The 131,248-nt window shown below is 43.7% G+C and overlaps 1 protein-coding gene across 2 annotated transcripts; it reads left to right on the forward strand.

The window, feature by feature from the left end:
- Positions 1-229: 229 nt before the first annotated feature.
- Positions 230-78,051, forward strand: ZNF704 (zinc finger protein 704). Of its 2 annotated transcripts, none has more exons than XM_072327701.1 (9): positions 230-593; positions 16,652-16,899; positions 58,813-58,916; positions 62,936-63,168; positions 66,596-66,696; positions 68,565-68,826; positions 71,735-71,839; positions 75,375-75,469; positions 76,760-78,051. In XM_072327701.1, the coding sequence occupies exons 1-9, from the start codon at positions 312-314 to the stop codon at positions 76,869-76,871; spliced, it is 1,542 nt and encodes a 513-aa protein (XP_072183802.1). In that variant the 5' UTR covers positions 230-311; the 3' UTR covers positions 76,872-78,051. The 2 variants fall into 2 exon arrangements, with proteins under 2 accessions (XP_072183802.1, XP_072183803.1); XM_072327702.1 differs by lacking the exon at positions 230-593 and adding an exon at positions 1,119-1,127.
- Positions 78,052-131,248: the final 53,197 nt, after the last annotated feature.

Here is a 131,248-nt window from a genome sequence, read left to right on the forward strand (position 1 = left end):
CGGCGGCGGCGAGGAAGGGCCGGCGGGAGCGGACCCCGCACCGCGCCCGACAGCCGGGGCCGGGCCGGGCAGGGCAGGGCGGCGGGCGGGAGCAGGTGGGCGAGCTGCGGGGCGGCCGCGCCGGCTCCGGGCCCGCCTCGCCGCGCCCCGGGCCCCCATGGCCGCTGCGCACCCGCCGCACACACCCACCGCCGCCCCCCGGTGAGCGCCGCCGCCGCCGCCGCCCCTTCGGCTGTGCGCTGCCGCTGCGCGCCCGCGGCGGGGCCGCCGCCCGCAGCCTGCGCTGAGCGGGCCGGGCCGGGCGGGGCACGATGCAGGCGCGGCGCCTGGCCAAGCGCTCCAGCATGGGCAGCCGGCGGCTGAGCGCGGGGCCGGCGGCCGCTCAGGCGGACGGGGCCCGGCCCCCCAAGCCCGAGAGCGCCTGGAGGCCGCCCCGGCGGGAGGGCTCGGCCACCGCGGTGGAGGAGGAGGACGAGGACGAGGACGTGGTGGTGGAGGTGGAGGAGGAAGAAGAGGAGGAGGAAGGCGGCTTGGGGAGCCCCCCCCCGGCGCTGAGCGCCCACGGCAAGGGCCCCCTCCGGGCGAGCCTCAAGGTGCGTCCGGGCGGGCGGGCGGGGAGCGGCGGGCCGGGCCGGAGTGCGAGCTGCCCGCTGCCGGCGGGCCGGTGCGCGGGCGTTGGGAGGCGGCGGCGGCCGCGGGGCGGGCAGGGCCCGTGGCCCGGGGCGGGATGCGGCGGGAGCGGCCCCCTCCGCCCGCGCCCGGCGCTCAACAAGTTCCGCACAAAGCGGCGGCGGTGCGCGGGCTCCCGGAGCGGGGCCGGAAGGGCGACGGGGTTGCGGGCGTCCTCGGGAGGGAGCGCGGCGAGAGGGCGGCGGCGGAGGGGGCTGAGGCCGGCCGTGTGCGGTGCCGCTCCCGGCGAGGGGCTGCCGCCGCGTGTGCGGGCCGCCCGGCGTGCGGCGCTGGGGGTCGGGAGCGGCTGGGACTGAGTGGGGGGGGGATAAGTAAAAGTTGGGGCGGGCCGGAGGGCAGCGCAGGCCCCGTTCGCAGCCAGTCCGGGTGTGCGCGATCGGGCTGTATGGGGAGCACCCTGCTGAACGCACGCTGGGAGTTTGCGGGCTTGGGCTCAGGTATTTTGTTAGGAGTGCTTTTCTGTGGGCGGTTTTCTCTTGGTATAACGCAGGTAGGACAGTTCGGTCCGTGTGCCGGTCTGTTGTGCTTGAGAGGTGAAGGTGTATTCATTGGATTTTTGGTTGTTTTTTGAATTCTCTATAATGAGTCTTATATACCGGGAGAGGAGGAGCAGTGGTGTGGTTGTGCCGTGGTACCCCGTGGTCTCCCCTGTGCCCCCAGGAGAAGCACACATAAGGAGAGAAGCAGTGGCTGCCACACAGTCCTGGCAGGATTGATCTGTTTGGGCGCAGTGACTGCCCGGGTTCCCTGAGCCAGTGCCACCCAGTGATGGGTGTGAACCCGGCCCCTGGACTCCTCAGTGCTTCAGAGCCCTCAGCACTTCACTTGGTGGCCAGCATGACCTTACATACAAGGTGTGCTGCTGCTTTCCAGGGCTCTCGGCTGCCATGGCACTGAGTGCTGGAGGGGGCTTGGGGAGGGCAGCCTGTAGGACAAGGCATGAGGCTCTCCAGAAGGGCACAGCGGATGAGACCAGCAGCTGGGTGACACAGCTGTAACCTGCGTACAGCACAGGCTGGCTGCATGCATCGTTCCCTTTGCCAGTCCATAGCACAGGGTTAGTGTCTGTCAGTATACATTAAGGCAGCTGATATTTGTCTCTCTTACTGCAGTCTGTATGCTCATACAAGAGCGTTTTACTTGTGTGTACTGTGTGTCTCAGTAAGTAGGTATGCACCTTCTTAGAGCTTTGGAAGAGTATTTCTAGCTCTCCTGACCCGCTCCATTTCTTCATTCAGCACTTAGACTTTTAAATACCATAAACTAAGAAAAATACAGTAACAGATGAAGAAATTAAATTGTCTTTATTTCCGTGCATTTCCTTAGGGGTTGATAGGATAGGAGTGCATAGAGCTCAGGGTCTTTCAAGTAAGTTCGGAGTGACAGATTAAAAGTGAGAGAAGCAGACCAGAAGTGGATGCGGGGAAGTGTGAGAGGGTAATGGCCTGGCATGGTGCACCTGTGGTTCGTCAGGGTTGGGTCCATGCAGATAGAGAGCTGGCAGAGGGTGAGGGGTGTCTGCTTCCTTTGCTGGCCTTTGGAGGTGTGGGCAGGTGCGAAGGGTGCTGGCAGGGTCTGTTGTGGAGGTGGGGCTCAGGAGACGTCCTGCTTCAGCATTAAATCAGAATCAAAAGCAAAGTCTTTTGGGTGCTGTTCTAGCAGTGTACTTTTCCCAGGCAGTGCAGTTAAAAAGAAGCATGCAATGTTTTGTTGGGTAGTTTGGATAGAGATGTTGCACATGTATACGACTGACATATGCTGCCCTTGGTGAAATGGCGTTTTGAGTCTAGGGGTTTTCTATGCTCTTCACAGAGTTCCTCCCATGAAGCTGGTGATGAATGTTGCAGAGTCTGCTGTGGAATTTATAGTTTTTAAAGGAGCTGGTGAGTTTGGTCCACTGGCTGAGGTAAGCTGTACCACTCTGCCATGCCTGGTGGCTGTGTTTTTCCCAGTGGAGAAGCTTCACTGTGGCAGTCACTTCCTGACCATCACTATAGTGTGGAGAGAGATAGGAAGAAGTACCTTCTAAAATCTGATCTTGGATTCCCGCAGCCCTGGAAAGAGACAATAAATGTGAGAGAGGGAATAAGGGGGAGGAGAGATTGCTGCTTTGTGTCAATGTAGCCACATGGTTACTCAAGAGGAAGAGGCTGGGCACTGGAGAGGCCTCCTTTTTTCTTCTCTCCTTTTTCCCTGCTGCTCCAGCCTGGTGCTGGGAGAGGTGTGTGCGGGTCAGTGGCAGCTAGTGGGAAGACAGCCCAGGAAACCTGAGCCTGTAAGGCTGTGTCAGAATTGTCAGATTGTCGATACTGCCTGATTCATTCACGTGGGTCAGAAAACAAGTTACACCAAGGTGCTGACTGGACCAGCTCGTCTTGTATGTGAAACTCCATGGAACCCTCAGTTTGTGCCTTGTCTGCATCTAGATCTCCAACCTTTTGAGATTAGAAGAGAAAGAAAAGTCTTCCAACTTTGGAAGAAATGAGTTGCCCCTTATTTACGTGCTTTGTTTTGTTTCACTGAATTCTCTCTCACCTTCTTTGCCATCTTTCTAAAGCCAGGTGTGAATTCATTGTCATCCTTGAAATCAAACGTCCACACTTACTCTTTAAATGGATTATAGGCTCACCTCGGGCAGAACAAACCTACTTGTTGCTTGATTAGTCAAGTGCTATTTAATTTGGCTTTCCTGCGTGCGTGCCAATGTATTTGAACTGGCAATTTGCAAAGAGCAATTTGTCATTAAATAGCGACTTCACTTTGCGGCGGAGAGTTCTCAAAAACACTTTAGGAACTTACGTGCTAACCTAAGAATGAACAGCTTTCTCTCAGCCCAGTATTGGTAGTAACTGTTACTTCTGTACGAATATCTGTGTAATACTGAACTCACACCTTGGCCTGGGAGCAGGCTCCTGCTATGCTGGGCTGCACAGGGCAAGCACAGTGCTGCTCTGCTTGCTGCTACAGGGTTAAAGAGAGAAGAAATGGGTATTGATAGGCTGTGGAGGACAAGCAAATTAAGACAATATAGATTTATTAACACCAGCAGCTCCACTGTATTTTTCTAAGCAAGTAAGTGTAGACCCGGACTGAAAACCTGGCTGGTGACAGTGTGGAAATTACCCGGGTAGACTTGGCTTTTTCCTCTTTATTACAAATAGAAAAGCTTGTGTGTAGTATGGATTAGTGGAGGCAGGGATCTGAGTGGTGCAATGATGGCATCCTTTTTCCTCAATCTCCTGTAATGAGGAATGAATGGGAGCAATTTGCTGGGAATTTTTGATGCGGTTTATTTTTTTGTTGTTTGTTGGACACTGACCAAGGGTAACCACTTTGCCCTTAAAAGGAATTGTGTGAGCAAGCTGTAACTATGTGTGATGAATGAGGTGCGCTGGAGCCACTGGCAGCTCTAATCCGTGCTTGTGGGACCGTTCTCAGCCCCCATTGAGGTTGGTTGGAGTGATTGTGAGTTGCTGTCAGGGACACAGCGTTTACTGCTGGTAGATGTGTGCGGTTTGCTCTTTGTATCTGCAAACTCAATATTGAAAAAGTGCTTTTTGTGTTGTGGTCCTCAGTATGTTTAATGCATCCCATGAGAAGTATGGCGGCATAGACTTATGCCCTACCAGAGGGACCTGGATGGACTGGATTGATGGGTCAGGGTGAACTGAGTTTCAATAGGGCCAAGTGTTGGGTCCTGCATTTTGGTCACAGCAACCCTACAAGCTTGAGGAGGAGTGGCTGGAAAGCTGCCTGGTGGAAAGGGACCTTGGTGTGCTGATGGACTGTCGGCTGAATATGAGCCAGCAGTGTGCCCAGGTGGCCAAGAAGGCCAGTGGCATCCTGGCTTGTATCAGGAATGGTGTGGTGAGCAGGACTAGGGAAGTCATCCTGCCCCTGTACTCAGTGCTGGTGAGGCCTCACCTCAAGTACTGTGTTCAGTTTTGGGCACCTCAGTGCAGAAAGGTCATTGAGGTGCTGGAGCAGACCTAAAGAAGGGCTTGTGAAGGGCTTGGAGAATATTCCCTATGAGGAGAGACTGAAAGAACTGGGACTGTTTAGTCTGGGGAAAGGAGGCTGAGGGGAGACCTTATTGCTTCCTTCCAGTACCTTAAAGGTGCTTACTGCAAGAGTGGGGTTGGTCACTGCTGCCAGTTGACAGGACGAAGGGAAATGGTCTCAAGTTGGACCAGGGTAAATTTACGTTGGATATCAGGAAAAACTTCTTTGCTTTGGTTGTTAAGCACTGGAATAGGCTCCCCAGGGAGGTGGTTGAGTCACCATCCCTGGATGTGTTTAAAAACCATTTAGATGTGGTGCTCAGGGACACGATTTAGCGGAGGGTTGTTAGGGTAGTATGTTTAGGTTGTGGTGGGACTCGGTGATCTTGAAGGTCTTTTCCAGCCTGAGCAGTTCTATGATTCTACCAGTTTCTGCACTGCTCAGCCCTCTGTAAGTACTGTTGTGGGTTGAGCAAGGATGGTGTTCGTTTTTTTTCCTCAGTAAGAAAGTGCCCATTGGCTTTCTCTTCATTAACCTTGAGTATTCATAATACTTTCAAGTGATTTATTGAATGACTTAAGTAAAAATAGCAAGCAGCTTGACTATTGCTTGAGGTCAGCCAAAAGGATACTGAGAACTAAAAGAGAAACTGTTATTAGTGTTTGTATTTATTTTTAAAGACTGAACAGGAAATACAAAGTGAATAAAGAGTGTGAATAAAAAGAGCGCGTGTTGTCTTCTGTGGTGCTCAGCTTAGAGTTCCTGGTCTGGTGGTGACATCTAACTGCAGTGCGTTGCAGAGCAGAGCATGTAAGCGTTGAGCGATGCCAGCCCAGCGCTGATGAACAATCTGCAATTTGATCACTTTCACCTTTTGGGCAACCTGCCAGACTTTCCAGTCTGAAGTGATGGCTGTGGTGACGTTTGCCTCATTGTATGAGAAAGTACATGTGTGGGTGGTATTTGTTGTTTGACAACAAAACTAACGAAGACAGGAAACTGAACAACTTCTGTTGCTCGAACTTGGGATAAAAATACACATCTTTTCATTGCTGTTTTTGCCAAAGATAAGAGCCAAACTTCCCTAAAATCCTGACCCTGCTGAAGCCGATGGAAAAATCCCACTAGTTTAAACAGACTCGGAATTAGAACCCAGTGACATAACCATGGGTGTGCATCCATTAGTCTCTATAAACCTCTCTCCATCAGTCCTACTGATCCCTAAGTGTGGCTTCAATCTACCATAGGCACTTACCATCACTGGACACAGAATCAGAGCAGGTAAAACGCCTCAGTGATTGGATACCGAAGTGTGAAATTACACAGCTCATCGTTTTACCATCTCGAATGTATTTTTTAACAGAGTGGATAAAAGCTTACTTGAACTTTCGATAGGCAATGCAATTATGACAAGCAGTCATGAGATGGGCTGGTTACTTAGGAAATTTTCTGCTTCAGCAGCTCAAACCTGCATCATACTGACAGAGAGGATGTTGTATGGAAACCTTTGGTGAACTGGGCTTTTCGAATGCGGTGAGCTAAACATTTGATCCAACTTGATCCTGTATACATACATGCCTACACCTTTGGAATGGCCAGAACAGTCTTTGAATTGAAAATGTTTTTAAAAATGTATTTTATAACAAGTCTCTTCTGTATGTAATTGTGTCTAATGTAAATGCTGCCTAAGGAAAATATCAGGACCAGCTTCTTTACAGCCCACTGTGGTGCAGCTGTTGCTCTGACTATCCAGGTGAGCAGTGGTGCCTTGCTAGCTCATGGCTCGCTGCTGCACAGGGCTCGTCTGGCACAGAGCTGGATGGGAAAAGCAGGACAGTTAATAATGGTGAAACTGAGGCTGCTAGGGATTTGCTTCTGGATGTGTGGCCAGCGATGTTGACATCTGTCCTTCTTTCCTCAGGACATGAGGGCTTCTTTTGCCCGTGTTCTTCCCACTGCTTCCATTGGGATGGGGCTCTGGGTTTTATCTGCAGCTTGCCATGTCAAACTAACCTGTTTCATCAGTATAAAAAAGGGTAAAGCATCCCTATCCCTTCTGTCCTTCATTCTTCCAGCTCCCAGTGATGCACTGGTCTCCATTGGCTCATGTTAGAACTTGCTGCATGCTGCAGTGGGCTGCCTGAACTTGCCTAAACAGCTGGCAACCAGTACAGCATCCTGATAGTACGAAGGAAGAGGTGATAACGTCCCAGCTAGGGCACGAAGGAGGAAAAAGAAAGGGAGAGAAGGGAGCAAGCCTTCCTCCTTTTAGGAACAGCATCTCTTTGGCTGGATGATCTCTGCACAGAACTTCCATTCATTCTTCATGTTCTTAGTGAGTGCTCTTCTCCTGTGAGGCAGGTTCAGTCCATCCAGTTTGCCAGAGGCTTTGTGCCTAGAGACACTGAGGAAGCAAAGGTCACGTTTGGCCTCTGCACATTTCTGCCTGTGTTATTCCTTTGCCTGCAGGGGTAATGAAATGAAACTCTGATACCACTTTGCTGTGCAGTCAGACCCAAAAATAAGCTGCTCTGCTGGCACCCCTCCTACTCTGAAGGAAAACTGTTAATGTTTTTGTCTGCAGCCAAACATAGCTTTGGGAGAACATCTGAACTGGTGGCAACACTCCTTATGCGCTGGTCTCCTCTGGAGGGTCATGCTCTCCACGTCCTGACTTGAAGCAAGTTAGAGAAGACAAGAATGTATGTATAATACTGATCGTGTCATAATGTGTAAATGTGTCCTCCAGGCTCCAAGCTCTGGGGATCAGCTCTGACCCTTGAAGCTTTTATCCTCAGTGCCTGATATCGTTCAGAAATTGGATACATCTGTGAACATCATTCAAAAAAGAAAAAACAACAACCAAAAAGAAATAGGCAAAGGTCCTTATTTTCCACTGCGATGCTTAGGCAAATGGATTGAATTTTTGCAGCCTTTGAAGGGATTTGCAATCTCAAGTCTTGTATTTCTGCTGGCTGCTTCCAAATTCGGGCAGTCGCTTCTGGCCTTAGAAGCCTCACACCTCTCTGTATCTGATTTGCAAGAGATCTTGAAAGTAAAGTGGATCTTTTCTTCACCAGAGGCACTGCTGTACATCTTGGTCCACACAGAGAGCTTTCAGATGCAGACAGATCAGATGAGTTTTCTTACTGAGCAGCCAGTGAGGCAGCATTTCCTGCTGTATGTAGGAAGTTCTCCACTGCCTCTCAGATACTTGGATTTTGGGAGTTCTACTTGCTTAACCCTGAATGAGATTATAGGATAAGTGATGGTGTTTCTCCATCCTACTTGCAACCACTGCCTTTCTTACTGATATTAAACCAGGAGAAAATGGAAAGAAACAGAGCTTCTCATATGTCTTCAGCAGTGCTCTTCAAGTTGTTTAAATCAAGGAGACAAAACATTAACACAGATTACTAGTATGTATTTTATTACGCATAGAATTTGTTGACTGCAGAGCAGGTGGATATTTCTGCCCATAACAGAGTCCATACACAAGGCCGTATTAAAGTACTTAAACCTAGAGCTGTGGTGTGCAGTTTCCTAATGTAGATGGTGAGGGCTGGCAAAGACAGCAGATACTTTTTCATTAGCTTCTGTTACCTTCTTTACATCTCCTACAACAGAAAGAAATGGTCGTTTCAGGGAAGGTAGGTGTTCATAGGAAGACTGTAAAAAATACCTTGATGTGAGATTTCAAAGCTTCAGCCACTGCAGTAGGAACACCTGATGTGATGGCACTCATTAATTGCAGCTTGTGATTACAGTTAGCAGTGTAACAGAAATAAGAGCAAAAATTGCCAGTTGTTTGATGAATTTACCTGCTGCATTGTGTTATCACACTTGTTTTTAACTGTTTTTTTAGGCTTTCCCAGAGCTGGGCAGACAGACCTGGGTGTGCCTGGCTCTTCTCCTTTCCTGCTTGGTGGCCCTCCCCTGTCCTCTTCTTGAAGCTCATAGTGTCTCACAGGGACCTCCGACTCGCAGGGCCAGGCACGTATGCCACCTCAAGAAACGTGATAATTGTCTTAGTTAATTTTAAACTCTCCATTTGGGAAACCAATAATTGGAAAAGCAATTATGGCTTCCCATTTTGGGCCAACCTGCTCCTTCTTAATTCGTGTCTGGTGGAAACCCGAGCGGTCAGATGGTGGGCGTGTTTTGCAAAGCGTAACTTGAAGTAGCAGGGTTGCTGAATGAGAAGTGAACCTGTTTTGCAAATACAGTCCTCTCCTTCTGCTTAAGGCTTTCCCTTTGTTCCTCTAATCAAGGGGGAAAAGGCTCCAGTATCTAAATAATTTTTGTTTGGAACTGAATGTGGTATAGGGCCATGGTTGTTTTACATAATATCTCCTAAAATCTTATTGGCATCTCTCTCTCTGAGTTTAATAACACACTTCCTGTGTCAGTTATTGCAGGATTTCAGATGTCACTAATTGATGCCTGTTCTATATGGGACACGATGGGTGCTAGATTTTAAATGTCATACATGCTTGTAAGTGAGTACATGTCTAAGCCCATGCACAAGTGAAAATTTCTGGCATTCATCTGGATGTGTGCTGATAGAAGAACATCTCAGATCGTGTTCTACATTTCTTGCAGATAAATGAGATTTAGCTACGTAACGTGTGTGTCTGCAGGTACAGTGAAGTGATGGAAAGCGACTCCAGTTTTTGCTGCCTTGCGCCATATTGTGTATCTGTACAGCAGACGTTTGGATTTGTGTTTTAATGTTTAGAAAACAAGTACTCTGTACATTTTATATTCAGACAAGTGATGCAGATACGGACTTTGTCCTAGCTAGGTTGAAAACAAATAGTACGGTCACACTGATAAATTGGAGAGAACAGGTACACAGTGACCTTAAGGTGCTACATCTTAGGTGGTGTTAGAGAGCAGTGGTTTACAAATGCTTGGCGTGATTAGATTAACATGGTTTATGTATAATGAGCAACCGCTGGCGAAGCAAGTAATTAAATGCAAAGTATGCTCCAGAATGTAATGATACATTGAAATTCAGGGCAGATTATTTCCAAGCATCATTACAAGAATGTCTTATCTCTTTGTATTCCTGTATGAATTGAGGTTTCTGGCTAAATGGAAATTCAGTCTGTGCAACGTGCTCTTTCCTTCTGGTGAGAACGCAGTCTTAGAATGGCAAAAACGAGATCCTTCTTACATAAAAGAATGCTGCTAAAATAACTCAAACAGCAAATACTTTATGCAGTAGTAAGGATAAACCAAAACCTTTGTCCTCACGGGGATTCAATTTAAATATTTTTTACTTCTATGATGTTATCTCGGTAATAAGTTCAGTGTTTCTCTTCACTGCTATTCTGTTTGCTGTCAGCTCTGCTCCTGATTTCTTTCTTGTTCAGAAAAATGGATAGGTTTATTGTTGCCCCTAGAACGTAGCCTGCTGCTCAGGCTGTGCCTGAAAATAGTCTTGCAGGCATTGATCTCTTATTTTGGATGAATGTGTATCATGTCAGATGTATTCATTTCGTTGTTAATAATAGGTATGCATTAACACCTTCCATGAATAACGTCAGGCTGAAACGTATTGATTCGTCCTTTCTCTCCTCTGTTGAGCTGCGCGTTTGTTCAGTGGTGAGTCAGAAATGGTAGAGCCTTGTTTTAAAAAATCCCGTGACTTTTGTTTTCTCAGCAGATGGCAGCTTTAGTGGCGGTCCATAACACATAGCATGCTTGAGTCTATTTCGGAATGTGGAAGAGGTGGCCACAAAGTTGGAATGGAATGGAAAAATAGCTTGTGAAATGCATCCTAGCTGTGTGGCAGGTTGGTGGGCACTAAACCAGCTTGTGGCTATCCTTGCTTTTCCTAGGAATCAGGAGAGGGCTTTCTAGTAGAATTACACCAACTGACTTCAGAGGCAATAAGATAACATTCCAAAATCCCCATCTTGAACTGTACCTCCTTTAGAAGCTATACAGCGTTACTACTGTATGTAAACCAAGGATCTCAACATTAAGTTGAAGTCATTTGTGTGTTGACAATGCAAATTTATCCAGGATGGGAGCAGTAAGTTTTGGTGTGTGGGTGTGTGTTGGTTTGGTTGGTGGGGTTGTTTTTAAGGAACTTCTCACCCATCTTTTCTGGAAAGCAGCCAGGGTGTCTTGCAGGGGATCTTGGTTTTGGAATGAAGTGGCACTGGGACCAGGTCCGATTATGGTAGCCTGTAGTAGAGATACTGCAAGTACAACTTTACAGGTTGAGGTAGAAAAGGAAGTTTGTATGACAATGGCAATGGTAACAAAGAGGAGGATGACAGAAGATCAGGCAGATGCAGTCACCTTCCACTGGCACAGATCAGTGCAACTGCACTGTGGGTTGAATGCTGTGCCATTGGGACGAGCAGTGCTGTGTGCTGGGCAGCTACTTTCTTTTCATCCTGTCTCGCTCAGTGATGCCCACCTCCTTGTTGGTAAATTAGCCCCTGAGTTGTTCGTAGAACTGGCAGCAATGCATGTGCCTTATGTGACCTGGCAATTCGGATCGTTTTTCTGTTGCTGTCAATCTGTGCAGACCCTTAGAAAGGCTATTAAAAATAAGATCTGTGCTCCTAGTGTGCCTGCCTGGATCAACAGGTACTGCACAAGAAAACAGGATTTGAAAGCACATAAGTCAGAGTCAGATTTAACCTTCACAGGTTCTTTCCTATACATTTGTGTCACATGCAGGTTAACTGTAATATTCTTGGGACACTAATACTTGCCAGTTTATAGGAAAGAGACATAAAGGCCAGGCTGGATGAGGCTTTGAGCAACCTGGTCTGGAAGGAGGTGTCCCTGCCTCTAGCAGGGTGTTGGAACTAGACGGTCTTAAAGGTCCCTTCCAACCCGAACCATTCTATGATTCTGTGATCTTAATGCCTTTTAAATGTCGGTGACCTATTTGAAAATAATTATCTTCTGTTTTTAATCAGCAATACAGCAGAAGTAAAGGAAGGTGCTAAAAAGCCCAGTGAGATTGTACTCAGGATGTGAATTTATAACCTGTCAAAGTCTTTCGGTTTGATTCTAAGTATATCTCTTCTTATTTTGGTGCTTGCTGATCCCTTGGCTAGGTGTTCAATACTTGAGCTGTTTGATCAACACATTTATTGCTATATAGGACAGAATCTAAGATCAAATTTAACTGAAATTGGAGGAGACTGAAGTTTGACTGCAGTGCGATCGTTGTATCAGGGATATGCCCGTGGGCAAAATAGAAATGGACTGCAGATATGGTAAAGTATAAACTAGTCAAAGAATGTAGTCTGCACATCCTCCATAGCAAATAGAGAAAAACTTATGTGAAGCTCCTCTAAAATAGCATTGATGGGGGGTGTGCCTGAATTTGGGCAGGACTTCCATTGCAGTGCATCAGCCTGATCAGGGCACATGAAATGAGGACGGGCAACTGGGTGGTGACAAGGTACCAAGCGCAGCTTTCCATAGGCAGGCCAAGGTGACTTTTGAAAAGAAGAAATGTAATGTGCTGATGGAAACACTAAAAATATTAACAGTGTGGTAATCATTTAACTGTGAGATTAAACTACTTGAGTTAAAGAATAATTAGAGGACATTTAAGCTTAAAATAAGAACTTCAACCAAAATATGTGTCATGGTCTTGGCAACTTCAAAGCAGAAAGTAAAACTTTTTCTGCTTTTGGTTTAGGAAAGTTTCTGGCCGGAAACCAAAGCAAAAAGTTCCTTTCAGTTTTCATAGGAAGATTACCAAACTCTCTGGCTGAAGCAGCACCTGCCTCTGGTTTACTAGAGCATGTCTATAGAGTACAGCACCATTGCGCTGACCTTGGAGTGGGGGAATACTTAAATCGAGGGCAGAAGCTTTGTAACCCCATCGTTGTCTCTGAAGAAGTTTGTGGAAACATTCCTGCTGTTAGATGTTGAAAACTGAAAGGAGTGTGAGTGGGAGAGACAGCACTTCTTGAAAAGGAGCAGAAAGAGTAACATCAGGTTAGGGCCCAAGTAGGTGCGAGCACCAGATCTGAGCTACAGGGAGGAGGACAGGTAACATTCAACTGTCATTTCCAAGTGTATCAGAAGTCTCACATGCCCGACAGTGGTAGGAGGGAAGTTGTCAAAGGGAGGTGATGGTAACTGCAGATAGAAACAAGGATAGGTTAAAATTTGCAGATCTTTTATAACGTGTATTTCTGTAACTGAGCTTCCAAGCAATGTCAGTTGCCTGAGGGCAGGTTGCGAAGCACTTGGCTCAAAGCAAGCTGAAGGTTACTGATGGCTTGAAGGGAAAAATATGCAAAGAATTGCATAGAAAAGCAATTACTTTACCATAAAGTGGCTTGAACGAGTGATAATTAATTGTGTACGGAAAAAACTATGCAGGTTTTTATCAGCAGTTGATACTGGAGGTAGTAAGGTGGCAAGTATTGAGGTATGTTGGCAAGAAAAAACAAACCATTAGCTAGCAATATAATCGTGTAGTTTAACTACTTCCCAGCTAAAGGGAGAGAAATGCAAAGTATCAGCAGTGCTACCTGTGAGACTGTCTGCTCATACTAGACATTCCACTAAGTTTTCGCTGCAGTGTATTGTGGCTTTACAGAACTGCCAAAAGCCTTGAAATGGTTAAAAGGCTGTGGTGGATTCATGGGGGAAAAAAATGTCTCTAATAAGATAAAGCAGCTAACTTATCTGGAAAAATACATTAGAAATTGGTAATGCTATCTCACAGCTGTGAATGATCGTGAAGCAGAACTTGAAAAGCAGGTAGCCCCAATGGTTTATCAATGGATTTAGCAGAAAGGGAGAAAACTGATCAGTCAAATTACTGTGGCATGTGATGCTCTCACATCAACTTTTGCTCAGGTGTATGGCTGGATCTCCGTAGGAAGGTCACGTACTCTTCCACAAAGGGCAGGTGTCTCAAGTGGAATTGGTTCCTGTAGACGTGGATTAATTCAATGAAAGAAAGCTGTCTACAGAGCAGGAGAGTTACCAGACAGTACCCACTGAATTCAAGTCCTGGCTTTCTGTCACCATCATCTGTTTTTAAAGGAGAAAAGATTCTTTATCTGAAATCATAAAGGGGAAGTTGTAGTAGAAAGTGGAAAGATGCTAGTTGTTCGGTTGTTTTGTTTTTTTTTTTTCCAATTATCTGTTGTAAATAGAAAGAATAAGCATTAGATGTGGTCTTCCGCCATTTCTGGCTATTTAACCAGTGGACCGGACCATTTGTTAGTGGACCTTCTGCAACCTTCTGAACAGTTGGATCTGTGGTTTTTGTCATTTTTCACTTTCACACTCTTGGATAGGGATAGATCTGGCTATTAATTATGACTTATTGAAATATGAAAACCCAAACATTATTTGCATGCAACTGAGCTGAATATGAATAATTATGGTACAGATAGCAGTTCGGTATATATCACAGTAAAAGTATTCTGCTCTTTATGTTTTGGACTTTATTTGTCTAACTATTAATTTAGTCAGAGTCTGCAACCTTTTGTGATCACTGTGACTGCCAATTTACTGATGCGGGACAGTATATTTGTTGAAAATGAATAAGATGTCATAGTCCCATTGAAAACAAATTATTTTCTTCTTTGGTAAAATACTGTGACTTGGATGAAGGGATACGGGGCCTTCTCAGCAAATTTGCTTAGGATATAAAACCAGGAGGGGTAGCTGATAGCCTGGACTGCTCCACTGCCATTTGGGAAGGTCCTGTCAGGCTGGAGAGATGGGCAGAAAAGAGCCTCTTGAAATTCAACAAAGGTTCTGCACCTGGGGAACAGTAATCCTATGCAGTGGTACAAGCTGGGGGCTGACCAGTGGGGAAGTAGCTTAGCAGAGAAGGATGAGGGGATCCTGGCAAAGAACAAGATGAACATGAGCTAGCACTGTGCACTGTTGGCCAAGAAGGCCAATGGTGTCCTGGGTTGCCTTGGGAAGAACACTGTCAGCAGATAGAGAGAGATGATTCTTCCCCTCTGGTTAGTGCTAGTGAGGCATCACTTGGAGTAGTGTCCAGTTCTTGGCTTCCCAATGCAGAAGAGACCTGGAGCTCCTGGAGCGTGTTCAGCGAAGAGCTACTAAAATACTGAAGGGACATCTCACATGAGGAAAGGCTGAGGGAGCTGGGTCTGTTCAGCTTGGAGGAGACATGGGGGATCTCTTCGATGTGTATAAGCATCTGAAGGGAGGTGTCAGGATTGGACTATACTCTTCTCAGTGGTGCCCAAATGATATAGAACAAGAGCCAGTGGGCACAAACTGAAACACAGGAAGTTCCATCTGAATTCGAATAAAACCTTCATTTATTTGAGAGTGACAGAGCGCTGGTATAGATTGCCCAGATGAGTTGAGGAGTCACCTCCTCTGGAGATATTCAAAAGCTGCCTGGACACAGTCCTGGCTAATGTGCTCTAGTGCCCCTTCTTGAGCTGGAAGTTGATCTGAGTGACCTCCATAGCTCTCTTCCAACTTCGGCCCTTATGCGGTTCAGACTGGAATTGGAGTAGACAAGGGGGGTGTCTGGCTCTGCCATGGAAGACGATAAAACAGTGGAATTCAAGTTTTTATACATACCTTCATTTAGCTTTGCATAATCTCTAGGCTGGGCATTGGAACCTGGGTTTTATCAGTCTTCAGTGCATGACTTATTTCAGGTCAGTCTCCATGAAAATGGAAGGTTACTCAGTATCTGTGAAAATCCTCAGACCCCCAGAAAAGACCTTCCTGTAAAACTAAGAAGTTTTCCAAAAATACTCATTAGATCATAATTGGTTTATATTGTTTATATGTCTCTTAATTCTGTGATCACATGCTGATTGTTTTGTCTTCCAGGCAAATTTTCTTGGTAATGTGTCATCTGTTTGTGTGTGAAGAAGTGTAAAATGACTAATTCTTTGTACTATTTACATTCATAAAGTCACAATTGCAGCTTCTTACTTGAAGCAACTGCCAAAAAAACCTTCCATGGAAACATGAGAATGAGAGACATTAAATCATTGGTCCCAAATACGACATATACTTTGTGTAACAAAACAAAATTACCTTGGCAAGACTCTTCCTTTTGAATTGTAAATAGGTTAGACTATTCTTGCACTTGACATGGTTTGAAATCAGTAAATAGATGTGTGGGGAGAGAATGCATATATATTTGTATACATAGATATTAATTACATGTACATTTATTAATTTTTTGAACAATGAAAAGAAGGAGGAGTAAGGTGACAGAGTTTACATAGGAAAAGATTCCTGCTTATCTGTGCCGTTGATATTTGATGGTAATGCATCCTGGATCTCTCCACTGTTATAATCCATAGTAATAGTAACAGGTATCTAAAAATCCACTTTACAAGTCTTGAAGACTTCTGGAAACCACTTATGTGCTGTGGAAGCACATTTATTCCAGCCAGGTTGTTCAGTCTTCTGGTGGCCATTTGGCTTCAGTGGAGGGGATTGCCACCCAGCTCCAATCCTGAACTTCTGGCATGTTAGCTTCTGTTGTTAAAAGCACATAAATAATGGCTGTCACAAGCTCCTTAATTTCTTGATTGCCTTTTAGAAAGCCATCTATGTAAATTCTGTCTTTTTAATGGGATTTTAGGTTGAGAACAGTTGGAATTTCTTTTGAATAGTTACACAGCACAAATGTGTGTGCATTAAATATAAGTTGTGTGTACTGTGGCTAACAGTGTTTCAATTCCAGTACCTTTTCTATTTAGCATTAAGAGCTAGCAGATTGCTTTGCCAATTGGCCAAGAATTGCTTATTTTCCTGTGCTGTCTTTGATGCTATGGAGAAATGAATAGCAGTTGCAGAGTTTAGGAAGTGCAAAGAAATAGTATTTTCTGGTTCAGAGAGCTAACTAGGAGAAAATGTCCATGGAGGTTGGGTCCTTACCACCACCACCACTTTTTAGAAGGCTAAGAGGAAAATTTAATAATTACTTTTAATTTTGCAGGCAACCAGCATCAAGCGTGAAATGACCTTCCCTGCATTTCAACAGGAGGATATAAAAACTGACATCAGTCAAAAACTGCCGGACCATCAGTTTCTCCTGTTCACCACGAAGGAGGAAGATCTAAAAACAGCAGAGACCAAAAAAACAAGCAGAGTTCATGAGTATGAAAAGGAAAACACTCGTTCTGTTTGTCTTCTGGAACAGAAGCGCAAGGTTGTTTCTTCAAATATTGATGTGCCTCCAGCAAGGTGAGGAAAGTTAGTTTTGGTTTGGTTTTGTTGCTGATTGTTGGGTTTTTTTATGCTTTTCATGTGTGATTGGGTTGTTTTTTTCTTCCTGGTGGGATATTGAAGGCAGTTTTGCCAAGTGTACTGTGAGCAGTTAAAACTGGTATTCATATGTAAGCAGCCCAAAGTTGATCTCAACTCCTCTAACTGAGAGATCTGCTAGGAAGTAGAAAACAGTAGTAGTAGCAGGAGCTGAGGCTGTCAGAAATGTAGGACTTGCAATGGTCTTGCTGTTATCATGTGCTGCAACTGAGATACACCCAGAAGAGGGTGTATCTTAACAGGGGGAGATTGTTGACTCAGCTTCAGCTTTGCCTGATAAATAAACTTCTGAATGAGACATTGGATCATCCCTACAGCTGCTTATTACACAGAAATGTGCAGTGACTTGTTCTGGATATCGAGGTTGTAGTATCATATTTTCTGCTATTAGCTTACATGGAGGAGAGTCATGACATGGTGCGTGAAATGGATTAATAGAAAAAAGGTGGTGAGGAAAAGACAGTGCAGGGAAATCAAAATTGTACAAAATGGGAATATAGGGATTTTGTTGTTGCTTTCTTAATTCTTATTCCTTGAATTTCTTGTGAATATACATAAATTTTGGTGACTGCAGCACTGCTCTTCTAATTATAAAATACTTACAGAGAAATATTTTGAGAAAAAATAATATTTGTTCTTTTGTGTTTGTTATGTTTTATCTGCATAGCAGCAAGGAAATCAAGATTTATATACACACACACACACACACACATATATATATATATGTGCATATCTATATATTCTTTTTTCCCCCTGACATTTAGGTGGAATAATAATAAGAGAAAAAGAAACCAAGAATTTTGTACTAGGTAACGATTAAAGAGAAGGGGACAGAAAAACAGTGTCTAGGACTTTGAACTTTTGGGGAAGGAATTCTCTGCTTGGAGATGGAAAAGGAGTGACTCCTCTAGACAAGGGCCGGTGTAAAAGAAAGATATCCAGTAACACTGAACAGATTCTCTTGACATAGTGGTGAAAACCTGATACCAAATTGGGTGTTCTGTCTTGCAAGATAACAAGGGCATGGAAAAGTTTTTGCTGTTTGTGATTATATGTCGGCATCTGTTTATCTGCAAATACATTTTTGTAATGTTCCTGGTAAATACACTTGCCCATAATATACAGTGAAGTTCCTAGCATGAACAAATGTCACTTAATAAGTAGTCAAGCTGTACATTTTGTTGGCGTTTTGATTGCTTTCTAAAGTGGCACGCTTTGCCATGGCATCCAGAAGAGAATACATCTCTCTGTTCTGGCTCTCATGGATGACAGCTGTGAAAGCCACAAAGTTCACACGTGCTTTGACAGAACTGTTTTCCCAGGCACGTACCTACTAAAAACCTATGCATTAAAAAGTGGACATTTTTAGGATACTTTTTGTTTCTTTTCCACTCATAATCAGCCCTGTAATAATGACTGAGTGCCCACCTATCTCAGAAGAAATGTAACCATCAGAAGATTCAGGTTGAAAGACACCTTAGGAAGTGAAGCTGGTGCAGTGTCCTGCTCAAAGCATATGTTAGTGTGTTCGTTTTAGAATCTGGGAAATAAAAGTTCAGGCTTTAGGAGACTTTTTTGTTTGACTTCATTGAGATAATCCATCCCAGGGAGTCAAGCTTCTCTTTCCTGTAACTTCAAGATCATCTTTCCTCTGAGGGATGGATGTTTCTTCCACGACAAGATGGAAAAGAGAATGAATAAGCATCTTTAATGCCCTTTTAAAACTCATTATGATGCTAGTTGTGAGCACAGGATACTAAGATGATAAGAAGCATATTTGTATGCCAAAGCGTCTTGTAAAATTGTTCATCCCTGTATTTTGTTGTACACACATACATACGATCCTGTGTAATTAAGATAATTTTTTGCATGTTTTTGGGTGTGCAAGTCAGGCTGCTGTATTAGCAGACTTAGGGAAGGAAGCAGGCATCAAGTCTTGAATCTAAATTCAGCAGTGAGATAAGTATCTTGGTCACCTCTGCTGCAAGTTTGATTTTCCACTGGAATGGGAGGTGGCTTTTTGTCGTGTCTGTCAGCAACACACAGGAAGTGTGCAAAAACCTCTGCTTAGAGACCTTATGAAATATTTGTTGTAATGAGAGGAATGCTCAGTCCTTTTTCAGTAGGGACTGCTGAATCTGTACAAGTCATGTTCTCTGGGGTACAAAGGAATGTAAGGCCAGGCGTTTGACATTCTCCTGCCTCTTTGCAATAATACAATGCTTAAAGAAATGTGGGAGAAGTAAGGAGGTGAATATGAAATTCAGTTTCATATGGCTGTACACACCGTCTTGAGAACAAACTAAACTAGTGTTTTGAAGTGCTATGAAAATGCAGTTTGCTGTCTATTCTGTTTTAAAACCTTGATGGAGATGAGGAGATGATCAGTTTCGTTTCAGATGCCAAACTGAAGAGGAAGGTTGAACTTTACTAAACCCTGAACAGTGTCGAGGTGGTTTAGAGACAAGTTGATCCTACTGCAGAATCTTCATTAGCAGGAGCTTATGAATATCTTCATAAGAGCTCTGGAAAAGCGTCTGCAAGAGGGTTGGTAACATGTTAGGGGGAAGTTCTTTACTAGTAGAGTGGTGAGGCCCTGGAACAGGCTGCCCAGGGAGGTTGTGGATGCCCCGACCTTGGAGGTGTTCAAGGCCAGGTTGGATGGGGCCCTGGGCAACCTGATCTAGTAAAGGTGTATGTTTGGTGGCCCTGCTAGGCAGCGGGGTTGGAACTACATGATTCTTGAGGTCTCTTCCAACCCGGGTCATTCTATGATTCTATGGAAAGGTATCCTTCACTTTGACCACTAAATGAAACAAAGTCCATCCCGTCTCATCTTGTTCTTAACGATACCAGTGAATGTGAATGAAAGTCTTTGTGAGGCTCTGTATTCAAATATTCAACAGCTCAAAAAATATTGGCGTGATGAACGCTGCTTCTCAGACACTTGGCCTCAGTAGTACTGCAGTTCTTTGATTACTGCTTACAGACTATAAACGTAAAAGTATGTGGAAATATTTTATCGTGATCTCTGGCATTTCAGGTGCTTCATACTAAGGTGTGCTGAAATTACTGTAGATGGAAATGTATAGGGGAGACAGTTGGTTTGCCGTGTATGGAAAATGAGAAACTAGTGAACAATGTGGACAATATAATTCTGTTCTTTGAGGAGAGGTAGATCCATAGTATGTAGCAGCCCAGCAGTAACATAGCTTTCTGGAGGTTGGAAGGTGTGGGTTCTGGCTATTCTGTTGTGTTTGGAGCAGTGCCCTGGACTCATCCAGGGAGGTGTCCTGACCATCACATTCCTGGCATACTGAAGGTGCTGCATAGGGCAGATCTTTAAAGTCATAGCGTCAGGCTAAATGTACCAATGTTTTATTACATACTGGAGAATGTTAATACTGAAATGCAAATCAGCTTTTAAAGCTGATTGTTTACATTTTCTGTTTCATCTTCCATTATACCTGCGGACTTTCCGTCTCTCTCTACTCCTCTTGGAGTTTCTGCTGGATGAAAGTAGAAGATCAGGGCTATTTTTTGTCGTTGTTTTTTTATTTTTAACCTATTTTTAAAAATTTTGGAATACAAAACTGAGATATGAACTTAAAAGCATGAAGTCTTTCCTTTGTCAGATCTCTTCCTTCTGTCATTGTGCGCTAATACTGTGCAAGGTATATAGTATTCCAACTTCTCCAACTCAGATGAGCCCAGTGAAACTGCTGGCTTAGTAAATGAGCTGTCTAACATGAAGCAAGGAATTCAGATTTCCTTATCACTTTTCAAAGTTTAAATTTCTCATCAGTTTTGGTGCTTGGAGTACTGGTTTTGGAGAAAAGGGTCTGACAACTCCGCTACAAACTGCAGTTATCTGTGAGAATTGAGATTTTATCTACAGAACAGAGGAAAATACATTTTCGTTGATCTGCAGTTCAACTACAAGCGATCAAACACAGAAAAGATCCCTGGGATCTGAGTAGTGAAAGGTCATTTTCTAATAAGAGTGGTGCCACGCAGGGGATAATAGCATTGCATTGTAGGCAGAAGGAAGCCCAGCTCTGCTGGTGTTCTGAGCAGCTACATCTGCAGAGGTCAACTGCAATCAAAGATGATGTCCCCAGCAGGCAGTGCTGTAGAAGTTAGCAGAGCCTTTTCACTCATTTGTATTTTCATCAGTTTTGCACCAGAATCCACACTTACTCTCAAAGCAAGTCAGCAAGAAAGAGGAGAAGCAGCCTGGACCAGTGGCAGCACAGCTGGGAGAGCAGGAGTCAGGGCCTGGACAGCAATTGCAGCTCAGGTTTGGTAGAGGCTGCTTGTGTTGTGGGGACTGGACAGTGAGCAGCAGACCACAAGGGGTAAAGTTTCCTTCCTTCAAGTGAAACATAAGGGTAAACATGTGGAACTGATGGTGGGGCTAAAACTCCATTTAAACAGATGTGATTTGACCAGCTGCATCTGGAAGCCCTTCGTAACTTCTCTGCATTTCTGACCTTACGTCAAAAAGATGTTACGTCTTTTCTGGTGTGAGGGAAGGGAGCAACTTTAAACATCCAGAAGGGTTAGAGAGTCAAGGAAGGAAATGAGCAGGCATCACTCCTACCCTTCTAGGGGGTGGCAGCGTTTTAATAATTTTGTTAATTTACTAAATGATCTCAAAATATTATGAAATATCTATTATCCACTCGCCATACCCCTCACCTGTTCCCTCCAGTACTGTATTGCCTCTGAACAAATAGAAGAAACCCAAATTTTCCAACTGCTGAACTTTCTCTACATTGTTTGTGTTGCTAAAGAAAAAGCCAGAGCGAAACCTCAGTCGCTTTAGTACTTCCAATAGTGAGAAAATAGCTGTTCCTTGGCCTTGCTGGTTCACTATTAAGTAGTGCCACGTACAATGGCACTCATATGCGTTGGATCTTCCTGTCTTGTGTTTCTTTGTTTTTGTAAAGAGTTGCCCTGTTATTTCAAAATAAGTTTTTCTTCACATACCTGTACATTATCCACTAATTAGTTCTTAATTTATTGGAAAAATATGTGAAAGAATTGAAATAAAGTAAATGAAGTGTCTCAGGGAATTCTTTCTCTCATTGCTGTTTTATGCACTTCTAATATAGGCATAGAAAACTACAACAGAATAAATGGTAGCCATGTTTTCTGGCCACCATTGTAAGGAGACAGCTTAGGCAGCGTTGCATTTATGTCCCAGAGTGATTTTCTTGCCTGGTGTCTCCAGGAACGTAGCTCTGGGCAACCTTCTGATCGGGCAGTTGATCCCTGCGACCCACTGGGTACAGCTGGTTATGCAGCATGCATTTCAATGGGAACATTTGCATGTTTTCCTAGCCAAACCTCTCCAGGAGCCTGACTCCGAGATCAAAAGCAGTATCTGCTTAACTCTGATATCCTCATGATGAGGACTTCATGATGTACTTCCAAGAGGAAGAACCCTGTGATCACGTTGTGCTGTTTTGTTTGCCCAGAGATGTTTATTCAGATGCAGTCTTCTCACTCTGTTTTAGAAAAGCCCAGCTTCACTGAGGAGGAGCTCCTTTTCTACTTGCTACGTAATGTTGGCAGAACAGATCGATCAGGCAGCTAGATAGAGGGAGTCAACTATTTGTTGGCTGCTGGTGCTTATAAGGCAAATGGATGAAAACAGAAGGCCAAGAAAGCAGGCTATGCTGCAGATTTATTGCAAGCTTCTGCAAACTTCCTTCCAAAATCACTTTATTTAGACACGTTTCATCTTTTTTTCCAGCTACCCTTTGGACTGAATGTTCTCATCTCTTTAAGTTCAATTTTCTGTGCATTCATCATAGTTGGAAACTTTGAAACCCATTGTTTTTCATGTAATGAAAATTACACCCGGAGTAATTCCCATATTTCAGAGCTTCTGTAATAATGTTGGTAGTTGGCAGTACCATGTGTTTAAAATCAGCTTCTTCAAATATCCGCACCAGCTAATTATTGAAGTATTAAATTGTTGCTTTGTTTTGCTAGGCTTCTTTAGTTAAATTTGTGTGCAGCTTGATTGGATTTCACCCAAGCAGTCATTAGAGCTTGATTATGCTTAATATTGATGGTGAACTGCTTGTCATGGTCTGCTGCAAAAAAGACGTGTCTTCTAGGATCCCATTGTTAAGGGGAAAAAGAGGTTTAGACAAAAAACAGTCGAGTTCTTCATGTGTTTCTTGATGCTGCTTTCCAGTACAGGATTTTCTTTACCTTACTGAAGGACTGTATGTATATATGAAACTCCAGGAGCCTTTGAAAATGCACATGTAAGCAGTGTAGCAGAAGTTGAATTGAAAAATGTAGATTAAATTGCAAGTAAAAACTCTGCAGGTGCTTACTACAGTTACAACAGAGCCAAACTGTAATTCCCAAAGTCACCTTACTCGTTGAACTGAGATCTTCCAGATCCCTTGCCTTGGTGTTTGTTGCCATGATAGATGAACCAGCTGCTTGAGCTGCTGAAAAGAGAAGGAGAAAATGCCCGTAGATGTAATTGTGTCTGCATTTGAGCTGTGGAAATCTGACCTTTCATGTGATGAGGTGTGTCAGGTCTCAGTGATGCTGAGGAGCGGAGGACGTGATCAGGAGGACTGTCCCATTCAAAGGGTGGCTGAACCTGGGGTGACTGAACCTGGCGTAGCTGAGCTTGCTACCAATACTGTTGACACAGGCGTAAAAATTCCTCACTGCCATATGTCAGGGAGGATAGTTTGCTGAAAAAATTACTTGCATGTAGTATCCATCACTGAAGAAGAGTTTACTCTGTGTGCATAATGTACCTCTGCTTTCTCTTCCATTGGATAATTTTGTCAGTCCTGTTTCAGTGTGTTGTATTGCATGCATATCCATCCAAGAGCTTCAAGGTCTCCTGTACATGACTTTATGACTACAATGATAATGGTTTCAGCTGGTAATGAAACTGGTTATGTGACTCAGGCAATTGACCTTCGTGACCAGTCTTAGATGTATGCTAGCTAGCCTTTCTAGCAAGATCTTGTCAAGTGAGTTTTGGATGAGATGAAACTACTCAGAGATTTGTTTTTGTCAGCAATGCCTAAACCACAGTGAGTATTAATCTCATGAATAAATCAGTCTGCTTTTTCTGTTCTTTACTAATGGTCTTCTGCACTGGGTAGCCAATTTCACACAACTTGGTACAATGCCAGATATGTGTGTGTTTGTGGTACCTCAGCCTGTTTTGCTGTACTTGATCCTGTGAGAACAGAATGGTATTTACTACTGATTGAACAAGCAAGAAAGCAAAGGAAGGCTACTTCTCAGGAATAGGTTCCTTTCTGCTTGGTGGGGTTTCTTGTAGCAACGAGTCATCGCATTGACTTCTTTGTTGTTCCTCTGTCTCTAAAATGTAAACGACGTACCTTTTCTTCTGAAGGATACAACAATATTTTCATTAGGAGAGGAATTCAGCTATTTGGGGTTTTGGCCAATGTTACTGCCCCTTTTCTTTTATTCTAGTAAAAACTAAACACGGGTTGAATTGTTTGTGCAATTAGTGATCATCATATTAAGCTTTCCCACTGCCTGATACTGGAGTTGGTATTATTTTAGGTAATCATTGTTTTCAAAAGGAGGCCAAAAATATTTTGCTTATGTCCTAATACGTATGTGCACACATGTGTAATGTATCTGTATGTATATATGCATAAATAAGTTTCCAGTTTCTCCTGAAAATTCTACTTTCAAAGAAATGAGGAAGATTTGTCTCCATCCATAGAAACGTCTTTAAAACCTTATTACACTGGTAGTCAAGACAAAGGGCTGAATTATTTCATCTGTGTGACCGAAGTTGCCAATGGACAGTGATCTCATTATCAAGCAGATTTCAATGAATTCTTCTAATGTGACACACAGGAAAAATGTGTCCTTAATCTACAGCGAGTGCTGGGCGCTGGTTCTTGAGGAGCTGCATTCAGCAGTCATTGCTGCTCTATCTGCTAGCTACTACTGTGAATGGACATCTTGTTCTCAGCTCTTCAGTTCCCTTAAAAAATGGAGTGTAATTTCAAAACACTCTTAAACAGCAGGCAATATTCAGTAAGGGTAATTTCTTTGTGGTTTGTGTTAGCTGTGGAGCAAAAAAAAGAAATCCTGTTGAAATGCCATCTGTGCTGAGAAAAAGTCAATGGATATGTGGTTTTTAACTTGTGTAGCTGTGAGACGTGCAAGAATGGGTTCCCGTTATGTGGTTGTGTAGAAGCATATTTGTAGCTACCATTTTATTTAAACGCTATAACGCTGCAGTATTCTGACTTACACGGTGATCTTCAGTACTGTATCACTCAGGTCGGGAAGGACACGGAGCTTGCCTTTCTGAGAGAAGTTCTAACACCAATAATTGCTCCTCAAATATTTGCAGAAACTTCTGTTTAACTCCTCTAGCACCGTCTCCATGATAACATTAATTTCACACATGAAAAAAAATAGGTTAAAAGTGTGACTTTTCTATATTTATAGTAATGTGCTTTCGTTATGTTCCAGGGCTTTTTGGTACTTCGTTCATATTCCTGTGAAGATGACTCTATTATAAGGCTTATTGAACCCCACTGATTTTATTCTGTACATAAAGTATATCATTGGATTGCATAGATGAAAGGCCATTTAAGGTGATTTTTATTAACTTCTGTAACAAATATTTTTCTGATCTCTTATATAGGGTTTTTATATGTATCTGTTGCCTGTTTTACCTGTTGCTACTAGAGTTTTTGTGATAACAGGACTGTGAAAGGATGGAGCACTTAACCTAAATACTGATATTTCAACATGATTAGGATATGTATGTATGTATATACCTGTATGTCCCCAGTGGGGACAGGCTGAGAGGGCTGGGGCTTTTAAGTCTGGAGAACAGAGAAGGCACCTGGGGGCCTTATAGAGTTTCCATTACCTGAAGTAGGCCTATAGGAAAGCTGGGGAGGGACTTTTTATAAGGGCACGTAGCAACAAGTTTAGGGGAAATGGTTTTAAAGTGGAAGAGGATGGATTTAGACTAGATATTAGAAAGAAATTCTTTACTGTGAAGGTGGTGAGACACTGGAACAGGTTGCTCAGGGAGGTTGTAGATGCTTCCTCCATGGAAACATTCAAGGCCAGGCTGGATGGGGTTCTAAGCAACCTGGTCTAGAGGAAGGTGTCCCTCCCTGTAACAGGGGGTTGTAACTGGATGATCTTAAAGGTCCCTTCCAACCCAAACCATTCTGTGATCTTATTGAAACAGAACCACATCTTTCTGTGGTTTCAGCAGTCTGCTGAATATAAACTGAATACATCCAACTCATCCCTTTTTCTCCTTGATAGTTTTGGAAAAATGTGAGAGCAGAAGTGTTGTTAGGTAGGCAAGGTCTGCATGAAGTAGCCGTGATTTTGTTGCTAGTGTTTCCAAGTAGTGTACTTGTCCTAGTGGTTGACAGTGCACTGCACGGAACATACACTGCAGGCATTCTGCACCACAGTGTTGGTTCCATATGGAAAGCACAGTGAATGCACGCGTCTTGCAAGCTTGCAAGTCAGTGTCTTCAGTGTATTTTTAGCACATCCTAAATGATCATTCTACAGTTTTCTTGTGACAGTAAAAACTAGTTGCTGTTCCTCACGTGCACCAGCCAAGCTCATTAGTTCTGTGATTTTGCATATGCCTTTATTTTAAGTTCTGCTGTAGAAACTCTTGCTGTTGATGCGATGCCAATCTGCCACATCTACCAGGACACTTCAGACCAGCACTATCTTTGGTAAACCAGGAGGAAGTGCTGGCTGAAACATGAACTTATGTTTTGTCTGATCCCAGAGAAAACTGCATCTTGTAGCGCTTTGCTGCTCCACCATGCAGTGAAAGCGGGTGAAATGAGTTGAGACATCTTGCTCGAAACATTCCCAAGCAAATGTATGTTTACACTTTCCATAGAACTGACGTTTAGAAAAATAACTCATTTTGGGATAAAACATTCGCTGTTGGTGGCTGTGTGTGAAATTGTTTGTTTGGTAACCACATCTTCAAAACAGCTCCCTAGGGAGCTGAAGTAAAAAGTATAGAATAACATTGCCAGAAAACAGTAGCTGAGTGTTTCTTTTTTTATTTATACATCATCATATGCTGGATGCCAGGCAGTTGCACTTGCTTGTATCAAGGAGCGTGGCAGACATTCAGTTGTAGCTGGACTCCTGACCTTTGTTATCCACCAGCAGCAGAGGTAGAGTCATTGTGGTTAGCTGAGCTGTTTCCAGTGTGATTTTATCTGGAACATTCAGAAAGAGCCATTTCCTTGAGCACTGGTAAACATCCAGCTGCTGGTGGTGGCCTGCTTGTAGTTCAAACCTCTGTCTCCTACCACACACCTCACCTTCAGGGGTGTTTCTGCAGTGTTTTAGTGGGCTGTCATTTACTGTTTGTAGTGAAATAAAACCTGTGTTCAGGCAGTGCTTTCCTGTTAACAAGAGAACACTTTGAATGCTTTGTAGACTTAATTTTGTATACAGAGGACATTCTTGTTGCCTGCTCCCAAATTTAAGCTTCTTGCTTTGTCTGCTTGCTTTTTCCTCTTAATTTCATAGAATCATAAAATCGCAGAGTATCCGGAGTTGAAGGGACCAGCAAGGGTGATTGAGTCCAGCTCTGGGCTCTGTACAGCACCACCCAGAATCCAAACCCCATGTCTGAGAGCAGTATGCAAACACTGCCTGAACTCCAGCACTCGGGGCTTTGCCCACTGCCCTGAGCAGCCCTTTCCATCCCACCGCCCTGTGGTGCAGACCCTGTCCCTCACCCCCACACACCCTCCCCTGCCGCAGCTCCATGCCGTTCCCTCGGGCCCTGTCGCTGTCAGCAGAGCTCAGTGCTGCCCCTCTGTTCCCTGTGAGGAGCCATCAGGCCTCTCCTCAGCTCCTCTGCTCTGGGCTGCAGAAACCAAGGGACCTCAGCTGCCTCTCGTACACCTTGCCCTCTTGACTTTGTAGCCCTCCTTTGGACAGTCTCTAATACTTTTATATCCCTACACTGTGGTACCCAAACCTGCACCCAGTGCAGGTGAGGCCACACCTGTGCAGAACAGTTTTGTTGTCTGGTGCTTTCAATAATAACAACAATAGTAAAAATCTAACCAATCTACCCCTTTAAAACATGACGTAAAAGGCTTGTGGTTACACTTGTTTGTATTTTGTGGTTTGTATTTTGTGATGCTATTAACAGAAATTGTAAGTATGACAAAGGAGGATCTGTCACTATCTCTTGCCAGTCCCTGGTGCAAATATATGCAGCATTTTTTTTTTCATTTTATTATGTGTTGTTCTGAGTAAAAAGACTGGAGAGAAAATCGATGTTGTGTATTCAGTACTGGTCTTACAAAAATAAAACGGTTATGTACTATGCTTTTATCATTAACATTAGAGCAGTACAGAAACAAGCTTTCAATTATGTTTCAAATTAAGACATAATGTGTGGCATTAATAAGCATGGTTTGTTTTGGTCCTACAGATAGAAGATTTGAATTACATTATGCAGCAAATGTTGTTAGTAATCTCTGTTGGTTTTTTTTTCCCTTTTCCTTGTTTCTTTTTTTTTTTGACAACCTGTTGTGCAGACACCCAAACTGTTCTCAGTATTAATTAAGTTAGCCTGTCACTGTTACAGCACAGGATCTGGAGGGGCTGCTTATGTACGGAGCAGAACTGCATTGACAAGCCAGGGAAGGATGTACCAGCTTTGAAACATGTCTGAAGAGGCAGCAGTTGTCCTGTGTGGTGGAACTGCACTGTACTGCTGGGGCTTCTTGCTGTGTGAGAGGGAGATGTGGTCATTTCTGGTCTCAGTGTGTCTATGACATTCCCCTGCAGTGGAAGGGGCTGCTCAGGTACAGCTGAGGAGGTGCTGACTGCACTGGCTCTGCTGATGTGATTTGTTAGCATCCTTTGGTGCCACATGTGCTTTTTGAACCACTGTTGGCTCTAGTGGTTCTGGTACCTTGTGATCCTAGCAGTATGCTTTTTTAATATATTTGATATCAAGTAAACAGGAAATACAGAGAACAAACTCTTTAGTCAGATGTCAAAACTGAAACCAATTCTTCCTTCAGTCCATCTTTACGTCAGGTTGCAAATATTGGACTATGATGTTTCTGCTTCTTAAATTAAAGTTTGTCCAAGCTAAATCTGTCCCTTGATATCTTGCTGACTTACTAAGTGTCTGGCCTAGAACTGCCCTCCTACTTTCGAAACCTCGTGTTGACTCACTGTGCCTTGCAGCTTCCCACGTACCCATCTATCGCTACGTGCTGTGTTCCTCCCACTTGTTCTCCCCTTCCTGCTCCTGTTGTGGGTATGCTCTGCTCCAACCATCCTGTAAAAAACAAGTGAGGCTCCAAACCTCACTCTCTTTCAAATACTTTACATATTTAACAGATGCATTTCTAAAACCTTCCTTTCAGCTCTAGCGAGGAATACATTTTTCTTCCTCTCTGCCCTTAACATTGTTCAAAAGATGCGGTTCCAAGTATTCTGAAATAATTCTCTGCATGCTTTTATGATACGTTACATAAGCAATGGTTAGGATAAATTGTGCTGAACTAAGGAGAACTGCACTGTTAAGAGCTCCTAGTCTTGTGTGATGCACTGAGTATACATATGTGCATGGAAAATATCCAAATAACCTTTCTTGTCCTAATGCACTGGAAGGGAATGCTGCAAACAGTGTGAGCTGGTAGAGGGAAAGAAGTAACTGGGAGGAAAAATGAGCCTGGCTAACTAAATATCTGAAACTAGTAATCATTTTTCACTATTTCTTTGAAATTGACAGTATTTGAAATATAAACTGAATATATCCAGTCCACTTTTTTTTAGGTAGCGAGCAACAAATCAAAGTTCAACTTTGTCTGGTGTTTGTAGGTTGTATGTGCTAGCATGTGTTTCTGTGAAATGCTTACTCACCAACAGGGTAGTTAAAACTTGGTGAGTAACGCTTGTGGTGAGGCCTGGAACAAAGTATATGTACTGATATACTGTATATACTGATATACGGATATACTGTCTTTACTTTATAGCCTTGCCTTATTTACAGAATTGCTGTAGTTTAAATTTAAAAATATTTGAACAGATTTTAACAACCTTAAACTCATACCACGTTCTGTTTAAAAAATATGTTCAATACTTTTCCAAACTCTGTCTTTCGGGAGATGCACGACTGTGTGTTTTCTTTCTGGTGTGTTGCCAGATTTCCAGTATCATCATCTGTGCCAAATAATTGCTCACTTATTATAGAAGAAGCTTAAATATTGTCTTGGAGATATGCTTAGGAGATGCCAGTATGATAGATATTGGCATATTCTGATGTATAGCTCTGGAACAACAAAATCAAAGCAGGAAACTCCTCCATGGGTCATGTATGTCTTCCCTGGCCCGCTAACAAGAACCAATAAAGCTGAAAATAAACGTCGATGCCAGGAGTACGCCTTCTAAAATGGACATCCCATCTCTTGGGACGTGAATTCTGTTTTCTTGTGTGGGGCAAGGTGTGGGTGAAGGTTCCCCCCCAGGAGATGGCTGAGGGGGTTCGGTGAGGAAGGGCCAAACTTCAGTTAGCAGATATTTGTGGTGGCACGGCCTGTGAGAACGTCAAGAGCAGAAACTTGGGATGCCTGTGGCTCTGGTGTTATGTGTGGGGAATTTGAGGATCGTGCCCTTTAAGCATCAACATTTTTTGTGGCTTTATTTATTTGCTTTCCTGGTCTCCATTCTTCGGTTTCAATATAGAAGGTAAAATAGTCCTCCCTGGTGAAGAAAATCGCACAAACTCCATGGCTGGTCATGTTGAGAAACTCCATGTTACGAGAGCGTCTGATAAATAGGTGACCCTGATGGCATTGCCAAATGGGAATAGAAGTAGTAGGTTCTGGAAACTGAATCCAGCATTTGTTTTCTGGGAAAGAGAGCGTAATATTTTCCACATTAGCACATTGTATGGGCTCAGGGTTGGACCTCACCCAATCTGTTGTAGTTCATGTGTGGCTGGGAGCCCAGAAATGCCAGCTCTGTTCACGAAGGATGGCACTAAAGCTAGCTTAGATAGAGAAGGCGCACCCGTTGTTCACTTGTAAAAGCCAAAGTCTCATCGGCACTGCCAGCTCCACAGTTTAAACTGAGGTGTCTCTTTTTTATCATGTGTTTATGTTGAGCGGTTGTGTTGTGTTGAGTTTAGTGGGAGGCAAGCCTCTTTTAGTTTTCACTCCGCTAATTTGTCTGCAACCAGAGATTGCTATCGGCGCTTAATGCACTTCAGCTGCTTCTCTTGCCTCTGCCTCCTTCCCTGAAAGCTCCCCAAACACAGAAGGTCTCCATGCGGCACGGTACTGTCAGAGCCCAGCAGGCACGCTGGGGGTGCACAGTGCTCTGAACGCTGTGTTACAGGAGGTAGAAGGGAGATGCATGGCTTTGTGCTCAAAAGGAAGTGTGGGGCTGTTGGCAGCTGTCCATGCGTGCAGCTTTGAAACTTTGGTGGCTGCTCACTGTTGCACCGGGGAGGTTTTGACAAACTCCAGATTGCAAAGTAGCGCTGATGAAGCATTCATTTTGTTAATAAGTAAATGATATCTGTACATATGTATGTCTGTAAGGGACGTGAATTTGTGATGACTGAGGTTTACATGCATCTCAGAGTTTGTTTCTCTTTCCTTATTCCAAATATACTTTGTTTTCTTTGGGAATAGCATTCAGGTTAGGGATGGGAGTGGTGAAACAGACAACCCTGTTAGATCTTTGTACAAGTGGGACACTGTTTTCTCCTGAGTATTTCAAGTGTGTTGTCTGGGTGAAACTTCTGGCATCCAGAAGCTAGACACTTAAAGAATGGCCATTTTGCTGACTACATACAGTAAGAAGCATTTCCTGCATGCTTTCCCTTGCCCGTGTGTGTGTGCTATTATGAACACATGCTCCACAGCGCTTGTGGGTATTGTGCTGGGTGATTTAAAAGAGAACATACCTTTTGCTTCATAACTCAACTACTTTAGGTAGGAAAAAAACAGCTTTTGGGGAAAAAAAAGAGTTACTCAGGTATTGTTACCTTCAAAAGTTCACATGTCCACTTCGGTGTGTCCAAGACAGCAACTCTCCTTTTAATAAAAAGCAGTAATGCTTAATGCAGTGTTTTTATTCAGTGCTGCATAGGTACTAACACACATTGAAATAAGTGAGAACAGTTAGCAAACCTGCTTTAAAGATGTGTAGAAAGTGATATAATGGGAGGAAGTGGCCGCACAGGGACAGCAGGGACTCTGTGAAGGTTAGAAGTAGACTTTCTAGCCCTCATTCACAGCAGCCAGTCTCATTTATTTTATGCCTCTTTTGTGCTTTCTTGTTTGTAAAAATCCCTCTTCAAAATTGATGTGAAAAATAGGGAAAAACCTCCAAGAAGAAAAAAAACAAACCAAAGCAAAATACCTCCTATTCCATATCAAAACATATTCGTTTCGTATCAACAAACTGCTTTATTACTGTCTTGTATTTCTAATGGATAAATAAGTTCCTCAGTTCTCTTACATGTTAAAATGTCTTTTCCTGTGCTCATACTTATAATGATGGTAGGTGTCTTTAAAATGTCTTTTTTTCCTGTTGTTCCCCAGCAGTAGATGGTTAAGTTAAGCCATTCAGGCCGTGTCTTTTGCAGGTGCCAAGCCCAAAGCTGCACTTGTTTGGGACATTTCAAAGCTAGGCCCATGCATGGCATGAGCCTGTCAAGCTGGAAATTGCCCACTTTCTGGAGGTGCTGGGCTAAGTGAGTTGGCTGGATAACACAAGGGTGATGTTACCATTGGAAGTGAATTGTAACAGTCAGTTCTGGTACAAGTAGCGGCTTTTGGTTATTGCTGTGTTCTGATCAGTCCTTGTGCAAATAATGATGAGGTGCTAAAAATGTTAAATTTTAATAGTAGTCGGAGGTTGAAGATCTGAGATTTGTGTTTCTTTCCATCTTGTTTAAAGGAGATTTTGCAGTCAGGTTGATCTTCCAACAAAGCACTGTGTTTCGCTGCAGTAAAGATGTAAAAGAAAAGAATAAATATCAGTCATTCTTTGTCATAGCTTACTTATAGGGAGCTCAGTATCTCTGACACCAACCCTTACTTTGCTTACCCAAGTATGAGCTCACTTTCCGAACACACAGAAGCAAACAAACAAAGGAGAAATGGTTGAAAACCCTGTCTGTGGCAAGTGTGTTGAAACTAGATGGTCTTTAAGGACTCTTCCAATCCAGATTGTTTTATGATTCTGTGATGTTCAGGTAAGAAAACATGCTCCTGAGCCTGATGCTACCCATGGTGCAGACCATGGGGACGTACCAGGCAAGTCCTGCAGCAAGCCCTCTGTGAGCAGAGGTGCTCAGAGCACTCACACCACATCGGGCACTCATCAGCCACAGCCTCATCTTTGTTCAGAGTGACTCTACAACCTTAGCATCCTGTCACATGGAAATGTTTTAAGGACTCAAACCTTGATTAGGTGACCGCATGCTTCAGCAAAGGAAAATCTTGTATTTAATAATGCAGTCATCTGAAACACTGCATTTGTGAGCTTCTGGGCTGTTGTTTAGATCTAGTAGCTTGAATTAATTGTAGTTCTGACCAAGGGAGCTCCCCAAAATCAGTACTGCCTTGTTTTATTGAAATAGGAAGAGCTGTATTTAACCAAAGTCAACCCTTCTTTTACAGCAGTCATTAGGGACAGGAGGAGCTCAGAAGAGCAGAGTTAGCACTCTCTTCATTATGCTGGTGCTGCAGAAGAAGCGTTTTTAGAGCAGACTGTAACTTGGCTCTACATTAAGACCTTTTTTTCTTCTTTCTTTTTTAATAATGACAGGAGCTTTGGTGAATTGCTAATTTTCCCTGTTTAACCGGACCAGTGCACGTCTATACCGACTCCGTTTCTCATTTTCTGCTAGCAATATTTTGTAATGCTTCACTAGCAAATAGAATAGGAACTGCATGAGCAGAGAAACTAAGTAGTGGGCGTGGAAGCATAATTTTGTGTTCTTGTGTAACTTCTGAAGTCAGGGGTTAGCCTGAGGGCCCTTCTTTTCCACCCACCAGCACTTAGGATCTCTGCTGGCATTTCCATGTCTGTTCTCTCCCTCCCCTGCTCACTGCTGATTTTGTTCTTCGGATGGCTGTTGCCTCTCCATCTCACTACTGGAATTTTCCCTTCCACTGGAGAGCCTTGCTTCTCCTTGAAACCCTTTATTCCTTTCCTCTCCTGCCTTACTGCAGCACTCTCTTCATTTTCCAATTTCAGCGCTGTCTAAAGTATTTTAGAAGGTCTGTGACGTTACTTCTGGCCATCCTGGCTCTGTAATTTATTGTGTATTCTCCACATACTTTCCTTATGCCAAGCTCTTACACTGTTTGCTGTGGCTAACACAACCTCTTTGTTTCACAGGTTTCGGATCTTAAAGCTTCTGCCCAGTGTTACATCACAACCTCTGTCTGCTTTTTGGACACAGAGCTTCTTTTGCAGCTGGTGCAGAAATGCTGCTTCTTCCCATTATGGTCCCTATCTTGAGAGGTTGTTGGCTCTGATCTTGTGTTCCGCAGATAAGAGATGTAAATTAATACATATCATTAAGAAAAAGCCACACAATCTTGCATGCAATTATAGTGTTTCTATGAGTTTTTCTAAAGCAACCTTTAAAAAGTTGTAAAGAATTTAAGCTTACTTTCTGTGTAAATTGCAGTAATATCATTACTGCAATAACTTCTCCTTTACATTCCATGCAGAATTAATTATTTTTTTAAAAGACTATTAACAATAAATAATCAAAACGAGCCCATCACTTTGCCTGGGAATCATTTTATGCATTTTTTTGTGAATGCAGAAATACAAGTCCTCTATGTGAGTATTTTCATGTTGTAACTCTTCATTTACATATTTTCTGCTTGGAGAGGCTGATTGAACACTAAGGCTGAAATTGTGTGTCATTAGTCACCGAGTTGCGTTAAATCTTTTGCTGGGGCTGTATGCAGATGGAGAGAAAGGTGGGGAAAAGCCTAGCTTTAACTTGTTTCTCTAAACTACAAATCTAAAATTGCTTTTTTAAGTGGAGGTACTACTGATGCATTTTTTTAGCATCTTCTGTGTCAGAGTAAGAGCATAGGGAGATAAAACAGTCTGTTGCTTCATCTGAGCTTTCTCTTTCTGCTTAGCTGTTTTCCAGGTTAATCTGAAGCATCCGGTTTTGGGGAGAGAGTTTCTGGCTTGGTGGCGCGATGAGAAGAATGAGGAATGAGGGCCAAATGTGTGTTCTGTGCTGTGGCAGAGTGAAGCCTCAGAACTGGGATATGGGGGCTGATTGCCAAAGAGTCTGATGTTTAAAAATGGAGATTTCGAAACAGTTCTTTACAGTGCAAAGTCTATGTATGCGATCCAAAATCTGCACTTGGAGCAGAGGAGATGTTTTGGCTTGTTTTCCTCTGCTTCTTGTTTTCTGACATCTCAAGCGTAGCACCGTGCAAATGTTTACATAGTCGGAGACAGGATTCCTCGAAGGGGAAAGAGATTTAGGGGGGAGCTGACGTGTCTGTGCACCCATTGCTTCACTGCCTTTCATTTTCTCTGATACCACCATCTCTGCCCCGAGCTACCAGCCGGTGTTCAGTGCTGTCAGGTGGAGCAGGAGCTGTGTGGAGCGGTGCATCTCTCACCAGAGCGTTTGCGATTTCCAGAGGCCTTTTTTCAGTGGGCTGAGAGAGAGTGAGGGAGGGGTGACGTACTGCTTCCGAATTATGATCCTGTTCAGTCTGCTGGTCTCCAAACAAAATGCTTCCTTGCTTCCAGCCTGCCTTCCTGCTGCCAGTCCCAGGGGAAGGCCTCTCCTCAGGGGATGAGGTGCACCAGCTTCTGCTTCTCTTGTCTCTAGCCCCAAAGTCTGACTTTTTCCTTCAGTTTCTGCAGGAGGCTGGAGCTCTTTGCTATCTCCTTGTACCATCTGCCAGTCTCCTTTCTCCTGCCAGGGTTTCTGTGTGCTCCTCGGAACCCCTCTGCATGGCCAGGCCTGGTGCTGCAGGCCTCCTGTGCTGCTGTGTGGTATTGCACCTCAACTGGAGTGTGTGTGATAACTGAGCTCCTGAATGGATCTTCACGTCCATGTCCTTAATGTGCCACTGCTGCCAGATTTACTGTTTCTGTGTCTTTTCTAATTTTGTATTTTTTCCATTCACCTAAAGAGCTATATAATCTCTTCATGAGAGCCCTGTTGGAATTCACCTGTCTGACTTGAGCAGGAGCCCACTGTATGCCTTTTTCCTACACTCTATCAGCAGTCTGTATGAATCCTAGAAAATGAACTATGGCAAACCCATAAGTCTCTGGGAGCTGGTTTCTGTCACTCCTGGACGTGGACAGAAACCTGTTCCCTTGACTTTGGCCAGGCTGCAAGGCAAGAGGTGATACTACACATTCCAGCTACATTACTTAGCTTTGGGTATGTTATGTCAGGTTGTTTTTACAAAGGCTTTTAAAATCCCTTTGTGTCACATCCAGTTTGTTTCACAGTAACAGCACCTGGCCTTTGTAAGTAGGCAGAAAAAAAGAATATGTCTCAAAAATGTGGAAATGGCAGGAAGTATAATTTTGTTGTGTTTTATCCAGAATTAATGGTGAGAAAGTTTAAAACTTCTCTTAGAATTTATCTCTTTTGTGAAACGCCCATTCTCATATGGAGGTTTCTAAGATATGCCCTGACTACAATACATATATGTGTGTGTGTGTACACACAGAGACATGCAGTGCATGTAGATAGATCTAATGCAGCCCTTACTCAGTGGAGACTATTTGCAAGAGCAGTAAGAGACAGGAGCATGAGGGCCGGCTCCTCTTCTGTTCCGTGCAGTGACACTGCCTTCACCTGACAGCAGGCTGTGCTTTCTACTGTCATCATAAATGTTACAAATTTCAGCAGCAAAATAACTGTATTTCGTCAGAGTATGAAATAGACCTAAGTAGGTCTGTTAATAAAAACACTTGCTATGTTGCTGAAGTTACTAAAGCTTGCTAAGGCCCTCGCCTGGCCCTTTCTGTTCATGGGTAACTAACAGGGCACCTTGGGTTTCTGCAGGTTCACTGAGCTCTTCATTCACACACATTACTTCCATCTGTGGGCTTCTTAGTAACTACTTTGTCTGTTGAGTTATCCCATGTTGATACCTTCTGACAGCATCTGGTGGCTAACGGAAACTTAGGGAAATGACACATTGCAGCCATGCAGCTGAATGAACACCTTTTCAAGCAAGTCTGTGCTGAATGTCTTTGAGCCCTGGTTTTGTGCATGTTTTCCTGAAGAAAAGGTGATGAAGGCAGATGCTGGATGAATACGAAGTAAAAGCGTTGAGCAGCCCTTTGAAGAGTAGCTGTGGATTGTATTCGGAGGCATGTATCTTAATACTCTTTTCTCAGTACTCTTTGAACTAGTCTGATCCAAGTGCAGTTTCATGCTGTCCGAGGATAGAGAGATGTATTCTGTTGTGTCTGTGCTGAAGCTGTGACAACCTAACAGGACGAACATTGGATTTAGTGGCAGGTCCTTCCACTTTTTTCTTCCACCTAGACTAAGCTGTATATAATGATCTCTATTGGCAAAGGCTATGTGAAAAAGCTGCAGAAAACCTGCGTAGGGAGGAGGAAAGTGAGTGATTGTGAGCGCGTATGTGCGCACGCGGCTTTGCAAGCATGATGTCATCCTAATTTGCACTGCTTGGGGATGAGCTCATCGGGGAGGGGTCTTGCAGATTTACAGCTGTGCCAATTCATCTCTGTTTGGATTAACATTCTCCAAGCTCTCTCCTTGAGCTAAACAACAGGCATTGCGTTATGAATTATTTAAAGACCTATGAGAGCTTCTACTAAATAAAATGGAGTGTCGGTGAAAAACAAAAGAGTGAACTCTGTGTTTTGCTTTCACTACGTTGTTAGATAGTGGCAAGATTACCATTCCCTAGCGGATATGTGGGTTGTACTATACCCATTCCATATTTTTTTTCTTTCTTGTGTCCTGTTCCTTAGCATTTTTGAGGTACCAGCTTTCAGCAACAGTCTGAGTTGTGTTTTTGTAGATGGTGGATGATGTAGACCCTTTATATATATATAGAGAGAGAGAGAAAGATAGACCTGTTGCTTGTTTAGGTACCGTGTAGCATTGGTAAGGCTGTATTATTCCACTGTGTAGTTGAGCTTCCATTATTAATATGAACTTGTATATAAAACATGGACTTCTAGAGAATCATAGAATCATAGAATTACTCAGGTTGGAAAAGACCTTGAAGATCATCAAGTCCAACCGCAGCCTAACCAGTAGCCTATCTCTTAAAAAACAACCACAAAACAATACCACAACAACAAACCTCTGCTAAATCATATCCCTGAGTACCACATCCAAGCGGCTCTTAAACACATCCAGGGATGGCGATTCAACCACCTCCTTGGGGAGCCCATTCCAGTACCTAACCACCCTTTCTGTAAAGAAGTTCTTTCTAATATCCAACCTAAACTTGCCCTGGCGCAACTTGAGGCCATTTCCCCTCGTCCTGTCACAAGTCAGTAGTGAGAATAGACCTGCCCCACTCTCACTGTAAGAACCTTTCAGGTACTGGAAGACGGCAATAAGGTCTCCCCTCAGCCTCCTCTTCCTCAGACTAAACAGCCCCAGCTTCCTTAGTTTCTCCTCATAGGGCTGATTCTCCAAGCCCTTAACGAGCCTCGTTGCCCTTCTCTGGACCTGCTCCAGTACCTCCATGTCCTTCTTGTGCTGAGGTGCCCAAAACTGGACACAGTACTCGAGGTGAGGCCTCACCAATGCTGAGTACAGGGGCAGGATGACTTCCTTAGTCCTGCTCACCACACCATTCCTGATACAAGCCAGGATGCCATTGGCCTTCTTGGCCACCTGGGCACACTGCTGGCTCATATTCAGCCGACTGTCCATCAGCACACCAAGGTAAACAGCACATTCTCTATAAGCCACGGTTACACTGTATTTTTTATTTTTATTTTTAATTATCCATGGGAAAATATCTGAGAACGTGATAGTTTTGTCCTTTGTTATTTTGGAACTGGACTGTGTTAAGTGTTTGTTAGGATTTTCCATATACAGATTTAAAAAGGAATTTATGCCTTGTTTTGCCTTCGATTTGAAGATCCAGTCTGGCCTTGTGTGCAGGACTCATGCCATTTTGCAAGCAGGTCAGGGCAGCTGCTCCAGTCAGGTAAGTGACCTGGGAGCTGCTGCTGCCATCCTCTGCCCCTGCTTAGCTGCAGCATAGGGGAGTGGGCACAGTGATACATTTACCTTCAGTGAAATCCTCAGGAATGCCTGAGTGACTTCTTTTTTTTGCAGATTAAGATACTAGGTTGAAATCTGCAGTGCAAATAGGGTGACAGAGCACCCATAAAGTACTCTGGGACCTTTGCTAAGAAGCAGAATGCAGTTTAAATGTTATTTTGGCTTTTCTGAGGTACCTCTTGTGTTTTTCTCTGTGACAGTCACTGATGGAGGTGAGGGGCTTTGTTTCAAAAGCCCCAGTTGCTGTTATGTGCAAAAGCTTCATAGCTTTGTTCATTCCTGTTGTAAAATACCTCAGCTGCTTCCTTTTGATGAGGACATCAGCAAGTAATACAAACAAGGGGAAATACAGAGATTAATAGAGATTGAGTTCCAGTTTAGATGTCTGGTTACTCCTGTGTTAGCCCGTCCTTTCCAATTTTGGCTGTGAGCAGAGCGTGGCTGAATACCTAGACAGATTTTTTCAGTCACCATCAGGTACCTGTGTAAAGGTTGTTGATGAAATGCAGGAGACTTCTTGTTCTGAAGAACTTGCATGCACATCTAGGCACTGAAGTTAAAATTTAAGTTGTTGGTATGGAGGCTTTTAGGGAGATTTAGTGCTGCTTCCATGCTAGTTCTGATAAGGATACAAACATGGTTTTCAGAGCTGTAGCCAGAAAGCATCCTTCAATTACAGTGGCTAAGAAGCGTATGGAATCTACAAATAGAGTGTGATTGCAAGTGGCTTGCAGGAAAGTGAGGATGTTCAGTGCTCTCAACTGCATCCTTTTTGTTCCCAGGAAACTGAATTAATTTAGCTGGAGGCAACATGTTAATACATTTAAAAACAAAAGAAATGCTGAGAATTTGGTACCAAAACCTACTTTCTTTTATTTGCTTTGTTTTTTTGAGATGGATCTCGCTACAGGTGTGGTGAAGATGGGGCAGTCTGGAGGGGCGGAAGACTGGGACTGCAGGCATGAAGTGCAGCAGGTGCATGTGGGTAAAGAGCTGTCCATCCTGTATCTCTTCGATCTGTTTATGCTTTCACTGGGTACCTGGAGAGATTATTATGAGGGGAAGAAGCTTAGTTCCTGAATCCCAGATCAGCTTAAGCATGGGTTTAGTGCAGTACATGAGCAATGGGGCTTGCTCCCCTACTGCTGGCAACACAGGTTGCATGGATTTCTGGGCACAAAAAGTACAACTTTTTACTCTGCAGGGGTATCCTACCTCTTGGGATCCACGCTAGTTGTTTTGGAGCTAACTAGGTTAACTCAGTACGCTTCCATTGTGTTGTGCTGTACAGATGTATTTTCACTTCTGCTCCTGGTGAGTTACTGAGAATTTCAGAATGGCATTTTGAAGCCTATAGTTTAGAAGCGTCCCATCGTGTACATTTCTACGTGGCCATTTTCAGCACACAGTTTCCAGAATGAGTTTTAAGGAAATGGGAACATTTTTCCTGGTTTGGAAATGTAGGACAATTTATCCGATTAGCCATTGTTTAATCCTGCACTCCATGTCCTCACATAGATAAATGCAGCAAAGCGCCGCAGTTCCTTCAGTAGGACTGAAGCCACAATACACGTACTTTCTAATCCTCTCATAAATGCCAAATAGGCATTTTCTGGGTGAATCCAAGTTCTGTTCTAGAGGGGGAAAAAAATAGGGTTTTGGTGAGATTTTTGGCAGGAATTTAATTTTACAGGACAAAATCTTTCATGTAGCAGAATAAAAAGTAAAACAGATGAAAAAAACACACCGTTTCCATTAATCTACCATTTGATTTTTCCAGTCTGAGGACTTCTCAGGACATGCCATGAAGCGCAGTAGTGGTTGCCCAGCGTTTTGGTTGTATCCGCAAGGCTGGGACTTAGCCAGTCATGCGCCCAACTACTGATTTTCTCACTTCTGGCTTAAAAAATACACAGGGAAAATGATCAATCTGGCTAAAGGAACAAGGTATTTGCAGAAACTTCTTATTGAGTCCTTTGTGTTCTCAGCTGGGAATTTCTCCTGTGGAAATTTAATGGAAATCAAAGCAAGTAGCAACTCACCAGAGCCGTCAGCTGATCTCTGAGTACAGCAGATATTTATTTTCTCTTTTCACCAATAGCGATATTCTTGTCAGCGCTATAAGTGAATTATGAAAAGTGTTACATAATGAATTGCTGTGGCACATGAGCAAGCTGTGTTCGGCTTCTTAAAGTTACCTTGTCGAATTGCATCTTAACAAAGAGATAGAGGAGGTAATACAACTTCATAAGACATTTCTGGAGTGTAATAGAGAAGAAAAAAAAAAAAACCCCAACCTTTTGGCATGTGTACTTATTTAGTAATGCAAAAGATTGCAGGCTACTAAAAATTTCAGCTGGTGAACTGTCCCAGCATGGTTATAACCAACCTGTACATACCACTGTGTTATAAGACATAACTTGAAGATGCGCAGTTTCCATCTAATAAAAAAGCAATGAAAATCACAACCTCCACAGGTCTGGGCTTGCCAGTTACTTAAGCATAATGAATATTGTGTTTCACTTGATTAATTTATGTAACGTCACAAATGAAATGGAAAATGGATACTCGACTTAATGGTTAATTTAGGACTAGAGTCAAAGTTTGTGGTTAAAAAAAAAAAGCTTGAAGTGTTCGTCTTTTACAAACTTGTGTTCATAGAAGTTGAAGTAGGTCTACCTGGACTTGTGCAAAGCATTTGACGCTGTCCCGCATGACATCCTAGTAGCTGAGTTGGAGAAAAGTGGATTTGATGAGTGAAGCACTCACAACTGGCTGGATGGTTGCCCTCAGAGAGTTGTGTTTGGTGGCTCAGTGTCCAAGTGGAGACTAGTGCAGTTCCTCAGGAGTTGGTGCAGGGACCAGTGTTGTTTCATCTCTTTGTAGGCAGTATGGGCAGTGGGCCACAAAGATGATTGGAGGGCTGGAGCACCTCCCCCATGAGGACAGGCTGAGAGAGCTGGGGCTCTTAAGCCTGGAGAAGTGAAAGCTCCAAGAGGACTTTGTGGCAGCTTTTCAGTACCTGAAGGGGGCCTACAGGAAAGCTGGGGAGGGACCTTTTATAAGGGAAAGTAGAGGCAGCACAAGGGAACACATGACTTCAAACTGGCAGAGGGTAGATTTAGACTAAATATAAGGAAGAAATTCTTCACTGTGAAGATGGTGAGGCTGTAGAAAAGGTTGTGGATGCCCCGACCCTGATGGCTTTTAAGTCTGGTCAGAATGGGGCTTTGAGCAACCTGGTCTAGAGGGAGGTGTTCCCGTCTACAGCAGGGGGTTGGAAGTAGGTGATAGCAAAGGTCCCTTCCAACACAAACTGCTCTATAATTCTGTGAAGCTGAAGTGTGAGGCTCAAGCTGCACTCTGGTTCTTCAGGTAGTAGGTAAATATGGACATATTTTGTCCCTGCAGTTCAGTTTTGGTAACAGACCCGCACTGATGGATATTATTAGATAAAATCTCTTTCATAGTCTTTTCTCTCTTGCAATTTTTGAAGGAAATGCTTCGGTTTACAATTTACTTTTTAATATCTTCACGTGTTTTTAATACATAACATGTTACCTATGCTGTTGGAAGTGTTCTGTGTTGTACTTGGTAGCATACTGAGCACAGCCCTCGCATGCTGGGTGGTGCTCTCAGCTGTAAGCTACTTGGGAAAGTTGTTGGGAAGGGAACTTATGAAACATTGCGGGCTTCTCCAGCCCTGGTGAATCCTCTGAGATTTATATTATCGAAATAATGCTAGCTTAAAAAAAAATCAATCAGTCAATCAATGGGGAAAGCAGCTGCTTATTCATGAGGAATAAAAACAGGATAAATCACATATCTGTTGTTGCTTACTTTTACTGCATTTTCTCTGTACAAAATCTCTCCTGTTCCACCATGGCAGTAACAGTTCAGTGCCAGACATATTGGCTTCCTTGTATAGCTCAGATACCCCGGAGGCTAAAATGTGAAATCAGCTTTACTTCTGTGCATCTCTGATTCAGGAGCCATGTGAGAAGCTGCTGATTGCATTGTGTGATTGCAGCAACTGTTTGCTGTGTTTGTTTGTTTTCCGGTTCTTTTCTGTGTTTTCTGAAGAACTCATCCTTCCAAGCTGTTTGGTTGCACTGCCTGAATCACTGCCTTCTTCTGGTTGGTTTTTGAGGATTGCTTTTGAGAAGCGTTTTTCAAACATGCAACAATGGAATCTTGTTTTGCTTTAGATTTTCCTGAAACATTTTGTAAGGATGCTTGTTTTTGGCAAGTCTTCCACCATTGAGTGGCGCCGGGACTCCCATGTAGTGTGCCCCGGTGGCGCAGCGGTAGAATTGCCGCTTGCAACACTGGAGGCCCGGGGTTCGAATCCCCCCTGTGGCACAAGTGGTAGAAGTGCCGCTCTGCTACACAGAGGGCTCGAATCCCAGGAGTTGGACTCGATGATCTCTAAGGTCCCTTCCAACTCGCACAATACTATGATACTATGATACTATGATATGTGCTCCTCTGAGGCTGGGAACCAGCTGAGCATCTTCTGCCAGAGCTGGCAGCGCATGGCCCGGCCCACCATACGATGCATAATGCTGCAGTTTTCTTCTCTCATATTGACAGACAAACATTTAAATGTGTCTCAGATCTGTTGCTTGGGAGTAATGTATACTGGAGGAGGTGTGAATCACAGAAGTTGGCAAAAGTTTTTTCCTCATTTTTTGGATGTTTTTTTGTGTGTTTGTATCCATTTGCAACCCAGTGTCGTTGGAATGGGCTGCCCAGAGAGGTTGCAGATGCCTCATCTCCAGATGCATTCAAGGGCAGGCTGGATGGGCAGCCTGAGCTAGTGGTTGTCAGCCCTACACATGGCAGGGGCATTGAAGTTAATCTTTAAGGTCTCCTACAACCTAAGCCATTCAGAGTGTCTCCATTGGCTGAGGGCTGTGTATTGCTGAGGTGTGTATCGCATAGATGTGACTAAACCTCAGACAAACCTTGGCAGTTTATCCACAGACAGATACAGGCTCAGATACAGCAACCAACCCAGCTCCTTCCAGCAGCACCCATCCCAGTGATGGGCGGTCAGCTAGACTGGGGCAAAAGAGCTTTCTTGTCCTTCACATGCAGGATCCTTAAAAGTTACCTTAAGAGCAGGGAAAGCCTTCAGATGCCAGGCAGGTGCAGTCAGTGCTCACACTGGGGACGTGCAACTTCCAGCAGGTGGGCACCTTGTGTAATATTTGTGCAGCCCCTGACACAGTTTGTGGCTGTGACAGAGCACCCCCTAGGCCTGCCATGCAGCAGGGAGAGCAGGAGTATGACAAGAATTGCTATTGGAGGCTGCTATTGGTTTGTTTTCAGTTCTTCAGAACATGACCCTTGCCACAATGTGTTATTATTTTCATGGTTTTGCTTGTGAAATGTTTGTGGAGGTTGTGACATGTTCGCTTGCTTCAAAGTGATTTATCGTGCCCTACGTGTTGCAGTTTGTAGCTGTAGCTGAATACTTTCTGTGAGCAAATCCTGTTTATGAATCATATGCAGACACAAACGTGTGACTTTCTGGCATTGTAAATTAATGACTCTTTAAGATATTCCTTTAAAATGAAGGACAAACACACATTTAATACACGGTTACATGTTTAATATGAAATTAATGGGTCGGAAATTCACCCATAAGGTTCCATGGAGGAGACTGGCAGGCTGGATATGGAAAAAGCAGCAGTAGTTGTAAATGGCAGAATGATGTTTTTCTGATTCCCTGTGCACGTGTGCTCCTTTCGCCTCCCAGTTTACTCTAATGAGATGTGCATTATCAAAGCACCGGTAGGACCTCTGCCCGCTGGCAGATGCTGCAGGCTCTGCTCTGGATTGCTTCACTGTCAGCAGCTCCCCCAAAGCACAGAAGGCCACTTTCCAAGCTGCTTCTCATGAATGTTGTTTTTACCTCTTTTAGTTGGCTGTATTATGAGTCCCAAAGTTCTTGAAGTCCCAAGTTTGAGGCTGTGTTTTCCTTTCTCACTTACCGAGTGATGCCTGAAGCACCCTGATTTTTTTTCAGTTTGGTTTCTTTGCTTTCTGTGGTCTGTCCTATTCAGATCGTGCAAACCAGGAAGTGAGCTTCGGTCTACTCATGAAGCTCCAGCCACAGTGACTGAGGCTATATAAGAGCAGCATCTTTTCCTCTAGAAAGGATTTGGGATAATTCTCAAAACAATGGACAACACTGGGATGGAAGAGTGCCGTGCTGTGGGGTCACAGTTTCTATCTGCAAGCTGTTGTCATCCTACTCTTGTATTGGTCTTCAGCTCCCACAGTTGGCTCCCAGGGCTTGTTCCCACCAGGATGAGAACCCAGCTCCCAAGTTCCTGAGCCAACAGCTTTGGCACGAGCTGGAGGAAGAATTTCACAAGCCAGAGATGGCACAGCCTGAAGGGATCGACCTGCTCTTCTTCATTCGCAACGTGCTGTAAAGAAAGATGCTGGCCTAGATTTGCTCATCTGCTCAGATCTGCTGTGTGAACAGTGAAGACCTGGTGTGTATGTGATGGAGAACAGCCCCACTGCACGGGGAGCTCTGTATTGTGCACACCTCTTCTTCCATGCCACTGGGGTCAGGCAGCTGAAGGGAAAAAGGGGCTTCTTGAGTGGGGATCAGGATAGATGCTGTTCTCAGGAAAAGTTCCCTACATCCACCTCTTCTTTAATGGAAAGTTTTCTAAGGCCTCTGAGCTTCTGTAAGGCAGGGAGAAGGAGGGGGTGTCAGTGACCTGCAGAGCAGTGCTTGGGAGGGAAGAGAAGCAAGGTTCTCTCTGTATGAGAAGAGGTTGTGGAGAGAGGGAGAAAATACAGCTTAGCTGTATTGAAAAGCCAACAGGTGAGGGTAGAAAGCAGGCTGCGGTCAGGCTGTGCTGGCAATTCTGCTGGGGACTTACGCTTGTATCTGAGTTTTTAATTCTGTACTGAGAGGTGCAGAGGAGAAGGAATAAACTCAGCTGTCTTAACTTTTCTGAGGGGAAAAAAAAAATATCAAATTATGGAAATTCCAAAGATAGATTATTCCTTATATAATGGTAAATTGCTGAAGCACACTAATGCTCTGCAGAGATATTGTGTAGCTGCAGAGCCTCAGGTCACACAGAATGCAGATAACACAGCTACAGGGTAGTGATGTAATCTGTCTCTGGAAACGATCAGGTTTGTGTCTTATTAGAACTTGCTGTCAGGTGAACATCATTTCCAGATAGTTATCCATGGAGAAGTAACTTGTTCTCCATTAAGGTCATATCTCCTTTGCCCTAAATAGCTCCCAGGACAGGGAGGAGGAGGATGCTGGGTTTACGCAAGTGCTGCAGGGAGTGTGAGGTCAAAGTAGAGGATAAGCAGGCACCAAACCTCCCTTTTCCCCAGGGAGGTGGTTGAATCGCCATCCCTGGATGTGTTTAAGAGCCGCTTGGATGTGGTACTCAGGGATATGATTTAGCAGAGGTTGGTTTTTTGTTGTTTGTGTTTTTTTTTTTTTTTTTTTTAGAGATGGGGTACTGGTTAGGCTGCGGTTGGACTTGATGATCTTCAAGGTCTTTTCCAACCTGGATAATTCTATGATTCTATGATTCTAAGACAGTGAACTTTGGTCAAACCTCGAATGACAGCTGCTCACTCCTCTTCATCTATTTTATGACAAGTCTTATTAATGGTTTTATGGTTTTACTTACTTTGATCGTTTTGATTTTTGGTTAAGTTGCAGCAGAATTTGTTGGTGGCTGTACAAGGGAGGTGTCGTAGAGGGAGTCCAACGCCCAGATAAAAGGGGACCTTTGGAAGACTGGAGCAGGGCATCGCAAATCAGAAGGACAGATGTCAGGAAAGTTGGGGAGGAGATGATGTTTGAATGTATGGAAATGATGGACCGTCTGCCTAGCAGCATGCAAAGCAGTATGTTGCACATTCACAGATCCTTCCTGTTTTCCAAGCCTACATTTCAAGTGGATATGAAGTTTAGATGAAACTGATAACATTTCTCCTCTCAGTCTTCTCTGTGTTCTGGAGAAGGAGGTAGCATTCACCGTGTTGTGGCTGAGAAGAATTACTTTAATACTTGGAGGGAAAAGTTTAAATGTCGATGCCTGTATGGCTTTAAATACTGCCATTCTTTATCATGGGGCTTTGTATGCTCAGCCTCTTGTGGGTTTGTTATGCGAAGATGAAGAAGTAATGCCAATGCCAACAGTATGATAATAGAAAAAATGAGATGAAAAATGTCTAACAGTGGCAAAGACTGCATTTCTCTGTATGTATACAGAAAGAGAAATGAACTGTGGAATGGAATATTTGGAATTTAAAAGTAGAAATAAGGATTAATAGTATCAACTGGAACTTGGACATTGCAGAACTCCATATTAAATACGGCACTAGCAAGTGATGACAAGTTTTATGTAGAACACAGCTTCTGTAGAACAGTACGGAGGGACGTACCAAGATGGTGTTAACACCTGCCTTAACATCACAGTTAAATCTCTGTTATGATTTGTGTAGGTGAAGGTTACTGTTGTTCATTTACCTCTCAGTATTAAGGATAACTATGAACTTGGGAGACTGGAGAGCATGAATGCAATATCAGACCCACAGCAAATGGCTGGCAATTTTACATGGCGGTTATTGTTACTTTTGGTATTTGTTACAGCAGCGTTTTCCCAGACAGAAACAAGCAAAATAAAACAACCCCAAAACCCCAACTTGCTCTGCTATGGAATTTAAAAACCTGCAGGAACAAATTTGATAGAGCAGTGTTACGGCTTCGAATATAGATGTGTTAACAGGGGAAATGTTTTCAGCTAACAAAAAGCACTGGAGATCAAATGCGGACCTGGTAGTAGGCGAGGGCTGGATATTGTATTCTTATTTGTCTTTGCTATCTGTAGGTCACCATTCAGTTAGTTTCTCATAATGGGAAAAGAAAAAAAAGAATGACTTTAGGATGAGAATGCTGAAGGTGAACGTGGAGTTAAACCAAATTCATTCTTCTGATACTACATCCTGTGTCGGTGGTTTCATTGTTTTAGATGGAGGGCATTCAAATAATTAAAAAATAAAACATCACAGCACAGTGAATGTTCAGTGCTAAAAGGACCTTAGAGACTCATTTTGATTGCGAGTACTTCTAAATCTTACTGATATCTCCCTTCAGTTTTGTGTGTTCATGGTGGCTTGTCAGATAAAATAATTAATTGTAGTTCCACGTCCGTTTTTGTTTTCATAACATCTCCGCACTTCTTAAAGTTGTCTCTTCCTTCCAAATGCACATGTTGGTTGCGGTCATCTTTCCTTACAGTGATGTCTCATCGTACGTATTCACAAACAAATGTCAAAGCAGAAATTGGCAGATTGGATTTGCTGAGATCTTCCACTGTCCTGGTGGGATCATGGATAGTTCTGTGTCACTTGGAAGCTGTGCTTTTGGAATTGCCAGGTGCAGATTATTAAAGATAAACTCTTCCCCTGCTCTCAAATGGTGTGTTATCCACTCACCTGCTTCACTGCGCAACCTCTGGTTTTTGATGATTTGATATAGCGGTGTTGTGGTAGTCACAGTTACAGGCGTAGACTCCAGCATTAGGTCCAATTCGCTCATTTTGATATGTGTCCATAGGATGTTCGTTTCAGGTTACGCCCATTGCCTCTTATCCTGGTGTGAAAAGAGTCTGGCTCCATGCTCTTTGTGCCCTTCCTTCAAGTGTTTATACACACTGATGAAATCTCCCCTGAGCTTCCTCTTCTCCAGGATGAACAGTCCTAGATTATAGCCAAGCTTCAACGAGTCAAAAATAAGCCAACTCCAACAGATTGGAAAGGCGGTTGTTAACCAAGAACAAGACAGGTGTCCCCCATCTCCGTGAATGCCTGTCAGGTTTTAGTTGTTCTGTAATGCCTGTTTTCATATCCACAACTTTAAAAAATATCTTTAGTGCAGCAAAGGAAGAATATTGTAAGTTGTGGGATGAGAAGGCTGATCTCAACTCTACTGATTTCTTCTCAGCTGTGGTGAGCAGATGACCATCTGTGAGATTGTGCTGTGGAACAAAGTGAGTTGTTAAGTGAGATCTTTGAAAGGGTCAACCTATTCTTTTAAAGACAAGAGGAAAGATTGGCTAAATATGTCAGCTTATAAAAGAAGAGGTGTCCGCGTGCTGTTTGTTTCCTGAGAGACCAAAAACCAGGAGCCCTTGTTGAGACACATTGTGTTGGCTGGACCTGAAGATACGGTGTTAATTCTTCGTCAGTTCACAATGTGAAGTTTGAATTGCAAGTGCATTTTAACCAAACAGCTGAAACCTCTCATCTGGAAATATGAGGCTTAATGGCAAAGTATGTGTGAGCTGGAGTGAGATATATACTGGGAAGGAATTATGGAGTGTGGAGTATTTTACTCACTGCAGAATGTATTGTTAATGTGGGATGGTTATTTTTCTTTCATATCTATTTCAGTCTGTAATTTAGCACTCTTTTTCCTAAAACATAAGGGCCTAATTATTTAGGTTTTGTGCACGTCATTAACTAGACAGAAAATTAGCTTCCCTCTCTCCTGAAACATCATGGTGTGAAATCAGTGAACTTGGCTGAACTCCTCCTCAGTAGTAGAGCATATCCTGATCTGTGGCTTGATGAACATTGGCATGAAGGAAAACTGAAGTTACTGTGGACATTAACATCAAAAAGGGAATGTATAGGAGGAGATAAAACAATGAGCAAAAGTTGTTCTTGGAGCTTCTCCTCTCCCTGTCTGGTAATAGGAAAACAACGTAAGTCAGAAAAGTAACCAAACCAAATCTGATAAAAGGTAATATTAGTGTGCTGAGTAATGTGAGTAGATTGCAGGGCTCCTTGACATGGGATATGAATGAAGCCCAGGCAGGAGGACGGCTTGCAAAGGAGGAAGATAATGTGAAAAGGTGCATCCAGATCTATAGCTGACTGCAAATGCGTAGGAAGATGCAGAGTATCTTGTTTGTGGCTTTTTAATCTGTTAACAGAGTGTAAGGAAAGTTGTAATTCCTGGAATGCTGTTTATCACAATAAGATCTCTCTTGCATCTCCCTTTGAATCAGTCAGTGCTGGCTGCAGATCAGTCAGTGCTGGCTACTGAACCAAATGGTCCCAGATATAAATGTGGATTTACGTATGCCTCGTATTTGCATCTGGTACCCTCCTGGCCTTGAAAAATATCTGGAAGAGTTCTTACCTTCGTAATGGACTGTCCTGAATAAACAAGTTTTTTGCTTTTAACTTTTAAGGAAATGTTTCTGTCACTCAAAAGGGAGAAAGAAGTTCAATATTACCTACTAATTCCAACTTCTGCTGCAAGTAACTGATGAAGGAAATGGCAGCGGGGTTAGAGTGCTCGTTCCAAATGACTGAGCTGTCACTGTGAGTCCAACCGTAGGTATTTCTGCAGACAGGAAAGTACTCCTGTCCTTGTAGAACATATGGGTAAAACTATACCAAGAACACTTGGAACAGCTCTGTTGATGGGGAAGCACTCGTATCAGCAGGGAGCAAAGAAAAATTGATAGGATTATCAGGGAAATGGAAGGGAATCCCGTTTGAAGAGCTGTGACTGGATGGTTTCCAATGGAGCTTGTGTGAACATTGGCTAAAAAGCTTTATGCCAGCTATCACAGGTACTGCTGTCAGTATGGCCTTGCAAAATTGGTCCAAGGATGTATCAGTGATAGGAAGGCTGAAATGGAGAGGACAAGATGAGCTAGTTTTATGCCTGTCTTGTTCTGAAACAGATTTCTAATGGATTGGGAAGAACAAACTACAACCAGTTCTGAGGTGTGTCTCTGGATTGCTTCAATAGCAAGGATGGTCCTGGAAGCTTTATGGTGCTGTGGCTTGTTGGTTCATGCCTTAGAAACTACAGTTTAATGTTGAGGTATAATGTTTTACCTTGGTGGGAAACAGAGGGACATCCCAGACGTGTTTCTGTCTCTGCTCTTCAGATTTTGTTCAGTGCTCTAGCAGCTGTAGGCAGCCTTGCAGCAATGGCTTCTTTCCAGTTCTGTTTACTTTCAGATGCAAAAACAAACAAACAAAAACCAAAAATTACATATGGAAAAGAACGACTAGACATGTAAATATTGACATTAAATATTAGTAGTATTAAATAACATTAAAAAAGAGTAGCTGGCCCTGACCCCAAGAAACTGATTGGATTCGGTGAGCAAAGTGCTCGCCATCCTGTACACATTTGTTGTTGGTGAGCAGAAATGAGGATAAATGAACTGTAGACTTTCAGGCTTTGTAAAGTCTTTTGTAAACATATTTTATATTAGAAAAGATGTATGTTGATGCATGGTGATAGTTAAATAATGTTTCAAGGTTGACAGAGCAGCTTTTTGTGGATAAATTGTACTAAACAAGTAGCTGGTGTGTTTGCTCCATATAGACATGCTAGGGCTGTATACTGTCATTGATAACACAAAACAGTTCATTTAAAATGAGAATCGTGTTGCTGACTGTAGATAAGGGGTAAAGAAGGGTGAACGAGATGTTTATGGTGTGGCATTTTGCATCTGCCTTTGGGAAAGGCAAAATTCCCATAGCAAGAACCTCATAGGTGCTCTTCCCACTGAGTGCATCATTACTCAGAAGTTCAAAATTTACTGTCCTGTAAGCAGTACCATTGAAATGATCCCATTGATGAAAGTGGATATGCCTTTGAACAAGCTTGAACAGCAGTAATAAGCAAAGGCAGGGAAGGGATGAATATGAATAGATTGGATAATATCTGGAATAACTGGTCTGTTGCTTCAGGGCACTATTAAGACGTGATTTGTTGAGGCTGATTTACTTATTGCACCAATAAGTGGCCTTTTAACATAGAGGTGATGGAACAGAAAATCTTCCCAGGAAATCTTCAAGGATTGTGGGTGACTGGAAGGGAAAACAGTTCTCTGCAGGATTCTGTTATTCCTTTCTGAATTTAATTTTGCTGTGCACTCATCGCCTATGAAGTGATTGCTGTTTATTTGATTACTCTCTTTTGGAGTGGCCAATTTCTGCGTCATATTCCCACTTCAGCTTCTGCTGCTGCCCTCGGGGCCCTTCTGCAAGATGAGTTCTTTTGTTAAATCAGGGTTGCTTGAAAAGTAAAAATTATTCATTGGATCAACTTTTTCAGTATATAAAATTGTGCCAACTACAGTTTATCATCTTCCATTGTTGAATTTGGCTTTCTTAATACTCTACATAAATAGAATTAAATTGTTAAGATGGTCAACCTTATCACCAGTCAGTAATTACAAGGAAACTCAAGGGAAATACTTGAAAGGAATGAAGACAGCAAAGCTGGCTGTGGAGTTGACGTGTCTCTACAACAATGTACGCAGCTTGGGAAACAAGCAGGGGGAGCTGGAAGCCACTGTGCTACTAGAATGCCATGCCATGCCATTGTTGCCATCACTGAAACCTGGTGGGATGATTCCCGGTACTAGAGTGTGGCTTTCAATGGCTACAGGCTGTTCAGAATGGACAGGAAAGAAAGAAGTGGGGGAGATGGGGCTTTGCCCTCTACATTGGGGTAAAAAACAGAATGTGAAGAGCTGTTGAGAGGATGGCCAGCATCAAGTCAAAAGCCTATGGGTGAGAGTTAGAGACAGCAGCAACAAAGGGAACTACTGGCCTGTCAGTGCTGGGATTGTGGAACAGTCTCCTGGAAGCTGTGCAAAAGCACATGGAAGATTAGGAGGTGACACAAGAGAGCCAGTGTGGCTTCACCAAGGGCAAGTCATGTCTGACCAACCTTGTTGCTATTTATGATGGCATAACTGTGTTAGTCGACAAGGGGGGAACCACTAATGTCATCTATCTAGACTTCAGTAAGGCCTTTGACATGGTCCACCACATCATCCTTCTCTCCAGATTGGAAAGATATGGATCTGATGGGTGGAGTGTTTGATGGATGAGGAATTAGTTGCAAGATGGTACAGAGAGAGCGATGGTCAATGGCTCAATATCCAGATGAAGGTCTGTTATGAGTGATGTCCTTTAGGGGTCAGTACTGAGACTGACGCTCTTTAATATCTTCATCGGTGACATGACAGGAGGATTGAGTGTACCCTCAGCATGCCTGTAGGTGACGCAAGCTGTGTGATCCCATCAACGTGCTTGAGGGATGGAATGCCATTCAGAGAGACCTAGACGGGTGCAAGCAGTGGGTATTGGTGAACTTTGTGAAGTTCAGCGACGCCAAGTGCAAGATCACATCCTCTATAAGGACAGACTGAAAGAGCTGGGGCTGTTCAGCCTGGAGAGGAGAAAGCTCTGGGGAGACCTGAGAGCAGCCTTTAAGTATCTAAAGGGGCGATATAAGAAAGAAGGGGACAGGCTATTTGTCAGGATCTGTTGTGACAGGACTAGGGGAAGTAGTTTCAAACTAAAGGAGGGGAGATTCAGATTGGATATAAGGAAAAAGTTTTTTACAGTGGGGTTGGTGAAGCACTGGAACAGGTTTCTCAGAGAGGTGGTGGATGCCCCGTCCCTGGTGACATTCAAGGTCAGGCTGAATGGGGTTCTGAGCAACCTGATTGAGCTGTAGGCATCTCTGTTCACTGCAGGAGAGCTGGACCAGATGACCTTTAAAGACCTCTTCCAACTCAAATGATTTCTATGATTCTACAGTTCTGTAATTACAGCTGTGTTCCTCTGCCCACTCCAGCACACTGATGCCCCGCATGGTGCAGATCAGAGGAGGAGACCTAGAGTTCAGTCCTGCTCCCATCTGAACACATCACAAACTTCAGCTAACTTTAAGAAGTCAGAGGAGGCTCTTAGTTGGCAGTGGTAAAAAGGACTTACTTGTGTTAGAGATATTTTCCCCCTGCTACAAGGAGGGGTATATCAGCTGCTCATGGAACCAAGTGCTCATGGTTGCGTGGTTATCTACGCATCTGAAGTGGTTGCTGAAATGGTTGTTGAAACTGATAGGTTGTTTTCTGTTAAGTTTTAGCACTCGTAAGGATAGCAGGAAAAATATCTGGGTTTGAAGTCTTTTTTTGCAGAGCCGAAGGGAAAGTGATTGCATTGTCTGATGTGAGGAAACATGAAAGACTTCAGGAAACACTCTGTTGCTACCAATTGCTTTCCCTGCAGTTCTCCTGTTAAACAGATTTTCTGTTCCAGGATGCTGAAAATCACTTTGCTGAAAATCACAATGCCTCCCACATGGTAAGACTGATTTGCAGGCACTTTATTGTCTTTAGACCGCTATGGTCCAGATAGAAAGTCAGTATCTGCTCTACTGATAACTCAATAAAATCTGCTCAGCCCCAAACAGACCAGCCAGGCTTCTGAGGACGCTTTGAATAATTGAATCCCAGAGTGTATCAGATGGGCCCGAGGGAGGTGCAGAGCTTTGAGGTGGCCTTTGATGCCTTTTTCTTTTTTCCTTGAGAATTTCAAGTATGTTTTTCAGAAGAAAATTTTCTGTATTTGTATAATAAAGACTTGGATCATAATTAGTTTCTGGTAGCTGTTAGCGTCCTAAAGAATTGCTTGCGTATAAGCAGAACAGCAGAGAAAGACAAGTTCTTTATAGGGACTAGTCTGCAGATATTGCGGAGGTACTGTGAAGAAGGTTCATTGTGTGTGTAGCTAATATGAGCATAAGCAGAAGTCCCTAGCTTCTAATTACTGCGCCGTATTACTGTGTTTGTGCTTCAGGTATCAAACTGCAGTTCTCCTTTCAGATGTGTAAATGGTAGCTCTCCCTTGTGTTTTAAGATGTATCATTATAGTACTGTAGTTATTTAATACAATCTTTGAAACTGTTTCAGTTTTGCTTCATTTTGAGAAGTCACAACTTCTACCACAGAGCGCTCAGAGCCTCTGACTGTTTCTGTCCATCATTCTTTGGGTAATTTCTGCTTCTATCTCCCTTCTTTATAAAGCTGGTTAGTTTTTTATCTTCATAATCAGCAATCAGAGTTCAGTCCCATCAGGAATCAAGGATCCTTGGGAGAGGCTGCCGCTGGCTGTGGGATGCTGGGTGCTGTATCAACTTTCTGATTCCATGGCTGATGGCTGCCTTAAGAGCTGTTTTGAGAGGACGGGTCAGAGCATCCCTGACCAAATAACATAAAAACAAAAGGGAATACTTCCCTCAGAGGCTCAAGTGGATCAAGATTAAAGCCCAAGTGAGGTCTTGCAAGGGACTGCAGATGCTGTGCGGGGCTGTGGTGGTGCTGCAAGGAGGTTCTGCCTGAAGTCTCATCCAGGGCTGACCCTGGCCATCAGTGAGGGTTGGTGTGCAGGGGTTAGGATGAATGCTTTCTGCATAAGTGGGTGGCTTGGGATGCTTGCTTGGCTCTGGATTTGCCCTGCTAAGACCTTTTGGGTCTTAAGTTCACATTGCTCTGAGAAAGGTGGAATCTCTTAAGTGACTTTCAAGAAAGTGGTGGATTCATCAGCAAGACAGACTGAAGGTGTCAATGAGTGAGGACAGCATCTAAATGTAAGTTGAGCTCGATTATTAAAGGACTATTTGAAGGTGATTTTACAACTGATTTGGATTTCGTTGTACCTAATAGTTGTTTAAGCAGTGCCAGGGATTGTAACCTCAGTCTGCAGAAATCACATTAGCCATAGTGGAATAAATGGTTTGTGAGCAATCGGTTTGCAATGGAGCAGTTCTCCTCCCAGCTGAGAACAAATGCTGTTAACAGCTGTGTGCAGGTTCAGCTTCCCAGCACAGAAAGCTGGAGAAGAGCGGGGCAGTCTGAAGATTTTGACTCGGTGTGATGCTGACGGAACACAGATGGCTTAAATGGTTCCTGTCTTCAGTTCTGTGCTCTGCCTGTGTCTCGAAGGCTGCTGTTCCTCCAGCAGTGCTGTGTGAACGATGCATGACATGTGTGTTTACGTTTATGAGCCCAACTGTAGAAGTGTGTTTGGGAGCGGATTCACATAAGGCACCACTCGTAGCTGCTGGGAAGTAAGAGTGCACCATTGCTGGGCTGCTGAGTGCGGCTGGAGAGCGGGAAGGGGTGAAAATGGCTGGAATTCAGAATGGGTTGTGTGTGATGAGGTTGTTGTATTTACTTGGGCTTTCCATAGTGAAACATTGTTACGTTCATCAGGTGAGAGAAAAGCGTTCCTGTAGCTGCGAGGGCATTCATAGAATCATAGAATCATAGAATTACCCAGGTTGGAAAAGACCTTGAAGATCATCAAGTCCAACCGCAGCCTAACCAGTACCCCATCTCTAAAAAACCTCTGCTAAATCATATCCCTGAGTACCACATCCAAACGGCTCTTAAACACATCCAGGGATGGCGATTCAACCACATCCCTGGGGAGCCTATTCCAGTACCTAACTACCCTTTCTGTAAAGAAGTTCTTCCTAATATCCAACCTGAACTTGCCCTGGCGCAACTTGAGGCCATTTCCCCTGGTCCTGTCACTTGTCACTAGTGAGAAGAGACCTGCCCCACTCTCACTGTAAGAACCTTTCAGGTACTGGAAGATGGCAATAAGGTCTCCCCTCAGCCTCCTCTTCCTCAGACTAAACAGCCCCAGCTTCCTTAGTCTCTCCTCATAGGGCTGATTCTCCAAGCCCTTAACGAGCCTCGTTGCCCTAATTCAGAAATGGAGGGAGGTCTCATGGCTATTCCTGACCTTTGCTTACCTGTGAAAACTTTAGTCTTGGGCACAGATGCCCTTGCTGACAATTCAGGGCATCGCTGACACCAGGCCGGAGCAAAGGCTGGATTTTGAGAGTGACAGTCTGAGTCACTGTAGGGAAGAAAAGAGCATCAACACAGAAGAACCAGAAAAGGCAAAATGTATGGAGTATGTGGAGTGGCTTTGTGTTGTGGTTAGCTTGGGGTCTGTACACTCTGAAATGCTGACACCAGTGTGGTAAACGCTTGCGACAGCTGCTACAGCGTGATTTTGCAGTTCTGCAGAGGCCCAGAGAGGAGCACGTTAATCCCATTGCCACACACAGAGCAGCCTTGTTGGAAATCAGTGTCACTAGGGACTGGCTTTCCCAGCATGTCAGGAACCTGTGGTTGTTTCTTCCTCATCTATTGCAGAAGTGCAAATATTGCTGGTTCAGCTACAGCAGGATAAATGCAGGGGGCAGTCAGTGCGATGCTGCTTCAGAGCAGCTAAGTGCTTCTCAGGGAGAGGATTTCATAACGGAGCATTAGGCAATAGGAAGGTCGCCTGGCAGGACTGGGCTCCAGAACATGCAATATCTCCGTGTCATCTCTGAGAAAAAGTCTGCTGTGTCCGGAGGAATTCAGCATTCCAAGTGACACTGCAGGCCAGGGGAACTGAAGGGTGAGGGGTTTGGGTGCTGGTTGGTCATAGCAGACATCTAGAACCTGCTGCGGTCTGTGCGAAAACATTGACTGAATGAGAGGGGGGATTTCTGCGGCTGTAACAAGAGTGGAGCAGGATCAATCATCAGCATCCAGCTCCAGACAGCGATGTGTTACAAAAGACAGTCACGAAGAGCTGTGTTCTCTGGCATGAAAGTGTGCATGGACGTCCACAGGGCTCCGTGCATCATCCAGAAAGCAGCCGTGTGCTGTTTTGTGGAGCAGGTTGAGGTTGACTTGCGTAGTTTCCTGTAAATGAGCCCTTCACTTGGTTTGAGATTACTGCACACAGGTCGGTGTCAGCAGCTGGAGTGTCAGACAGCTCTGTGTGCCATCCTGGTGTGTCCCAGCTGGGTGCAACTGGGAGCAATGGATGGGGTTCCCAAAAGTGGACTGCAGCCTTTGGGTGACCAAGCTGCCCGGGTTCGCTGTCTTAAAGCAGTGGGGAGCCAAAGTCTGCTGAACCTGCTGGTTTGGCACTTTCATTTGGATGCATTGACATGGACTGTCTGCATCAGTTTTCTGCCAACATAAGAAGCTGAATTATTTCAGGTGCCGAGGCTGCAGGCCAGGCGAGGACCACCCTTTGCAGAATCACTTCTGCAGTCACTGTTAGCTCGTGGCTGGTGGTGTTTGAATAGATGCTTTAAAACCAAAGGCCAGTGCAGATGGAGAGGACGTGGGTTGTATGTGCGGGTTTGAGATAATTAATTGTATGATTAGGAAAAATTTAGGATTAGAGAAAGTATGGGAGAGTGAAGAGCATTAGGATGGAGCAACAAAGAATAACCATCATCCCTCCATTCTGGTTCCTGCCGAGAGCATTGCATGCTTTAGCATAAGAACAACTACAGTGCTGAGGAAAGGGAACGGAGTCAAAGTAATGGAGGGTCACAGTAATCCTGGCAACTTTCTCTGAAGACATATTCACTTTTCCACTGCTTTTTCCATTAACAGTGAGCTGGTGTGCATAAAGTAGCTGCTTGATGTGCTCAAGTTGACTGAAGAGGAAATCTTGCTTTGATTGCTGTGCTTTGCTGTCCTGGGGTTTGGTTTGCTGTTCAATAACCAGAACTCTAACAGTTGAAATACTTGCTGATTACCTCCTGCCTCCCCTTTGCTGTCTTCTAGAAAATCCCCAGAAGAACTGGACATGGATAAAGTGACAGCAGCCATGGTACTGACCAGTTTATCCACCAGCCCTTTGGTTCGCAGCCCTCCCATCCGGCCCAACGGTAAGCCTGTGTTGTGCTGAAAAACCCAAACCTGGGAATGGAGAGCAGCTTCTGTCCTCATTGAGGCTCCACCTTTCTCAACAGCGTGTTTGCAGTCGCTCATACACAGTACACGTACCAGCAGTCGCTCCTGCCCATACAGCACCGAGACGGGCTGTTCCTCAGCTCTGTTGTGACCTGAAGAGTCTCTGGGCTGCAGCCCTTGGCTGACAGCTGTGCAGTACTGGTCTGCAATGGCCTAAGGCTGGGGTCTGCACTAACTGCCCTGTTTATCTCTGCTGTCTGCAGCACTGGGGTCTGCTGTCAGACCCATAACCCCTTACAAAGCTGCTTAATTCATGGTATAACACGAGGCACCCAGATGAAAATACACAAGAAGTGTGCGATCATAAAAGAAAGGTTAAGAAACTGTGATTAATCTATGGAAGCTTGGCTGGGGTTACAAGAGGTGGTTAAAACTGGTACATTTTAAGGACTAATCTTAAATGAGGACTTCTCATTAGGGTGTATCAGCACTGTTTATATGGTGCCAGCTTTTCTTGCTCACTTGTAGTTTTTAAATAGATGCTGACTGCACTCCTGCCATAAATGGGTGCTAAGAGGAATACTTACAGATTGCAGTTAATAGGAAAGTACTCCTTGCAGGTCTCACTGTTTCCAGGGATGACCCTCTGAATGGCATTATACTTAACAGTCTTTGTAAGGGCAGGTAGTGACAAGACAAGGGGAAATGGCTTTAAGCTGGAAGAGGGTAGATTTAGACTAGAAATTAGGAAGTAATTCTTTACTATGAGGGTGGTGAGGCACTAGAACAGGTTGCCCAGCTTGTGGATGCCCCCAGCCTGGAAGCACTCAAGGCCAGGCTGGATGGGGCTGTGAGCAACCTGGTTTGGAGGGAGGTGTCCCTGCCTACAGCAGGGGGTTGGAACCAGGTGATCTTAAGAGTCGGTTTCAACTCAAACCTTTCTATGATTGTGTGGTTAAATGTAATCTTTGAGGAAAACCCAAGTTTTGAAGGATTTTGTATGAGCATTGTGGGTTGTTGTTTGTTTTTTTTCCCATTTCTTTGCAGAAAATATAAGCATTGTTCATTCGGCTCAGTAGCTGGGAGCAAAGCTGTGAGAAGCCACAGATGCCATGTGTGTGTGTGGCACGCAGCTCCCAGGTGTTTAAAGCCAGCAGTGTTTATTCTTAGCACCGCTGTGATGAGCCCTGAGAAGGTTCTGGGGGTGGCAGCCCTGTGGGGTCAGAGCAGCTGGGACGTGTTGGGGTCCTGTTAGCATCCCTGTCACTGCATGGTGACTGCTTATGGGGCAGGGAGGTGTTGGTCACCTCCTGCAGGCTGAGCAGGTGGCAGCTCCCAGAGTACATGCTGGCTGGCATGGCTTGGTTGGGAAGATCTCCCATAGAAGCCTCTTTGAATTGCTAAGAACTGAATGGTAGCTGGTAGCTGCGTTTGATACTTCTTTATGCAGGCAGGGTGTTCTTTTGATATTCCTTCACACAGACTGTTTGCATCTTGCCTGAAATCCAGGAAGACAAGCCTGAAAAAGTGATACAGATATTTTCAGTAGTCAGACAAGATTTCAACGCTGTTGTTGAGCCCTTTCTCTCTGAAGATCTTCATATTTCCCAAGTGGAAGCTTACTAAAGACTTCAGTAAAAATGCAAAGATTGGATAATTTAAAACTCAATTGGTATGGCAAGGCTGGGCTCAAGTCTTAGCAGTACGAGGTACAGACTTAGTAGTGACAAATTCCTCCTACAGCCTTTCCCCTCACAGTAGAGGCAGTAAGCAGCAACGTAATTAAAGGAACATTTCTTTTAAGAGTAATTCCTTAGAGTTTTGCCTGGAAGTAAAACAGAATAGTGATCTTAGCATTCATGTGAAAGTCCAGTCTGTGCTGGAATTACTGGGGGTGATTGCCCACATAAACTGGATCAGAGTTTGGCCCTTGTTTCTCTGCAGCTGAGTAATGCTTGGTCTGGTTCTCTTTCACGCAACTCCAGCAATGTGAAAAAAGCACCAAAGTAAGAGTAAGTTGCGTTTATTTACACATTGATGTCCTTTACGTTGGCGGATTTGTTAGTATTAATGAGAACCGGGGTTTGTTTCCTTTTTTTCCCGCAGTCAGCCTCACTCGGTCTTTTTCTTTTACGTGCTACTTTTAAAACGTTCTCTTGATCTAAACCTCTTTGTCAGTAAGGTGAGGAGGAGCTGTAAGCCCCGAGAATGCAAAGTACCACTGTAAATGTGTCGGAATGTAGTAGGCAAAGGGTGCTGTTTCCTTTGTTTATTTGAGCAAATGGAAGTTTTAAACTCCGCAAAGTTCACAGGTTGATACCAGATGTATTTCTTGGCTTTGGCCAGCGGCTCAAGTACAGATACTTACAAGAAGCAGAGCCTACCTCGATTACAGTCATGTGAAAACTCAGCAGGCTGTAGCCGTGAGTCAGAACATTACATTTTCATGTGGTTACTTATCTGTTGCAGGAAATTTATATGTCCTTTGGCAAACAGGATTTATTCTTTCGGAGAAAGTGGGGTTTGTGCTCAGTGGCCCCGGTCACTAAGTGCAGGGATTTGGCTTCTGGCTGTGCAAGGAGGGATTCTTACGTGTCTGCTTACATGATGAAGCACCAAATTCAGTTTTATGAGCAAGTGATGTTAATGATGAAGGGTTTCATCCAAAACCAACTGAACCAGGCGTAACAAAGTCATTTGTTTAAGTGAGATTGGGGTAAGGCTTCGGTAGCAGTTGGCAGATGTTATTTTTTCCTGCTGATGTCATTAGTTAAATTTAACTGTAAGAAATTGGAAAGGAATGAAGGAGTGACTTCTGCAGAACTCTTAAATGCAGGCAGTGACTTGAAAAGACTCCGTCTTGCACTTAGAGTGAACAATGGTTCTTCAACAGCTAGAATTTGCCTTTGTTGCCAGCTCTGAAGTGGGGTGTTGCACAATGCTCAGACACCTGTGGTGCCACTGGGAAAACTGATGCCTGAGTTCTGGGGAAAGCTCATCGAACCATCCACACTCACATGCCCAAGCCCTGTTTGCCCCTGAAGCTTCCCTTGGTGTCTGGCATTGCATTGCTAGACATGCTCACGTCTACACGTTTGTTGGTGACCCCAGCGTTCCTCTCCTGCCAGAGGCCCCTTAGGGGCTATGAGGAGTGATGTGCCAGCATTTAGCTCCTGAGGACCCCAGCATGTGAAATACAGCTCAAGTCATGCCTCGGACCGCAGAGGCTGTGCTTTACTCCCACCAGCCATGTTATGGAGTGACCCGGTGGCTTGGGCATCTCTTACAACCTAGTGCCAGGGTACTGCTGCAGTGAGGGAGGGGTTCCTGCAGCAGGTAGGTGGAGAGGTAATCCAGGGCCTCAAAAGCCACATCTGAAACCCCATACCTATATGAAAAAAGTCATCTCCTTCTGAGGATACGTACCACCTCCATCGCACCAGAGTCAAATTAGATGGAGGTGCGCACACTGGCAGACGATAAGAAGGCAGTGAGAGTGCAGTTATGGTCTCCTGTGGTGTTTCAGTACTTGGATGATGATTCTGTTTTCATAGATGCAGTTGGTGTCTTGGGACCCACAACTTGTGTCCTCCATCTCTCTCTGTGGTGCAGTGCCTTGGAGCTTTACGTCCCACTGCAGCCGTGTGTTTGTGGTTAAAGCTGGGAATGGATTTGAATGTTTTCCCTTAATTGTACATGCAATATCTGGGTGCTCATCGCTGTTTATGCTCTAAATCAGGTTATTTGCCCAGAATTTGGTTTTTTAAAAAATAGGATTTTTTTCTGAATGACAAAATCAGGTGTGGTATCTGGCTGCTGACAAATGTAATTTGCGTGCTGTGGGATAGATGTAATTATCCTCTCTGCATCCATTTCACTTCTCTTTATTTCTTTACCCAGTTAGTTGCCAACACCGTATGTAAGCCTTAGATAAAAGGACTCCTTGGCTCTAAGATGATACTGTTGTACTGACGGCTTTTGTTGTTCTTGACAGAATCCCTAAACGGATCTTGGAAAGAAGGAGGATTTGTGCCTTCTAGTACCAGCAGCAGTGGATACTGGAGCTGGAATGCTCCCAGTGACCAGTCCAATCCATCCACCCCATCTCCACCTCTGTCAGCTGACAGCTTTAAAGCTTTTCGAACACCTTCCCAGCCAGATGATGGCATTGATGAAGCCGAAACAAGCAACCTTCTCTTTGATGAACCCATCCCTAGGAAGAGAAAGGTTAGCCTCCTGTTAAATTCCACACCCATAAGCAAATACAATGTCGGTAGACTTACTGTACTGTGAGAAAGGAACAGGTCACTGTATGCCTGTATTCCCTCCTTAGCATTCAGTTAATGCAGGTACTGAGCCAAGTCACTGTGCCTCGTTCGGCCTAGTCACCTGCTGCACATGCCAGCAGCACCACATGGTTGCTGGCAGGTGGTGAGGTTCTGTGGATCCTCCTGCTCTGAAAATAGTGATCTCTGGCCATTCAAGGGCTTCTTCCCCAGTCTGGCAAATTCTTTGCATGTAAGTTCGCAGACGACACTAAGCTGGGAGGGAGTGTTGATCTGCCTGAGGGGAGAAGGGCACTACAGAGGGACTGAGATAGACTTGATCGATGGGCCAAGGTTAACGCAATGAATTTCAACAGGGCCAAGTGTCGGGTCCTGCATTTTGGTCATAACAACCCCAGGCAACCCTACAGGCTTGGGGAGGTGTGGCTGGAAAGCTCCCAGACGGAAAGGGACCTTGGTGTGCTGATGGACAGTCAGCTGAATATGAGCCAGCAGTGTGCCCAGGTGGCCAAGAGGGCCAATGGCATCCTGGCTTGTATCAGGAATGGTGTAGTGAGTGGGACTAAGGAAGTCATCCTGCCCCTGTACTCAGCATTGGTGAGGCCTCACCTCGAGTACTGTGTCCAGTTTTGGGCACCTCAGCACAAGAAAGACATGGAGGTACTGGAGCAGGTCCAGAGAAGGGCAACGAGGCTCGTGAAGGGCTTGGAGAATCAGCCCTATGAGGAGAGACTAAGGAAGCTGGGGCTGTTTAGTCTGAGGAAGAGGAGGCTGAGGGGAGACCTTATTGCTGTCTTCCAGTACCTGAAAGGTTCTTACAGTGAGAGTGGGGCAGGTCTCTTCTCACTAGTGACAAGTGACAGGACGAGGGGAAATGGCCTCAAGTTGCGCCAGGGCAAGTTTAGGTTGGATATTAGAAAGAACTTCTTTACAGAAAGGGTGGTTAGGTACTGGAATGGGCTCCCCAAGGAGGTGGTTGAATTGCCATCCCTGGATGTGTTTAAGAGCCGTTTGGATGTGGTACTCAGGGATATGATTTAGCAGAGGTTTTTTAGAGATGGGGTACTGGTTAGGCTGTGGTTGGACTTGATGATCTTCAAGGTCTTTTCCAACCTGAGTAATTCTATGATTCTATGATTAAGATGCAACAGGTAGCCTGCATGTCTCATCACAAAGGCTGCACGTGGCCTTGAGATTTCTTGTCCCACAAAAGTGCTGTTTGTCTGACAAATGTGTGTCAAATACCTTGATACTGTGAAGCTCTCACTGCACAAACATATGGAGTGAGAAAAAGAGAGAGAGATCAAACCCGATGGCTTTTGATACAGCGTTAGCAGCGTCCAAATTTATCCTTGGTAGGAGTGCAAAAGCAGGCTAAATAAAATATTGTGTAAAAAGGAAAAAACAAGTCCCAGACTAAAACCAAAAAGGCACCTCTATGCAGGCAAGCAGGCAGCTCTCGGGGAGAAAAAGAAAACAAAGAGATGGCACTAGTCCAGGTTCCTTCCCTCCCAACGCAACAGGACAGGTTTTACATAGCAAGATGAGAAAGGACTTTTTGTAAGGAGGAGGAAAACAGAGAATTTATTCTTTCACTGTGACTTTGTTTCTGGCTCAGTCTGGGGCACTTAATTGCTTCACCACCAGCAGGAAGAAGTTCTAATGATTGTTTAAACGTGTTCAGATTGATCTTGTTGCTCCACAAGTTGCTTGTTTGCTGACCGACGCTGTTCTGCCCTTGTTTGTGTGAGAGGGGCGTCAAATGTTTCTGCTTTTTTGCTACGAAGGAAAGAAAATATTTTGGAGGATGCATGTATTAAAATAAATGAGAAGTGAGAGCTGGTTGTAAAACTAAAGCAGGCAGTTTGGGATCGTGTCAGACAGGAGGAGTAGGAATGCAGAAGTGCGCTGCTTTGCCTTTTAGTTTTCAATTGAAGTCATGCTTATTATCATCACTGCTATTGTTCGGCCATGATGAGACAGATGGTTTTACAGCTGCCATCTTTGTGGTTACGTAAGTTGCCTGTGAGTATTTCTATTTATGTACTCTCCACAGATACATTCCACTGTCTCTTCCTGTTCTCATGGATTTTGCTCTGTATGGCAAATGTTTAACTTCGATAAATAACAACATTACCTGCCAAACCTTGTTACAGATTAACTACATTTCCTGTACTGCTTTTGATTCTGGCCCCAGCATGGTACTTTATCTGAGTACATCTTCACGCGGTTAGAAACCGAAATGAAAATGTTCGGATTCATTCCTGTTTAGGGCTTCAAAATCAAAAGCAGTAGGCATGGAAATGGTGATTGGTAACCTTAAACCTTACTTTGATGCATGGGAGTTTCTTCCATTGTGTGTTTCAGAATGCCACGTTAGCAACCACATTCCATTAAGAATCACAGAATGGCTTAGGTTGGAAGGGACCATCCAGTTCCAGTCCCATGCCACAGGCAGGGCTGCCACCCATCAGCTCAGGCTGCCCAGGGCCCCATCCAGCCTGAGCTCACACGCCTCCAATGATGGAACATCCACAGCTCTGGGCAGCTGTGCCAGTGCCTCACCACCTTCTGAGTAAAGAATTTCCTCCTAACATCTAACCTTAATTTCCCTTCTTTTAGTTTAAAGCCATTCCCCCTTTACTTGCTTAAAGTTCCCATCAAGATAGTAGTTCCCATGATTCCCCTTCAGCTGGTCTACCCGTTATTTTCTTAGATAAAAGGATAAAGCCTGATGATGCAGTTTGACTAGTCAGAAATGGAAGCACAGTTTACGTTCTGTATTTCTACTCTGCATTATTTCATTTGGTTATACTGAAATTTGCATATTCCCAGCATGGACCATAAAGTGAAAAATGCAGTAGAGATAGATTGTTTTTACCATCTAATCAGAGAGTGATACTGAACCACTCTGTGTTCATAAAGATACACGTTGTGCTGGGGGTGCCATAGGGGAGTTCCTATGAGGTACGTGATAAACGTCTTCATGTAGTCACTGTGGCTGGTGGCGATTTGTTGTTTCTTAAGCTGAGCACTGCAGTCAGCTTTTGCTGTAGCGGGCCATCAGCAGAGATGTTTTGGAAGCTGTGTTCTGTTACCTTTATCGCAAACACTGAAACTTATCATCTACTGATGTGCAATTCCAGAGGATCCAAAGTGAACCAATCACGGGGCTGATTTCTGCTCAAGGCACCAAGGAAGCGCGTGCTCGTCTCTAAGGATATGCTAAGGTTTAGAGGCTGTAGGCCTTCAGTGATTGATTCAACATACAGATAAAGCAATGTTTTGTATGTCTGTGTTTCTTTTGGGTTGCATTTTCCTTCTTCTGTCCTCGTTGTAGCTAAGAACACGTTGCTCTCTTGTTTCAGAACTCCATGAAGGTGATGTTCAAATGCCTGTGGAAAAACTGTGGGAAGGTACTGAGCACAGCTGCAGGGATTCAGAAACACATACGGACCATCCACCTTGGGTAAGAGACTGCCGCCTTCTGAAGGCAAAGGGAGCCGATGTAGAAAAGCACGCAGCCGTGCTTTGCCCAGGAGATGACTGGATTATCCCTGTCTCTTCTAAGATCCAAAGGTTTCTGGAGCAGTTGAGGAGCAGTGTGTAGAGGTGAACGGGAACTTCTTCCAGAAGCAAGGCACTTTCTTTTCCAGCCTTTAGTGAACTTTGCTAGAAGGTCACATGCAGCTGTAGATCACGCTGCGCTTCCTTAACGGCAGCACAGCTCAGCAACATTTGATAGAGAATTGCTTCCACTCCGTGTCTGCTCTCTGCATGTCATGTCCAGTCTGCAGCTGGGTGAAAGATGGCAGGTTTCGTGGTGCTGCACGAATACTTTTCAGTTTTGTTTCACATTGAATTGTGTTCAGAGTCAAAGCAATTGAGAAAACTGAAAATGAAACCAGTCTGCTAATTCCATGTGTGTTTATTTGGTCTAGAAGCAAAAGCTGATGAATCTTGTATGACGTGAGGTTTTTTGAGAGCATTAGTTTTCAACTAAAATCTCCTGTGTGATGCACTGATTGACCCAGCTGTTCAATATATAATTACAGGGAGACCCAGTACTGCCTCACAGTGTTACTGAGCAGGAAGTCTGGGAGACGGTCTGGACATCAGGGCAACGGAAAGGGGAAAGGTGTCCAGGTGTTGGCTTACATGCACACAGTTCTTTGAATCCTTTTGCTCATTTCCCTTCTTTGTGGTCCGCACCTGTGGGTTGTGCAGATATGTGCAGATATGTCTGTTGTGTAAGCCTGTGTTACCCAGTGCTTATAAATTAAAAGTGAATGCGAGTTGTAGTCTGGCATGGAGCTCTTGGGGGTTGTGCAACAGTAGTAGTAATTGGTGTTGGGCTTAGGTTCTGGAGACTGAAGCTGTCAGAAAAAAATCTCTCTCCAAATGCAGTTATATTCTTTTTTTCTTTGTCCTGTGTGCAGCTGGGACATCTTTTGCATGGCATGGGGCAGGGAGAAGCAAACAGCAGAGCTTCCCATGTTTAAGATTCAGGACAAAAAATTCATGTATGAGCTGTGAGGTTGAGTTTATACAGCAAGAGGATTGGGAATGTGCTAAAATAGTGGTTTGCTTGGGATTTCCTGGCAATGCGTAGGCTGTTGGGAACTACTGAGTGTGACTGGGCTGCTTCAAGCCCAGCGTTTGTTCTCTAGCACACAGCAGGTGGGGTCGGGTGCTGCAGGGACATGCAAGCCTTTTGCGTCCCCCCTCTGTAAGTCTGCAACTGAAGGTTAGGACCAGGCAGTCCAGTACTGGCAAGCCAGCCCTTAAGTGTCCTTTCTGTGCCCATGTTGGAGTGAGTTGCATGGTAAGACTGTTATCGAGCAGCTTATTCTGTTAGGCCAAGGAAAGTTACATTGAACCATGGCCAAAACTATATTTGACTTAAGAAACTAGTGATAAGATAGTAAATTATTTCCTGTTAGGTTAGCGGGGTTTATCTTGCCCATGCTTGTTACCTTTAAATGCCCTTCTATGTCTGCTTTGTCTTTTATGAAGTTAAAGTGCTTTGAGATTCTTGTTAACTTCAATAGTCAGCAATGGGAAACAAGTACTTCTTAATATTTAAGCTGAGGCATAGAAGTTAAACAGCAAGCCTGAGGTCAGAGAATTAGAGGAATTAAAGTTTAAATTCCTGCTTCTTCTCCCTTTGGACTGGATGATTTTCTTTTCTTCCCTAGAGTCAGATCAAGTAGGAAGAGTTAAAACTGGAAATATTAATTAACTGACAGTATGAATATATTTGCTTATGCATCTAGAACTTCAAATTCAGCGTAAGGTCCTTGCTTTCATTTAATCAGTCCCTTTTTCTTGATGCAGACGCATAGGAGAGTCTGACTACAGTGACGGAGAGGAGGATTTTTACTATACAGAAATCAGGCTCAACACGGACTCAGTAGCTGATGGCTTAAGCAGCCTTTCCCCAGTCTCTCCATCTTTAGCATCTCCTCCTTCCTTTCCCACCCAAGATGCAATCCGTCCTGAAACTTCCTGTGCCAAAACTGAGACTAAATTGATGACACCTCTGAGCCGCTCAGCTCCTACCAACCTCTACCTCGTACACACGGACCATGCTTACCAGGTAACGCTACTGAGAGTGAGCTCCACTGACTGCACTGACTTCATTAATGTACAAGAAAATGTCTAAATAGTGTGCTTGGATTTTGAAAAGCCAAGTCTAGTTTTAGCGGGTCAAAAGGTTTCATAGAGCAAGAACAGTTAACAAGGTTCGTCTCATTTAAACCATCTGTCCACTTCTGGGTTAGTTCTCTGTGCTCTCACCAGAGCCACCGGACTTTGAGGTACAGCCTGTCCAGCTGCGTATAGAACGATAAAATCATGGAATTGCTCAGGTTGGAAAAGACCTTCAAGATCATCGAGTCCAACCACAGCCTAACCGTACTGCTCTAACAACCCTCCACTAAATCATGTCCCTGAGCACCTGCATAGGTGCACACTTCTCGTTGAGAAGAATTGCTCTGTGCATTCCACTGCCTGCTCAGTTATCTCTCCACTGGCCATAAGAAATGCCCAAGGTGACATGTTCTTGTGTGGTCTCCTGCACTGTAAATGATCTTAGTCAGTCATCGAAATCCCTCCCTGAGTGTTAGTTTCAGCTCTGCTCTAGTACTGGCTGTGTCTGGAAGCAAGTAACCAACACATGCTAGGAACAATTCTTTTCCTCTGCTGTGTGCAGAGATGTCAGTTTGTGTATGTGAAGTAGAGCAGGAAAAATGAAAAGACGTGTGTGATACCCTCCCACTCTTAGAGATAATGCTTTACAAATGGGAAAAATCCAATCATATCCAAGGTGCTGTTCAAAAAGCTTCCAATGAAATTCGGACAGAAGGTATTCATTGTAAAAGCGCACTAAAATTTGATGTGTTTTGGTCTGGATGCCATATGAGAAAATAGGAATTGAGACTTTGAAGTGGTGTGGTCCATGACCTGCGTATGCACCAGAGAACTGAACTCTTAAATTTGTCAGATGCAATTACCTTTATATGGCATTGTGCAAGTAAAGCCCTTTTGTTGTTTGTCTGGAACAGCGTAGTTTGGTCTCCCACACGCTGTGGAACGCACCTCAAGTGGGAGCCGCATCAGGTAGTGCACCAGCCTGGGCATTGATGAAGCCAGATAGGAGAAGGCCCTGCCTCTCCTATAGCGAGGCACCAGGTCCTGGCTGCTCACTTCATCTGAGATTTGTAATTGCCATATTCTTTCCTGCTGTGTGGAGACTCACTCAGTCCTCCTTTGCATAGCAGAGAAAGGGTATGTCCTTTCCATTTTTTTCCAGCCTTTGAGTAACACACTTGATTAAGGAAATTGAGATGTTTCAACTGCTTGGCTTGGATTTGCACTGATGTATTACACAGTATTATACAGCATGTGTCTGAACGCTACAAGTGCCTCCTTGTCAAGTTGCTCCATTTTGAGTATTTTATCAGTGAGGAATGACCCTGTGCATACCATACATTCTCTTCATCTGGGGTTCCTGCTCCAGTTCACATTCAGGTTTTCTTTGCCAGAGAAGCAGCTTATGTGGAGCAGATCAGTGGGATGAGACCTCCAGCCCAGCCAGGAGACACTCTCCACCACGTGGAGTTACTGTATTTTTCTTGTTGCCTTTCATTGAGGTGTTTATATTTCACTGAGCTCAGCAGACGTGTGCTCCCTCAAGGAGTCGATGTGTCTGTATTGAATGAACCTCCTGGAGCTGTCCGCAGCCTCAGCAGCGCTGGGAGCGTAGCTGCAGTGGATGGAATCATTCAGTGGCCTCGGTTTTTTGTTCTTGGAGAGACTCCGGGGAGTTGCTTTTAGCAGTTTGCTCCAGAGAATATTTTTAATGGGAACAATCGGATGGCAGTTTGTCGTCACTCCTCTTCATAGGGAGCAGTTCAGGGAAGCAGTTGGGTGACTCCAGCAGCCTCAAACACAAGCCCTACTTAGATGCATGCTTTATGTTACAGTGAGGCTCAAGTGACTGAAGGACAGAAGGAAAGCTCATTTTTAAGAGCAAATTCTTTAGAAACTGAAATCAAGAAGTCTTTTTTTTTTTTTTTCTTTTTCTTTTTGTGATGAAAGCTTGAATGTCAAGAGTTAAAGGAAGCCTGTGTTGGTAATGGCTGCTCACAATCCTGCTAGACATGGTCAATGTGAGGTTCCACACTTCCGGACTGCCAAGTGAACAGGGATACAAAATGATGGAGGAAAGGGGCTCTGGGGGGCACAAAGCCAGGTGAGAAAAACTGAGGGTAGACGTAAGATGAAAAATAGCGAACAGTCCTAAGCTGAGCTCATTGAGGGTCACAACTCAGGGCATTACTGGGTGCTACAACCCAGATGGAAGGAAGGTAAGAGTTCTTAGTACCAGAAGCATCCTTCAGATATTTGCTTTAGTTTCAGCTGTCATTGAATCCCAGGCTTCTTGTTTTTAATAAGAGCAACTGTCCCAACTGGGATGAATCATAGGAGCATTTGTCTGATGAATGAAAAATGGCCAACCCTTACTGTTAATCTGTTGTCCAAAAATCTTATCCATCCAGTCTTCAGTTACTTTACCCTGCTGCCACCAGTTTATATACTTCCTTGTTTATCACTGCGGTTAGGTTAATCATTTGCAGTATTTTTTTGCTACCAACTGGCATTATTAAAACAGGCTTGCGTTTGTAATGTCGCACTTGAGTTCATGTTTTTTCTACCAGACCCAGGTTTTAGAGGTTTTGCGTGGGTTCTTGTGAGAGCCATCACCTTCCTCCAAACAGGGTTATAACAACAGCGGTATATAAACATGTTCCTTCCTTACCGGCTTATCTGTGATTATCCATCTCAGCAACAGGGTAAAATGCTCATCACTGTCAGCACCGTGAAGGTTTTTTCCACCTCTGTAACTCTCTCGCAGATTCACAGTTTCAAGGAGTAAAAGATCCCTTGACATACTTTGGAAAATGAATGGTTCTTTACTGGAATAATATTTTCTTTTCAAACAGGCCACTCCTCCGGTGAACATTCCAGGGTCGACTAAATTCACTCCCAATGGCAGTAGCTTTAGCATCTCTTGGCAGTCGCCTCCAGTTACCTTCACTGGCATTCCAGTAAGTGGATGATTAAAAAAAAGAGAAGAAAAAAAATAGCTTTTAGTGTGTTTTTGCAGTATCTCATAACAGTAGTAATTTTGACATAACAAGTTAAATTATACCCCGGTTTGCTTGCTTGACTGATTGTAGCCCTCTTGCCAGTCTCTTAAATGCAATACAGTGATTTTTGTCTTTTGGGGTTTTGTTTTGGTGACCACAAGCAGAGAACTGGACTTGACAGCATGTTTTTAAAATACCTGCTTACAAAAAATGTCCTGGTAGGTGCAGAACCCATCACTGCATGCTTGTTTTTCTGCCACTGAGAGATGGCATATGAGGCTAGAGAGAAAATGAACAAGGCAGTGGTTATGTTAACACAGTAATCAGATTGAAGCAGTAGGGCTGTTACCAAAATGAACTCTGAAGATGAAGAATAGTTGAAAGGCAATAGAAAGAATAAAGTATGAAGTCTGAGCCCAGTAGGCTACAGGGATGTATCCTCTACTGACAGCGGATAATTGTGTGGTTTTGCACAAAAGATGCATGTAATACGTTAAATATTTTCACTATTAGTTTTAATGTTAATACATGCTGCAGCACGACGAGTTTTTAAGGAAGCGTTAGATGCAAAGTCAGCTCTGGCCCTTTGTCATGCAAAACCATGACACCCTTTCTTCCAATAGATAATGTACAGGGCCGTGTTTTCTTACAGATCTGCAGAAGTTGGTTGTTTGCTGAAACATAGATTTCCAGTAGTCCTAAATGCAAAGCAGTAGAGGTGTGGGTACTGTAGGGGGAGGTCAAAACCTTAATGAAAGCTTCAGAGGGATTAGATGTCTGGTGCCTAGCATGGTAAGTGCTAAGGGTAAACGTAGTCGCTGTCTTCAAGTAATGGAAGATCTTTTATGTAAGAAGGAGAAATAAATATACGTAGAATTTATTCTAATTTTTATTGGAAATCATTTTTCATTATAAATTAGGATTCCCTGATCATAAACTCCCTTCATATGGTAGTGTTTCATTTAGTATTGTGCTTTCTGAATTTTTACAACATACCGCATAACACACATTGCTCATTCAAAGAACCATACAGCTTTTTTTCCTACCGCCAGTGAATACTGGGCATGGTGATAACAGATGCTGTTTCCCTCCCTTTTCTTCACCAAGTGAATCTCCAAAGCTTCTTAATGTCAACCTTTGGCAAATCTTGGAGATTTTCTCAGCCTGTGGTATCCTGCAGGTCTGATAAAAAACGACAGTGGCTGAATCAATTACGCCGTGCTCTGCCGATGAATATTTATTAAGTTCTATCAAGGAACAACTCACAGTGAAAGGCATCACGCTGTCAGCAATTTGAACAAGAGCGCCTTGACAGAGCGTGTGCTGTCTGTGAAGTTCCTCGAGTATTTGATTTCACAACAATGGGGTTGATACAGAGCAATTACAAAACTGGCTCCTTCTGTGGAGTAGCAGAAATTGGTGCCAGTAGTGTTGGGAATCTAAAAGTGCAATTATCCACACTGTAAATCAGACACATAAGAGGGCAGGATTTAGATGTGTGTGTTGAGTTTATTTGCTCAAGCAACAACGTTGAACTCTTGCTTTAGAGCTGATGCTTCTCGAGGGAATTTAAGAGATGCCAAATGGCTTTCAGAGAACTGTCTGAAGATGCCGATGATGTAGGTACAATTCAGAAATAATCCCAGTGCAAAAACCTTGGGAAGTGTTGATGATAGCAGAATAATAAAGCACTCCGGGAACCATATGAACTGATTTTCATGTGTCTGCTACATAGGTCGTAGTAGTGCCTCCTGTTTATTTCCATGGAAACCCCAACAGATACAAAGAGCACAATAACACTGTTTGACAGAGCACGTTCTCAGCTGCAAAACACTGTTTTGCAACACAGCCACCACCGTTAGCTGTACATTCTTGCCAGCCATGAACAAGAGCCTGCGTGAATCACCAGTGGAGGTGATGCAGTGTCACCACTGCTGAAACACAGCATTTGCTGCCTCACTGTGCTCACATCCGCTCTTTGGTCTCCTTAAGCATTCAGCAAGCATCAGTGAATGTCAGTGGGGGCAGTTTTTTCCACGTGGAGGAATTCAATCCCACATCTTTGCTTCATATGCACTTCCGTGTCGGACACCATTTTGTCAGAGTGCCCCTCTGCTGCCATACTGCAGGCATTCACCTCTGACATAATAAAACAAGAGGCATTTCTTTTGGAGCAGCCCTTGTAATATTTATAGGGCTGCTAGCCAGAAGACAGCCCAACCTTTTAAGTTCACACCAACTTGAATGTTCTGTCAGCAGTGAGTTATGTAAGAATGAAAGGCTTGCCTGCAGTTGGAAATGATGTGTGGTAAGTGCGGATGTAAATGCAAAGTGATGCCAAATATTAATTGAAAGTTGCATTTTGTTTGTGTTTTTTTTAAGTAAATGAGATATTGCTTTATAAAAGTAGGGCTCTGTTAGTGGTCACACTTGCAATGAGTGCGAGTCCTTTAGGAAAGCTGTAGTCATACAGTGGAGCTCCTCTGCCTCACACAAGACTTACGTACAACCAGCCTGTGTGACAGAGCCAGTGCAACACATGCTTTGCTGTGAGCACTATGCGTGCCTTTGTGGGTATTTGGCCCCTGAGGTTAGGTGCGTGTCTGTAGCAAGCAAGGGAACTTAAGAAAGTAATTCCAAGCCATTACTTTTTGCCTTAGCCATAACAGTTACAGACCATTTTCTGAAGTAGCTTTGGATTATCTTTTTGGCTGATGACAAACAGCTGAGAAGTAAAAAGTGAGGGATGGATTTACAAAAATATGCAGGCTACAAATTCCTTCGTGTTAGCAGCAGTGTGGGGATGGGATGAGTCTGTTGTGGGTGCCAAGAGGGCTGTTGAGCCAAGAAGGTTTGCAGTGCAGAGTAAAGGACTTAATTCAATGCAGCTTGTTAGCAGCCTTGATGAGAAGGGCTGTCTTGCACTCCCATTGAAACCTAGGGGGCTGACTGTAACTGCCCTGCAGCAAACTCCCTTCTCACAGGCTGTCCCTTCACAAACACAGAGTCAAGGGCCAGAGCAACCCCATCTCACAAGGGGTTATTGGTGTTCATCTGAACGCAGGCTGAGGTCTGTTTCTGTCATTATTTTATCTGGTAAAACTGGAGAGAGATTTAATAAGAGCCTTTCAGAGTTCTTAAAAAGAATGAGTGCATGCATTTGCTGCATTCCCCCATGCCTGAAGTGATGCTGCTCTGTACTCCAGTTTACTCTGCTTGGGTGACTAGACGTACAGCAAAGCAACATGGAGCTACTATCGTGTACATATTTACACCCCCAGCTTTGTCAGACCTCCAGGTTATTTGTGTTTGTGTGCTAGATACTGATTTCTCCTTGTTATGTCAGCCACTGAGTGTTATGAATTTTTCTGGAAGCAGTTCTACTTGTTTGCAACAAACAAAGCAGTTTCGCTGCCATTGACTTAAAGGTGTGTTTCTATTACATTCATGTCTGCATGCAGTACATAAATGACCTTTTTGTCTGTACTGACAGGTCTCACCAACTCACAGTCGTCCTGCCGGGAGTGGAGAGCAGAAGCAGTCCCACACAGTTCTTTCCTCACCGCCCAGAGTAGCGTTTGGATTGAGGTACGGGACCATACGAGAACATTGGCTCCTGCTGACAGATCAGCAGCTTCAGACCTTGGGGGGTGTTTAGTAAATAAGGTGTCGGTGGCCACAGAAGCAGGAGAACTGCAGCACCAACTGTGGTTGCAGTTGTCAGGCAGCTTCTTACTAGCATATTTCAGGATAACCCATCTGTGCTTTTCATTAGCACCAAAAGTAAAGTTCTGGGGAAGAATTAGTTGTCGAGGAGTGAAGAGGGCACAGACTGTGAAGGAGAACTGCAGGCCTTACGCCAGGTAGATCTGGAGTTCAGATGCCCAGTGTGACTCTCGGATCATTGTATGTGCTACAAATGGAACTGAGGATGTTCCCAATCTGTATACTGTGTCCGTTGTCAGTAATGAAAATATGCATATATATGCAGGAGAATAACCACAAGGCAGCTCCTGTGTGCCAGGCCGTATCTCATGCTGGTATTAAACAGTTGTGTCTGTACACTCACCTGATTTAAGGACTCTGGGTCTGGAGGCACTGCTGCATTGAGCATTGGGGCGTTCCTTGTAGCACTGCTCTTTAAGTTTGCTACGTGTTGAGTAGAAAAGTTCCATTTTAACAGTTTAATCATTTTCTGCACTTGTCTTGTGAGCTGTAAGTATGGTGCTAGGATGGAGCACATGACAATCACAGCGGCTTTAAAAGCAGGTACTGCCCACCTTGCTGGCTTCAGGGAGGAAAAGAGCACATGAACACGTTGCAGCTGAGAGCTGAAACTTGTTTTTAATTGCCTGGATGTTGTTCGGTCTGTGAGCTCAGCAAACCACACAGGAAGGATGTACAAACTTAGGAGCTGGCAGCTCTTCCCCTCTTTTGCATAGCTGCTGCATGCTTACAGTCAAGGTCTGCTGCTCTGCGCCGTGCAACGTATTTGTAGTGCAGCGCTAGAGCAGAGAGCACTTGTGTGCCACGTGAGCCTGGCTGTGCTGCAGGATGGCTGTAGTTGTCTGTTACACCTTGGCACTGCGTGTAGCTAAAGTAACACGAACCTCGATCAGGCTGAGCCTGGCTAAAATATGGGCTGTGCACCAGCCTTGGAAGAGGGGAGCAGGCTCAGCAGCTGCTGCGAAGACTTCAGCCTTGCCATGCGTCTACTTGCTTCATCGCTCTTGGTCAGCTCACAGATGCACTGCGGTCTCTTGGAAACTGGGGCATTCTCAGCCATCTGCACGCCACTCAACTCATTGTCCTGACCTGGGGAGGTAAGGCCAGGCTGCAAAAACGTCGTGTTAACAAGCTTGCCTTTCTCTTTGACAGGAAGCCGAGAGGGGAGGGAAAGAAGTGTCGGAAGGTCTATGGGATGGAGAACAGAGATATGTGGTGCACTGCCTGCCGGTGGAAGAAGGCCTGCCAAAGGTTCATCGACTGAAGAGCGAAGTTATGCAGAGGATCTAGGGATGGGGGAGGACAACGACAGGACCAGATTGCTACACCTGCACTGTATCACTTCCTGTTTCCCTCCGGTGATGTGGTGTCGGGGTTTTTGTTTTATCATTTGTTGGTTTTTTTTTATCTGTTGGGTTTTGTTTTGGTTGTTTTTTTGTTGTTTTTTTTACAAAGAGAGCTTTGTATTTCCAAGTGAAGCACTTGTAGCCAAGGAGAAGCACTAATTCAAACCTGTGTGGAGCAATAGAGCAAAAAATAAAAATAAAAAGCAAAAGCAAGAACACACGACAAAATCCTGTCTTACGGAGTATTGACAGCGGAGCAGCTATCAGTGTTTTTCTGTGTTGGGTTTTTTTTCTAAAAGGAAAAGTGAATTCCTTGCTAACTGTGTGAGCTGTTTGCTCCTTCGGGTCGTTTTTAACCATTGCAGTCTCTTTGCTGCCAACGTCTGTATTTGCTAAACTGGACGTTTTTGTTCTTTTCCTGAAACGAAGATCTCTTTTTGAAAGCTTTCTAATAAACACTTCAGAGTCACATAAGCTACCGTTCACTCAGCAGAAGCTGTAACTAAGACTGGAGACCGCTAAATGATTCTGATGCAAATGATCACCATGATATTATATTTTTTGGAAAGGGGCTGTGGGAAGGAGTTGGGATTTTTGTTGGTTTCTTTCTAGGAGAAAAGCAAAGGCAGACTTTTCCAGAAGGACAAACTGCTCCTGGAAGGCTTTGAAAGCAGGCACAGACCAGAACAGAGTAACTCACCTACCACATTGGATTTTGACCCTTTGCAGGAGGAAAAGCAGCAATGGAAAGTCACCAGCAGATCTGTCACCGCCAGAGCGGAGGGAAGAAATGCAACGATGGTTGATGGAAACCCATAAGAATATCATGGGGGCCTGGTAGCTTTTCTTAACACTCTCCCTGTTTGTAGGGAGGAGCGACAGCTGGACCGGCACACGTGTTGCTGCGGGAGGCTTGTAAAGAGCTGGGAGATGCACTAGGATTCCATGTAGTACCTGTTGAGGGACACGATCCAGCCCAGCAGTTCTGCTCTTGCTTCCTTTTCTCTTATTTGAGAGATGGTTCAGATAATGGTTTGCTCAGCTGGTTTGTTTTGTTTTTTTTTCCTACATATTAAAGTTGCTAAAATTTATTTTGTGAAAAAAAAAAAAAAAAAAAAAAAAAAAGGTAAAGAAAATATCACAGCATCATCTCAGAATGAGAAGTACAACAGCAGAGGAACAACGTATGTACGGTAGATGTTCGGTTCTTAACTCATTTTGATAGTGAAATGAACGGGTTTCTATACTTGCAGATGTTGGAAGGATTGAGTACTTGAGCGTCGCTGTCCATGAGGAAGTAGGCACCAGAAGGTGGGCAGCTGTGTTGTGTCTCAGCTTCTGTGGAATTGCCATTAACTGACCATTCTTTCAGTGCAGAAATAAAATAAGGATTTACTGTGATACGAATGTATACCGTTAAATGGCACTTGTCTGTTCAGCAAAGCGAGACACCTCAAGGGGGAAAAAAGAAAAGCAAAACTTTGCTTCTTTCTGGAGGCACAGAGGCCCAACATTGCCAGGTTTATTTCTTCACGCCATTTGAAAATAGACCAGATTTTTGTTGTTAATTATCTAATCTGCCTCGTCCTCTCTGAGATATAAGGGACTCTTAATTACCCTGACAGCTTTCTAAAATGCAGTCCAGAGTTCACTTGATAGCTTTATTGAGCACGCACTGCTGCTTATGCCTGTGTGAAAGCACAGAACAACAGCGCAGGCGTTGAGAACGCCAGCAAAGCAGTGCTGAGAGGTGAAGGATGGAATAGGAGCTACTGGAGGATGTCATCTGGGTTCTTTTTAAACCAGTTAATTGGGCAATCAGATGCATAATTTGAGCATGCTGCTTCTGCGGTTGTTTACAAATTGTGTCATTTACATGCACAAGCAGCAAGATACGCCTGCGTGCACACCATTTCTTGCTCATTTGCCTATTGTGCTCTGTAAGCCATGTAAAAAAAAAACAACAGGAGATGGGCTCAAAAACATAGATAGACTCTGAAATATACACGTATGTGTGTGTGTATCTCTATATATACACACATATATGTATGTGTATATAAAATCTGGGGTCAGAAGGGAGGAGAAAAATTGGGTATCCATAGCCGATGTTTTAACATCATTTTTTTTCCCAGCAAAATGCGGGTTTTCTCTGCACGTTGTGTTGTTTCGCTTTCCTTAGTAAAATGCCTCTGGTAATTCGTAGCCCCAGATTTCATCTTCTGACACTTTGTGTATTACTGTGGTAGGACTTACAAGACCTGGTTCTTCCAGAGATGCTTCTGCCGTTTTGCCCCTATTTTTTACAAGCACTGCTAGAGTGGTCATAAAGAACTCCGTAATGAATTTGGCTATCATGAGACCTTCAGTATATGCTTATATGTTTGTTCTTCCCCTCCATTTGTGTTTTGCCTGTTTGCTTAGGAGGATTTTGTAAAAATAATGTATTAGAATGTATGTTATTTTCTTAATGTTGTGGCATCACGAGCACCTTTCCTGAGGGCACTTTAAGAATTATTGTGATAAGATTGTTCTTTACTGATTTGTGCACAGAAGATGGGTGTTGTTGTCAGCACAGATCGCCCTATGGTACATATTTCATACAGATTACGTATAGGCACAAGAGCTGCAAGTCACCAGGTGCGACAGAGAGGTTTTGTTAAGAAGCTGAGACCAGAAAGTGCTTCATCCGCCATAAATCCCGCCAGGACAGAGTTAAACAGTCCGTATTTTCACACTAACAGCAATCAGCAGAGTTTATACTGAATGAGTTTGGCATCCTTAGGCTGTGGCATTCCTAGAGCCGTATCTCATTTGTGACCTGGGGTGGCGCAGCCCTTGTGCTGCTTGGGGGCTTCCCCCAGTGCTTCAGGTCTCAAGCTCAGACTGATGCCTGTCCTGGCATTACCAGGCACTGTCTGGAGTAACTTCTTCCATTTTATCATTCATTGTTTCAGTGCTGATTCATGCTCTGTTACTGTTCTGCTGATACGTGCACTGTGTCCAAGTTCAGGACAGTCCTTCTAGAAAGAGTAAGATCCTTTGTTTCCCAAGGAGGAGCTGGCTTGAAGGGTGGCTCGAACCTTTGCTCATTTCTCATCATCAGTATCCACCATTTCCTGTAATTTCCATTTTTGTTGTTTTATAGACCATCATCTCTGACCTTCCAAAGAAGTTGGGAGGATTGGCCAGAGCTCATCAGGTGGTGTCTGTGTACTGCAGGTGCTTGGGTGTGTGTGTACTTATGGCAAGAGCTGGGGCCTCTCCCTGAAGTACATATAAGGATGGAAGGATCTGTGTTAGCAGTGTAGCCATGTACTGCCTTTGGTGCTGCTTAGAGAAGCTGCCTGTGTCAGTGTCCCAGTGGCTATCAGCAGTATAGCTCCCAAGTCTTTTCTTGAGTTTTCTTGCTTGAACAAAACTACTTTACCATGTTATAGAATCATAGAATGGTCTGGGTTGAAAAGGACCTCAATGATCATGTAGTTTCAACCCCCTGCTATGTGCAGGGTTGCCAGCCACCAGACCAGGCTGCCCAGAGCCACATCCAGCCTGGCCTTGAATGCCTCCAGGGATGGGGCATCCACAACCTCCTTGGGCAACCTGTTCCAGTGTGTCACCACCCTCTAAACAAAAACTTTTTCCTAATATCTAACCTGAATTCCCCATCTCAGTTTAAAACCATTCCCCCTTGTCCTATCGCTATCCACCCTTGTAAATAGTCTTAACCCCTCCTGTTTACATGTTCCCTTCAAATATTGGAAGGCCTCAGTGAGGTCTCCCCAGAGCCTTCTCCAGTCTAAACAAGCCCAGTTCCCTCAACTTTTCTTCACAGGAGAGATGAATGTCCCCATTTATTCCACCCCTACACAACAACAACAACAAAAATCTGGAAAAAGAGGTATTCTAAGAAATGCAGTTTGAAAATGTGATTGTGTTCCACCTGCATCTCTATGAAATAGCAGCTACTGGACATTACAAAGTCCAGTCATCGTATTCATAACATTTGTTTCCACCCTGATGTGCCTGATTCTCTAGTGCCTTGCACAAGTGTAAGGGGTTACACAAGATGCAAAGTGAGCAAAAACTCTTCCACAAAGCAACGTGCAGCTTTGCACTTGCCTGTGATCCATACCCGCCATGGCATGAGCCGGACCCACAGGGCCTGTGTGACTGTGCAGGACAGAAGGCCAGTCCCTCAAGTGGCTTTGCCCACGTCAGTAACCTGCTGTGGTTATTAGCTGTCTGACAGTGTCTCACACCATTCTGTCACCTGCATCGCTCTCTTCATTCCTTCACTAGGATAACAGACAGCAGAAGGCAAAGCTTTCCCAGAAAGCTCTCAGAGGACGTGCCTTTAAGAGCAGATTCCAGCTCTGTCTCTTGTCCCAGACGTGGATTTCCTTGCCCCAGAACACAGTGGTTTCATTTATCCCTACCCGCAGGACAGGCTGTGGTTTCCTGTCAGTGCTGTGGCTGGGAACAGCTGGAGCCGCCCAGCTCAGGATGCAGGGCAGTCAGTCTTGGCTGTTAGCGTGGCAATGCAATGTGATTTCTTTCATCCTTCCTCTGTAAATTTGTTGAAAAACCACCTCAGGACACTGACACGAGATGCAAAGATTTCTGGCCATGGGTAGAGATCCAGCAGGTTACCAGAGAGGCTCGTTCCTGCTTAAATTGAAGCCATCTGTAGGAGTGTTCTCTCCTTTTCTTAAAAGCATTTGAATCAGGATACGTTTATGAAGTCTTTATCCTCTGTTTCCATAGTATTGTATCTTCCCAGGGGTGATGGCAGCGCAGCCAAGACCTGCACCGAGCAGTGGGTTCAGCCTGCTGCCAGCAGGGGTTGGTGGGTGAGTGGCTGAGGGCTGCTGGAAAGCAGCAGTGGGAGACTTTAGGCTACTGTAAGTACATGGCAGCTTTATGACACCTTTAGCAAAATAACTGGTAAAGCATTAGCACAAACCCGAGAACAAGATCTGCTTCTGATGGCACCAGGCAAAATAAAATCCTTGTCGGTCCCATTCTTTTTTACATTAGCAGCAAAAATGCATTTGAAATGTGAGGGAATGGATCAATTTATTGACAAGCCAGTGTTCTGCTTTTATAACACATAACACCGAGAATATTTTTCCTTCAGTGTGAACAGGAGATATCTAAAATGCCCGTGAGATAAATTAATTCAGCAGTGCCAATTCAACTGCAGCTTTTAAGTTACTTCAACCAATACACAACATTATACCGTCAGAGTAGGGTTTTGAGATTAAATCCAGATTCTTGATGCGCTTCCCTGGTAGACGCGGACTCTGATGTGCTTAAATATTTGTTTTTAATATCTTTGCCTAATGGGAAAGGCCGGGTTTTCTAACTTGCATTTAAAACCAGCCCTGTTCAAAAATGTATGTTTGACCTCAGAGTTTTTATGTTACCGTGTTATCCCCTACGGCCGTTCATATACAGTGTGTAACGTGCAGATAAACAGGAGTTTGAACTGTTTACACGCAATGCCTTGGGAACACTAAGATAAACAGAGATACGGTTAACACAGATTTCCTCAGGGACCATAGGGAGGCTGCAAAGGCAGGATGTAGCTTTATTTGAATGGAAGATGGGTGAGAATTTGATTGTTTCTTTTTTGTACTCTAGGCAGACAAAGAGCAATATGTCACTACTTGAATTATTAAACTCGGAAGGAAGCACTAATTGGTGAACGTGATCTCACTTCATGCTTATGAAGTTCTAAATACAAAACAGACATTTTAGCTGTTAGAATAAATGTAGGAAAGAGCTCGAACCATAACCCAAATATAGCACAAACCTATACGTTTGTATAAACATTTTCAGAACGTGCTGTAAATGTAAAGGGTTCTTGTTTATCTGATTGATGATTGCAGCGTACTTGGTTTGTAACTGAACTGCTTCTTACCAATTTACTTCAAGGAGCAAAAAAAAGAACATGCTAGCATTATACCCTACAGGGTTTTTTGCATTGCAAAGGGCATGTGAGAAAAAAGAAACGTAGTAACTGTATATTTTACCACCTGAAAGCATTCTTAGATAGGTAAGAGGTGTCTATTGTTTGCCATCCAGTGGAAGGGAACTTACCTGAGCACATCAGGGAGGACTGTGTGGGCTGCATGAAAGTGTCGTCCCACCTGTGTTGTGGTGCACACAGCAAGGCACAGGGCTCTGAGGACATCAGGAAATAAGGAAGTTCACCTAAAACACAAAGAGATTGTTCTTCTAAGACACAAATGACATTGTCCCTGTGTAATTTTCTAGTGCTAAAGAACATCAGTACTTTTACTGCGATGAAAATAGCGGCCTCGTTAGTAAGGTGCAATACTCATGAAGGGCTAAACTGTGGAAACAAGTGGTGTGTGGGTACATCGCTGCCAAATGTGCACTCCTGTAAAACTAGCTTCTTTAGCACTGGAATCGTAGTACCTCTCTGAAATTATATAATTTTATAACCATTTATTGTAAGTTATGAAACAGAATTTGGCGTTTCAGAAGAGCCAAAAGGAAAAGGGGAAGCTGTAAATTATAGAGAATAGTGGTACGATGTGTTACGTGGCAGCAGGAGCTGAAACACTTTTGAAATGGAGAGGTTTGTTCCTTTACTATCCTGTGTGATGATGGTTTGTGCTGTCCTGAGTAGAGTCCATCAAGCAAGTAGATATGTACAAAAAAATTACTTTGTAGTTCCGTTATGGAAAGAATGTAAATGACCAAATGGAAGGGCTGCTCAGGAGAATGGCTTCTCTCCATCTGCACTGTGAGGTTCACAGAATACAGGGTGCCCAGTGTGGTGCATCCTGGGCTTTTGCTGTAAAATAAGGACGTACTGCTGTTTTGCCATTGCTTACTGTTTTTGTCATCTTCTCAGAATCTGTCTTTTAGTGAAAGACTGGAACAGTTCCATCTGCTGAACAGGAGGGGTTTGTTCTTTTCTTCTGAATGCCTCCAGTAAGGAGCCAAAGGACAAGCTGAGATTGAGAGACATCAGCAACAGACTTGAGCCACGAGGGAAGACACGAAACCAAATTGCTCAGAAAAAAGAAAGTAGAATGAATCTTGTGTCTTGGCTGTTTCTACATGTGACTGATGCCGGTTGCTCAAGAATAAGGTTGCACGGAGGAAACCTTGTAGCACAGTCCTCATTCAGATGCTGAAGCACTTTTCCCCTTCTTGGTCATGCAAACAGTTCATCAGGAATTACTTACAATTAGTCTGAGGAGGAGAGGAAGAGCAGAAGGTGTTGTTCTAAGTCGAGCACCTTGTGAAGCCTGCACAAACCCTGCCTGTAGCCAAGGTCCTGCACCGCGTGTCTCATCCTGCAGTTTGCACGAGTCCCAAAGCAATCGGTTACAGAGCTCTTTTTTGATTTCATTTACAAGTCTGATAAGACGTCTTGCTGCACAACTAAGAGCAGAATGCACTGTAAGGAGCTGAGCTTGATGCTTTCCATTTTTTTCTCAGGAGAGAGCCCTGTGGATAACTTCAGTGGCCTGGACTGCTCCCGTGGGTGGCAGCTGTAGAGATGAGGCATTGGATTTTCCTCCATGTGATTGTTCCCACTGGCACTGGGACTTACAGACCTGTGTGTCTCCCCTTCTGAGTGCTGGAAACAAGAAATGTGCAATCAGGCCTTGTGAGAGGGATAGATAAGCACCTAGAGAGATAAGTACCTTGCTCACTGCTGCTAGGAGGCCTTGGTGGGTTTCCAGTGATACCGGAATGGCTGTAGGTTGGATGTGTCATTTAGGGGTGGATTTAAGAGCTGCTTAGCACGTGCATCCCACTACTACCAGGCCTGGGAAGGAGGTTTCTCAGAGCAAGATCCAGGATGGCTGCCAGCCCGTCGTGGCCGCACTGCCATCAGCTGCTGCATGCATCAGGCCATTCACGTCCTCTTGGCCACCCAATACAAGGTCACCCCATGCTCTGTAGAGGAATTAATGTTCTTCTTTTCAGAGAGTGAAGTGGGACTGCCCTGGTTTTGCCTAGCAGAACTGTCGTTTCAAAGCAGGTTGGATGGGCCCAAGGCTGGGCTCCTGCCCTTGCCCTCAGACTCTTCTTCCTACTGGGGCCTAGAGATCTATCCCAGGTTGTGCTGTCTTGGATCCCTCCTGAAAGCACAGGCCTGTATAAAATGCCTAAGGGTGTATCAGAGCATTGCTCTGCATTTCATGTGGCAGGCACAGCAGTGGGGCCCTGTGGGCTTAGTAGGGGCCTGGACACCACTGGCACCTTCTCTGTCAGCACACCTGGAATACCATTAAAGAGCACTGATTTTGATATGAAAATGTTTTTTGTAGGAAAAGGAGTTATATCAATAATCCTATATCCCATGAGCCATAAGTCTATATGTTAAGTGTGGCATGGTTTTGCTATGCAGATACTGGAGGAGTAATGGGACATGAAGAGCAACCTCTAGGGACCTCAGTCCAGCCCTGAGCTCAGGTACATCCTGGAGCCAAGCTGATGTTATTTGGGGTAATTTCAGGTAATGCACAATGGGGAGGTGCTTCTCTCATCGTATATCTACAGGACACAGAGAACCGGGATACATTTCTTGTCCTGATAGTGGGACTTTCCTAAATAGAAAGATCCGTATCTCCTCTTGCAGATTTTTGGTCTCAGAAGTACAGTGTCTGTAGGATGGTGGTGGGGAATGCTGGGGCCTGGTGGGGAAGGGTTCATAAAGTACTTGGAGAAGGAGAACATCGATTGCACTATGATTATTTACACTGTGTGAAAAAAAGCAATTATATTTCCAAGTCATTTGCTACTTATATTTTATATTTTAAAAGTATTTCTGATGAAGACAGGAGTGAACTTACTACACATTATAAGTCTGTAGACAAACAAGAGCACAGTTGCCCGGTGTTAATGAATGAATACAGAACTTCTCATACATGCTGCCTGCATAAGACAACAGTATCCATGCATCCTTTTGTCTCTTTTCAGTCACGAAAGGGAAATACCTGCCTGCATATATTGGTTTTCCTTCGATTCCTATCAAACACTGTTTTGGAGAGTGTAAAGGAAATTGAAGTTCTTTTTCTGCTTCATTGTTGGAACCAGAGCATTTTCTCTTACAGAGTAACTTTACTTTGGTGGAGCTTTAATGTGCTCTGCATTGCACTTTATATATTTGTCACTTGTTGGGCCATTTATTTTTTATATACGAAACGATGAAAGTTTTGCTTCTCTAGTTTTACCTATTTAGAAAATAACCGTGAAACTAAGATGTTTTTATTAAAAAAGAAAAAAAAAATATAGCAAGTTCCATAAAATGTAGCAAATAAACTATTTAGATTGGAAGTCTTTTTAATGATAGCACTGAGAAACATAGCTTCTGAAATCATTTACTAGTTAGGAAACTCAATATATTTATGGGTAGCGTGAGTATCCATTGGGATATCAATAAATTGAGTATGAAGAAACAGGAGACAAAGCTAGAGCCGTTGGATTTGCTTCTACAGAAGACTTCTATTAGTTCAATTGATATGAGCCTGAGATGGCCCTTGGCTCTGCAGGGCTACACTCACACAAGTATGACTGACCTACCATCGGAAGCCGATGCTGTTTCCATTTGTTTTTTTCAGGCTTTATCCCCTCCAGCTTGGGGAACCAGTGCCCTAAAGACAATCTTCTTGTTCCTAAGTGCACTAATGAAGAGCTCATCTTCCCCAGAATTTTGTTGTCAAGCATGGGGCCCTAATGCTGTCCGCACGTAGGTTAATATAAGTATTTTTAGATGCCAGTTTCAGTGCTTTAAATGAAAACCAATTTCTCTGCCCCTGCACAGAATCCCTTGACATTTTGTGGAGTATGCTGAAAGATAAAGACATTTGTAGTTTGTCCAGACTGTGTTTGTTCCAAATCACAGCTGGTACTGAGTGTGCCTGCAGAACCGTCCTGCAGAGCTAAGCAGTGAAGGGGACGAGGGTCTGTGCTGCCCCCTCCTTCACGTGGTGAAGCACTCTCCCTAGCTGTACACACAGGTTCTCAGTCTTTGGTGGGAGATGGAAATCCCTGTGAAAGCTCCTTGTCAGTCATGCAGCAGAGTCCCTGGCCCTCTTCAGAGCCTTCAGACACTCTGCTTTCTCATTTCTGCATCCATAGGTGCCAGCAGAAGTGAATGGCTCAGCCTCACAGTGTGAAGATGGTCCCAGCTTGAGTTGCAAATGCATCAACTTGCCATTGTTTCACCCAGCCTTAGCTTCACCTACAAAAGATAAGCAGGGCCAAGGGACTCTGACGGATGGTGGCTCTTCAGGCAGTGCACACAGCTCTGCTGCCCAGCTGCTTTCTGCGTTCTTGCATGTGTTTGAAGGAAAGTTGAAAAGAGAGAAGAGACTTTTGCAAGATGATACTGGCAATCTCTTTTGATCCTGCCAGTCTGAGGCGGTGCATAGATGTATGTGATGTGCTTCCACTGCTGGCCACTTGCACGTGACTATACATCAACCAGCAGATGCTGTTTCTTAAGCTAACACCCCTCCCAGAACAGCAAAATGCCACCGTGAAGACCTTTGTTATCTCCCTCCATGTCTTGTTGCACTGGCAGCAGGAGAAGAGTGCAGCAATGATAGGAGCCTGGCCATAACTCATCCAAATGCTTTTGTACTGCCACAGGTGTTAGGTGACAAACATACAGACTTGGGCCCTCCAAAATTTCTCTAGGAATTTTGCTGCTACTTTCTAGGAAAAAAAAAAAAAAAAAAAGTAGGATTTAAAGTCTTTGTGTCCACATCTGAGTTGATTTTGCATGCTGAATCAAGAGCACTTCCAACAGACTTCAGATACGTAGGCAGTCGTCCTTAGTACAAGTGATGACACTCGATCGCTTTGATTCTTTCTCTTAGAAAATTTGTGAAATCAGCAATGAGCAGATTAGTATCTTAAAATCTAGGAAAATAGCTGAGATTAAATGTTAAAAGGCATGTGCTCTCATGCGAAACATGAAAGAAGAATACCGAAAGTATTTAGTTCACTAAGCACGGGCACCCAAGTTTGTTAATGCACTAAACTTGCATTTGACAGAACAACTTCTTATATAGAGAGAAAAGTAATGATCTCTTCTCAAATGTTTTGAATACTTCAGGAAATGAACAGCTTGTTTCTGGTCAATGGGTTTTAGGAAGGAGAAATCTCACCCTCCTGCACTGTTAACATTCAGTATTTGTAGGGAAAAAAAATCTTGCTTTTCCATTCCCACCTTAATGATCAGCTCCAATGAGGGTCTGTCATGTCATAACTTTCTTCTAAAGTAAGAATATATAAGATGACATTCTTCTAAAGTAAGAATATATATAAGAACATGAAGAAACAGGAACGTGAGCAATCATGACCAAAGTCATTAACTACTTTCAGACCATTCTGATTAGTAAAAGCCTTTGTTAAAATGATGTTCTGTTGCACATCGCCCCGATTTAGTGAGAAAGCAAATTTTTCTTCTGAAAGGAAGAAAAAAAAGAGGGAAAAGGACAAATGGAAAACGAGATTAAATGAGATCATTTAAAGCCAGGTTTCCTGCTTGTTTTTAGGTCCATCCCACCCATTCTATCACTGTTGTGTATTCAGGGATGCTCAGGACAACAGACATTCCTCATAGGAAGCAGTTTGGTTCCAAAGGGAAATCCAAGCTGTGAGCAAATTCGTCAAGTTTTCATAATATTAGCTATTGCCAAAAAAAGCATCAAAGCACTACTTGTACGGAACGGGAATTTCAGTGTTTCAAAGGAAACCCCTTTTAATCTAATTCATTGCTGTATTTACAAACAGATTTCTGTTGGTCTGCTTGCTTGTCTCTTAGGGCTCTGTTTATCCGCACACCTCAGAGCAGGGCACAGTAACATTCAGATGGCCACAACCGAACTGGAATCTCTTACAGTTCCCAGTTACGTTACACATTTTTTGAAGAAACAGCAATCTTTGAATGGAAAACTACTTAAAAGCATCTCAAAGTAAAGCAACAAGAAAAAGGAACAGCTTTATTTGGGAAACACCATTGAGTTCCCATCAACCCACAAGGTGTGTGCTTAATTGCCCTCCCATAGCTTTGTCAGATCGCATTTCTGTTGAAGGCAGGTGGTGATTAAACTACATAGCAAAGAGACTTCTTTGATCTATGTAAATGAATGTATATGTATAAACTATGCATTTTCATCCAGCTGCAAACTGTATCTCTAAGCAGTTATATCTAGCCTTTATCTCAATGTCAGTAACTCCCAAACTCCAGGAGATTAAGGTGCTCCCCATCTTTTATAGCATGTAATTCTCTCCTGTCTTGCTTCTGTGCTTTACAAAGGCAAGATGTGTGATGGGGGAGCTCTGGGGCCCAAGAAGCAGTGAGCAGGGCCAAGGATGAAGCAGGAACATGTCACTGAGACCAGGTTGGGCCCAGCATGGTTGAGCAGAGGGCTGCAGCTGCTGCTCCAGCTCTGGCACTTCTTCCACAGTCAGGCAGCAGAGCGGGACCAGCAGCTGCTGCCTCATATGGGGTCAATGGGAGTCTGCAGCAGTGCTGGAAGAAGCTATGCCAAGGAGGAGGTTGCTGCAGACTGGGTTCACAGCCCTCGCTGTCCCCTTGTGAGAGCCTTTCTGGCCACCACAGCCCCGGGTCTGTCCTTACCTCTCCGTGGTACGCAGCACCCAGGAGCCTCCTTTGGCTGCAGGTGCCTGACAGCGCTGGCAGCATACAGTTCTTCATGGTGAGCACTGATGGGGCTTCAGGAGAGGAAGGGTCAGGCCCTGGTCTGAGCGTATCCCTGCTAGAAGGAATTAGGAGAGGTGAAAAATGGAGGTCTGTTGTAATAAAGTGAAGGGAAAAGGTGCTGCATGCAATGTTATTGCTTACATTTCGAGTTGTTGCTGTAATGTTCATCAGCCTGGTCTGGTCAGGAGTGGACTAAATCAAATCTTTCTCTCTTCTTTATATGCAACCTATTCAAATATTTGATACTAGTATTGCAGCAGTGGTATTTTTATCTATCCAGAGATTCGCATTCATTTAAGTTACGCTTGATTGAGAAATATTTTTGCAGTATGTATTTGTATTTGATGGGCTGCAGCCCTTCATTTTATATTCTTTACAAGAATTAGCACGGAAATGATGCTTCCCCATTTATTGAGCTACCTGACCATCCCAGCTGTCAGTTTGCATACAAAATATTTCCAGAACTTCGGAGGAATTTTGGTTTGGTCTAAACACTTTCCTTCTTTAAAAATAAAAATGCAGTGCTTAATAGAAAACCATTCCTTACCAGCAGCCCTGCGATGTGATGCAGAGAACTCAGTGACAGGATGCAAATGTTTGAGGCCAGGTCTCTGCGGGTTCTCAGCAGCTCCCACGGTTGTAGCATGTACACCAGCAGAGAAGCTGCCCCCATGAAGGGCAGGTGGAGCTGTGGGGTACTCAGTGTGCTGCAGGGGCTCTCCGGAGCTGGTGCATCCTCCTAGCAGGATGTGGCCTGTAACAGCAACAGAAGGACACTGCTGCATCTCTCTGCAACCTGTGATGTCCTGTGGGTCTGCTGCGGCGCCGGCTGCAGTCCCTCAGCCCAGAACTCTGAGCACAGTGCTCGTGTTTTGGCATCACTTACGATCACAAAGGTAACTTTTTAAATGAGAAAGAGCTTCCAACTCTGGCACTAATGGAAATACTGAACACTTTATATATATATATAAAGTATATATAAGTATTTGAAATAAAGAAGTGTGGTTTTTTTTATACAACTTTTAGCCAAATAGAAGCATTCTGATTATTATTTCTGTGGACAGCTGTCCACCTGTAAATAAATTCCTATGTTCAGGTCCCCGAACCTGAAGAAAAGAAATAATAAAGACTGTTCACTGGCTATGCGCTTTGCTAGCTCTTGGATCCTTTGTACATAAGAGGTAACTGTTTAAATGGTGGGTGGGTTTTTTATTTAACTGCTGTTCCTCTAAAGAAAGAAGAAGAAGAAGAAAAAAAAATAATCTTTTGACTTTGTTTTCTCTTTTCTGAGTCAATACAAAGATTTTCTAACTTTTTACTGCAGAAATGGATCAATCCGTGGTGCTATGTGAATCTGAGTGTCAAACTGGCCATAGCAGACACACCAGTTAGGATGCACTTTTCCTGTGGCACACAATGTATTTTCTCAGAACGGACTTTCAAAGGACCATCAGATGTTTACATTTCTTCTTGTTGCCCCAAATAGTTTTGGATATTGAAATAACTTCCAAAAATAAAGACGCGATGCGTTACCGATGTGATGAATCTTTACATCTGGGTATCTACAACAGGTTTGTACAAATACCATTTTAGAGATAGTTGAAATATTGGGCTTTCATACTTTGTAATGCTTTGATGTGACAATAAATATGCTGTTGCTATCTATCTAGTCTAACCTCATTGTAGACCTGTAATTTCCTGTTTATGGTTATGTCATGAATTGCACTGGCTTGACTTCAGCCAAATACTGACTGTTCAGCTGAAATATTCTGACTGTTATGATGTCCACAAAACATTAATTAAATGCACTTGTAACCGACTACTGAGGAGTATGTCAAGTTATTCATGTAATAAAACCCATATGTATAACTTTTGCAACTTGTTTATGTGACTTCAGTTCTTCTACAGCCACGAACACCAGCATATCGACCAAGGGCCAACTCAAGTCCATGACAGTCTTTGCATTGACTTCATAACAAACAGGACTGACTCCCTCCCCTTTGATCAGAAGGCAGATGATACACCAGAGTGTGATCTAAGACATTCAGGATAGGAATGTGGACTTCAAATTTTACATTTGGGCCCATTGACTGTGAAGTTCAGCCTTCAGCAGGTACTCTTCTTTGCCACTTCTGGGTTTATGCAATAGAACTGGCCCTCCCAATGTACTACACTACAAGCATTTTTTTCCTGCCCTGTCCTCGCCTAGCAATGGGGGAACAGCCTCCCCACGTACACCAAGGAACATTCCTGACAGCCAAAGCTTCAGGATAAGCCTTCTTTCTCATAGCAAACTTAATGAAGCTACAGCTTCCAACTTGCAAGTTCCAACTTGGATGTTCCCAAAAAAGGGTATAAATTAATACTGTTTCTGTCCAAACTCTCAACTCCCCTACTAGCTTTGTTAGGTCATATTTTAATTTTCTTAATGCATTCCCTACCCTCTGCTGCAAAGCCAACCTCGATATCACTAGCAGGGCTGTTAAATTTAATGAGTAGTTTAATCACACTTGGGTTCATATTTTTCTCCCTTCCAGCGACATCTCACCACACACATGGATGAGCAGCTGTCTGTCTCTAGTAAGGAAGATCTCTGAGCCCACCTGTTCTCCAAGGCAGTCAGAACAGTTCAGTGAAGCTGCTGCCTACCACCGCCAGTCAGATTAGTCAGAACAGCCCTTCCTGAGCTGCTGAAGAGCTGCTGGAGCAGTCCATAAGCTTCGGAGATGCCTCCTGCCAGGCAGGTACCCAGAGCTGTCCAATGTGCACCACGGGAGACCTGTGACCAGGTGATTCCACAGCCGGCTCCTCCAGAAATAAAAAGGATTTTGAAGTCATAATTAGCAAGGAAGCATTTAGTGCTATTTCAGATTAAATCCCACTAATTAAATGCCACTCTAAGAGATAATAATCTCTGCTATGATTGATGTTTCTGAAGACAGGCACACCGACCACAAAAGCTAGCTTTATGCTAATGACATACTTTGTAATTCTGTACAAAGCAGAAGCATTAAAAAAAAGCTATTTCGGTTTAGTGTAAGGTTGAATACCTTCATTCTCTCCACTTCCCCACAGGCTGTGGCCCTTTTTGAGCTAATTCCAGACAGCTTTAATAAATAAGTGACTACCTCACGTGCATTTGGTTTAGAAATATTTCATGCCTTCATGTACTTTAGAAAATGTTGAGCAAGAACAATCCTTTCTCTGCATGCATTAATAACTTCCTCTGAATTCATTTCTTTTATCCTAAATAACTCCCTAAATTCAAATTTGAGTTTCAAATACTCTTGGCTGCAAGAAAACAGGTTTTCTTGAAGTATTCTGTGCATTTTATATTTCAAATATTACCGTCATCTTTTTCTATGCCAGTGCCTTCGAGACCTGTTCTCCCAATGTAGTGTTACAAAATCATCACGTGATGGTCTTGCTTCTTGTGTGAGATCCCGATAGGAACTTGTTGCACTGAAAAACACATTTTAGCAATGAAAGAGCTGCTTCAGGAACAGTAGTATTTGGTTCCCCTTAAATGAATGGATTATTTTCTATTTTATCTGCTTAAGCTGCCAACTTTTTTCTTCCCCTCCCTCCCACTCTTTCTTATGACGCCAAGAAAAAAATATTCTGGTTATAAATTTGGCCTTACTAGTTTGAAGTCTAAGCTGTGAGAGATTGCGTTTTTGCAGTAGCAAACTTCTAGCACTAAGTTATAGGCCTTTGCTAAACTCCCATACAAAATGGCTGCAGGGGTTGTTTTTCACACAGAGCTGTTGAGGCAGAGCCTAGTACAGGGTAGAGTGAGTATGCCAAGCATTTTGTTTTTCAGAACGTTCTGACCAGGAGGGTAGATACCAATAGTAGCTGAGGCGGACAGGTAGGGTAGGGAGAGCCTAGTATGCCTTGTTCTCCTGTCCCCCTTGATGAATGGGAAACCGCAGGTGGGCTTAGAATACATTGTCCTCCTGTTCCCCTTTGAAAAATGAAAAACAACAGGTGGGCGATAGACCTTATATGGAAGTGTACCTTATATGGAAGTATACCTAAGCAACTGCTTTGGGTAGGTTGTGATCCTGAGATGCTCAGCCAAGGAGTGCCAGAAGAGATGTGACAAGCATTGGAGAGAGGGTACGTAACAGTATGGATTTCGCTGACAAGGCGTACAATTCCACCCTCACCACAAGGATGCGTGAACCCATTAATGATTTCAATGATGAATAAATTTAGCTGCTCCACAAAGATCGTTGCCTGACTGGGAATTACTGATTGTTCAGTGTTTCTCACATAAGCTACGCTTATTCTTTTAGCTAATAAAAGTAAACATTACACTCAGATTTTTGTTCTAAATTTAGCTTTGGAATGGAGAAAGAATTTGCACCTTCCTGTCTTACAGCTTCCAGATGTTACCACCAGGAACAGATACAATCTATTTTTTTCCCCTCACAGTCACTGGGAAAGGAGAAGAATTTTCAAACACAGCAGTTTTAGGTCCAGACAAATGTCTTAGCTTTGCCCTGTAGCCACTATAATACAGCGTCCCACTCCGAAGCAAGACTTTATTCACTTATTTATTTGCAAAACTGTCAAACAAAAGGAAGCCAATCAATCAATCAAAGAACAACAAGAAAACCAACCTTATGGATGGGACAGGGAAAAAGGGAGGATGAACCACTACCAAGGGTTGGGTTAAACTATCAAGCTTGTTATTAACCAAGATATAGCATAGCCTGAGATGTCTAAATCTGACTGCAAGTCACTGATCCACCAAACTAAAGTAAACTTGGTTTAGAAACTAACCTCCCCAAATTCCTTTCGAAAATGAGAACACGTAGGAAAAGGAAAAAATAACTACAAACCAATCATCAGAGATGCGATTAAAGATAAGAGCAGATCAAGGCTGCTGCTGAATGCCGCTGAATACCTGCCAGTCTCACCGCCGCAGGTGGGAACCGCACGCTCCGCGCCCGTCAGAACTTGAGGCCCGATCTCCGCAACTGCAAACTTGTATAGTGCTGACCTCCTGTGGCCTGCGATGAAGCTGCAGTTGGCAAAAAGCGGCACGGCCAGGCGGGCGGGACAGCGGCTGGTGGGGAGACCTGAGAGTGTGGGGAGAACATCCCCGACATCCTCCTCCGACCCTTTTCATTTCCGTGTTTAACTCCTCAGCATGCAAAATCCTACACAGGATTATAGAATGATTACGTTTGGAAAAGATCTCTAGGATCATCTAGTCCAACCATCAACCCATCCGCACCACATCTGCAGCTAGCAGAACCGGGGTGGTAACTGACACTGGTAACACTGCTTGTAGGTGCAGCCTTACCAGTGTCAGTTCCCACCCCGGTTCTGCTAGCTGCACTATTGCTGATTCAAGCCAGGATGCCGTTGGCCTTTCATGTCCATCCAGGCACACTAACTGGCTCAGCACCTTACACATGACTAAAACATGGCAAGCCTACCAGGCAGTTCTTAAACTTGGGGAAGAATTTGGCAACATTCCTCACAAAAGCAGCAGCAACTGCAGCAGCAGCAGCAATAATCTCCTCCCAGATCATTGCAGTCAGAGACATACCTGTGTCCTCTTGTCACTAACACTGAGCTACCTTGTTCTGTACAAGGCAAAAGAGAGTCCCTCTCTCTGTGGTTAAGTGAGCCTGGCTGACTGATAGAATGTGCACACCTGGTGCCTTGCTGCTGCTCTCCTCATTGCCCCGGTTTCCCCGCTTGCTGTAACACAACCATCACAGTGGGCCAAGTACACACAGCGTCTTCACTACTCTGCCTCCAAGCACATCACCCAAACTATTTCACCCACCCTACTTAGACCCCAGGGGAACAGAAAGTTGGTCAACAAGTGAAATCCCAGATAGTGTTATTTAAATCCCTCAAGAGTGAGCCTGTTTCAAGTCACAGTCCAACTACTACCAGCTTCACTAAGAGTGAGCTGTCAAATCCCCAGAGCCATGAGGAGCAGAACAGGGTTCATTGCAGTCTTAACCCAGAAAACATCTTCATCTGCCCACAGAGCTGGAACTGCAAACACAAACACAGGAGTCCTTCGAGCTAAAGCTAAAATCTCACCCCAGAAGAAGAAGAGAGCAAGCCGCCCCCCAGGTATCCCTGCCAGACAAACAGAATGCTTTTTAGCCCTTTCCAGGACATCAACAAAGCTTCTAGCCATATTAGAGCAGAAACTGGCTCTTCTTTTCACCTCTCCTTGTTTTTCTCTTCCATTCTGCTCCTTGCAGGCTTCTTACTCTGCTGTACATTAGTACCACTGCCATTATTTCCCTTACAAGCTGGAGGTATGCAGTGAGTGAAGTGGTGACTCACATAATCATACTGAGTCTGAGCTTTTAGCTGGGGCCGAGTAGGCTTTTTGCTTAGGCTTTTTGCAGTGCTCAAGTGCTGGCGTTTCTGTTAGAAGACTCAAATGATGTCCTCTACAGAAAGGGCGGGGTTCCTTCCTTCTGCTCACAGACCTCTTGACCTGGGAAAGCAAAGAGGAAACAGAGTAAGGAATGGAGGGAGAAAGGGAAATGGTTTTTACTTCCTTGGCTTCGGTAAAAAACAGAAATTTCCAAAAATACTCTGAAAATCGCACTTCTGGGCTCTATTCCCAGGTACTTCTTTCTAGGGTTTTCTTTCTTCTAAAGGTTTATGTTCTCACCCAGCATGGTGGGCAGGAGTTCTGGCATTTCAGGCTGAACACACACTGCGTGCCTTGTTACCAGGGGTGATTTTCAGAGCTCCCCCCCCCATCAGCTCTGATGCTTTCCAAAATGAGAAGCGCAATCTCTGAGTGAAGACGTTTCATATTCAGGGTCAGCCCTCGAAAAAGATGCATCCTGCACAGCACTGCTACGAGCCATATGCAGGGAGGTAAATCCGCTGTTGAGTCGGGGCAGAGGAACTAGGAAGTTATCAGAGGAAAGCAAGATGAAAGTGGAAAGGAAACGAAGTAAGCAGGTGATAAAATAATTCTGTTATGGAGGGAGAAAGCCAGAAGGATCAAAGGATCTCTTTTATTTGCATTTTATCCTCATTTCTGTTCCGTGCAGTTTCCTACCTCTGCTGTATATTATTATCACCTCTACTATAAAACTTTCCGGTTGCCTGCAATTATCCCCTCTTTAATCTCACACGAGGCTCTTCCCCTTTGATCCAGCGCAGCGCCATATGACTGATCGTGTGACTGGTGCATATATATGCAAAGACATTTATTTTGTCCTGCTATTTTCTCCCTTGTGTCTCCAGATTAAGTCTGTGAAGTTTGTCTTTCTCAAACCCCTCTCCATTGATCACTTTTAGGGTAGGCACAGCTCCTGGTAAAAATGTTAGAAACGGAGAGTTCCATCCAACATCACCATTTGATTTTTAAATATTAGTTATAATGATAACTTCATGCAATAAAAGAACGTGCACTATAGAGAGAAAGAACTTACTAGGCCCCTCACTACAAACCAATGGAAAATGTCTTCTTTACCTTCTGTGCTGAAGCTGAGCTCCTGTCACACAGCCACAATAAGCATCCCAACAGCTCAGGAACAAAAGAGCCATGGAAAGGAGTAAGGAGAGCACTCCAACTAAAACTCTCACCATGGCCTCCACAGATCTTCCACAGGGCAACCAATCTTCCAGAAGAAAGCAAGCTTTTGTTTTCTTTAAGCATTAATTACCTTTGTGTCCTCCACAGCATCAGTTCCACTTCAGATTCCCTAAGTAACCTGCTGGCCCCTTGACAGCCTCCAGCAAACAGTGTGGAGCTATTGCTTTTAAAAGGGAGGTGAACCCTGCTTCCTCACCCACTGTTACAAAACCTCATCTGTCCCTCGTGCTGTCCTGTCTCTTCTGTCACCTTTCTTGTGAAGATAAGAGCTGTTCAAGAGTCATAAGGAGGAAGAGGTGATTTCATTTTATCTTCCTTAGTGTCAGTTTTATACCAATAACCACTGAACAAAGGGTCTGCAGAACCTGGAATGTCAAACTGTATTTAGATTTCTTGCTTTATGCTCTGGCATAGTCTGCATTGTCTCCCTGAGGGTAAAAGGGACCACTGTTGTATCTTGTTAACGTTGTTCTGCATCCAAGTAAATCCACTAAGTTGCAGCACCTTGTTTTCTGAAATTCTTAGGTCACACTATGAACTGAACGCGTCCTTCTGCTGCTAACCCTCACAGACAGCCTTGCAGGAACAAGGGATTTACATACATAATTGATTCAAAACAGTGACCCCAAGATCCTTCCGCCTCATGTCTGCCACAGGTCCTGTTCTCTGCACATAGGCATGCATCTGATGAAGTACAACAGCTTCCTTCTCTTCTTTAAACCTCCAACAGTGGCAATTTTACTGATGCCCCGACACTGCCCTGGCGATCAGCTACCTTATCCCCACAGAAATGCATCCCGCCATGCTGGAGGGTCTCACATCAATAGCAAGAAACAAGCTTGCTCTGCAGAACTCTGTGCTGCAACACCTTTTGCAGCTGCGAGTCTCACCACCCACTCATCAGGCTGCCTTTTTCAACCATCTCTTTAGCAAGGGTGCATTACTCAGGTTCCTGAAATAATCACCCTCAGGGCCTATTTTCCATTTCTGTGGTCCTCCTTTGAACTTAAGCCAGCCCGTGCCTTCCCAAAACATTACAACCTTGGTAATAAATATATCAGATAAGAGTTCCTGCAGTATTATCATCAGTGAGCCGGCAAATGGCCACAAGTGTCAAAGAGCATAACGTGAAGGAAATGCATAACAGACTATGGAGGTGCTTTAGAGGCAGCTGGCCATGTGGGCAGCACAGCTGGGCACAGCTAACACAACCTGACTCATGGGGCTGGGTGCCCACCTCAAAGACCTCCCAGGGAGGGAGGGAGGGAACAGGTTTTGGTGATTCAAGTCTCCTATGGTCTACGTGAAGGAACAAAGAAGTGGAGTTTTATTTTTGCTTAATTTGGGGTATTGGTGTTCCTTCTTCCTAGGCTTAAGAGAGAAATATTCATTTTGTATGAGTCAGCACTGAATTAACAGTGGTACTGCCCATCTTAGGAGATGGTACTACCCACTTAGGAGATGGTGAGAAGTATAACGCTAGCTCAGAACATCAACAAGTGGTTGCGAATGGGTTGTGGATGGGTTTACGGGGCTGTAACTAGAATGCATAGAGCCCAGAGGTAATATGTACGCAACTGTATATTTTAAGCGCTGTGGTGATGTGTCTGACCCTCACAGAGGGAGATATGCTGCGGGTCGTTTCTGATCCCATGAGATCCGGTGTGAGCAACACAAAGCAGAAGGGCTCTCGGGCTGCCCCACCAGCTCAGGTTGCCTGGGCTGTCACAACCTCACAGCAGCCTCCTACTGCTGTGAGCCCAGAGCTGTGGTGTGCAGGGAAATCCCTCCAGCCTGATCTCCTAGGATAACCTGGACTCTGATTCCCTGACTGCAGCACACTCTATCCTAAAGGGAGAGAAGCGCACCATGAGACAGAGTGAGCTCTGTCTGGTGTTTTGATGTTTTCTCTTCTGATCTTAAGGTGTGATCTGGAGCCTGTGTGGTGTGTGTTTCATCAGGAATCCAATTTCAGTAACAGATGCAGAGGCTCCTCATAGCCTAGAGACTCAAGGCTGTGTTCGGTTTGTTCACATTCTTTTTATTTCTCAGATGGCCATTGCCTATATGTAATCTAGAATTTCAGGCACACAAAAATATTGGTTTTCCACCATCCTGTTGGTGAAATGTATCTGAACCACTCAGCAAACTGCATGGCACTGAAGGGAAGTGAATGGCACGCTGTGCAAAGGGGATATAAGCAAGCAGGGTGCAATTATCCAAAGTGCAGGTTGGAAAGAGGATAGGGTTGTCCTGCCTCTTAGTTACTCCAGGTTACTTCTTAGGGAAGGTGAGAGAGTGCTGGCACCTACAATCCCCAAACTCCAAAAGGAGATTCTGCAGTGTGTATTATTTACCCTAAGACTTCCAATGCTGTGTCAGCGTGCAGCTATGAAGAAGGGGGAGAAGGATGCATGTGTACTTCAGAGGTTTGGTTACCACAGCTCTTCATCCAGACAGATGGGAAGAATTATTAGGTTCTCGTTGTAGAGGTCAGAACTGCAGGCGTCACTGGGAAATTCAGTGCAGCTGTCTGAAGGCATAGACAAAGACAGTAATATTAAAGAAGAGGTACCTCTGACTGGGGTGTAGTCAGCAGTTAGATAAAAACACAGAGTTCGTACATTGTGAAAGCTGCAGTATTGAGGACTTTTGTTTCAATTCCACGCTAACGCTTCCCTGCCACATGGTCTATTTCAAACCAAACTGGCTTCTTGGAACTTCTGAATGTGGTCCATCAACTTCATCTCCTCTTCCGAGACTTCAGTTTTATTCAGAGTGCAGAATTTGTGGCTCTGCTGGTTTCCTTCTTGCACAGCAGAACTGCTGTTCTGCCTGCAATGCAAATAGCAAGAACTTGCTTAGCAGAGGTGAAAGCCAGTAGGAAAATCATGGTAAGGATTGATCCAGTAAACATTTGATGACTTTCTTTCCTGATCAAAACTTGGAAGAGTTGAGTCTAATTAACCATAATCTGCATTAAGGTCCTTAAGTAACAGTCTGATTGTCAAATACACTGAGCTTTACAGTTGCTTTAAAATGTAGAGCAAAACTCTTTTCAGAGGAAAACAGAACTATTAAGTTCATTTCTCTAGGGAAAAAAGAAAAAAAAAAAAAAAAAAAAGAGAAAAGAAAAAAGCACATAGGATTTAATTAGTGAATCAATCATCTTAATTTAAACACGGTTTGCTGGAATACATTGGAAGAAACTAGCACGGGCTTGGTAGTAACCTGTGTATGCCTAAGCCTCCCTTCTGGCTGGGAGCACTGCCTTGGTAGGAAGACCCCCTAGATGCAGAGGTTGCACCTTGCACTGGATGGGAAATGTGGCACTGACATTTTATATCAGCTTGTTTCTGAGTTGAAAACCGGCATCTTCTTTGATCTGCTCCTATTAAAACACAACTCAATTTGGTGAATAAAATCTACATGGAAAACAAAGCATGTTGTTAGGGGGCATAACTAACCCTAAATGGTCATTCGGGCTAACAGGAGTTAGATTTTACACCCAAGGCTCCTATCTTGCTTGGTGAGCAAGCCACAGTTATTACTGAGAATGCTTCCATCCAGTCATTTGTGCCATCTGTAAGAGTGTAATTCGCATCTTTGCGCAATTCCCTGCTCGCTTTAAGCTTGCTTTAGGAAGGAACAACGGGAACACCCTCTTGCTGATCCTACTTTTTGAAGGGCTGGTGCTTGTTGGTGTGTTGTAAAGATAAACTTCAGGGTCCTTTTCATGCCTTTCAATAGCCAGAGCTTTCAATACAAAATGAGATAGGAAACTGGAGAATGGATTAGTAGGGACAGCAGTCACAGGAAAAGAAAAGACAAAATATGAGATAGTCTGTGCCTATATGCAATGAGCTGTGCTTAGATGCACTGGAGATACTTTATCACAAGCTGGCAATGATTTCTGCCTCTTTGATCTGCCAATGTACAGCTGAAGGAAATGTAACAAGAGAGGCTTCAAAACTGGAGGCATTTGAATGCAGTATTTTCTGAAGCAGCTTAAAGTTATCTGAGACGTATGATCAGATGGCCCCTAGCAGGGAAGGAAAAATGGCTAGATAGCAGTGGACAGATAACGAGCATTTTGTGGTAAGTTAAATGAAGGAGTAGAGGAATGAAAATCAATGAAGATATTGGTAAATATCACTAAGGATGAATGTGAGCACAGCCCTAAAAGTGGGGAAAAAAAATAATGGGAAAACGAAATGGTTGGTTTAAACTGCAGCAAAAAGAAAGAGAGAAACCAGAAGCTGTTAATGGTTTGGCTGACAAACCACATAATGAACTGTCACAAAACGTAGCACCACAAAACAGATACAAAAATGCTTCACTAAAAATGTATTAAAAGGCTCTTGTGCCTTTTTCCTTTTTCAGCCTTTCCGTACCCCTTCAGCCATCCTCTATGCTGCTGTACTCAATAGTTTGTCTAAACTATGTTTATGTCCTGTCCGCTTCCACTCTCCTTGCATGTCCCAAGAGTCCAAAAAAGCAGCTGAACACGTTCAGCCCTCCAGTCTTGATAGTGGCAGGGGAGAGATTTCTAGTCCCTAAAACGTGCATCCTCCGTAGGGCTGGTTGTTTGAGAATGTAAAAATGAAGGAGTGCTTTGTCTAGGACTAAAGATACCATAGCAGGCCTGAAAGGCAAGGAGCATGCAAATATAAAAGATAAATGAAGGACAAGTTCTATCACTTTGTTTCTTTCCAGTGACTAATACACCAATTTCACCACATAAAATACAAGCTGTGGCAAGTACCTGAGGAACTAAGAAAAAAGGAGAAACAAGGGTGTTTTCTTTTAGAAGTGGTTTTCATGTGAAATTCCAAAGATGAAGTGCATTTTTAGCTACTTACTAGTTTTCAGATTGCTGTATAAAAACCCACTTGAACGTTCTCTAGTATTTCATTTAAGTTCAAATACAGATTTTATGCAGATTTCACACTTGATAACTGGAACTATGTGGGGAAATTTCACCACTTTTCTGTATTCCATGGTATCATAGAATTGTAGAATAGCCTGGGGTTGAAAAGGACCACAATGATCATGTAGTTTCAACCCCCTGCTATGTGCAGGGTTGCCAACCATCAGCCCAGGCTGCCCAGAGCCACATCCAGCCTGGCCTTGAATGCTTCCAGGGATGGGGCATCCACAGCCTCCTTGGGCAACCTGTTCCAGTGCATCACCACCCTCTGGGTGTAAAACTTTTTCCTAACATCTAACCTAAACCTCCCCTGTCTCAGTTTAAAGCTATTCCCCCTTAGGAATGGTTCTGAGGAAAGAATGCAGTAAAAAGGGCATACACGGTTTTGTGGCTGTGGACTTCTATAGGTCAGAAAGTTTTGACATTTACAACACGCACAGTCTTTCACTCAAGAGATATGCAAAAGCAGTGACAGCTGACTGCAGAAGCTCTAAGATTTAGCTGGGTCAAGCCAGGATGTAAGACAAAGAATAGGATCAACAAACATTTCAAAAGCATCTAGTGCTTCTCCAAACCAATAAGGAAAACCCAGTGCATTTAAAAGGCAGTTTACAAACACTGAAGATGTTCAAACCGTTCAGTGAAACACACAGTTCTCACTGCAGTGGTTCGCAGCTATGAGGGCTGAGAGCACACACTGGGAACACTACTGGTTGAAGATGTGCTTTCTCAAAGTCATTTAGCTCTTCTCTTCCTTGTGATCCCACAATGTCTGTACTTCTAATTACCGCATTTTAACACCCCGGTACCACTGAAAACTGAATACCTAAATCCCAGAGGCACTGCTGGAAATTTCAGACTCATAGAACAAATGAGTACATGAATTCAGTGCACCACCTGAACAAGCTTGGGTGAGCACATCCTGATTCCACACGCATCCCACCTCATGCTGGAAATAGCTCTCTTTGTACATCACATGCAGACTGTCTTCTCTTTAACCTGCTCTTCCACAGACAAATGTTTTAGAGCACAAAACTACTGTTCTGATAAAGCTTCAGATCAGCAAGTTATTCTGGTGAAAGTCTTTGTGACTTAGGCTCCCCAGGTATTCATAGAGCCCAACAGGAGAAGAGCAAAACCTGAGGGACTTCAAAGCAGAGCTGCTTTAGAAGTGAGGACTCATGTTTGATGTCTTGTTTTTATGGAAGGCAGTTTTAAGGTACACGTAGGTCCCCTTGTTCTGTTTCCAAGATGATTGTACTTCACTGTCTTCAGGTGTGGCAACCTGCGAATCAGACAAATTAAAAGTGCCTGTAATTAACTGCACAGGCATCTTTCTTGCCAGAACAAACATCATCCAATCCTAACTACAATCTTAACCCTGTGAATCTGTCAGTAATTACTTTTAGTCTTAACTGATGTGCTAACTAAGGATGAAGTACTGCCTGGCATCTCCTCGATGCTCCTCTTGGGTTGCTTAATAAAAGTGCAGTAAGAGGTGTGGCCTCTATTTTCTTCTGGTCATTTTTCCATCCCAATTTCTACTCTTATTATCACAAATCCATAGACTTTGGCACAGAAGGAACACATTTTGCTCCTATTAAATGTCTGTGGTAAGTGGAAACTTTGCAAATAACCTAAATAGGTGACCACAGACATTATTTAAGGAGAACCCAGAATGTCAGGGGTTTGGGGAGGGAGGGGAAGGAAAGCTGGAGTATGTTTTGTTTTTTACAGCTGCTATAACCTAAATTTAGTGTTCACATAGCTGAAGTGACATGCTGATGGAGACAGGTTCCTGACATCTTCATGCTCCTTCAAACTGATTTTGGTCCTCACAGACAAATCCTAACAGGCTTAGCAGTAATATCTGTGGTGTTAACACATTCAGCTGACAAGATATTCACTGTCTGAGGTCACAGGCCTCTTGCAGGAGAAGAAAATACAAATTGCATCCCCCTACTTTCTCCCTTTCACCCTTTTCTTTGTTGGTCCTATTGCAGATCCTAGGTGTATATTTTTCTGACTAAAGGAAGACTGTTCAGCTAGATGTGTTGCAATTGAAACATAAGCCAGGTCTGCACTATGTTACTTAAACCACTACTCATTCTATAAATCACAGAATCACAGAATGACCTGGGTTGGAAGGAACCTCAAGGATCATGAAGTTCCAACCCCCCCAACTAAAGAAGCCAGGCATGCAGGCCTGTGTACCCTACATATTCCCCTGACAAGAGATTCTCCTAATGGAGTCTGCTCAGGACCAGGGCTGTTACACAGGGAAGCTGTAGGAGAGATAACTTTTATAAAGCTGAGATCTGTGGCACTGCTTCATACTAGTTATCTGATTATCAACATAGGTCTACCTTAAACATCAACATGGTACTTACGGTCCTTAAACTTCATAAAGATGTCTACAGTGTAACCCAAGATCTCCTATTTCTGGTCCTGCTTCATCTTACCATTTGCTCCCTCACCTTTCATTTGAAAACGAGGAATTACCTTCTTTAAAACTCAATTTCTGCTATGTTTGTATTAGTAACATGGACATGCTCAGTGCCTGTCCAGCACACACCCTCTGATCCTGCTGCCAGCTGGTGTCCAGGTGGCAGCATTCTCCTCATTTCCTAAAACTGCCGCCTACTGGAAATGGTTTCTAACTTATGCCTGGGCACTGCCTGGGCAATGCTGGCTGCATGGACCGAGGCTATCCCAGAAAGCATGCTAACATGATAGCACATATCAGTGACCACTTGTGCCTTAAAACTTGTGCTTTCAGCTCGTTATTTTTGCACCACAGTGTGGGGGAAGGAAGGGAAGTACTCTTCATATTTCCTTATTAAATGAAACAAAGTTCTATTTGATTTCCTTGAGTGCAGATTTACCAGAAAGGTGCAGCAATAAAGCACAGTTTGAAGCGCTGAGGGATGTGATGAACAAGTCCTTCCAAAAATATGGAATACCACAATCCGTATGTTAGGAGTTTTTATAACACAATTTTAGGAAGAACTGAAAAAAAAAAAAAACCCAACACAACCACACCTGGCAGGATAACTCTTATTTACTGGGAAATGTAAAATAAATTCTGGAGGTAATGCTATGTTCTTAAGGAGTCGCTGTCAAATGAAAGCGATCTAAAACACGCGTGCATTTCAAGCCTATTTGTCTCTCAGTGTTATATGTCACAGAGGCTGCAAAACAGATGCTATTAGCAGTGTTTTGTTCCTTCGCCTGGTGTACTGGCAAACTTCTGGGCTATTTTAGTGGATCTTCCACACAGCAACAGGAAAGAGAAAACATTTTTGAAAGTGTGATTGTAAAACCACAAAATGCAGCTTGGGAACTTGGCCACTTGTCCCCGAAGCTGCCCTCATTTCAAACCAAAAGTAACGCAACAAACATGTGCTATACTCTCTCTTCCCCATCCTTAGCAGTCACCGTTTACTCAGTTATAGACGCCATTAAAGTTCTTTAAAAAAATCAGGAGCAGGTTTTTGAAAGCAGTCACCAAATAAAGAGGGTATATCGCTCTCTATATTCAGGGCCAGAAGCCTTAAATCTCTGGGTTTTGTTTTTATTTTTCCCTAAAACAAAAGGGACAAAAGAAACTTGTGCCCTTCTAACTTCTGGCAGATTGATCTCTGGTGGGGTAAGCCATCCTCTGGCAGGACGCAGATGCTCTTTCTTTGCATCTCAACAGATCAATAACATACCCCTAAGCCTGCCTTTCCCTGGGGAACGCCGGCTGCCTCTCTGCCCCCACGCAGCTGACTGAGGCTGCACAACTCTCTGCTCATGTGCTGCTTTCAGGGGAGGAAATGAATGCAGCAACTCCTGTCCAGCTCAGGAGGGGGAAGGTGTATGCTGGACTGGACTGTCCCAGCTGCAGGCAGGATGCAATAGGGCCCTACCAGCTCATCCTGGTTCCTTGGGCACTGAGACAACTGGCAGCACCCTCCCTAGGACGTTCAGGCAGGGAGAGAAGGGGGTGCAGCTGACCTGACCAGATCTAACTATGCTGAGGCTGGAAGAGGTATTTTGGGATGAACAGAATATCTAAAAGGAAATTAGTACTTTAGTCAAATGCTGGGTTAAGAGTTGTGTCCTTCACTTAGCAAGGACAGTCTTTAATTACATGGAATGTTCTAGCGTGGGGTTGTTGTTGTTGTTGTTGTTTCAGTTTGTTGGGTTTTTTTGCTTTGCTTTGTTTTCCTGTAGAATTTCTGCATCATTTGGTGAGAACAGCAACCACTTGGTTGACTCCTGGTCAGTAACTGGATTTCTCCCGCATTCCACCTATGTTTCCATGTTCTTACATGCTGAACATCACCCCAACCCTGCTCTGCACAGAGAATTACTCGTGGCTGTTGCTTGGGGGCTCAGATGGCAAAGTAACTCACCAACATTAATGAAGACGTTGTTACATGCCATTGAGAAGCAAGGGACCAGCTCTTATGCTACCATTACTACTCTAGCAATGAGGGACCTGGAGCGTAGTCAATGGAAATTTTCCTCCCATGACAAAAGCAGTTGATGAAGTTCCTCCTCTCAGCCCACGCCTCAGCTGCCCAGTCTCACTCACTGCATAGCTCACTACTTCCACAGCAGCACTGAAGCAATCATTTATTAGATTGGCTTGTAAATCATCCACACTGAGGTGCCACAGGCAGTTGTATAACTGTGTTCAGGGAGCTGGCAACTGCCTCAAAGAAGCAAGGAACAATGTATGGGCAGCTGTGGCATAGGGAAACTGAATCAAGCTTTGATGTCACAGAAATATTCCTCCAGCCAAATCTTAAGGCTTCCTTTTTCCTGAGACCTCCCCCGTATCAGTCACTATACATGTTCCACTATCTACAGAAGTAAAACAGGAGCTGGCTGGATAATACCCTCCTTCACTGCCCAGCTGTGCACACCTTCCACACCGAGGAAGAGGGGCATCCTGTAGAAAACCACAATCATGCCACTGAAACCAGCAGCACGATGGATATGCAGAATGAAGATAAATTAAGAACGAGTCCTGCAGCATGATTTTGCAGGGGGTATTGAAAGGAGTGAGAAGAAATGCATCCCATCATCTGAAATCCTATATATGTTACCTCATGACCATTAGTAGAGTTGCTCACTCCACATAACACCACCTGAATCGGGAGGTTAGCCTCTGTCAATGGCAAATTATCAGCTTTTACACAGATGAGTGGAGAAACAGCAAGTCAAGGGTGCACCTCTATGTTTTCAGCCCAGCTGATCTATCAACAGGGGGCAGCCCTTCCTCCCCCCTAGGTAGCTACGCATTTCTCCTTCTGTCTTTGTGCAGGCACTGGTGCTCCTCTCAAAATCCCCCCTTTCAACTTGCTGTTTCCACCTCTCTGCCTTGCTCAGGATCCCAGTTTTATGCTCCTGCTTCACCGTCTGTCTCCCCACCTCCCTCCTCACAGTCTTTCCTGCTACTACAGGAAAAGACTCGCAGCACCATCTGCCCACACCAGATCCCGTCTGATCTCTCTTTCCCAACCGCCAGGAGCCACAGCTGTCCCTCCAGCCTCGCTTCTCAGCCGCCTCACCACCTCCTCCAGTCTTGCCAGCTCCCCACTGCCTTTGTCAGCCCCGTTCTCCAAGCTCAGCACTTTACTCAGCTGCGTGTAAAATTCCACCCCTTTTGAGCCAGGAAAACTCCCCGCTGCCTCTCTCCTAGGTTATTAGAAAGAAACAAATATATGCCATCGGTGACCTAAATTCGGATTATTATTTTTTTTCCCCCAAACAGGACCGCATGGAGTGACCCCGTGCATTTTAAGATGACTTCTCTCGGGTTTCTTCTCAGCCCCAAAGCGGGACGGGCGGCGGAGGGGGCGGGGGGTGCTGAGGGGGATCGCTTTTCCACAGCGACTGAGACCGTTATGTCGGCTCCGCGCCCTCCTTCCCGCTGCTGGGCGGGAACGGTGGAGAGCGGGGAGGGCGGGAATGTCAGCTCGGGCCGTCCCTGTCTGTAGGGCCTCTCTGAGGAGCCCCGGGGGGAAGTGTAGGGGAAATAGGGAGCTTTTCTCCCTCAAAGGATCCTTTGTCACCCCAAGGAGAAGATCTATGGGTGGTTTGTGCACACGGCAGGCTCCTGACGGCAGCAGGGCCTGAAGGATACTCTCATCTCTGCCCAGACTCCCAATATTTACCCTGCTGCGATGCTACGTGCCCATACCTTAGCCACATTTGGGTGCTAAAGTTTGCAGGATAGCACTTTTTTATTTTACTTTTTTTTTCCTTTTTTCTCAGTGCTCCTCTCCAAACTGTACAGAGTTTTACTAAAATATGTGTTTTTTATCGAAAACAACAGTTAACATCTCTTTGAAAGTCCTGCCGCTGAGCAGCTGTAAAAGGGGGGGATGACGCTGTAGTTAAATAGTTCTGAAGCAAACATCATTATTCAGCCACGTCCATATATTTTTAGACATAAACAGTGTTTCGAATCAGGCACAAGACCACAGACTGTTAGCAAAACTGTGCTCATTTAGCTTGCAATTATAGTGCTGAAATCCTCCATAAAAATGGGGAACAAAATGTACTTATGCTGAAACACCGGGGGTGCTGAGGTTGTGTATGATATCATTTAACTTAGCAAACGGAGACAGTTAAGTATAGGCATCAACAGTGTCTTGCTAGCATGTGCGTAACTGCACATATGTCATTTCTAATTTCAGGAAACTTTTTAGAAACCTTTTGCTTCCAAAATAATTCACTCCTCCAACCTGGCACCCAGTTTCAACTGAGTAGCACAGAAGAGTAACACGTCCTACACGCTCTCTGTAAACTGTTTAAAAATCAGCTTCAGGAATCTTGGGACGGGCAACAGTGCCACAGCTGAAATGTGTACACACATATTGCCTTGTGCTGGAGCCCGCTTGGCTGTGTGATTATATGAACTGGTTTGATAGTGTGCGTATTGTATTGATGCTAAAAACTCTCGCCTAAATTAAGTAGTTTCTGAAAATTGCTTTGCAAGCATGCATGAAGATTGGAAGTCCCGTAATGTTCAGTGTATGGGCTATTAGTTATATTATTATGTAGCTCAAGCACTGTGTCCAGTTTTGGGCTCCTTGCTACAAGAAAGACATCAGGGCCCTGGAGCGTGTCCAGAGAAGGGCAATGAAGCTTTGAGGGGTCTGGAGCACAGACCTTATCGAGAGTGGCTGAGGGAGTTGGGATTGTGCCTTCTGGAGGAGGCTTAGGGGAGAGCTTACTGCTCTCTATAACTGCCTGAAGGGAGGTTGCAGTGGGCTGGGGGTCTACCTCTCCCCTCATGTAACTCGTGATAGGACTAGATGGAATGGCCTCAAGTTGTGCCAGGGGAAATTCAGGTTGGATGTTAGGAAATACTACTTCTCTGCACTGGAATTGTCTGCCCAGGGAGGTGGTGGAGTCACTGACCCTGGAGGTGTTTAGGTAACGTTTAGATGTGTTGAGGGACATGGTTTACTAAGAACTATTGGTGATTGGTGGATGGTTGGATTGGGTGAACTTGTAGGTCTTTTCCAACCTTGGTGATTCTGCGATTCTGTGGTTCTGTTACTTATATCATACCCTTCTGTGTTAAGCACTTGGGAGTCCATGTGCTTAAGGAACTTACTGAGTGAGTTCCGATGCTAGGAGTTTGCAAAGCAACAGAGGAAAGAAAAAGGCATGTTGCCTTCTTAGAGAAGGGAAGCATGTTGTATTGGGCTCATGGAAGGAGTGTTTTTATTTAAGCACATAAAAGGTGGAAGGCATAATAGGAAGGGACAGTAGGTAGGTTTCAGACGATGGAAGTTTAAAAGTTGCCAGTGGTAGCTTTGAAACAGCTTAGCTCTTAATTGCTCTGATACCTAATGGCATCCACAGATTTGAAACAGAGATCCGTTCCCTTCTGAAGTGCCTGGCAGCAGCAAACTGAACAAAAATTTCTCTGAAGTAGCCATAGGAAATGCTAAGGAGAGAGCCACAATTTAACCCCAAGAGACTAAGGCTCAGATTTTAAAGGCAGTTTGGTACCTTTAAATACGAGTTACACATATAAATATTTGATACTTTGAAGAGGAAGTCTCCTTAAAGGATTCACAGCCATGAATCCTCTCCTGGATTTGGAGCTTGTTTTCTCCTTCAGAAACTGAACGGGATAGAATTTTATATTATGACTATTAGGCTGGTGTGATGGGGACTCTTAATGGCCTCCAGGAAAGAAGGGGCAGAAATGTAGGTTGGATAGGAAATGTTATAATTGTTGATCTCCTGTGGGAAAGAAAAACATTACTTTTGGTCAGCAGTGAGGTTTCCCTATTATAAGAAAAACAAGAAAGGAGAGAAAGGCATAAATTATCATGCAGTAGAGCAAAATCTCAAAATTCTCACATCTTTTATTTTGGTGGATATCACTCATATCACTGCTTACGCTTCCTATATTCTATATCACCTCATTCATAAAGAGCCTTGAAACTTCAGTCAGAATAATTTACATTACCTGCAGGAATCCTGTAGTATTTTAAGTTAATTGCTTGAAATATTTGTACACACTCTTCGTTTTGGGCCTCCAGCATTTACTGCATTCCACACATGAATCTTAAGGGCTTAAAAAGGATTCATAGTATACATCTTCTGAGTGGTACATTATTAGAAATGTTCATATTTTTGCTTCTGTATAATGACCAGCTTTTCATAAATGGTCTCCCTTTGTCTCTGTCTGTCTCTCTCTCCTGTCCCCGCTGCCTACATTATAAAAGTAAAGCTTTTCTCTTTAGGAATCTTGAAATCTATTGTTTTTACTTTATGAATAAGGTACGTAAATAAGATAAATTTAAAAGCATCAAAGTTCATTTTTTGTACAGTGTGAGAAGTTCACTGTGGTGGAAATGATTTCTCTGAATTAACATTTAGTAGAAACTGTTTTCTTTCAGTTTCCCTGAAGCATGTACAGCCTGAGCATTACGATTCTGCAACAGTACATGAAACACCGGATAGAAATAAAACGTAGAAATGTTTGTTTTCAATCAGCAGTGGAGTGATATAATTCACTGCTTGCTTTTTGTCCCCAGATTTAGAAGAAAAGTTGTTAAGAGGGAACCTGAGACCCACTGCTCATCTTGCTGAGCTTCCTGTGGAACATCTCCTCCCGATGAACTGAGCCACTCGCCTCTCCACCTCTTAACTTCTGTCTGACTTAAAATCTGTTGCAGCCTTCCACGTTCATCTAGCTCAGAGCTTCGTGTCTGTATTCATATCATGCACAAGTGAGTGGCATAAAGGACCAAAACAATTACTAAGAATCGCATCAAGGCCAAGTTACTGCAGCTGAGGAATCATGAAGGATCACCATACAACTGTCATATCCTGAGAGCTGTATAGGACAGTCATAAACATTCCTACACAGTAGCTGCTGTGCAGGGTGTGTTTATTGCTGTGACTGTTATTTGCCATAGGGTCTGCTGGAATGAGTTAGAAGAATTCAAGTGCTGCTAAACCAGATTCAGCTCCTAATGAGTGCTTATCCCTTAGAATCCAAACAGAAAAAGAGCTGCCAAGGTGTATTAAGTCACTTCTACATCCCTTCCCCCATTCTGCCTTTGAGAGGTGATACAGCTCCGGATTTTGTGCTTCACTATCCAAGTTTGCAAACGTGGTATAAATCTAAAGGGTTTTCATGGCAGGAAGTGGTAGGTGGAGACATCCTAAGGGCTGGAGCAAGGCTAAGACACAGCTGCCAGGGAAACTCTGGTGGGTGGGAAAAGGAGACAGTCATATGCCTGGCAAGAGAGAGCCTTCCTGGGAATGAGTGCAGCTGAGAGTGAGAGTGACAGAGTGCAACTGAGAAGAAGTGGCTGAAGCAAGATTTGTCAGCAGTCCATTTTTTGAGGCCAGAATGCAGTGCTTTCCACTGTGTCATAAAGAAGTGAAACAGGAGAACGGTGAACCTTCTCATTTACTCCTCTACATCTTTCCCCCATCTCCAAGTAGAAGAGTAATCTTTATAGAATGAAGGAATTATTTCCTTACAACCAAAACAACCTTTTTACTTCTCCCATTCTTGACTGTGCTGTTGTTACCAGCAGAAGTCCAAAAATCCAAGGAACTCCAGCCTCTGCTGGAGTAGGAAACTGTTGTTCTGTACTGAGATCTGGCCCTCAGATTAGAATTGAAAAGTGGACATAGATGATGTGCCTGGGAAGTCCAACTGTGTTGCTTTCCTTAGGGTCTAACACTGTTATTTTTGGGGCCTGCTCTGGGGGCCATCACTGAGAGGCCTGCTGGCATCATCAGGAGACATTCCAGCTAGCGGCCACTGCTGCCTGCAAAGATATAGGGTGTGGGATGGCCAGAGAACATGCCCTGCTAAATGTGATACCAGCTTCTTGGGCTAGAGAGGGAAAATCACTAATAATTATGTCCTGACTTTATTAGATCTTGCAACATTAACTGAGAGGTCTGCCTGTGGGCTAAAATAGCTCTTAGAACGTTGCAAGTAAGAACTTGATATGAAGCATTAGCATAGAGGGAAAATTAGAATTCCAGACAGGAACTGTAGACTTACACATAAATTGCATTGTCAGTTCTGTCACAGGCTTGTTCTGCAAGTAACGTGGAGGTGGCTTTGCTGGCACAGCAAGGCAAGGGCTTCTCAGCTACTGGCTCCGAGGCTTTTATATTAATCCATGCAAGTGTAGCAAACTTTGACCTTGATTGTACCAGGTTCCTGAAGCCGGTTACTCAGTAGAGGGCCAGCAGAACAAAAGCAGACCAGACAGTTGATAATACCATTTTTCCCTTACTCAGTGAGTTATGGACTTCTGTGTTTGGTTCCTTTTTGGGGGAGTAGTAAACAATATTTGTCATATGAACTCATTTTCAATGGAATTCAGAGAGATGGCTTGTATTTAAAAAATAGTTGCCATTTTGTCTTGATAGACAGGCTCTTCCAAATCAATTGGAGCAGAGTATATTGAAAAGCTAGATAAACAAGTTTGCCTACTTTAACTTAAGTCATCATCTCTAGGTCCCTTTGCAAAATCAAAACTGAAAGCATAGGAACTTCAGAATACTGAAGCTCAGACATTAATGTAGGAAAGTATGCTTCATTCTTTTCTAGGGGAAAAATGATTCACTTGACTTACAGTTAGGAAAAGGGGATGATTTCCTCTGCCTAAGACCCAGTGGAGAATTCCTTATTTGGAAACTGTGCGCAGTTCCCTGTATTTGGGAGTATCTGTTTGCTGTTTCCTAAGGGTGTGTTCCTAACTGTGAGAACAGGCTAGGTTTTAAGGACCTTCTTCTCACTAGGAAGGCATTCTGCCAAACTGCCTCAGCTGCTTCTTTGTCCATGTGAACATTTATCTTTCATGTGGGTACTGAAGTTAGTTATCTGTTTGGCGAGTACAGATTGAATGGTCATCTTGTTACTGCGCCATCTCTGAATCCTAGCCTCAAAATAAGATAAGTTTGAGTCTTTTAACTGAAACAACAGATTTCTTGCTTGGGAAAATAAAGGACATTAATTGATGAGAAAATATGCAGCTGGAATAAATTAAAAGCCTCCCTGTGAAAGTCTGTATTTACCATAGCTCCAGGAGTGTTTTGCATTTGTTCACAAAAGTGACAGCATAGGAATTTGTAGAATGGAGGTTTAATGCATGGCAAGAAAACAATTAGAAAATGTCCAAACGACTGGGAAAAGTCCTTGGGATTTATATTTTCAGTTGATAGTCAAACTTTGCAGGGTAGAACAAGGGGAAATGGTTTCAAATGGTTGTTAGGACAAGAGGAAATGGTTTCAAACTAAAAGAGAGATTTAGTTTGGATATAGGGAAAAAGTATTTTACAGCAAGGATGGTGAGGCTCTGGTAGAGGTTACCAGGTATATGGTGGAAGTCCTGTCCAGAGGCATTCAAGGTCAGACTAGACCAGGCTCAAAGCAACCTGATCTAGCTATTGACGTCCCTGTTTATTGCAGGGGAGTTGGACTAGATGAACTTTAAAGGTCCCTTCTAATTCTAAAGATTCTGTAATTCTAAAGGACAACTGATCTGAATGTTGAGATACTCAGGTCAGTTTCCCAATCCGCATTATAATGGTGGTAGTAACATTACATCGCCATCACTAGTAGCCTTGTTTTCAATGTTGGGCTGTAAAATATGCTCTGGGAAGCACCTCTTCATTGTTCATATTTGTTGTTTAGCTTGGATTGCATTGAACATTGCTTTGTTGTTGGTTTGAGCATCAGAATTTCTCCTTATGTGTTATGAAATTCCTTGGAAGAGACCTACATGCCCAGTGACCAAATGGAAACCGGGCAGATGCTATCAGTGTAGTTGCAGAAGGAAGACGTGCAGATGAGTGGACTAATGCAGCATTTCTCTTACTACAGTTACGGTTGGAAGTCTCCTCCCAGGCTGAAAGAGCTGGTGAAACAGAGGAAGAAAAGTCACAGGTTTTCATTCCATTCTGAAACTACTTTATCTGGGGAAAAAAAAAGGACATGATAGGCTTCATGCTTCATTTCCACATTCTAGATGTGGTCAGTGTCTGCATTGGAGAAAGGCAGGATATGGAAGCCGCACACTGGCTGCGCTATTCTGCATCTGGGCAAGATTCTCCTAGCAAAATAAAGATTCGTTCTTGAAACAGCCGGGAACCATGCTGTACTGTCTGTTCCCAGGAGGACTGAAGGGGAAATTACTCATCTGCCAAGGAGCCGTAGGAAGGAAGATGATAAACTCAAGGAAAAAGAGTCACATCACTTTGTTTTTGGTCTTTAGTTCTAAACTCGAGTGCACTCCTGACAAAAGTAAAGCAGCAGCCAGGAGTTCTGAGTGAAGGAGGGACATAAAGTGCCTGTCATATGTGAACACTGATCTTACTTCCCTCCTTATGATGGAGTATTGCATCTTTATTTTCACGTCTGCACATCAGATCGGGTAAACTAGAGAGTGGTATCTGTATAGTGCTGCAGAGAAACGTGAAAAATGAGCTACACCTAACGTTGTCTGCAGCCCTTGCTACAGACCCACCCCATAATTTGGCAGCCAGGCAGAGTAGGGCTGTACCCACCCTTGCTGGGGGCACAGTTTTGCTATTATAGCTCTGTAGATGAGATATATATTTATTTCCTAGATTATTCCTAATGATAGCAGGGAAATCTCCGAAACTTTACAGGATCTAAGAGATACTTGGACTGCTGCTTACACTAGAGCAATCCCCTTCATTACTGGCTCTTCCACTGTTTCATGCCTTCCCCCAGATTTGGCCCTTTCAATCACTTTTGTACCGTTTGATGGTTTTTGAATGACAGCACTGTTGGTTTTAATTTCCTTCTGAAGGAGTTGCCTTTATGAATTAAGTGCAAGAATCTCCATGTAAGTCGGTCTCGTGATTCCTGTGAGCTCGTAGTTTTGGCAGTATTGGTGACTTTGGAAGAGATCAGAGACTTCGCAAGTCTTTAATATATAACTGCTAATTAGATACTGCTGCAATTAAATCTAAATCGAGATCTGCTGTCTAAGCTATTTAGCTCTGTTAAGACAGTTTAGCCACCAAATAAACCTGCTTTGGTGTTAAGACCCAAACAACCACATCACAAAGATTCAAGAAAGCTTCCAGGATCATCGCTTCAGCTTTACATCTGAAAAAGAAATCTGTATGTGTGCTATCCATCCTGTTCTGATGAGATCAGCATGAGCCTGAGCAGGCAGCGCTTCTCACAGACCAAGAGCCGAATATTTGCTTTCCAGATTTAACAGCACTTCAGACAAAAGTCATTTTTAAAGCAGATAGTTATAATCGGGGCTGAGAAACATGAGATGACGATTAAGGCTGGCTGAAGCACAAGAACAAACATTCTGTCATAGTGCTGCTGAGGCACTCCAGAAATAGCCCCCATTCAGATATTTTCAGAGCACATATTTGTGCCTGCACTTCTCATTTGGTCAAAGTTAGTGGTGTTAATTATCTGTCAATTTGGGATGGTAATTTTGACAACTGCTGAACAGTTTCTTCTTCAGTGTCCCTGTGATCATCTTCAGTGATCTGATCTAATGTATGTAGTCTTGAAACTGAACTGCTTCAAGGCAGCACTAACCCCATAAATAAATACAAAGCAATAATGTGACGTTTCCTGACAAGCAGTGGCAAAATTGGCTCTTACAGTCGCTGTGAGAATTAAAGCTTTTAGGAAATGAGCACATGTACTGCTATCAGCTGTCAGACTTCTCTCTTTAGTCTCACATCGTGTTTTCTTCTTTCCCCCATAAAGACTTGTTGCTGAAGTTGAGATTATGCAAGAATTCCACCTTTTATTTTCCTTGCTGTTAATAATTCTCATGTTTAGGAGGTAATTCTCATGGCTATCTCACATTAGTTCTCAAGAAAAAAAAGAAGTGATTGTAACCCCTAATGCACTGGAATTTAGGAATAAAAATTGGTGCTTGAAGTTTTCTTAGCTTCCGATGCAGAGAACCTGACCTTTATAACTGTTCCCCCTAGTTGGGACTGCACATGAACTGCACAGGCTCTACGATGGCAGAGAAGCCAAAGTGGGCAGGAAGATCTCTAGCAAACTTCACAGTTTCCAGTGTTCGTATTCCTCTGTGTGCATTTTTGATAACAGGTGCCACTAATTCTTTGGTTAAAATAAAGTGGATAAAGTTGGAAAACCACGTTCCCAAGAATCCCGCAGAAGGTTTGTTTGCCTTTCAAGTCACTTATCTCACAAGCACTCACCTTTAACAGACCACTGTGACTACTAATTTATGCTGCCATCCTGTTTTACATTAGCTTGTCCTTTTCTGACTGCAGTAACAATTGTTTATTTAGCTTGTGGCAGATGTGCCAAGCATGAGGATTATGAAAACAGAAGTTCTCCCTCCACGCACCCTCAGTCAGGTGTCCCAGATTGGGGTTATTTATTCTGAGCAATGTCATTAGGTTCCTTTATTTGCTTTCTAGTTTCTGAACTTGAGGGTGGACCTGACTCACATTTTCCAAGTACTATGTAAGCTTTACGGCCTATGGTTTCTGTTTTGTTTTTCTTTAGGAAAGTTCTGTTCTGTTGCAAGCCCTTCATTCCCTAACTCAAATCTTGAGAAGAAATATCAAGAATGAAATGAGCTGCAACAGAAAACACAGAAGCTGGCACCTTCCCATTGCTTGTTACTTAAACAAGACCGAGAGTCCAGAAGTGGTATATGGGATTCTGTGAGTAGTAAACTAGAGCAGCAGCTACTCACGTTATTTGCTGTATTGAAACATTAAATTCTAGCCAGAAACAAGACTATTTTAGTTGGTATATAATTCCCATTATCACATGAACTTTGGTAAAAGCAAACCTGTACTACTCTATGACCAAGCCAACAATTCTTAAAGAGTAATTTATAAGGAAAGCTGGCTAAAATGGCCAACCAAAAATCACTGCTCATGCAGAAAATGCCTTGTAGGAGATGAATGTAGTTGTCCAATCCTAAATATTTACAACTCCCTCTTGTATTAGATCCCTGAGGTGTGACTCCACAGCTCACTGACACTTGGCCCTTCCCTATCCCCAGAAGTTCATTCTCCAGCAGCTGCCCTCCGATGCTCCTCACCCTGTTCCCCAACCAGTTTGACCAGGCAGTACAATCACCTCCAGTCTCCAGCCTGACTGACCTCATTTATTCAGTAACTGTTACAGTTACTGCCCTTGCAGTTCTGGCTACAAAGCTATTATTCTGTGAAGAATTTGAGAGTGAAAACTTTAATCCAAGTGCACGCAGTGAATTTCCACTCCCTTGTAGGATTAATTCCCTCCCTTTTCTTGAGGTGCAAAGGGGAAAAAATACATTGCAGCCTTTAGGAAAATTGCTGGAGAAGGTAGCGATTTTCCCTCAACCTGATCCCAATTATGTTTATTTTCTATTTTAAATGTGACCTCATGTGCTTGCTCATAGTGGCTTCAATGCTTAGAGTGCTCTATCATGGTTTGAAAAAGAGCTAAGCTTTTGGCTCCTAACTCGGCTTTGAGATGCTGGCTGTCTTATGCTCTGGCCCAGTTTTTATGTGGTGTCAGGCGCTGCACATCTGATAAAGAAGGCAGCATTCAAAACCAAGTGAGAGGAGTTGTGCTGCTGGCACAATTAGTGCAGAAAGAAATTGCAGACATCATAGTACCATGCAGCTCTTAGACTACAGCTCCACTAGGAATGTACTGTCAGGTGGTTATGGCACCTGACATACATACATCAAAACAGCAGGCACTGAACCCAAAGCCTTAAACTATCAGAAGAACATTATAAGAGAATATCTGGAGATATAACTGTCATTGCTGTAGCAGTTAGTTGTTTTCAGTTTGCTACGCTGATTTAATTCTATGTAGTTTCAAGTATCATTTAAGCCCTCATTAAGTATAAAGCCACATTTAAAATATAACAACCCTAATATGATTTGCTCTGTGCTTAATGTCAAATCATCGAAGTTAGAAAAGACCTTCAAGATAATCAGTTCCAACCATTAACCTGACCTATCAAGCTCCCTTCCCAAGCTATGTCTATCAGTGCCCTGCCCACACATCCCCAGCAGTACCCTGTGCTTCAGAGCCATACCGTTAGCCGTATGAGCTGATCTGGCATTTCAAGCAGAAGTATCATTCCACGGGGAAAGGGATGGAAGGTAAAGGTGTACAAATCTTGAAAGTAAGTTGTGTCTCCCTCTACATGCAGGAACATAAAACACAGAAGTATAACACTGAGCACAGGATACAAAATACCTAAAACTAGTTGGGTATGGCCAACCTTTTTGAGCTTCCAAGCCACAGTACAAAAATCTTCATACAAATCATTAGCTACAAGCAACATATCCATAGTGAAAATGCCATTAGCTACAAGCAACATACCCGTAGTGAAAATGCAAAGCCACAGCATGAAGCAGTCATTGAGCACCTGGTGGGAAGGCAGGGACAACCCAGGGGAACTCAGGTGTATGCAATGTACTTGAGTGACCAGAAGGCATGGAGTCAGGATTCGACCTTTCCCAGACCTCATTTAAGGGTTGGCAGTAGAAGTACGTGGCTTGTTGGAGGTTTTTGCCTATCTGGAGGGTAAGTGGGTTTTTAATTTTTCTTTTTGTTTCTGTATTCGTGTCTGCTGTACTTGGGCTTATCCTCACTCAGTGTAACCTGGGACTTTGCCACTATGCTATTACTGCTGTGCTTTCTTTTGTGCTGTAGTATTACAGTACCATATTTAACTGTGCAATCAGCAGTCAGGGAGTGTTAGAAGTGGCTCTTAAGGAGGAAGAGATAGTGCTGAGGAGTCCCATAATTGCCTTGCAGGAAGAGTCTGGCTGAAGGTGCAGGCGGGTTCCCAGGCAACTCTTTAGTGCTGGCTCTAACCAGTGTGGCTGGCTCACTCCTTCCTGCAGGTTGTCCGGCAACCTGGATGCTAGCCTGGACCTAAGCTACATTGGAAATGTTTGAATTACCTCTGGGTTGAGTGGACTGAAGCAGATAAAACATGTTACCAACAGCATTTTCCTCTGCTGCTTTTTTCCTTTCTCAGGGTGAAACTTCAGCCTCTGATTTTCCATCTTTCTGAAAGAATGTAAATTAGAACACATTAACCGCTAATGGTCTGGCAGAAGCATTTTGTTGAAGAGGAGCTGCCAGATTTAACATCATATGGCATGTTTATAAGCATTAGAAAATCCATGGAGATTCAGATATCTTCCAGGAAAGCATCAGTAAGTTACATTGTTCATAGGTTAAGAAGTTTTAGCACCTTGCAATGCTGACTGTTGTATTTTAGTGCTGAAAATATTTAAGAAGTTTAAATAAACAAATAGCAAAAGAAGGGGATTTTGCGGATGCGTGGAATTGGGGAATATTAATATTCTGAAGTGCAGCAACACAGGGCATTAAGTGGCTTAGAGGCTGTCAGTGTAAGCAGATGAAAAACTAGATGCAAAAAGGACACGGTTTTCATTGTTTCTGTTCCTAAAGAAATAAAATATTTAGATGCCTGTGCTAATATAAAGGGGAAAAGAAGACAAGGTGCCTCATGCAAATCTTACTCCTGCCTTCTATTCTTCTCTTTCTAGAGCTAAAAGGGTTTACCCCTGCAGACTCATAGGTATGTATAGTGACATGTTTACAGTGACCACTTGTTTGAGAAGCTAAAATCTTATTAGCTGGTTCATGATATCTGTGCCTGCCTCAAAGCCACTGCAACAAAACTGAATGACACCAAAGCATAACTTAGGATTCCTTCATTAATATTTCAAGAGCGTCCTGTGATATTTGTGAATGAGCTGTATTTACTTCTACCTGGTTTTTGGACTGAGCAAGAGCCTTTTATCCATTGAATAGATGACAGAAACAGGGAATAGTGGAAGAATGACTTCTACATATGCACTTTCCTCAGAGAATCCAGAGCATGACACACAGCTACTAGGTCTGTATGTGCTTCACCATTTCAGTGGCATGGCTAGTGACCAGTGCCTTTGACACCGTCCCCCACAACATCCTCATGGAGAAGCTGGCTGCCCATGGTTTGGATAGGCGTATGCTCTGCTGGGCAAAACACTGGCTGGATGGCCAGGCCTGAAGAGCTGTGGTCAATAGAGTTAAATCCAGTTGGTGGCCAATCACAAGTGGTGTCCCTCAGGGCTCAGTGCTGGGGCCACTTCTGTTTAGCATCTTTATTAATGATATTGATGAGGGGATCGAGTGCACCCTCAGTAAGTTTGCAGACAACACCGAGTTGGGAGGGAGTGTTGATCTGCCTTAGGGGAGAAAGGCTACCAGGGGCACCTGGATAGACTGGATTGATGGGCCAAGGCAAACTGTATGAGTTTCAACAGGGCCAAATATTGGATCCTGCATTTTGGTCACAACAATCCCAGATAACCCTCCAGGCTTGGGGAGGAGTGGATGCAAAGCTACCTGGTGGAAAGGGACCTAGGTGTGCTGATGGACAGTTGGCTGAATATGAGCCAGCAGTGTGCCCAGGTGGCCAAGAAGGCCAATGGCATCCTGCCTTGTATCAGGAATGGTGTGATGAGCAGGACTGGGGAAGTCATCCTGCCCCTGTGCTCGGCATTGGTGAGGCCTCACCTCGAGTACTGTGTTCAGTTTTGGGCACCTCAGTACAGAAAAGACATTGAGGTGCTGGAGCAGACCTAAAGAAGGGCAACAAGGCTTGTGAAGGGCTTGGAGAATATTCCCTATGAGGAGAGACTGAAAGAACTGGGGCTGTTTAATCTGGGGAAAGGAGGCTGAGGGGAGACCTTATTGCTTCCTTGCAGTATCTGAGAGGTGCTTACTGCAAGAATGAGGTTGGTCTCTTCTCAGTGGTGACAGGATGAGGGGAAATGGTCTCAAGTTGCACCAGGGTAAGTTTAGGTTGGATATCAGGAAACACTTCATTACAGAAAGGGTTGTTAAATGCTGGAGTAGGTTTCCCAGGGAGGTGGTTGAGTCTCCTCATAGTGACTCTGACCTTGCTTATGCCTAGACTGGATCCACTATGGCAAAATGTGCTCTGATGTACAATATGGAAACTCAAAAGATTCCAGAGTAACTTTACCATGACACAAGTAAGGACCTGGATCACCAAAACAGTTTTTAATTCCTTGCTGTAAGAAACTGGTCAGTGTTCTGCAGAGCATTCTACTAGGACCAGCGTCAATGTACTTTGTAAGCCTACGCTTCTTCCTCTCCAGCAGCTATAGAACATAAATTAGACCACTGGTAAACAGAAGCTGGTATGTCAAAGCCAGAAGTCAGAACCTACCCAGAAGTTGATATGTCAAGACATAAGCATTTCAATTTCTGAGTTCTCTTGCCTGTAATGCTACTGCTTTCTGAATTTGTGTGCCATTTTGACAAAAGACAGTCATCTTTTAGACAGTTTTAGTTTTTAAGCTTCCTTCCAAAGCAAATCTTTAGCTCATCAGTAGAATGGATATTGTTCTATGAGGCAGGGATCAGATCATTAGCAGACAATAGTGGTGAATGCAAATGTCATGCTATTTTAAACTCACCATTCTGTTTAATTCAGAACATAACTTATAACATTGAAAGAGAAATTTAGAAGTTTTTGGGGCAAGTAATGACACCAGCCCTATTTCAAGAAGTCTACATAAGGGGGTCCAATAGAGAAACCTACTTTTTTCGTGTGTGTTCATGCTTAACGCATGTATAGCACTAGGAAAGCTGAGCCGTTCCACCACATGTGGTGTCATTGTCCTTTGTCACTGTTGGTGCATCTTTATCACTGTGACTAATCACATAGGAAGAAACACCAGCACTTCAGATACTGATATTTAAGACTGTACTGCAATTTATAGCACTTCAGCTAAAATTTACAGAGGGAAGTACCCTAGTAACTTTCAAACCTCTTTGCTCCAATAATGTGTGCATGGTTAAACGCTGAAAGAGAAAGCCTTTACTTCTCTTTTCCCTTGTTTTTACAAGCACTTGGCAGGTCATAAATAAAGCAGGAGAAAAACAAAGGAAGTAAAGTTGTGCCAGCCCCCAAAGCACCTTAAGGTTCAGTTAATTGTGAGGATTTTCCCAGTGAAGAGAAACTGTAGAAAGCAAGATGTATATCAATTGAGACGGGCGGCATTCGGTTTCCCAATCTATCTTAACATTTTCTTTTATTCCACTGTATTTATACAGTATGTTAGCAGCTGTGCATACTGGTTAAATTCAGATTACCTCAGTAATGAATACATCCTTCAATATCCCATATTTTTTCTAATTGCAGGGAATTAAATGCATTATAACTGTAGATATAGTTGATAACTAAATACCTCTCATAAAAAGAGTCATGGAACATACATGGAGTTCAAAGCTGGGGTAACCTCTGTATTTTTGTGAGAGGGCCTTACAGCTTCAGTAAGAACTGTTAAGAATTAGTACTTCCTCTGGAAGGAGGGGAAAAAAAAAAACAACCTTACCTTGAGGAACTTTTCATAGCAGATGACCTGGCCATTTCTGCATCTGTGATTGCGGTGGTTTGGTTTTTTTTAACCTGCTTTAGTTGTACGTAATTTCCTTTCTTTAGTTTGTTCAGATTAAGGGAAATACTCAAAAGATGTTTGCAAGAGCCCATCATATTTCTGTATATTTGACCTTCAAGATCATTAATTCCAACCATCATTTGATCTACTGAGTCCTGTCAGTAAACCATATCACTTAGAGCTCTGTCCACTCATCTCTTCAATACCTTCACTGTTTCAGTGAGTAGCCTGTTTCAACTCCTTGCCAGTTCTTCTCCTTCCAGAGATTCTTCCCAGTATTCAAGACTGACACCACCTCACTGCAGTATCCTTTCAGGTAGATGTAGAGAAAGGTGAGGCCTCCCCTCAGCCTCCTCTTCATCAGATCAAACAGCCCCAGTATCCTCAGCTGCTCCTCTTAGTACCTTAGTGAGGTCCCTTCACCTGTTACATTGCTTTTCTCTGAATGTGTTACAGAAACACAATACTCTCCTTGCCGTGAGGGGCCCAAGACTGAATGCAGTACTCAAGGCATGATCTCACCAGAACTGAGTCCTGCAGATCACACTATTTTGATGCAGGTCAGGAGGCTGCCGGTGTTCTTGGCCACTTGGGACCACTGCTGGTCAGCCTGCTCTCAACCAGTACTCCCAGATCCTTTTCTGCTAGGCAACTTTCCTCAAGCCTTTACTGCTATGTATCTTTTTTGCTGTAAATCTGTGCCCTCATTCATCATCAGCTCTTCCATGTCTGAGATACCTTTGCATTGTATACAATATCTTGTGTAAGATCTAAAAGAAAGACCATGTGATAGGACAAATATCTGTTTTACCCATGGAGCCCTGGGGTATACCTTGTGACAATGGAACAGAAATGAAACTTACTTAAAAACATTCGAATTCCAATAAACAAGAGTTTTAGTTTCAAGTCTGAAGTATCTGCATACGAAACCTGAAATGTTGGTACAGTTTTGGCAAAGTTTGGGTCTATCTTAATAGGTTTTAAGTGCCTTCCTGCCTTTGAAAGATTGAAATTGTAATAACTTCAATTTGAAAAGGAATGAAGAACAATAAATTGCATGCATTGGGAAAGCTGTAATTTCAAGCTACGCTGTTACAGAGCACAGTTTCTAGATAAATGTGTGGGACTGTGCACATGTAAGCTTCTTTGTTAAGCGTTTTATGAGCAGATGTGACAGACTTGACAGTAAATTAATGGCTAAATATGATTTTATAGCTACATGTATTTTTATAGCTTCCTGAAAGTTCAGGTTTGTACAGACTTGCTTTAATTACATAATTAGAAAACAATTCATACTGCCAAACAGCTATCAGTTGATGTTATCTGTGTACGTCAGCACTGGTTTGTTTTGCTGAGCTTTTTCTTAACTCACGACTCCCTCTAATTATTATACTCCGCAAGTCTATCAAAGGTGAATACAGATTCTCACACGATAGATATTCTGATATTTTCTGTGTATTATGGTGTTAAGAACGTAATTATAAGAAGCAGGCACTTCTAAGGAAATTCTTATCTAAAGAATTGGATTCCAATCTGAGGATTTCCTTGGCAGATTTAATATTGCCCAACTTTTTTTGGCTCTGTCTGCTATGGCTGACTCATACATTTACTACTTCAAAGTTGCCATCCCCCCTAGTTGTTTGAAGCAAAGAATAAAGGGCAGACAGACATACTCTTTGGCTCAAATGGCTAACAGAAACCTGGAGTCCTCTGGATTGCTGCAGGTGACTGTCACCGTCTTTTCCGTGCCTGCCTGTGTACCTCACAAATCCCATTTCCCTCAACAGAGAACCAGAGGAAGCATCACGATACATGCCAACATTTACCCTAGAAAAATAATGTTGTGAGCTGTTTTCACAGCAAACTTCACTTCTACCTCTCAGCCTCTACCTTTCTGCCTCTTGGACACTCAGAAAGTAAAGGACACATCAAATGTAATTAATACACGATCAAATAAAAAATAGATCTTTTTCCAGATTTAGACCCAAATGTAGGTACAGTTAACAGAACCTACAGAGTGATTCTATTTACCCTAGAAGAGGCATGCAATAACGTGTCTGTTGAATGCCTTCTAACCTACATCTTAGTCCAGACTTCTAATACAGTCAGGGTAATGACTGGCTATGCTCTGTCTCTAATGGCCTTCCAATACTTGAAGGGAGCATATAAACAGGAGGGAGAGTGGCTGTTTATGAGGGTGAATAGTGATAGGACAAGGGGAGAAGATTTAGGTTAGATATTAGGAAGAAGGTTTTTCCACACAGAGTGTGGTGATGCACTGGAACAGGTTGCCCAAGGAGGCTGCGGATGCCCCATCCCTGGAGGCATTCAAGGTCAGGCTGGATGTGGCTCTGGGCAGCCTGGTTTGTTGGTTGGTAACCCTGCACGTAGCAGGGGGCTGAAACTACATAATCATTGGGGTCCTTTTACACCCAGGCTATTCTATGGTAATAGACAGCTTCCTCGGACACAGATGCTTGCATTTGACTTCTTGTCAAATCACACTCCAGCCTGTGGAATTAATTCAGTGTTCATATTCTCAATAATAATAATAATCCATGTAGGACTGGGAAAACACCACTTTGGGTCTATGAGTCACCCACACCCTTCCTTCGTAGGAGCTGAAGGTCAAGATTCTCTAAAACATCAGAAACCGCATAAATACCCACGTTGGGAAGCTGAACTGAGAGCTAGCTCAACATGGAAGGGGTTTATTTTATAACTGTTAAAAATAGTAGTACCTCCCCTTCTGGGTTAAGCTCATCTTGTACAGTAGACAAGAGGAGCAGATGAGATGGCTCTCTAGTGTCACCACAAATCTAGCACATGCCTTTGTTTAAGCGGGAAAGTACGCCTGAGCTAAGGCTAGAGATTATGAATGTTTCATATACGTCATTGTAAATTAAGGCTAAGAGCTACCTTCCCCAGTTCTGATGAAAGTTTACTATTCTAGTCTTAGTAGAGCATATAATTCAGTTTCTCTTCCTTTAATTACAAATGCTGCCTGCATACTTCCACTTTGTTCGTTTTACTTCAGTTTGTTGGTTGTTAAGAAGGCTGGTCACTTTCTTATAAGATGATCAGAGGGCTGGAGCTCCTCTCCTATGAGGAAGGGTTGAGGGGAACTGGGCTTGTATAACTTGGAGAAGAGAAGGCTCCAGGGAGACCTCATTGTGGCCTTCCAATACTGGAAGAGAATGTATAAGCATGAGGGGAAACGGCTGTTTACGAGGGTGGGTAGTGATAGGACAAGGGAGAATGGTTTTTAACAAAGACAGGAGGTTTAGGTTAGAGATCAGGAGGTAGTTTTACACACAGAGGGTGGTGATGCACTGGAACAGGTTGCCCAAGGAGGCTGTGGATGCCCCATCCCTGGAGACATTCAAGGCCAGGCTGGATGTGGCTCTGGGCAGCCTGGGCTGATGGTTGGTGACCCTGCACATAGCAGGGGGTTGAAACTACATGATCCTTGTGGTCCTTTTCAACCCAGGCCATTCTATGATTCTGACCACACAGCCCAGAGAAACAACGTGTTTGTACTCCTCATTTCCCCTTTAGCAGCAGCAGCAGTCAGAAATAGGTAACACCCAGCAAGAACTTGGAAAGAGGGACGGCCACACAAAGGCTTTAGGAATGGGAAATCAAACCAAGTGAGAATGCCTGCAAACTCTGCCAAGTATTTAAACCTTTTTCTGCAGATAGTACTTACCGGGGGCTGGCACAACAGCATTCTGTTCATCAGAGGAGAGGACAGGCTTCCTGTTAATGTGTGTATCTAAGTCAGCTAATTACATACAGAGAGGTGAAACTATTTGAGAATAGTTTATCTCAGGATAGAAGTTTAGAAGGAGCTCAACATTAGGCTGAGTAGCGTAAGAGTACAGCCCTGCCCACAGTCGTGCTCTCCAACTGTGAGCAAAGGCAGCTGCATGCACAGGAGTGGGAGAGCAACAGGGATGTGCTGTGCATGCAGTGACATCAAACAGCACCTCCAGGGCCGCAGAAGGGGAGACAGCACTGAATATGAGGAACACAGCAGACTGATGCAACAATACTAAAATCAGTACTGATGTTTGGCGGAAAAGTAGGTGAGAGGTAAATGGCCTCCTTAGAAACTTTGTCAAGGTCTTTGGTTGGTAAAAAAAATACATTTATAAAAAGAGGTGAAGAACAAAGAATTGGGTCTCGCTGCTACTTTGTTTCAACTGATTCCATGCAAATTCCTGCAAATCAAATCAAATGCACTTGCATCACTTCTCGACAAGGATCTAAGACAAACATTCTGAGGAAACACTTGAAAGGGAATAAGAGTGGGGCTGCAGGAAGATATTTCATCTCTAAAAAGAACTAATTGTTCAATTAAAGCCCGCTCCTAAAAATGGCTTAAACTGATGATTAACATTCTTTAACAGATTCTAATTTAACTGCAAACACTCGAGTTTTTACTCCTCTCCCTCTCCAAAATGCTATTCAGTACATTTATTTTACAAACAATAATCATTCCTTGTGCCAAACTAAAGAACGCAGATTAGAATCACGGAATCATGGATTGACATGGGTTGACGAGGACCACAATGATCACGTAGTTTCAACCCCCCTGCTATGTGCAGGGTCACCAACCACCAACCACCAGCCCAGGCTGCCCAGAGCCTGGCCTTGAATGCCTCCAGGGATGGGGCATCCACAGCCTCCTTGGGCAGCCTGTTCCAGTGCGTCACCACCCTCTGTGTATAAAACTTCCTTATAATCTCTAACCTAAACCTCCCGTCTCAGTTTAAAACCATTCCCCCTTGTCCCGTCAATATAATACATGCAGCAGGTATCTGGATGACTGGTTATTTTACACAAAAGCAAGCTGCAGGAAGGTTGTTACTAATGGAAGAAGTTAGAAGGCTGAAGGCAGTGGAGAGTTCCATTCAAGACATCTCACAAAGAAAAAGAATACAATAGACTCAGCAAGGACTGCACAAAACCACTGCTATCCTTTGGAAAATGAAGCGTTGTGATCTTTTCCCCAGAACTGAATTCCTAACTTAGATTTTTATCAGCTGGAAATAGGATGTTCAATCTGAAGTCTTCCAGTCAGCTTAACTAGAAAGCACGTGGAGAGCAACAGCTTTCACTGCACCCTTAGAGTTTCTGAATGAGCTTTGCAGTATATAAATTGCTGGGTGACAATTTACCAACATACCCGATGCTGCTGTTTGTTCTGGGACACAACCGTGCAGCTCCCAGAGCAGTAAGGAAACTGTCTTGGCTTGAGAAATGGGGCTTTTATTTCTTTTCCCTCAGGAGAAGCCGATGGATGTGCAGCCTCTATTTGTTCTTCCACAGCCTGCAGCACCACCAGCCAGGAGGCACCTCAGAGCCCTTTCCTAAAGCAAGTTCTTTCCCAGTGAGTGGTTTAATTACGTGAGGAACTGGGCATGGATTATTTTTGCAGAAACAGACAATGAATTTTGTCACTCTGAAAATAGCTGCCTAAGTACAGTAAGTTCCATACAGCTATAGCTCGGAATAAAAGGAGGCTCATCCTTTCCCCAACATACGTGCCAGTTCTCTCATTATTTCTTTTAAATCACCACAACAGGCTCAATTTTTACCTCGCTTAAGTTTAACAACGGTAGCAAACTGATAAAGCTTAAGAGTAAAGTAGCTTATTAACACTGGCAGCTTAGCAGGCAAACATCATAAAAAGGATTTAAATCAGAAACGTAATCCCTGACCCTTGCTCTTTGGCTGATAACAGCAGAAGATACGAGGCACCAATAAACCTACAATATCAGTCACCACAAGAAGGAACAGTGGTACAGGCGAGACAAAAGTCGGCAAATCTACCATCCATATCAGCTGTCTCATGTGATAAAGTTCGGTATCGAGGCTGAGCTTATGCCATCTCTTATGATGCGGGACTTGCTGAATAACTGAAGTCTCAACACTATCATAATCTTCCCAGTGTTACTTATAAAAGGGTGCGAGGTAAGCAATAGGAACCCTCTTGCCAGAGAGAAAGCGCAGCAGCTGGTTTGCATTCGTGTGTCCCACGTAGGGAGTGCCATGAGAAAATGGTGCTGTGCAGAAGACGAGCGCTGCTTAAGAAGGCGCACCATGGCCAGAAGCCTTCCCTGCTGACGGTCCTTTGCACCTCGGTTCAGAGAGAGGCCTAAAAGCTCAGGCTTCTCTGAGCGCCCCAGCACAAAAGTTCCAATTCCAGCAGAGCTGACTCAGCCCTCACACCTCCCAAAGCCGCACACATCCAGTTCCACGCAGTTTTACCAGGAATTCCTGCAAGCAGGGCTGATCCTCCCTGCGGTGTGAAGCTGGGATTCCCTCTCGGGCCGTATTTTCATTGCTTCCCGCTCACTGCAGAGCTGGCCAGCCGGCTCTGTCAGGCCTGGCCATCACCTGGGCACATGACGCTCTCAGAGCTCAACTTACATGAAAATGACTTTCGGAAGTTTGCTGTTTGCTCAACATCGTTCCAATGCAAGTTATGTAAAAACTAATGCTACGTTTTAAGACGCTTCCCTCAAAATATTTTAGAAGAGTTGCTCAAGAAGCCCAGCATCAAACCCAGAACTAAAAGGCACTCCTTGCTTACAGGTTATTTATTAGGAGCTCTCTGTAGGATTCACAACACCTGCAGACCGTTTCCAGTGAGAGCTGTTTGTCCAGTGTCCGCAGCCTCTCCGAACATTCACTGCAGCCACTTCACTTTCAGAAGATATGGGAAAAGCAAATAACCTTCAGCAACAGGAATAAAGCAAGGCAGCATCACGGGAAAAAAGAAGGAAAAGAAAAAGCAAAGCCCTCGAGCCCAGCAGGAGATACTTATTTAAAGAATGGCCAAGACCCTTCTGTTGTTTGTTTTTAGCTCATACTAATTAAATCAATCACTTTTGCAACTGTCAGCTGAGTTCAAGCCTTACAGACAGCTCTCCCCACCTCCATGAGGGATCTGTCCTGTGGAGCTCCTTTCTGGAGTGTTTGTATCTCTAGTAAAAGAAGTAGGTGGGATCTACATGGCCCTTACTGCCAGCTCACAGAACGAGGGAAAAAAAGATGGTTAGGAGCAAAGCAAGTCCAGAGTGAATAGAAATAGAGGTATTTGGTGCAAGATAAAGAGGTGCCAGTGATTTTTAGAGAGCGGCTGTTTGAGATTTTAACCTGCGATGAGAAATGAGTCACCATCCATTGCAATGATGAGACTCTAATGTTAAACCATTTGATGTGGCAACTTAAAAACCACACGTAGTTTTAGATTCTTTCCTGAGCATACATCAAAGGGAAGGAACCTCCAATAATGCTCATTAGATGCCACATATTTACGCAGGTACTGCAGCGCTTCGGTTCTTAAGAGTTTCCCCAGCACTTTGGAGTGCTAAAAGGAAGACAGAGACGCTGAGTGAACTGCAGAGATGTGCAGAGCTGAAAACTTCATTGGACTGCCTGGATGGCTATGAATGAACAGCAGTGCTTCTAAAAAGCCATCAAATGCAGGAATCAGACCAGAACATTTCAGTTGGGGGGAGGGGTAAATGATTCCTAGATATTTTGTGAACATCCACATTCGTATCCTTCTGTTCCTGCAGCATCAGTAGATGATGTAAAGCTGCAAATTGCGTCAGAGGAATGAAGGTAAATAAAGGCCTTGAGATTACAGCTGCAGCTGGTTGGAAAAAAGTAGTGTTAAACACAGCAGTAATAACTTCTGCCAACGTATCCTAATGAGCGGAGTGTGCCCAGCGCAGTTTATAAATGCCCTGACATATCACAACCTCCGTAAGATTTTGATACAAATGTCTACCTAAATTCCAATTAATCACAGATTAAAGGTAAACCTTTCCACCTCCTTTTGCAATTACTGGGATTTCTGGGCAAGAAGATGACAGCCACTGTCTGCACAGGAATATTAATATTATATCCTATGACCTCAGCAGTCCAATTTTTCAGGTGGCTGCCAAGAATTACCTGCATAAATGTGGTATGACAACATCAAAAAGCACACGCAGGTCACTCACCAAACGAG

This window comes from Excalfactoria chinensis, chromosome 2 (genome assembly GCF_039878825.1).
Source record: "Excalfactoria chinensis isolate bCotChi1 chromosome 2, bCotChi1.hap2, whole genome shotgun sequence".
NCBI classification, from domain to species: Eukaryota; Metazoa; Chordata; class Aves; order Galliformes; family Phasianidae; genus Excalfactoria; species Excalfactoria chinensis.

What these genes read in the sequence shown, in the direction of transcription:
- ZNF704 (XM_072327701.1), top strand. Translation starts at nt 312, where the DNA reads ATGCAGGCGCGGCGCCTGGCCAAGCGCTCCAGCATGGGCAGCCGGCGG. An exon ending in CCATCCCTAGGAAGAGAAAG is followed by an intron (nt 63,169 to 66,595) that starts GTTAGCCTCCTG and finishes CTCTTGTTTCAG; the next exon opens with AACTCCATGAAGGTGATGTT. An exon ending in ATACGGACCATCCACCTTGG is followed by an intron (nt 66,697 to 68,564) that starts GTAAGAGACTGC and finishes TTCTTGATGCAG; the next exon opens with ACGCATAGGAGAGTCTGACT.